At 38.9% G+C, this 110494-nt stretch overlaps 13 protein-coding genes and 2 long non-coding RNA genes across 35 annotated transcripts; 8 read left to right on the top strand and 7 right to left on the bottom strand.

Moving 5' to 3' along the window:
• The first annotated feature begins 10825 nt into the window (after window positions 1–10825).
• On the top strand, window positions 10826–13763 carry LOC6897459 (uncharacterized). The gene is made up of 2 exons (XM_002137572.3): window positions 10826–11585; window positions 13461–13763. The coding sequence occupies exons 1-2, from the start codon at window positions 11403–11405 to the stop codon at window positions 13611–13613; spliced, it is 336 nt and encodes a 111-aa protein (XP_002137608.3). The 5' UTR covers window positions 10826–11402; the 3' UTR covers window positions 13614–13763.
• Window positions 11592–12096, top strand: LOC26532236 (uncharacterized). Its single transcript, XR_001451788.2, has 2 exons — window positions 11592–11913; window positions 11967–12096. It is a non-coding gene; the product is annotated as an uncharacterized lncRNA (long non-coding RNA).
• Window positions 13764–19995: 6232 nt separating the features above from the next.
• On the top strand, window positions 19996–23523 carry LOC4802120 (trypsin-1). 2 transcript variants are annotated; one of them, XM_033386000.1, is made up of 3 exons: window positions 19996–20065; window positions 21385–21771; window positions 23110–23523. In XM_033386000.1, exons 2-3 carry the CDS (start codon window positions 21456–21458, stop codon window positions 23463–23465), a joined length of 672 nt encoding a protein of 223 aa, XP_033241891.1. In that variant the 5' UTR covers window positions 19996–20065; window positions 21385–21455; the 3' UTR covers window positions 23466–23523. The 2 variants fall into 2 exon arrangements, with proteins under 2 accessions (XP_033241891.1, XP_003736671.2); XM_003736623.3 differs by lacking the exon at window positions 19996–20065 and adding an exon at window positions 20229–20582.
• Window positions 23524–25528: 2005 nt separating this feature from the next.
• veli (L27 and PDZ_signaling domain-containing protein veli) lies at window positions 25529–28411 on the bottom strand. 2 transcript variants are annotated; one of them, XM_033385871.1, is made up of 4 exons: window positions 28269–28411; window positions 27939–28205; window positions 26879–27012; window positions 25529–25813 (listed from the first exon to the last, which is right to left on the bottom strand). In XM_033385871.1, the coding sequence occupies exons 1-4, from the start codon at window positions 28408–28410 to the stop codon at window positions 25664–25666; spliced, it is 693 nt and encodes a 230-aa protein (XP_033241762.1). In that variant the 5' UTR covers window position 28411; the 3' UTR covers window positions 25529–25663. The 2 variants fall into 2 exon arrangements, with proteins under 2 accessions (XP_033241762.1, XP_033241763.1); XM_033385872.1 differs by lacking the exon at window positions 27939–28205 and having other exon boundaries at window positions 28269–28406.
• A 909-nt stretch (window positions 28412–29320) lies between these two features.
• On the top strand, window positions 29321–31760 carry PQBP1 (poly-glutamine tract binding protein 1). Its single transcript, XM_033383610.1, has 2 exons — window positions 29321–29489; window positions 31047–31760. The coding sequence occupies exons 1-2, from the start codon at window positions 29426–29428 to the stop codon at window positions 31682–31684; spliced, it is 702 nt and encodes a 233-aa protein (XP_033239501.1). The 5' UTR covers window positions 29321–29425; the 3' UTR covers window positions 31685–31760.
• A 1283-nt stretch (window positions 31761–33043) lies between these two features.
• Window positions 33044–37371, bottom strand: LOC4802122 (uncharacterized). Its single transcript, XM_033383615.1, has 3 exons — window positions 37098–37371; window positions 35861–36007; window positions 33044–33521 (listed from the first exon to the last, which is right to left on the bottom strand). Exons 1-3 carry the CDS (start codon window positions 37239–37241, stop codon window positions 33273–33275), a joined length of 540 nt encoding a protein of 179 aa, XP_033239506.1. The 5' UTR covers window positions 37242–37371; the 3' UTR covers window positions 33044–33272.
• A 1937-nt stretch (window positions 37372–39308) lies between these two features.
• On the top strand, window positions 39309–41092 carry LOC4802123 (zinc finger protein 830). The gene is made up of 2 exons (XM_001359067.4): window positions 39309–39525; window positions 40430–41092. Exons 1-2 carry the CDS (start codon window positions 39440–39442, stop codon window positions 41025–41027), a joined length of 684 nt encoding a protein of 227 aa, XP_001359104.6. The 5' UTR covers window positions 39309–39439; the 3' UTR covers window positions 41028–41092.
• Window positions 41093–42622: 1530 nt separating this feature from the next.
• LOC4802124 (transforming growth factor beta regulator 1) lies at window positions 42623–44545 on the bottom strand. The gene is made up of 2 exons (XM_001359068.4): window positions 44395–44545; window positions 42623–43431 (listed from the first exon to the last, which is right to left on the bottom strand). The coding sequence occupies exons 1-2, from the start codon at window positions 44488–44490 to the stop codon at window positions 42676–42678; spliced, it is 852 nt and encodes a 283-aa protein (XP_001359105.3). The 5' UTR covers window positions 44491–44545; the 3' UTR covers window positions 42623–42675.
• Window positions 44546–48090: 3545 nt separating this feature from the next.
• hyd (E3 ubiquitin-protein ligase hyd) lies at window positions 48091–69026 on the top strand. Of its 3 annotated transcripts, none has more exons than XM_033377008.1 (19): window positions 48091–48267; window positions 49731–49928; window positions 49991–50270; window positions 50327–50544; window positions 50693–50925; window positions 50990–51180; window positions 57697–61149; window positions 61208–61352; window positions 61416–61649; window positions 64503–64975; window positions 65049–65256; window positions 65317–66057; window positions 66116–67093; window positions 67177–67253; window positions 67312–67637; window positions 67710–67916; window positions 67976–68123; window positions 68175–68405; window positions 68475–69026. In XM_033377008.1, exons 1-19 carry the CDS (start codon window positions 48206–48208, stop codon window positions 68685–68687), a joined length of 8616 nt encoding a protein of 2871 aa, XP_033232899.1. In that variant the 5' UTR covers window positions 48091–48205; the 3' UTR covers window positions 68688–69026. The 3 variants fall into 3 exon arrangements, with proteins under 3 accessions (XP_033232899.1, XP_033232900.1, XP_033232902.1); XM_033377009.1 differs by having other exon boundaries at window positions 66119–67093; XM_033377011.1 differs by lacking the exon at window positions 61416–61649.
• Window positions 69027–70790: 1764 nt separating this feature from the next.
• Window positions 70791–81725, top strand: 5PtaseI (inositol polyphosphate-5-phosphatase A). 9 transcript variants are annotated; one of them, XM_033377210.1, is made up of 9 exons: window positions 70792–70984; window positions 71136–71366; window positions 72222–72395; window positions 76262–76434; window positions 76496–76583; window positions 76636–76791; window positions 76845–77084; window positions 78660–79602; window positions 81299–81725. In XM_033377210.1, the coding sequence occupies exons 1-9, from the start codon at window positions 70925–70927 to the stop codon at window positions 81571–81573; spliced, it is 2340 nt and encodes a 779-aa protein (XP_033233101.1). In that variant the 5' UTR covers window positions 70792–70924; the 3' UTR covers window positions 81574–81725. The 9 variants fall into 9 exon arrangements, with proteins under 9 accessions (XP_033233095.1, XP_033233096.1, XP_033233101.1 ...); XM_033377206.1 differs by having other exon boundaries at window positions 70793–70984; window positions 78660–78696; XM_033377208.1 differs by lacking the exon at window positions 81299–81725 and adding an exon at window positions 80328–80422 and having other exon boundaries at window positions 70793–70984; window positions 78660–78696.
• On the bottom strand, window positions 81719–82748 carry bai (Transmembrane emp24 domain-containing protein bai). Its single transcript, XM_033377211.1, has 5 exons — window positions 82470–82748; window positions 82292–82412; window positions 82163–82233; window positions 81974–82100; window positions 81719–81900 (listed from the first exon to the last, which is right to left on the bottom strand). Exons 1-5 carry the CDS (start codon window positions 82647–82649, stop codon window positions 81779–81781), a joined length of 621 nt encoding a protein of 206 aa, XP_033233102.1. The 5' UTR covers window positions 82650–82748; the 3' UTR covers window positions 81719–81778.
• Window positions 82749–83477: 729 nt separating this feature from the next.
• Window positions 83478–96188, top strand: Ythdf (YTH domain-containing family protein). 2 transcript variants are annotated; one of them, XM_033377201.1, is made up of 10 exons: window positions 83478–83888; window positions 83959–83993; window positions 84190–84211; window positions 84766–84858; window positions 84924–85028; window positions 90173–90282; window positions 91805–91948; window positions 92003–92655; window positions 93711–94665; window positions 95205–96188. In XM_033377201.1, the coding sequence occupies exons 2-10, from the start codon at window positions 83976–83978 to the stop codon at window positions 95229–95231; spliced, it is 2127 nt and encodes a 708-aa protein (XP_033233092.1). In that variant the 5' UTR covers window positions 83478–83888; window positions 83959–83975; the 3' UTR covers window positions 95232–96188. The 2 variants fall into 2 exon arrangements, with proteins under 2 accessions (XP_033233092.1, XP_033233093.1); XM_033377202.1 differs by lacking the exons at window positions 83478–83888; window positions 83959–83993; window positions 84190–84211; window positions 84766–84858; window positions 90173–90282.
• LOC4802126 (purine nucleoside phosphorylase) lies at window positions 86063–87116 on the bottom strand. Of its 2 annotated transcripts, XM_015182142.2 has the most exons (3): window positions 86921–87062; window positions 86207–86840; window positions 86063–86149 (listed from the first exon to the last, which is right to left on the bottom strand). In XM_015182142.2, exons 1-3 carry the CDS (start codon window positions 86923–86925, stop codon window positions 86111–86113), a joined length of 678 nt encoding a protein of 225 aa, XP_015037628.1. In that variant the 5' UTR covers window positions 86926–87062; the 3' UTR covers window positions 86063–86110. The 2 variants fall into 2 exon arrangements, with proteins under 2 accessions (XP_015037628.1, XP_001359107.3); XM_001359070.4 differs by having other exon boundaries at window positions 86207–87116.
• A 3658-nt stretch (window positions 96189–99846) lies between the features above and the next one.
• On the bottom strand, window positions 99847–105674 carry LOC4802128 (thioredoxin domain-containing protein). 5 transcript variants are annotated; one of them, XM_033385823.1, is made up of 5 exons: window positions 105644–105674; window positions 102281–102605; window positions 101774–101935; window positions 101594–101719; window positions 99847–100246 (listed from the first exon to the last, which is right to left on the bottom strand). In XM_033385823.1, the coding sequence occupies exons 1-5, from the start codon at window positions 105669–105671 to the stop codon at window positions 100081–100083; spliced, it is 807 nt and encodes a 268-aa protein (XP_033241714.1). In that variant the 5' UTR covers window positions 105672–105674; the 3' UTR covers window positions 99847–100080. The 5 variants fall into 5 exon arrangements, with proteins under 5 accessions (XP_033241714.1, XP_033241713.1, XP_033241712.1 ...); XM_033385822.1 differs by lacking the exon at window positions 105644–105674 and adding an exon at window positions 105435–105637 and having other exon boundaries at window positions 99847–100243; XM_033385821.1 differs by lacking the exon at window positions 105644–105674 and adding an exon at window positions 105435–105637.
• A 1225-nt stretch (window positions 105675–106899) lies between these two features.
• On the bottom strand, window positions 106900–110080 carry LOC26533113 (uncharacterized). Of its 3 annotated transcripts, none has more exons than XR_004468465.1 (3): window positions 109967–110080; window positions 107075–107467; window positions 106900–107011 (listed from the first exon to the last, which is right to left on the bottom strand). It is a non-coding gene; the product is annotated as an uncharacterized lncRNA (long non-coding RNA). The 3 variants fall into 3 exon arrangements; XR_004468466.1 differs by lacking the exon at window positions 109967–110080 and adding an exon at window positions 109188–109345; XR_004468464.1 differs by lacking the exon at window positions 109967–110080 and adding an exon at window positions 108715–108999.
• Between the last annotated feature and the right edge of the window lie 414 nt (window positions 110081–110494).

Consider the following 110494-nt stretch of genomic DNA (forward strand, 5'->3'; position numbering starts at 1 on the left):
GGTCCTACACCGATCTGGCCTTATTAGACTGAGATATAGCCTACCGAAGATTTGGATTTGCGTATCTTTAAAATACTGGTTTCTTCTGTATGCTATATCTCTGCGATACGGCAGCCGATCGGAGAGCGGCATGCCTTTTCGTGATCGGGCGAGTCCTGCCAATCAACTTCCACCGGAAAAAGGGACATCCATATTTTCACGATTTTCTCAAAAAATCATGATGGTTACATCATTAAAATTGCCAAAAATCGGCCTCATTTTTGAAGTCGAGATTGTGATGCCGTTTGACCCTCTGGATCCCCACGGTCCGGGGAGAGTGGGTCCTACACCGATCTGGCCTTATTAGACTGAGATATAGCCTACCGAAGATTTGGATTTGCGTATCTTTAAAATACTGGTTTCTTCTGTATGCTATATCTCTGCGATACGGCAGCCGATCGGAGAGCGGCATGCCTTTTCGTGACAGGGCGAGTCCTGCCAATCGACTGCCATCGGAAAAAGGGACATCCATATTTTCACGATTTTCTCAAAAAATCATGATGGTTACATCATTAAAATTGCCAAAAATCGGCCTCATTTTTGAAGTCGAGATTGTGATGCCGTTTGACCCTCTGGATCCCCACAATCCTGGGAGAGTGGGTCCCAGACCGATCTGGCCCTTTTTGTCTGAGATATAGCCTACCGAAGATTTGGATTTGCGTATCTTTAAAATACTGGTTTCTTCTGTATGCTATATCTCTGCGATACGGCAGCCGATCGGAGAGCGGCATGCCTTTTCGTGACAGGGCGAGTCCTGCCAATCGACTTCCACCGGAAAAAGGGACATCCATATTTTCACGATTTTCTCAAAAAATCATGATGGTTACATCATTAAAATTGCCAAAAATCGGCCTCATTTTTGAAGTCGAGATTGTGATGCCGTTTGACCCTCTGGATCCCCACGGTCCTGGGAAAGTAGGTCCCACACCGATCTGGCCTTATTAGACTGAGATATAGCGTACCGAAGATTTGGATTTGCGTATCTTTAAAATACTGGTTTCTTCTGTATGCTATATCTCTGCGATACGGCAGCCGATCTGGGCGTGGCGTGTCTTTTCGTGATCGGGCGAGTCCTGCCAATCGACTTCCACCGGAAAAAAGGACATCCATATTTTCACGATTTTCGCAAAAAATCATGATGGTTACATCATTAAAATTGCCAAAAATCGGCCTCATGTTCGAAGTCGAGATTTTGATGCCGTTTGACCCTCTGGATCCCCACGGTCCTGGGAAAGTAGGTCCCACACCGATCTGGCCCTTTTAGTCTGAGATATAGCATACCGAAGATTTGGATTTGCGTATCTTTAAAATACTGGTTTCTTCTGTATGCTATATCTCTGCGATACGGCAGCCGATCTGGGCGTGGCGTGTCTTTTCGTGACAGGGCGAGTCCTGCCAATCGACTTCCACCGGAAAAAGGGACATCCATATTTTCACGATTTTCTCAAAAAATCATGATGGTTACATCATTAAAATTGCCAAAAATCGGCCTCATGTTCGAAGTCGAGATTTTGATGCCGTTTGACTCTCTGGATCCCCACAATCCTGGGAGAGTGGGTCCTACACCGATCTGGCCTTATTAGTCTGAGATATAGCCTACCGAAGATTTGGATTTGCGTATCTTTAAAATACTGGTTTCTTCTGAATGCTATATCTCTGCAATACGGCAGCCGATCGGAGAGCGGCATGCCTTTCCGTGATCGGGCGAGTCCTGCCAATCAACTTCCACCGGAAAAAGGGACATCCATATTTTCACGATTTTCTCAAAAAATCATGATGGTTACATCATTAAAATGGCCAAAAATCGGCCTCATTTTCGAAGTCGAGATTTTGATGCCGTTTGACTCTCTGGATCCCCACGATCCTGGGAAAGTAGGTCCCACACCGATGTGGCCTTATTAGACTGAGATATAGCCTAACGAAGATTTGGATTTGCGTATCTTTAAAATACTGCTTTCTTCTGTATGCTATATCTCTGCGATACGGCACCCGATCTGGGCGTGGCGTGTCTTTTCGTGACCGGGTGAGTCTTTTCGTGATCGGGAGAAGATTTGAATTGGCGTATCTGTAAAATACTGTTACTTTATTTTATTCTTCCTTTCATTTTAGCAGGTCGCACCCTTCCGTACCTAGAAATACCTCCTGCGTACCCGTGGTCACCGATTTGCCTACCATTGTTTCCCAGGGGCATCACCCTTTTGGTCTTCTGGTAACATAGGGAATCCTGCGCACGGGGCCACGATGCCCGATGCCGGTTCCTGTCGCGCGATGCTGAGGCTTTTGGCCTGGCCGACCTTGGGTCCGGCCACTGCCAAGGCCCTCTTCCTTGCTTTTCACGCTGTTTGGTGGCATTGGCTGTCCCGGTGTGCGCCATAGTCCTGATGCCGCTGCTGAGTCGACAATATGGCGCTCCGTCCGCTGCAGTAGGGACCAATCATCGACGGCGGAATCATTGGATCCCGCCCACGAGAAATAATGTCAGCAACCCACCCATTCGAAACGCGTAAGTGAATCTTTATATAACTGTGGATGTATTTTAAAATATTTATTTTTTCATAGAGGACTTATGTACCCTACGCGTGAGGCCACAAAACGCGTCATATCCGATTTCGCCCCGCCAGACGGAGTCCTATCCAAGCATTATCGAGGCGTACTCCAGACAGACTTCAGACTCCAGACCTAACCCAGCCAGACAGAATCTTATCACAGCAGGACAGAAGCGCACCCCTGCAAGATCCTAACCCAACAAGCCATCGCCATCCTTCGACATGGCCATCGACAACAAGGACTTTGACTAGGTCAATCCAGGGAGGAACTACTCCTGCTACTGGACTCCAGATAGAAATCGTTGCTGTTAGGTTTAAGGATATACGCGTATAAGTATATATTTATATTGTAGATACAAATTTGATCCACTTATTTAGTTATTCTAAGCTAAGTTTTGATGAATAAAACTATTGAAAAATCATCCTTGCTTTATTCCTTATGGGGCAATATCCGACTGCAGGCGTGGCACGCCCAGATCTTTTCACAAATAGCGGAGAAAACTAAATATTGTTAATTGGGGAAAATGTCCTTGATCCTTGATAAGGACTCCATCAAATCAGGCACATTTTTTCGATCACAGGAAGCCATCGCACGCCCAGATCGGCCAACAAATAGCCGAGAAAACTAAATAGGTGTGGTTGGGCTTGTTGTAGTCCTTACTGAAGGATCAAGGACATTTTTCTGATAACGGAAGGCCCTGATCGGGCCACAAATAAGGTAGAAAACAAGATATATATGTCTGGAGAAAATATCCCTGATCCTTGGTCCTTCATAAGGGCTCCAACAAATCAAGAATATAATACCGATCACAGGAAGCTGTCGCACGTCCCGATCGGGACACAACTTGCGACCGCTCAAATGGCCAAAAACGAGAATTTTAGATCTAGAATACCAGGCGAACATAAATCAGCAGCAAGCAACTTTAGCTATTTAAAAAACCGTTGCATACTTTTGGGGTTTAACAAAATTGAATTGAATACTTTTGGGGTTTACAGAACGGGGAAAAAAATCGAGCGACCTTCTGCTGATTTCTGTTCGCCTGGTATTCCAGATCTGAAAATCGAAAAATCTCGGTTTCGAGCGCCACCAAATTGGAAGTTGTTGTTGTTGTAATAACTGGATGTAGTTGTTGTAATTTGTTGTTTATGGCATAAATTCATCATTGGTTATCCAATCGAGACGTGCGATGGCTTCTTATGTTCGGAATAGCATCCTTGACCTCATGAAGTCCTTATCAAGGATCAAGGATACTTTCTCCAGACGTATAAATCTGGGTTTCTCTCTTATTTCTCAGGGTATTACAGATCCGCCCCTCGTGATTAGAAAAATGTCCTTGATCCTTCAGTAAGGACTACAACAAGCCCAACCACACCTATTTAGTTTTCTCGGCTATTTGTTGACCGATCTGGGCGTGCGATGGCTTCCTGTGATCGTAAAAATGTGCCTGATTTGATGGAGTCCTTATCAAGGATCAAGGACATTTTCCCCAATTAACAATATTTAGTTTTCTCCGCCATTTGTGAAAAGATCTGGGCGTGCCACGCCTGCAGTCGGAATAGTTTCCCCCATAAGGAATAAAGCAAGGATGATTTTTCAATAGTTTTATTCATCAAAACTTAGCTTAGAATAACTAAATAAGCAAGTGGATCAAATTTGTATCTACAATATAAATATATACATATACGCGTATATCCTTAAACCTAACAGCAACGATTTCTATCTGGAGTCCAGTGGCAGGAGTAGTCCCTCCCTGGATTGACCTAGACAAAGTCCTTGTTGTCGATGGCCAGGTCGAAGGATGACGATAGCTTGTTAGGTTAGGATCTTGCAGGGGTGCGCTTCTGTCCTGCTGTGATATGATTCTGTCTGGCTGGGTTAGGACTGGAGTCTGTCTGGAGTACGCCTCGGTAATGCTTGGATAGGACTCCGTCTGGCGGGGCGAAATCGGATATGACTCGTTTTGTGGCCTCACGCGTAGGGTACATAAGTCCTCTATGAAAAAATAAATATTTTAAAATACATCTACAGTTATATAATGATTCACTTACGCGTTTCGAATGGGTGGGTTGCTGACATTATTTCTCGTGGGCGGGATCCAATGATTCCGCCGTCGATCATTGGTCCCTACTGCAGCGGACGGAACGCCATATTGTCGACTCAGCAGCGGCATCAGGACTATGGCGCACACCGGGACAGCCAATGCCACCAAACAGCGTGAAAAGCAAGGAAGAGGGCCTTGGCAGTGGCCGGACCCAAGGTCGGCCAGGCCAAAAGCCTCAGCATCGCGCGACAGGAACCGGCATCGGGCATTGTGGCCCCGTGCGCAGGATTCCCTATGTTACCAGAAGACCAAAAGGGTGATGCCCCTGGGAAACAATGGTAGGCAAATCGGTGACCACGGGTACGCAGGAGGTATTTCTAGGTACGGAAGGGTGCGACCTGCTAAAATGAAAGGAAGAATAAAATAAAGTAACAGTATTTTACAGATACGCCAATTCAAATCTTCTCCCGATCACGAAAAGACTCACCCGGTCACGAAAAGACACGCAACGCCCAGATCGGGTGCCGTATCGCAGAGATATAGCATACAGAAGAAACCAGTATTTTAAAGATACGCAAATCCAAATCTTCGGTAGGCTATATCTCAGACTAAAAGGGCCAGATCGGTGTGGGACCCACTCTCCCAGGATTGTGATGATCCAGAGGGTCAAACGGCATCAAAATCTCGACTTCGAAAATGAGGCCGATTTTTGGCAATTTTAATGATGTAACCATCATGATTTTTTGCGAAAATCGTGAAAATATGGATGTCCCTTTTTCCGGTGGAAGTTGATTGGCAGGACTCGCCCGATCACGAAAAGGCATGCCGCTCTCCGATCGGCTGCCGTATCGCAGAGATATAGCATACAGAAGAAACCAGTATTTTAAAGATACGCAAATCTAAATCTTCGGTAGGCTATATCTCAGACTAAAAAGGCCAGATCGGTGTGGGACCCACTCTCCCAGGACCGTGGGGATCCAGAGGGTCAAACGGCATCAAAATCTCGACTTCAAAAATGAGGCCGATTTTTGGCAATTTTAATGATGTAACCATCATGATTTTTTGAGAAAATCGTGAAAATATGGATGTCCCTTTTTCCAATGGCAGTCGATTGGCAGGACTCGCCCGGTCACGAAAAGACATGCCGCTCTCCGATCGGCTGCCGTATCGCAGAGATATAGCATACAGAAGAAACCAGTATTTTTAAGATACGCAAATCCAAATCTTCAGTAGGCTATATCTCAGACTAAAAAGGCCAGATCGGTGTGGGACCCACTCTCCCAGGACCGTGGGGATCCAGAGGGTCAAACGGCATCAAAATCTCGACTTCAAAAATGAGGCCGATTTTTGGCAATTTTAATGATGTAACCATCATGATTTTTTGAGAAAATCGTGAAAATATGGATGTCCCTTTTTCCAATGGCAGTCGATTGGCAGGACTCGCCCGGTCACGAAAAGACACGCCACGCCCAGATCGGCTGCCGTATCGCAGAGATATAGCATACAGAAGAAACCAGTATTTTAAAGATACGCAAATCCAAATCTTCGGTAGGCTATATCTCAGACTAAAAGGGCCAGATCGGTGTGGGACCCACTCTCCCAGGACCGTGGGGATCCAGAGGGTCAAACGGCATCAAAATCTCGACTTCGAACATGAGGCCGATTTTTGGCAATTTTAATGATGTAACCATCATGATTTTTTGCGAAAATCGCGAAAATATGGATGTCCCTTTTTCCGGTGGAAGTTGATTGGCAGGACTCGCCCGGTCACGAAAAGACACGCCACGCCCAGATCGGCTGCCGTATCGCAGAGATATAGCATTCAGAAGAAACCAGTATTTTAAAGATACGCAAATCTAAATCTTCGGTAGGCTATATCTCAGTCTAATAAGGCCAGATCGGTGTAAGACCCACTCTCCCAGGATCGTGGGGATCCAGAGAGTCAAACGGCATCAAAATCTCGACTTGGAAAATGAGGCCGATTTTTGGCAATTTTAATGATGTAACCATCATGATTTTTTGCGAAAATCGTGAAAATATGGATGTCCTTTTTCCGGTGGAAGTCGATTGGCAGGACTCGCCCAATCACGAAAAGGCATGCCGCTCTCCGATCGGCCCATAAATAGCCGAGATTTGCCCCTGACGGCGGGTTGCTGGCATTCTTTCCCGTGGTCGTGAACCCACAATTCCGGTGGCGTTCACTGGTCCTTTCTACAGCGGACGAGTCGCCACATTGTCGATTCAGCGACATAGCAGCGGCATCATGGCTATGGCCCGCAGCAGGACAGCCGGTAGCTGCCGTCCAGGCAAATTCCTGCCATGCCACAACTTTCTAGTACGTTGGTGCAGAGAGACACAGCCATATCGTACTTTTTACAAAATTTGTATTTTTATGGTAATACAATTACAAACAAACACCAAAACCGTGCCTCGGGATGTGGTGCCACGACTGCAAGCTTTTATTGATTGCACTTCGACCAGGCATATTGATGTTTTGTATGATTATGTGGAAGATCCCTGATTTTGTAGGCGTTGGGTCTCCAAATACTGTGAGGATGTGCAGGGAATCCATATATATATATTCATATATTCCAAGTCCGGGTTACTGTAAGGCACTGGAACTACATTAAAAATTGGACTAACCCCACTGTATTCGGTTTAATTGTTGTACCATGGCTAATCCCCACAACTTAGCTGGCACTCACGCCGTGGGCGTCCGCAATTTAAGTGCTGCCTGCATGCAGTTGCATAAATTACGATGTTCGTTCCCCCCCAGAGAGCGCCGCAAATCGGTTATAAGCACTGTCAATCCACGCCAACAGACAGGATTTTAATATTCATAAACTGGTGGCTAAAACGTTTGCAGATCTTATCGGGTTGCGGCTGTTTGTCCCACCGGTTCGAATGCAACTCAATCCCCCAACGGCAACAAGTGGGAGATACGACTGCATAGATACTTTGATTTTATTATTGTATTATTGTTTTATTTATTATTGTCCGCCATCATAGCGGTCGGAAGGATATTATTAAAGGTGCCTTCTATGTCGAGGAAGGCTACCAAAGTGTGATCTTCCCTTCCGATAGGAATGCTGGGAGAGTGGGATCAGACTGGGCGGAATACACGCTGTGAGATGCAGCCCCAGGAGCCCTTCCATCACCTTTAGACTAAAAGACGATAAACTAATGGATCTCAAATCTTTTTGGGGCAGTATGCGAAGGCTTGCCTGCCTTGGAAATAAAAACGACTTTGGTCTAAAGCCAGGTATCAGGGATGGGCCCGTGGTGGTCCAAGACTGGTCGGTGTTCTTCAGGTAGCCCAGGGTGGGAGTAGTCTTCGAGAGAACTCTGCATAGGCGTGAAGCTTCTGAGTTGTTCTCGATTTCACTACAGAACTTACACTTTGTTAGGCGCGTTTGGCTTTCCTAAGTTCTTTGTTGTAGGTTGAAAGACTGGCCTTGTAATCGGCTCAGTTTTGCTCAAAGTTTTCAGCCTTAGCTTTATTGAAGAGTCTCCGGGAGGCATTCCAGAGCTCCTCCAATTTCGGATTCCAGCATTCAGGTTTCTTCCGGCCTCTGCTCTCGCCAGATCAAGGGCCTTATTGCAGGCGTCGGTGAAGATCTTAACAAGACGAGTCATGGACTCCCTGGAACACTCGTCATCGGGTGGGGACTCAGGGAGAACACGACAGAGGTGGTCTGAGTACAGTTTGTCCCCCTGAAGTTCCGGAATTGAGCTGCTCTCGGCAGTGAAAAATGGAATACGGTTTCCACATACCTGTGGTAGGAGAAGGAGTGTTCTTCCAGGACCCTCCAGGATACAATGTTACTCTGTATTTCATGAGAGGCAAGCGTGAGGTCCAGGACCTCCTTGCTGTTTTTAATAATGAAGGTGGGGTCACTACCCCGATTCAGTAAGACCATCTAAGTGGTCAGTAAATAATTGAAAAGGTACTCACCCCTTTCGTTAGTGTCAGTGAGTCTGGCAGTTATGTGCGTTGTCGTCGCACTCTACGATGAAACCGGTGTACTTGGCCTCGCAGTCTGCGATTAGCGCCCGGAACGCATGAGGAGGGGGTTTGGGTTGATCGTGACCCATGTAAGTAATAATATGATTTAAATGGTATTTTGAATAATAGCTAATATAGAACACAAGGATAAGACCAAAATATGTTGTGGCCACTAGGTGGATCAATATAAAACTAAACTTATGATACCCAAACTCACGATACCCAATCTCATTGTCCATCAGGACTGTCGCAGCTCAGCAGAAGCGCTGACATTGCGCCTCTTGTCTGGTGTCCGATGCAGGCCGGCATCCGGCGGTCTCGGCGGCCGCGCTCCCACGGTCAGTGAATCGAGGTTTCGAGGCTCACTGCTGTTTGGTCTTCAGTGCTGAAATTTGGGAGAAAAAATAAGTGCAAATCACTTTTTGCAAAGGTGCAGGTGCGGGTTTTACCTGCAGTGTCAGCTACGTATAGCTTATAGTCAGGAGCCCTCAGACCAGAGATCCTATTTCCGAGGATCCAGGGGTCCTGGATGAGGACTGTGTCTTCTCCACCCTTGGCTAGGTGGAGCAAGAGAGCAGCGCATGCTGCCTTAAAAGGGTGAAGGTTTATCTGCAGGATTATCAGCGTCATTCCAGGGGCTTACCTCCACCATTGTCTTATCGTGGTCGCTGTCAGAAGAGTCCAGCTCCTCCCTGACCTCGTGTGCTTGAGACCCCTAGTCGCTCACTTCGGACACATAGCCATCCAGGATGTAATCCGACACCACTGATGCTACGTCCGGAGAACCCATGCTCTGGCACAGTCCGCGTGCCCCGGGAAGCCTTTTTTACACTGAATGTCGGCAGCTATCCAGAGTCCGCATATTAGCGACCGAGCACTCCTCGGTCATGCACCCCTAGGCACATGACAGTTTCACCTTGGATTGGGGTTATTTCAGTATGAGTTTTCTTCTCTCCGTCCGACTACAATTAGCCAGCATCCTGGCAGAGTCATGGCCGTACCAGGACCTGTTTCCAGCCGACCTTACGGGGAGAGTACAGTCGCACTTCCACCGGTGTGTAAAGTTACGGCGTCTGCCGATTCGGTCGTGACCCCATGTATCCTAGAAGGTGCTGCACAGTCGCATCTGATTCAGGGCAATCCACGAACCCGAGATGCCTGTGCCCCATTCCAAGTTTACAGTTTTGACAAACCGTAGCCCCCTGTAGCAAGTTTTAACTCATTCCAGAGTCCTAATGTATGCGGATGATTTCAAGTTATATTCTGCCTATAGTGATCCAATGTTCCCGTTATTTCCTCAAACAGAACTGGACGCTCTTAATAATTGGTGTTTAATTAACGTTCTTCCATTTAACATTTTCGGTGGCCTCGGACTTCGGCTTTCACAGCTTATTTTTTACCCGGTTGGAAAATCTCCTGAAGAGCCTATCCACCTGGGGATCATTGGTTCTGATAAACTCTAGCCTGAGCCTCTTTCTGAATAGAAGTATTCCTTCAATTTCAATAAAAAAGTCGTACTTCTGCGGCTTTGTGACGACTGAGTACCTTTTGGACCTTTTGGGGGGCAGCAGCTGCAGAAGGATCACAAGCTTTGGCTTGATTGTGCCAACGTCCAAATCAAAATAAGTTCAGATAAGCGCCAACAAATTATAATGAAGTAACGATTTTTGAATTATATTTAATTAAATTAGTGATATTGTTTTTTTTAATTATTTTATCATCAAAAACTTAAAGCTGTAGCAATTTCCGTGTTTTTGTGTTTTAGTTTTTTTTTTAGCTTTTTTTAGATTTGAAGAAAAACATATTGAGATCAATATGTAGACCTATTTCCGACACTGTAGTAGGTTACAGTGGATTTCTGTTTTAGTTCAGATAGTCCAATCAAAAGTGAAAAAATTTGATAAATGAATTTGAAAATTTATTTTATAAATTTTCCAAAGTTATTTTATTTTGATATTGTACGATACTAATAATAATTTACAAATAAAAATTCGTTTTGTATGTATGTAAATACACTCGTATGTTGCACATATTGCTTAAATTACATATGTACATACATACAAATGTTCAAGTTATGCATAAAGTGAAAATGTGTAAAATTGTATCACTATAAATTTACAAATGTATACATAAAATGGTCAATGCTAAATGTATTCACTTAAAATACTGGAAGGCAGAGTGACTAAAAAAAATTATACGCAGAATAAAAAAAAAAAAATACCCACATAACTGGTGATAGGCGATAGTATCCAATTATGAACCACGCCACCACCCAAAATTACAACCCATGTGCAGAAAATCGATATTCTAGTCAAACTACTAGTATCACTGCTTGTGGTACTTACCCCGTGTATAGTAAAAAATGTATCTTATTAACTAAAATGTATAAATATGGTTGGATGCGCACATTAATATATACAAAAGAAGGATATTTAACCACATCGCAGATATTAGTCTAAATTGGTTGCAGACTGTGTAGTCTTGACAATTATTTAATATCTCTCGGTTTTGCTGAATTAATGCACGTACATATGTACATACATACATATGTGCATAATGTATGTGCATGTGAAAGTATATGGGCTTGTGGATACTATTTGTGAAACTAGATTCCGTGCTTTGCAATGATCAGTGGTAAAACTGGAAAATTAACAATGCATCTTGTTCGTAGTAACTTTTGCCAACGATGATTATTTGAAATCGCCGTCAACAAATATTGGAGTCCAACTACAGAATTCGCCTACATCGTACAGAACCGATCATATCAACATGACAGGGGCAGAAGCTGAACAAAATATGAATGACACATCGGTTAAACTTAACCAAAGTGTAACATTTGTCCGGAGTAGTGGAATCACTAATGGAGCTGTTTTTCATGAGGAAGTCATTGAAACCGAGTGGAATTTCCCTCCAAAAGTGCCAACTCCGCACATCTACCATTGCATTAACCCAGTAAGTCAGAAAATCGAGTAATTCTAGCTTCGGTGCACCGAAATTAATCTACATATGTACATACATACATACATATATGTATGTACCTTTGAAGATTTATTAAAAAAGTAAATATACATATATGCATATGTATATATATACAAAAAGAGTTTGTTTCAAAGATACCGAAGATTGGAGACCTGGCTGCTTTGTAAAAATGCAGCGTGATACATCCTCTTATTTTTTCAATTGCTTGTTTTGAAGCAAAACGACAGCAGAAGTTTCGTGATCTAAGAAGATCCATACATCTTAGATGCAACACTTGTGTGTCTAACATGTCTGACGAACTGTGAGTAACAGCATGCAAATTGAAAATTAAATTGCTAATGGTCAAGATTTCAGATTCGTGAAGTCATTTCGGATCGATACACAAACTTTCAAAACGATTTTGGAGAAAGATGATATATGCTTTCCCCTGGATATAAAGAACATAGCGGGAATTTTAAAATACAAAATTAATTTGCTGCACTTACACTTTAAAGTCAGAAATAAATGGGGCGGGAAACAGCTGTGCTCACCCAGATGTTTTGTTAAGCGCATGTCACAGTCTGAGCTGCTACATGCACATTTGTGCTGGTATGCGCAAAAATATATTTCTTGCCAACGTTCCGATTACCAAATCGGACTGCGTCAGCTGTTTCGTTGTTGCCCTGGCCAATTTGTTCCAAGTCAAATTTAAGGTTGGGTTAAAATAAAATTATATGTAAAGATAGCACAAGTTAAATTGAATTGATATAGGTGTCAAGTTTATGTTAATAAGACATAAATTTGTTTAAGCTTGCAATTAAAATTACGTTTCGTTGTATAAAAAGCCGCTTACTTTTCGTTTGAGGAAAATGTTTTTGTATTGAAAAGTAAGAAATCTTGCGGATTCTGAAAAAGGGACCCTTAATTTAGATACGTGATTTCAAGATACATCGGAAAGTTTTTATGAAAGTGAAAAACGGAGCCTGGCTGACAAGCTACATTTTTTCTCGATATTTGTCCAACATCTATCTTTCTTCCATATCAACGGCCAATGTAAATGTTACTATCGTCGTCTCTCACTCTAGAAGTGTGGCTTCGTAATGAATTGTGGGAATTCATAGACGAATTGCAAATCTATAAGAGAAAGAGAGATACAAAATTTCCATATCATAATAGTCTTGCGAAACCTGAAGAACATCTCTGTCACTTTTCCTCTCCCAGTGTAGCTTAGTAGTTAATGTAATTTTCCCATTCTTCATTAGGTGGGAAGAAGATAGATAGTTAGAAGTAAAGTGGGTGAGAAATAAAATGGTGGTTTAAGAATCAAGTAGTGAAAAACGTTGGCAAAAATAAATTTTCGCGCTATCAATAACAGCGGGTGAAGACAGCCACATTCCCGCCACATTTAATTCAGACCTCAATTTTAAGTGCAACAAATTCACTTTGAGGTAACAACTAGATTGGCTGGAACTTTATCGAAAATCATTTTGAAAGTATGTATGTTTGTGGATACGAAAAAATTTCACAAATCTGACAGCCATTAGCAATTTAATTTTCAATTTGCATTTTTTCTTTAATTTCGCACTTTCTGCACTTGAAAAAAATAAAAGCATTTTTATCACGCTGTATGTTTACGAAACAACCAGGTCAGCTGGTTTTGTTTTCCAGACACGATGAGAATTGTTCGAATCTTGTTGGATGGTATCATTATTGTAGACACACTGAAGGACCTAAGTTTCTTGTCCTTTTCTACTGTCTCAGATTGCTGCAAGACTTTTTTCCAGAAATCTCGCTGGCCATCGAAATGAACATACATATGTATTTCCACAACATATTAGACATGTGAACTCTAAATGTGTCTTTTTTCAGGATTTACTGGTGGGAAGTGATAAGAACGGCTTTAAAGGACTTCGTAAGCAATTTAGTGGGCGATTTAAACGCTTAGTTACTCGAAAAGTAGAACACGGCCCAGTGATACCTCCGGAATTAAAGCCACAATTAAAAACAATATACGTGTACTAATTTTGGAAGAAACTTCGATGACAAGCACAAATGATTCAATATATGCACGCATATATAATATTCATGTATAGATGTACTCGTATGTATTTTTATATATTGTGAAAAACATTAGTGATAATAAAAGCAAGATAAACTAAGCTCCAAATTTAATCAACATTTTTAAGTACTAAGTTAATCATGCGTAATGTGTATAATTTTCGTATATTTTATGATACATCTCAAATTTTCCAAAGCATTTTAGATTTTATAAAAAAAAATAGATACATTTAAACAAAGCATTTTTAATTTATATTTTACCTGTTGCGATTACTGGTCAACTTGATGGTCACGACAAACAAAAAGTATGAATTGGAAATGGTGATACCCACTGATTTGGTATCAGAAGTCAGAAATGGCAAGATATAGAAACTAATCAAAAAATGGGTGAAAAAGTACCTTACTGAGGAAAAACAAGTTGTTCCAGTGCGGCCATGACATTAATCTGCGCCAAGGCCAAGAAAAACAGGTATGCCAAAAAAAGGGAGTGCTGGGAACACACTAATGTGAGTCAGCCTCGGCGGTTATTCTCCACATCAGCATAGTGAGGCTAATGAGACAGACGCCTTAGCCAAAACGGCAACATACCGCAGCTCTCAAGGTACCCCACGATCCACTGTAAAGCAAATGTCGTGCCGAATCTACCCATCTCGTACGCGGAAAAGACTGGGCAGCGCCAGTGCGTACTGTACAACATCGAAAGTTGGGAAGTCTTAGATGACCAGTCTGATCTCAGGTACTCTTTAGAACCCAAAACCCGCGGAATAAATTAACCCCAAAAAGGCTAACTGAGAAGCATGAAGCACAGTTTTAGAGAAATTACTGCCATTCAAAGCTCCATTATGAAATGCAATGACTGCAAAAATAGAACGATAAAGAATAACGAGGATCCTGAGCGGTCAGACTATATAACCAGTTTAGCACTATACAAAAAAGAAAGGAGGGAAGAAAAATAAACTTGAGGAATATATTTGCATTGGGAAAGTCGAATTCTCTTGGCTTAAGGAAAATATATAATAGAATTTTGATTTGTTTTAGCTGCCGCCGTCGCTCCCTCTTTGTAGCTGCCGTCGCCCAGCAGCTCGGTCATGGGAGTCAAGTCTTCTTCTGCATTGTGGACGTGCTTTTGGAGGCCTGGGACAATCTTGTTCATTGTCGTGTCTATTTTGGACAGCCTATCGTCCAGGCTTTGTTGATGCTAGATCACAGCTGGAGCTGGCTTAGAGATCCTGATTACGATCCTGTAGCCTTTCTCCGCTTAGAGTTGGTACGTGTATGAAGGGGTGGTGCACTCACCGTCCCTGTAGTGGGGCTGCAGGACCCTGTAGGAGTCCACATCATTGCACATGATGCGATTTCGTCTTTTGCGGGGGCGGAAGGGGGTGTGGCGATATTTTGACACAAAGCGGGTTAATTCATTTATTAATTATTCGTTTATTAAATAACGGAGAAGGGGTCTGCTCCTTCCGCCTTCTCTCCAGCGACCTAAGCGTTCGCATCACGCTAGAGGCGAACTCCGCAGCCGCTTTCCACACTTTCGGGTCTGGCAGCATTTGTGGCGCCAGACTCTCGCTGCTGACCCTAGACCCTGCTGCTGCCTCCAGTGTCTGACGCTCATGGTCAAACCTGTGGCAGTCGAAGAGGATGTGACGAGCGTCTTCCTCTACGCCTGTGCTACATTCGCGGCTCCAGCCCTCTGTCTTATGGCCGAAACGCTTGAGGTAGCCGCGGAAGAAGCCATGTCCGCTCAGTGCCTGGGTGAGGTAGCAATTTACCGAGCTTCCTTTCAACCCAGCATGCTATGCTCGGGATGAGAGTGTGGCTCCATCGGCCTTTGGGTGTGTGGTCCCAACGAGACTGCCATCTGTTCAAGCTGATCCTTCTGGCGGCGTCCTTTATTTCTGCTTTGGAGCGTACTTCAGCTGCACTGTCCTGCGTGGCGTCGTGGATCTCTTTCCCCTCCCGTATCAGCTCCCTAAGCGGAACTAGCCCGACAATGACTAGCGCTGCATCGTCCGAGATGGTCCGGAACGAGCACGCGATCCTGATGGCGCACAATGCGTAGATTGCCTTCACTCCTCGTATATAGCTTTTAACCTTCGCGGCTTCCGCCCAGAATGGTTCGGCGTAGAGCATCTGTGACGTCACGACGCTCGTCAGCAACTCGTTGCAGGATTGGGCGTTGCCTTGCGGCACCTCTGGTCTCCTGGTCCGTAGTCCCCAGGGTTCGCTGTTCCCTGATTCCTGCGGCTTCTTTTGCCTGCAGATGGATTGGAATCATTCCTGCTACCACTAGTGGTAGGATACCATACCGTCTTGGGATACCGTTCTGAATGCACAACACACTCTCAGGGCACACAGACTCTGAAGTGCGTTGCATTCTCGGGCATACATATGTGCAGCGTACATTAGCGTTGAGCCAACTACGCTCGTTAGTAGCTTTTGCCTTGGCTGTTTCGGGCCTCCGCCATGATGCGGGATAGGGCCACCGCCGGCTTTTCTGCTGGCATACGCCATGTGATGCTTGAAGCTGAGTCTGTGGTCAATCATGAACTCCAGGTTCTTCAGGCTTGGACTGGAGCTGATAGTGCAGTCACCTACTCGGATCGTGGCCGTCTCCACTACTCTCCTGCTGCTTATGAGCACCGCCTCCGCTTTGTGGGTGGCTAATGAGAGGTCCCTCCCGGTTAGCGATGTTCTGGCGCGCTATGCCGCGTCGTTGTAGATTTCTTCTGCCTCTATCTATTTTGCCACTACGACTATTGCTATATCGTCGGCAAATCCTATCACCGTGGCACCAATTGACATATTCATCATGAGGATTCCATCATACATGATATTCCACAGCAGCGGGCCGTGGACCGATCCTTGGGGAACTCCTCCAGTGATTTGATGCTCACGTGTCCCCTTATCCGTCTCATATATGAGCACTCGGTCAGTTAGATAGTCCGCGATGATTTTCTGCAGATACAACGGTATTTGGAAGTTTCTCAGTGCTTCTAGTATGTGATCCCAATTGGCAGAGTTGAATGCATTTTGGACGTTGAGTGTTGTCACTATGCAATATTCTTTGGTCCCATACATCCATCGGGTGCTATCAATTGCTCACTTTGCTATCTCACATACCTCGCCGATTGCGTCCACCGTGGACCTGCCTTTGCGAATCCGTGCTGTCTCGGTGAAAGCTGACGCGTTACTGCCTTCTCTAGCCTCGTGTGGATTATGCGCTCGAAAATCTTACCCACTGTATCGAGCAGGCAGAGTGGTCTAGAGTGGCTCCTCGGCCGGCTTGTTTTCCTTGGGTAAGAGGACTAGCCGCTGTCGCTTTCATGGTATGGAGAAGGTCCCTTCGGACATGCACGCATTGGATAAACCCACGTACATTTGTGGATTGGTCTCAATGGCTGTGCGGAGAACGGTATTTGGGACCCGATCAGGTCCTTGTGCTTTGCCGTTCTTGATCCGTTGTAGAGCTTTGAGGACTTTTTCTTCCGTGGTGGCTTATATTTCAAGTGGCGGAATTCTATCCATCACCCTCTGGGCTGCCACAAATAGGGTTTCTACTATGTAAACCAGCAGTCACAGTTAAACAACACTCGTAGTCTCTTTATTACCAGCCTGTATGCGAAGCCCCAAGGGTTCGAATCTACGTCATCCCAAAGCTTTTCGAAGCATTTGCGGTTGGCATCCTTGATTTGTCTCTTCAAGCAGCGTCTGCTTTCTTTATATTCTCCTTGGAGCCTCTCGAATTCCGGGGAACGTCTCGAACGCTAGTAAAGTCGTCTTTTGCGTTGGCATTCCCGCCTGGCGCTACCTATAGCAGCGTTCCACCAGTAAGTTGGCCTGCGATTGTCAAGGTGTGGCCTTTTCCTTCACATCAAAGGGTATGTGTGGCCAGTTGAGTTTATCTCTCTTCAGCCGTCCCATTGGTCGCGTAGTCCTCGAACATGGCCCAGACCATATCCGGTTCTAGAGTTTCGGCCTTGTACCCGATCTGCTTGCCAATGAATTGCCAGGATACCGTCGTCGCCTGCTGTAGGGTGAGGCTTGGGGGCAGGTAGTAGCCCCGATAGGGTCCCGTAAGTACTATCCGGCCATAGCCTAGGTACTCTCGGAGATACCTGTCGGTATCTCAGAATAGCAAAGACCCTCGTAGTAATTCTTAGTCTGACAGGGTCCCACAAGTACTTTCCGGCGATATCCTAGGTACTCTCGGCGATAACTGTCGGTATCTCCGCATGGCAGGACCTTCGTAGTAATCCTGTGCCCGACAAGGTACCGCAAGTACTATCCGGCGATAGCCTAGGTACTCTCGGCGATCAACTTGAAGGAAAGCTCGTCCACAGCCGGGTCCCAGCGTATTCCAAGAACCTTGACATATTGGGCTATCTCCCTTTAGGGCTTCAAGTGGATACTCACAAATGTCCTTTGGCAGCGAATTGAATAGTGACCAACAGTTTGAACTCCATTTTCGAAGTTTAAATTGAGCTTGGCTCAACAGCAGAATTAATTCATCTTTGAGTGCAACGAGATCGTCGATATTATCGCAACCAGTAGGAATATCATCCACGTACGCGTCTCGTACAAGCACAGTAGCAGCCTTCGGATACAAATCGGTATGATCTTGATCAGGGTCTAGCTTTGAGAGCAAGATATGGATGAGCCACACATCGCGGCTGTCGCAGCTCAGCATGTAGAACACTTATACTTTCGTCGGCGGTGTCCACTATTTTACGCACCTCGGCGATGTTTAAACCCTTTGCGGTTGGCAACGAAAGAAAGTTTTGAATGAACGACTGAGCAATCAGTGATCTCCCATGCGTCCTGGTAATTGGCATCCGATATGGGAATATGCTTTATTAGAGACAACGCTTCACCATCCAGATATGATTTCAAATAATGCAACTTTTGGCACTTGGACAGACTACTCTTCTTGTCGACTGAGCATAAGAACAAGTCACTAATCTGACACCAATCCTCGTATCTGCCCGAAAATGTCGGAATGCGTATTTTTTCGAACTGCAGCTCTGTGGTTCCCGATGAGTCCCGAATCCTCTCCAGGAGTTGAGTTTGCCCCTCAAATAAGCGTTCCACAGTGTTTGATAGCAGTAGATTTGAGTTGTCGTGCTCATTGTCGTGACTGCTCCGGTCACGTATGGCTTCGGTGAATAGCTCCATAAAGCGGTTGAAAGTTGCAACCAGTCGGTCCAGTACATGACTGTACAAACTCTTGAGCCTCCATAGCCACGCGAGTTAGTTGGGATTTGCAGGCACCACGTTGCTGAATTAGACGATGCAATAGAGCCTTCATGGCGAACAGCGGTCAGCGATATCACTCATATGATGCGGCGGTATAAACTATGCGTGCGGTTGGCTTCATCTAGAGATTTCGACTAACATCCACTCAATGACGGCCCAATGCAAAACGGTACCTAACGCCTCGTTAGGTGATTCGAGGTCGGATTTGCCTCGTGCGGCCATGCGTGCCGCTTGAATCAATAAACTGATGTTTCCTCCCTCTGATACAATAAGATCTGCAGACTTCTTCGTGCTCAGCGACCTTTTTAGAAATATAACAGTATAGGGCGTTCCACTGACTTTTTTTGCTTTTGGAACGGCTACACTTTTTTGTTTATCGAGCCAATCCACATACACATTTTCGTTCAAACATTTTTTAATTTGACCTGCATTAGTTTCATTTTGTTGCCAAACGACAAAAAATTTTCTTGCTCCTATCTTCAAAAACTTTACTAATTGTATCTATAATGTCACCAAATCAAATCAAATCATTTTCTCTGAATTTCATACGGCAAGCAACTGTGCATTTTAAAATTTGAGGGTATGATCTATTAATGGAAAGTGGAAACAATAATCTATATATCTACAACAGACAAAAGGTTTCAGGGTAGGACTAGGTAGGACTCATTTTGTATACCTTTTCCAAAATGTAGTTTTCCTTACTAGTTGCCACATCTTGAACGACTCACTTTAAACTACAATTACGAAGACATCACAACTACTATATACAGTTCACAACTCAAAACACGTAGTACAAGCCCAACTGATTAAAAATCATCACAAAAATTTAATCAGAGATTTAAAGTTGTTATTAAAATGTCGTTGCACGTGCTTTTTGATAACAACAGCTGGGTGGAACAGCTGATTTTGTAAATGTGGAGACATCTATACACATTTTTGGTACGCAGCTTTTTTGACTTTTAGGTTAATTAGGTTTTGGCGAACAAAAGTGGTCGTTGGGACCATAGCGCGGCTCTGCTTCTGCGCTTTTTCGGCCAACAACAAAAATTTAAAAGCAACTTTAATTGCTCGTTTGTTTTGCTGGCTGCTCTCAAGTTTCGTATAGAAGCAAAATAATTTGTACGCTACATACGTAAAGCATTTACATATACGTATATGTAGGTGAACTAAATTAGTATATATTTTATTTTACATGAACTAGTTAAATACATATATATAAACTAAATATTGTTATTACACATTCATATATGTATACACGAAAAAATTTAATATATACATATGTCCATATAGACATACTTATAAAAACGAATACATATGTAAATATATAGTGGAATATATACATATGTATATTTTGATTTTTTTATATAAATGTAGATCACTATAAAACCCTAATAACCCTATATAACAATGATAACTGATTCGTGAAAATGAATTTAAAGCATATTTTATTATTTTGGATGTTGGCCTTGTTAAGTTATGCCAACCTAATTTGTTCGGAAAAGTATGAGGCTTTCAATGAATCTGCAACTACAAGTATAATTCATAAAAGAACCAGTAAATTTTTATTTGATACTATTTTTCGAATAAGTTCTGGGGTGTCAAACGCTTTTGGACTTGACACAGAAGATGATGTTGAGTATACTGAAAATTCAAGCCTAAAAAATTGCGACTGTGGTAAGTAGTCTTCAGTGACTGTATGATAAATATCAAAATGCGAACAAAACAAATACTAATATATTTGTTGAAAGTTAAACCATTTTTAAGAATGTGACTAAATAATATTGAATTTGTGAAAATTTACATTACTTGGCTTATTTCCAATTCGTGTTTGTTTTTTTACATATATATGCACATACATTTGTACTCGTACCTCTATATAGGAACCATTTGTTTTTTATTTATTTATATTATTGTTTAGTTTTCTTTTGTCACACGCTAGTGCTTGAACCGTCAATCATATAATGGCACGCCTTTATATAGCAAAAATCAAAAATCTTATTGCTTTCTTCTACTTATACATACTTTGACAAATACTGCAACACTTTATCTTTATCCTAGTAAGGGGTTCGGAAATGCTTTCTTCGGGATGCTAAGTAAATCTACTCGAATCTTGTATGTTTAATGTTTAATGTTTAGAGTTCAACTATGTACAGTTAAACTGTGTAAAAATAGGAATGTACAAATTATAAAATTATCAGCTAATGGAAAGTTGTGTACACAATACAAGGCAGAAGAAAGTTAACTTAAATTATTCATTAAAGAAGATTTTACTTTGGAAGCACCAGTAGCAAAGGAAAAAAGATGGACAAATTTATTGTAATTGCAGCAAAGGCTACGGAAAGTCCAAAACGATCTGCAAGGGTAGTTTTAGAAATTCATTTAAACGTTAATAAGTTTCAAATATTTTGTTTTTATAAGTTTCCTGAGATACAAATTTCCACATAATTGTTTACTAATGAAAATATTACTGTTATAGATTGTGGCTTTTCAAATGAAGAAATAAGAATTGTTGGCGGAAAACCAACAGGCGTAAACCAATATCCGTGGATGGCACGAATTATTTACGATGGAAAATTTCATTGCGGTGGATCGTTATTAACTAAGGATTATGTTCTATCTGCAGCTCATTGCGTCAAAAAATTGCGCAGATCAAAAATAAGAATAATTTTCGGAGATCATGATCAGGAAATTACTTCTGAGTCTCAGGCCATTCAACGTGCTGTAACAGCTGTAATAAAACATAAGAGCTTTGATCCTGACACATACAATAATGATATTGCACTGCTAAGATTAAGGAAACCAATTGCATTTTCAAAAATTATAAAGCCAGTTTGTCTTCCCCGATACAATTACGATCCTGCAGGTATTTATTACTTAATTTATAAATTTCAATTATGATCTTAAACATTCGATAATATTTAGCCGTAGAACATAATCAGAGCATTGAAGGAATCCTCAGAATTGATACTCATAAAGATTGTATATTGGCAAGTTATGATGACAGGAAGAGGAGGGGGGGTAATTTTCGAGTTCATTAGAGTACAAAGTGGTGGATAACAGCTCACCGAATACAAAACTCAGCCTTTATTTGGACTTTGACACCAACAGGCAAATACGCAATAAGGCAGTGTGAAGCAAAACGAAGTTAATCTGGCGTCGGTGAGGTTGTGGTAAACGTCGATTGCTTCCGACATCTCCTTATGAACCTAACCATCCAAGCAATGAGACGAAGACTGTGAGTGTGCGGGCTGATATTATCGACGATGTTGAGTATATTATCTGTCTCCTCTACGGCAGCGAACAAACTTTTCCGTTTCTCCGAGTTAACCACGTCATTGTCAACATCAAGTTTTTTACCAGAGGCGGGCCAGTTTAGCGAATCCTCGACTAGAAGCGTAGGACCCGAAGACCATGGAGACTTGATCAACTCGCTAACGTTACAGCCTCGTGACAGAATATCAGCAGTGTTTTGATGTGTTGGCACATAGCGCCACTTTCCATCAGAAGTTATATCCTGGATATCGGACGCTATATTTCCAAGAAAGGTCGATAAGGTGACTGAGTGTTGTTGCAGCCAATGCAATACGAGCTGGGAGTCGCTCCAAAAATAAGATGTAATAATGTGTTTACTGAATATTGCCGTGATTTTGTTATACAACTGAGAAAGTAGATGTACACCGCATAGTTCAAGCTTCGGCAGAGGCTGTTTTTTCACTGGTCCTACTCTTGACTTAGAATTGAATAATTTCACTGTGACCTGTCCAAGCGAATTCTCCGTGCGCACATAAATACAATCCATGTATTTGAATACTCCTAGTGTCGGGCTGCAATCAAAAACAATGCGCCAAATATGTTTGGCGGGTTGGCCAATGTACGCTTGAGTTCTGATTAATGTTCTTTATTAATTATCACTAAGTCTAACACAGCTTTGTTTAGCGTCGAAGTCAGAGATCAAGATGCCAGACCGCTAAGAATAGTCGCCGGTGTTGCTACACCAGCGAACGACTCTAAAATGAGTTTAGCGTGTAAAAATATTAAAAAAAAATTTTATACTGGTAAATATGCAATGAAACAAAGGTAAACTTTGACACAATATTGTAAAGCTCTAAAGCTCTAGGTCAAGTATTTCTGTATTGTCACTGCTTACATTACTATCTCATACCTCTCTCTTATTAATTTTCGATTTATTGTTCACTTTTAGGTCGAATTGGTACTGTTGTTGGTTGGGGACGAACTTCTGAAGGAGGAGAGCTGCCTTCCATTGTTAATCAAGTAAAAGTTCCGATTATGTCTGTTACAGAATGCCGAAATCAGAAATATAAAAGTACCCGAATTACCTCAACAATGTTGTGCGCCGGACGACCAAGCATGGACTCCTGTCAAGGCGATAGTGGAGGACCACTGCTGTTGTCTAATGGAGTTAAGTTTTTTATTGTCGGAATAGTTTCCTGGGGTGTCGGATGTGGTCGCGAGGGATATCCGGGTGTTTATACACGAGTAAGCAAATTTATTCCGTGGATAAAATCTAACTTAGAAAATACGTGCTTGTGTTCTTAGTTTTTAGTTTTGTTATAAAAGTGTTTATATACAAATAAAAATATTTTTTAATTATTGATGACGTTAGTAATAATTAATAGGTTCCTGGCTGGTCCGGACCGCTCATTCGAAGATTCATGCCACGACACGATCTACTCATTTATTCAACATATTTGGCCGTTATTTCTCGCATATTCCGCCAGGGACGAGGAAGGTTTTTTTTATTTTACTTATTTATTTATTATTTGGCTTTCCTAGTGGTAAACGCAAGTGGCTCATAATTAGATCACTAGTCACTATATGTCACATTGGTTTTAGTTGTATCAAACTAAGCTAATATGATTATATACTCCTTTTTAATTTAAGGTTGCATATGTATGTCACAATTGTTATTGCTAAGTAAATTTAGGTAATAGCGAGGATGGGTGTGCGAACGTTCTACGCTTACTGCTTACGAAGCTGTAAAACTATTTAGGGTCCTGTGCAAAACGAGATAGGTAGTTGAGCGTTAAGAACTGAAAAGTTTGACCGAGCTATTATAAAGCCAAAGAGAGAAGTAGGAGAGCCGGCACGCCATAGATCACCGCCGACATCATAGAAAGCCTCCCAGGCAATATTCTTAGCACTAAGCCTGGGGCCATGTCGTAAACCCTCGTCTCCCAAACTAGCCGTCGGTCCAACACAAGGATCGCCACCGAGACCCACACGAGCACACCACCCATGGTCGGGGCGTCGACACGGTAGACGCCAATCGTCAATCGACGTCAATCCACAAGAAATTTGTTGTAATATATGGAACTTTGAGGGAGATGTCGGGTTTGGCCTATCTTAGAGAGGGTGGATCGTGGCTTGGTCGAGCGTTGCTAGTGGTGTGCGTCGAATGGTATCACAACGGCCCTAAGAGTGACAGGCTCCTAACCTAAACTACTCGAAAAGCTGACCAACATCAGCTCCTACATTCGTTGCTCACATAATGTCGCCTGGTTATTTCGCTTCCACCACTCAATGCTGCGCCATGCATTCAACTGCATAATCTGAAATCTCAAACAGCAAGCTTACTCTGACGACTTTCAGCTGCTAAACAAAGCACTAACAGAAAACAGAATTCGCTCCAGGATTTCAGCTCAACCGAATGGGTGGCTGATTCGAGAACACTCACATCCCAGAAATCGATAATTGAATTTTGTCTGGATTTACGGTCTCCATCTGCACCTTAGTAATTGTTACGCTGATCCTAAAGCTCTTATTTGTCTGGAATACTGGATTGTGAACACCAGGGACTTAGTAGATCGTGTTATCCGACCTTCAGCAGAGTATGAGATGCCAGATCCGGTGGAATGCGCCTGCCTGAACAGCCGTTCGACTTCGGTGGAATACCTGCTTCATTAAATCCGTTTTGGGCGAGGGATTCCAAGCTATGCGAAAGCTGAATCACAGATTTTAACGGACCGAATAAAGCGAATCCCAAATCCCACGGAATCGATTCTATTTAGTCGGTTTTGCAGCGAATTGAGTGGTCGCAAGATGATGAATCTGCAATGACCTGATACATCAATAGTACCAGCAGGGCTCGAGGCAAGGCTGGTTATTGTTGCATTACTCGTATTTTGTTGTTGAAGTAATCGTTTTCATCGATGTTTTGGTATTGTCGACGCTTGGAAGCTGTGTTTAACAAAGTACATTAGAAAGGTTTATCGATTTTGTGTTAGTTATACAATATAGTTGAAAAGAAAAGAGTAGTGTGCTTCTGTACATGTGTCTTACAAAGTATGTTAATAATGAACAAAATGTGTCTATTATACATATATCTTATATGTTGATATTTATTGTTTCGTTTCTACGGTTTGTATTTTCCGGATTGAGAAAATAAAAAACAGTATTTTTTACTCAACAGAGATACTTTATTTTCTGAGAATCTATGTGTTGTTCTCAACGATTTTGAGCCAACATGACAATCCAATAGTCCACCTACTGGATTTGCCAATTCGTTAAAATATTTATGATAACTTTGTATATAATGGGTATAGTTAAGTTTCTGTAGAAACATAAACATTATAGATTATTCAGTAAATATAAACATCAAATTATTTTTTTAACATTAGATTATAGCTATTCATGTCGCTTTATTCGAGCAACAATCAACAGAGTTTTAAGTTAATAAAATTAAGGTTTTATTTAAACACATAAATTTAAATACTTTGTTATTTTTTAAATTTGGACTATTGACGACGGCGGGTATTACGCTGCTTATCGAAACGCATTTCCATCTCTTCGAGAACCTTTGGTGTGTAACGAACTATAAGTTTTACAGAACCGATTGCTTGTTTTAACAATTCAACTGCCTTTTCATGGTTTTCCCCTTCAACCGACTGAAATTAAAATTGAATTTTTTAGAAAGCCATTATGAAATATGACAAAACACAGTTTTACTAAAGTTAGCGTAGATAATCAAAGGAATGTGATAAATGCGGACACCACGGACGCTGCAGACGTACTTGGCTGCACGTTCTCCGAAGCGATGAATTCGGCTACCGAATCCGCATCGCCAGCAGCTGTCGTTGCCCTTGGAGTGGCAAACGAGATCAACTGCTGCACACTTGGAGTGGTCGGAGTCAGTTTTTCGGCGGCGCACGGCTGAGTGACGGTTGGCACTTGCAGATCTCGCGGAGTAAACTTTTTACGCCTCGGAGACTCATTCAGCAGTTGCAGACTGCCAAATTGAGACTCCATGGCTAGGAGCCGATCGTATTGCTTTTTAAGGCCAACGGTCAGCTCCTTAAAGCCCTTCGAAGTCTGCCCCATAAAAGCCACCATATCATTCTCCACCGCACGACATGCCTCGCAACTGTAATGCAACCCATTATCTTTGACAATAGCATCACTCACGAGGCCAGAAAATCCAGCCCATTTTGCGTGCACTATGCTGTCGCAGAGCCAGCAGGGGACATTCGGCTGATCGTGGGTGATCTGCTTCTTTATAGAAGCAAAGAAGTAAAGAATTTATTTCAAAAATTAAGTTTCATAAAAACAATAGGCATGCACTCGCGTTAAAGAAGATTTTATCAAGGTTTATAAGGAAAAATACCGGCTGTATTTGCAAAGTAAATGGAAAAGAAGCGGAGCGTAAAACACGTCTGGTCACTACGAAAGAGAACGAACTAAACGTTATTTGTGTGCGTTATACTATACTATACTATAAGCTCCTGAACAACTGCCGTCTTATTTTCGGATAAACAACTGAACAGTAGAACATTAGAAGATCATTATGCCGAAAACATGTTAAATGCGATAATAACGAGATTACATAAAAAACGGTAGATTTTTTTAGCGGTAGTTTTATTGATTCTTGAAGCACTTGGCCATTTGGTGGTGCAGTCATTGCATGTCAACGCCGAAATAGAAAAATATAAGGTTACTTATAGGTTTTAACATACCACTCCATTGACTGACAGCAATTGATCGCCTCTTTTGAGACCTCCATGTCTATCCGCAACTCCTCCCGGTATAATGCGAGATATATAAATTGGAGAATTTTGTTCCTTGCCACCCATTACGTTGAAACCCAGTCCTGTAAAAGAATTAAGACCAGTTTAGTTGCTTACATGGTTTAATATGTGGTAAAGTCGAATATATATCATAGTTTGCAAACAACGGTCACCACTTTTTCCCTGTACTGTCTCGTCACTGATGAAACAGAAAAAGACCACGCAGACACGGTGTCTCACTGAACAGAACACTTTTTGTCTCTTCGCTTGTGTTATGTGTTTCGTTTTTCCTGTTGAGCCCGACACACGATCGTGTCTCACAATTAAAACTTAAAGAGACACTTTTAATCAAGCGCTCACAGAAAAAGTGTCTTTAGATGAGCAGTACCAAAAAAGTGTCTGAGTAAATTGGCTATCAAAATGATCCGATCTGAGCCAGATTCAGCAACCGGATAGATATAGTCATTATCTATGATTCTGCAATATTGTGGATGCAACAGATTTTCGTCCTTTGTTGGGGCGGAAGTGGGCGGGGCGAAGTTTTGAAATATTTTTGTGGCAGTGACTTATCACAGAAGTCTGGATCCAAAACATCATTGCTCTAGCTCTTATAGTCTTTGAGCACTACTGACATGGGAAGAGATTGTCCATACGAACTTGTATTCGGTTAACAACATAACCTACCGATTCAATTTAATAGCTTAGATAGAATAGATTAATAACCGCCTATAAAAGAGCAAGAATACTTTTTGAAGAAAATAAAGCTAAGCTAAAGTTTTCGATTTTAAGCTAGAAATATACCAAGTTTTGTTAAAAAACGAAACTGGCCACAAGTTGGATCCAGTTATGAACCAGTTTCGTATTTGAGACCTACAATATGCAAATAATACTGTGTATTTCAGTACTCTACAACCAGGGATGATATTTTTCTACTGTGGTAGATGGTGTATGCTTCATTAATATATTCAAAATACATAAATAAATATCTGAAACCCTGAAGCCCACCTACCTTCTTCTGTTTTCGGTAGTTCAACTACTCGAGGGTGCGCATGTCCTTCGCTGGCAGCAAAAGCAGCAACGGTTGCTTTAGCTGTCGCAGAAGCACGAACATCATGTGAACCTTGTATATCAACCGTCTCATATACGTGTTCATAAACTTCTCGAACAGAAGTCATAAAGTCTGAGCTTAAAACCCTCTGTAAAGCAGCAAGCTTGGTTGTTGGAAAGTCCCCGCTCGCTTGCAGCTTCTCGAGCAGCTCTATTGATCTTTTTACATCTGAATCAAGGAATTTTTAACTTATAAACAATCATCGAAGTAATCATCATGTATACAAATTACCTCTAGACAAGGTTAGTGGCTCAACGACGTCAGCCATATTACCATTAAATTCAAAAATATAAATCGTTGAATTAACTTTGTCTATTTGACAACTCCTTCTGAAAATAATGTGACCTGATGGAAAATTGCTAAAAATAGACATTCAGGCAATAACGCTTGCTAATTTGGATTGTGAGTCAAGAGAGCGTCCAACTGTTGCGTCGATTTGAAACCGTGGAAAATGGTACATGTAAGGTATTTCGTGTGTTATTTTGGGTGGAGCAGTTATGTGAGAGCAAGTCGCCCAATTTTGAATAACATACTAATAACATACGGTAGATCAAAAACGTTACTGCGAAGAGAGAGAAATCATTAGAAATAAAAAGCAACATAAGTGTTTGCAGCCGTTGTTAATCACTGCTCCCGGCCGGTTTTTATATTCAATAAGGTTTTTATATTCAATAACTTTTTGAAGAGAAAAAATATTCTGTAATAAACCTATACATTTAAGTACAATATAACGTTAAACCTTGGACTCCATTAAAAATTGAAGTAGATTTGTATGAAGTTTTGTTTGACCTTGGTGCTGGAATTTGCCAAAGTATATACCACTTGAATTATTTTGGCCTCTCCACAAATCCGCATGTTATCCGACCTTGCATTTCTCCGTCCGTTACAGACCGAAACTTTAGCAGCAGTTTAGCAGATCCGGTGGAATGCGGGACGCACAGATATTTCTGGGCAGCAGGTTTGAAAGGCATCATTTCGTCTGTATTCCTCAAAAAATTCCATTATTAATTTAACTGTTCCAACGAGTTGGCCCTTCCTGAATCAATGCCAACTGTTTCTCAACATCCTGTGCTTGTTTAAATGTACTTTTGCCAACACATTCAAGCCAACCCAACCTATATATTTAAAAGAGTGTTTTAACAACGAAAATAAAATAGCTCACCAAGTGGGTACCATTCGTGCTTCTTCTCCTTCTCTCTTTAGTTTTTTCTTTCAGAGAGACGGGTCAAGACATAAAACTAATCATCGATGTTTCGCCACAAACAATCGATGTTTAAAAAAATTAAAAAACATCGATGCATCGATGGTATCATCGATGTTTTTCCACCTCTACAGTAAATTAGAATTAATCTGTTCCAGCTAAAAAAAAATATAAGATTTTAGTTTAAATGAGTTTACCTCCTCTTCTTTTGAATCGCTTGAAGAAGCGTGGACTTGTAAAAAAGCAAAATGGTACTGCTCTATTTACATTAACATGTTGACATTTCTAAATGTATTTATTGAACCAACCGTGCATTGTTTTGTTACCCATTGCTAGATGTGCATTTGTATATACATACATATGTAAAATTTAACAAAGTTTCCCAGAGCAATATTTTAATGTGCATTTGACCCGGTAATTTTACTCGAAGAGAAGGGGTCCAGTGGTGCCTGGCGCAGTGAGTGAGGTATATGTATGTAAGGGGTTGTAATCGGCTCATAATATTGCATGAATATACATGTACAAAGATGTAAATACATTTATATGTATAAAAACAAGGTAGTCTTCATCAAAATTAAGAGCCGAATTTATATAGTCATGTTTGTCTGTCTGTTCCTCTAGCTTATCGTCTAATTTTTGAGTTGCGATGCCAGCTCCAACACTGAAGATATGAGAGAATCGAATTAACCAGAATTCTAAAAAGGTTCTGTTTCAGATCGGATCATTATGATTATGATCAACAAAAAACGGACTCTCCTGCTTCGTTCTCTCTCTTTCGGATTTTCCTGTGTGTCCACCTTCTGTGTTCCATTAAACCTTCCCGATGGCATTTCATAGGATGGCCAGAGGGACAGAGAGGTGTGTGTAATGGACCGTTTGGCCCCCTACGAAGTACTATCGGGACGGTATTGAAATCAATTAAATATTTTTTAAGAAGTAGAATGAAGATAGACAGAGTGCAGAAATATATTGCTCCGAGATTAATTCTCCGATGCCATTCAGACGCACATAGAAAGGTGCAAAAAAATTGCACAATAATTAAAAATACAAATACAAAAACGATTCGAGTCGCGTAACAAAACCTCATTGTTGTTATTGGACTACTCCGAAATGCAATAAGCGTCAACGCCTAAATGATAGACCTAAATCCAACGATTGCTCATGGTAGTCATTCTTTAAAAGTTGATTGTATGAACCTGAACATAGCTGCTCATAGCTTAGATTTTTAACCCCAATAATTTGTTCTTGTATCAAAAATATGGTTTTAATGAGTACCATATTCAATATATGTAGCTATGTACATATGTCTGTCTGTCCGTCTAGATTGACGCCTAGAGAATTAGAGCTGGAGCAACGAAATTGTTTTCCAGACTCCTGTGGATATGTCACCGAATAAAATTTGTACCATATTCACAATTTTGAACTATCGAAGATAACAAACACGCAGCATTAAAAAATAGCACATACTAGCTATTTACCAGATTATGAAAAGTCGCTCTGTTATTGGCCATAATAAAGAAAATATGTAAGTTCCCCGGTGTCACATTCTCTACCGCAGGAAAAAAAACGCGTTGCGGGAGTAGATTACCTCGTAATTCATAACGCTTGATCTCTTTTTGCCATGTATTATATGAACATATGTATGTATTTATGTGGGTACATGTATAGGAACTGAGTGTACTGGGATACGTGCCTAGATAAAACGCTGCGACCAGCTATGTTTCAGGGAAAACCTTGGCTTCCAATTTTAAAACAAACAAATATATAAAATAAAAAAAATTATAATGTGAACTAACAATATTTTACAGAATCAACGTCGGTATCAGAAGCAATAGAAGAAATTATTGCAGAGAACTATGATGATGAGGATACAAATAGCCCTTACGTATGTAGAGATGACACTAATTTGGAAAACAAACGCAGAAAAGCCGATGAACAGTTTTGGTTACATCGGATTAAAGAACGAATTGGTGTAACGGAATCCCATCATGGATATAAACTGTGTCCCAACAAATACAACGTTTGGCATAAGTGCTCACTTTATTGCGTTAATAGATGGACGAGCACACACACCCAGCCAAGTCAAAAATATCTTCGACGTTTCAAAAGATTACTGCGCAAATATCCAATAGAGGCAGGTTGGAAAAAGGTTTATGATTCTGGTTGTAAATCATTTTACTTTTCCAATTCTACATCGCAAACCGTTTCGTGGTTACCCCCTTCCCACCCAAAAGCTCGCGCTACGCAAAGTGCCGCAATTTTCAGAAAACAGTTGTCTAACTCCCATGACGATTTTTTCTTAGATTCTAAAACAAAAACTGCCAATTTGAATGAAAGTTTGGATTCAGAAAATGCTTTCATTTCTTCAATCCACGGTAATAGTAAGAAACCTAAAATGCGCGACTTGGACCGCAAGCTTCAACGACGGCAACGAAAAGATAACTAAACATTTTTCGTACCAAATTCGATGTGAAATAAATAAATTGTTAAAAGCACAGTCTACATATCTTTATTTACATATGTACATATTTGTGATTTATTTATTGTTTTCACATAAATAAATTTGTTTTAAATGTTTAATCGGACCACGGCAGAAACTAAAGTCGAATATAAAAACTTGTAATATTTTAGGAAAGTGTACGCACCAGAGCGATTGCCGAGTCACACAGTGGGCGAAATGGCCAATCTAGCTCAATTTAATTCAAAATTGGCAGATTTTGTTGAAACTATTGGTTGTATATGAAAGTAATTGCCATTTTGTTTTTCTCTCATATTTCGTGAAGCTGGGAAGCGGTAAACCGAACATATGTTACAACAGCCGTTAGTTAAAATTTACAGTTACAATCTACTGGCCACAGCAAAAGTGGCATTGGAAGCCAAAAACGTGCAGGTTGCTAATCTCAGAGCTAAATTTGATCTCTCAACGAATGCATCAATGCTGTCATTCAAACTAAAAGACACAACATTACGCGTCGACGGAATTGGAGGTCAGTTAAGGACTATCAGAGCACGAGTAAAGGGACTCATGAAATCTAACGGGATTAAGCAAAGAATTGAAGCTTTCCTATTGCCACAAATAAGGCACTGGCAGATCCGATCTTCCATAAGCCAGGAAAAATCGACATGCTAATCGGAGCCGAGCATTACTATTCATTGCTGCTAGCAGGTCAACAGCAGCTAAGGATAGGAGGCCCGTGGCTACAAAATACAAAACTGGGATTGATTGTGGCAGAAAAATAAAGTCTGCACACAGTTGCCCACCTATTTGTGCAACGGGAGTCAACGAGCTCATGGAAAGATTCTGGACGTCTCTGGACGGAAGCGCAGTGCGAAGATTATTTTATAGAGAACCTTAAAACAGCTTTTAATTGCCAATTTTTTTCCTTCCTCTTCTTAACATGCTAATATGTATATGGATTATATTCAATTTTTTTTTCCAAATTTACCTTTTTGTCATGAAAATACCTTTTGTTAGCCTCTTTTAAATAAAGAATAAAAAAGAAAAAACGATAGCTTTTTATTTCCTCACTTCACCTCCTAGGCTTGAAAACACTTAAATATTTTCAGCAGAAGTCCTAACCTTTCATTTCATCATATACAATCGACTGCATTTAATCACACGGAAGTTCCCCATGACTATCTTGAGAAAGATTAGTATTAAAAAGTCAATGAGAGAAAAAATAATTTATTACTTAAGATAATCCGATCAATCTTACAACTTTCAGCTTAAACTGTCTCGATATAATTTTGCAATACTTTTTTGTAATTCCTCGAAAATTTTCGAGTTGTAATTTAAAAGTAAGTGTTATATGATTTAGCTTTTATTTGAATGATCAATTTGTAAGAGCAGTATCAAATATTGTGGACAGCACAAGCTACCCAGCCTTTTTTTGGTTTTAAATGTTTAATAGATATAAATAAGTTGATCGATTTCCTTTAATGGCTAAAATTATACTTTCACATATATGTTTTTATATATTAATAAGTTTATATACATATAGTATTATTTAAACCATTGACTAGTTTGACAGTCATCAATTTATGTTTAATGTCGGAGTGGTATGTCCTGTCCCACTGTTTCCAGACCCTTTACCGTCTCTAATCCTTGAACCAGACCCACTCTCATCGTGGGTTTCATTAGTGTTTCGACGAGCTATGACCGTATTTTTTGATCGAATGGACTCGTCGGTCTGTTTTCCAGGTTGGCCATTTGTTTTGTCTGCGGGTTCTGCTAAGTTATCTTCCTCATCAGAGCCTTCCACGCTGGATATTGATGAATTTGCCTTTAAAGTGTTGAAGATTGGTTTAATATTAATACTTTTAGCAAGTGTACAGTCCACCTAAATGAATATGGTCAGCAAAAGAGCTCGGCATGAAATCATGCCTCTAAATCATTACGCTTTTATACTTTCGATCATTACGAATCCTTCCTTAAGTCAGATTCGGATGATCATAACGAATCAATAAGAAAGCAGAAAGTTTCGTTCCCATGTCTCTGAAATTACTTTAAACACACTACGGTGTTTGTGTGATTTCACTGAAAAAATGTCAAACAAATTGTTCGGGCGACGCCCGAGTGTAAATTCTTTACTCGTCTTTCTATTTCCTATCCTATTCATTTTCTGTAACGTAACGTAAGCGTACCTTCGCATTTGCTCGCTCAGAAACATGTTCACAAAAATGTTCACCGTCTAACAATGTCATATCATTTATTTGCGGCAAAGTCTGACCAAGTGTACATGCTCTACTAAGGCTTAAGAGCTAACTATACAGTACAATCAAAGAAGTAATTATTCTATGCCTGTTAATTAGCGGCACCTGCCAGAGTAGTGTGTGCCTTTTATTGACTTTATGCACTTTAAACAAATTTTTAAGCAAATCACAGCTGACTGAGTAGTGTACCCCTGTTTCCACTCTGCTGCTATCGAAATGTATGGATGTTTTTGACAGCAAAGTTACAAAATATCGTTGCTTTAGCTCTTATAGTCTCTGAGAACTAGGGGCTCCTTGGGACCGACAGACAGACATGGGTTTATTGACTCGGCTATTGATGCTGATCAAGAAAATATATACTTTATGGGGTTGGAAACGCTTCCTTCTGGGTGTTACACACATCGACTTTCACAGCACTTGTTACTGATCCATAATATTTTGAAAATAACTTACGAAGTGAAAACGAAAATCGAGGATTTAATCATAATTGGACGGATTCCTTTGAATTATATTATATGCAAAAAAGGTGGCTTTCCCACTTGACTTCTTGGGTGGAAGTTTGTTTTTCATTTAATTTGGACGTTGATATGCATTGACTGCCATGCAAGAACGCAGAATAGGAACGCAGAATAGGAATCATAAAGTTTATGCGGCTCAACAAATCAGGGCCTTCTAACGCACTATTGATCAATATGTACATACCAATCACACTATACATTTTTCCACGATTAACTAAGGATGGAAGGTTTATTAATACCAATCTACAAGGGTAAGATGGAAATGTCACACTTGAATCACAGTTGAAGCCCCGCAGAGCAAAAATTAGGGCCTAGGGGTTCTAGGGGCTAGAACAATGAAATGTCATTACCTTTCATTTCGAGGCATTAAGGTGTAACAGAGTATAAGATCTTCTGCATACATAAGTACTCGATCGTATGTTAATACCAAAGGCAAGTCATTGAGAAAAATTGTAAGAAATAAGGAGCCTAGATGACTGCCTTGTGGTACTCCAGAAGTAACCTTTACTGGGAGTTTTTGAAGAGGACCCTTTGCGACTTGGAACAAAGGTTGCTAGAAATTTTAGGAGGTTAGGCGGAAACCCTAAAAGGTCAAGTGCTAGAAAAGTGGTTTACTGGGTCGAATTTTTTACTGAAGTCATCATTAGTTAGAACTTGCAGAACCCGAGGAGCTACCTATTTTCGAATAGGAGACTCATTCAGCAGTTAAAAACTGCTAAAGTTAGACTCCATGGCTAAGAACCGATCGTATTGGTTTCTAAAACCAACAGTCTGCTCCTTAAAGCCAGTCCTTGTCTGCCTCATAAAAATTACCATGTCTTTCTCAACCGCACGGCATGCCTCGCAACTGTAAGGCAAGCCGTTACGTTTAGCGATAGCATCACCCACGAGGGCTACAAATTCAGCGCTCGCTGTTGCAGAGCCAGCAGGGTACACTCGGGAGATCATGGGTGATCTCACTCTAACAAGATTTTGTGGCGTAGGCCACAGAGAATTCCATTCTAATATCTGAGAACAAGAGGATCATTATTTTTGACATCTTCGAAATCGTGCTTTAACAAATGGGTTACTCTATTGGGTTTTCTGGCGTTTGTCGTGGTAGCCAAGAAAACCAGGAAGGCGGTTGCAAAGGTGGAACTACAAATCGTTACTAACTGGAGGGAACGCGCAGGTCTTGACCTGACGAGCAACACGATAAACAACCGATTAAACGATGGCACATAGATTATGTCAGCTAAAAAACCAATAAGGACGCAGAAGAACTTACTACAAGCCCAGCAATCTGGTAGATATGGTCATTCACTATGATATTGAGTTTCGATTTTTTCGTTTCCACAGATTTTCGTCCTAATGCAATGCTTTGGTGTTGTATAGACTTTGCTTTAACTTACCATTTCTCTGCGTGACTTGTACTCAAAAAACTTAATTTTTCGCTCCTCTCGCATTCGTGTAAGCCGCATTAAAAGAGAATAATGTTGCTCTACACGATGTAAGCATGTTCTACAAATGGTTTTTGGCAACGGATCAGTCGGTGAAATCTGAAAATAAAAATATATTGATGGATGAATAATATACACTAATAATTTATATATGTATATGGAGAATGCAATTTTTCATTTGAAGTAAATAACTAATAATTATGTTGTTTGCCTTTTACATTTTTTTTATGGTTGTCGTTGTGAGTTGCTGCTGCGACCGCAACTCTACATTTATACCCGATACATAGTAAGTATGGCTACATTGAACGAGAAAGATTGCGTGCGGAAGAGACAGAAAACGTGTCTGAACGTTTCGTCGGGCGCTGCGTAGCCACTGAAAACTGATTTGTTCCTTTTGGCTATAAAAATGATCGATCTGATCCAGATTCGGCAATTTGGTAGAAATGGACATTATCTACGATTCTTGGTTTTTTGTTTTCTCGTATCTTTGAAATTGTGAATTCCACGGATTTTCGGCCTTTGTGGGGCGAAAGGGGGCGGGGCGATGTTTTGAAACACACTTGTAACAGTGACATATCACAGAACTCTGGATAAAAAATGTCGTTGCTATAGCTCGTATGGTCTCTGAGCACTAGGCGAACGGCAAGACGGATGGACGCACAGACATGGCTCAATTGACTCGACTAGTAATGCTGATCATATGATGCTATACATATACATATAATCTAATGTATGTACACACATATGTATCTAATATACTATACTCATTTTGAGTATCGGGTATACAAACTAGTGAGGCTCGAAAGTCTTGGTATGCACTTAAGAAATTTTGTTCGTAAAATAGAAACAAATCGAAATTTTCGCCAAGACATCTTTGATTCCATTTATCTGTTAATAACTGTATACTATATGTATGTAAGATTAAGGATACAATAAAATTACAGAATAACATATGTACATAACTGTTCTGGCTACATCAATTATTTGTATACAAATCCACACAATGTTACTCAAAATATACCTGTTAAAATGCAAATGTGTGTACATATGTATATACTGAAAAATCTATATTATGTACAAGAGTTTCTTGACATACTGTATGTATTAATTTACTCTCAACTCATTTCGTATTTAAACTACCATATATGCTACAATAGAAAGTATAGTTATTAAGTTTTTTAATACATACAGTTATTGGAAGGTAGCCGTTAATTTTTTCAACAAGACAGAGACGTTGGCCATGGTCGCTGTATATGTGAATTACAGTTCTGTGCATTTCAGAACATAGTCGGCAAAGAAACCCTGATATGCATGCCTTTTCAATACTGCCCATGACAATTAGTACTCTCTATGTATAAACGCGTTGAACTATGAGATTCGTTATCAATGCAAATAAAATATTGTATTTTCTCTTTCCAGATGTAATTTATATTACGAGGGTTGCATTTTCGATTAACCATACCAAGTAGAGAAATACCCCGCTTCCACTTGGGCACATTCCACAAATTAACCTTGTACTCAATTCTAAACAACATTCCCTGTCGAAATTATGTCTATGATGTGCATCTGCTATATGGATATGCGTTTTGATATTTATATACATATGTACAAATTAATATTATTAAAAATTTTAATTCTTCATTAAAGCAAGAATCAAAGCAAATGGGATTGTATTCATTGTGTATAAAAACTAATAAACTTAATATAATTTTATTTAATATGTCTTTTGAATGTGCATGTTCCTGTTCCCAGTTCGGAAGCGAAATATATAATATTTTAATATTTCGCTACAACCTAGTTCTCAGATCCGAAAACGGTTTTGCGAGCAGAGTGAGACCAGCTGTGATTGATCTGCGGTTGCACTGTTCCACTTTAGAATGTATTATTTGTGGGCACAGTGGATCTAGAGGACGACAATGAGGGGAGAAAGCACCGCAATATTCGATAAATCTGTTTCGGCTGTACTAAATTCCCATTGTTTTACCGCCCTTACTAGATTCACTTCGTCACAGTCGCACCTAATCGCTTGTTTGGTTCCGTTTTTTGCTGTCCATTTTAGCCGTGTAATCAGAGTACTCTCATACATCACCATATTATGCTATGAGAAATTTAATTCATTAAAAATTACATTGGAAAAAAAAAAATTTTTTTTATATTCAAGATGGCTGGCAAAAATCCTCCAGCTGAACCATCCATGAGGGTGCCAGCTGGGCAATGGACAATGCCCCAGTTGGAAGCTCTGTGAGAGTGGGCAAAGTCTATGGTAGTAGTGGTAGTGGAAGTGGTATGGTGGAAGTCTATACGCAAGACGAAGGTGCAGCTTTTTCGCTGCCTTTAATTTTTCAATAATTTCAGAAATTAATGATTTGGAAACATTATAATTTTTATTTGTTGTTAGTTGGTATTTTGAGGGTGGGCGAAGATAGCAGAGCCCTTTACAAATAGTAATGACGAGTTACACACTTTGATTGTGGTGGGGTGGATCACGGTAGCTGGGTCCAGCGACGAGTGAGAAAATATACAAAAGTGTATCTTTCTGTATTTGAGTGTTCTATAGAGAATTGGTAAACGCAAATAAATGCACTACGGCAGCTTGTAGCGTAAGTGGAATCGAAACTTATTCTCTTTCTTACGAACTACGAGACGGTGAGCGCCGTATGGAACGTAATGGTATGGTCTATGGCTGTGTGCATGCACCAGATACGATCCATTCGAAAGCCGTGCTCTGGGCCGGCAGTCCTCGCGCGATAGGAACCCGGGTTGGATCATCTCCGGGTAGACGTCGACGGCTAAGTTGGTGGCTTGTCGATGAATCTGCTCATTTCCGCGCTTAATATCGTCAATTCGCGAACGGGGCTCGACCACAAGGATAGTTTCAAAATCATTAGAGCCTGTATCCAGGACCACCAGCTCCGTCGGGAGGATATTTAGGTTGCTATGTTGTAGAATCGAGTCTATGGAGTGCACCGGGGCTCCTACAACGGAGAGACGAGGAGACGGCGCGATGAGGTCGCGGTTCCTACTACCGGTCGGCTGACGCGAAGACGAAGACGGCTCTCGGCGTGAGTCGGTGTAAATCGCAGCAATACAAACGACACTGAAGGGGCTTTTTTTCCTTTTTGTTTCTGCTCCGGTTCACCCCTAGATTCCCCTGTGTCCCAATCATAATTAACATAACATAACATAATTAACGTTACTTATTCGCTTATTCAATGTTAATGCATCAACAAGAAATATATATTTTTTTCAAATTAAAATTCGTTGTAGTGTATAAAATATACAAAACTTCATTAGGCTGGAAGCAATGTTTCTTTTCGCTACTTCTATATTTAAAAAAAAAACTATTTTTCATCGGTATATTTTGAAAATGAGAAAGTATATTTCGGTGTATATAGGTATATTTTTAATATCGATATCGATTATGGTGTTATCGATAAATATCTTGTACGAGTATATTGTAAGGGAACATTAAATGTAATCAATTAGTTACTAGATCTTTTCGAAATTAATAAAAGCAACAATTTTACGAACATGAATAGCACACTACGGAACAGGAGCAAGAAAAATCAAGGCGATTCTTTAAAACCTCTCGGCAAAGTAGATTCACCCCTAGCAAAATATCCTTTACCAAAACACATGTAAATATATGTACATATGTATACATTAGTTCGAAGTGACTGGTTGATGACTGTGTTTACCTACAGTGACCTATGTAGACATGTATATGTATGTACATATTTAATATATGTACTATATAGTGGAAAGATTTCCATAAGATATTTGTTACAGAATTATACAACTAATTTAAAAACAACTTTTAAAGATTTTTCGTGGCGGTGAGAACTTTCATACAGGGATTCAAACATTGTATGCACCACATAACCACGAGAATTTTGAAGGTAAAGAGCTGTTTCGACGGTTAAAAACAACGCCAGGAGAAATATTTAGTCACTAAAACTCCCTTTAATAGCTATGTAGCTGTTTATCCTGACAAAACCATCGTTTCAAAGCTTAACTAAAAAGTGTTGGCCAAACTTCATATAAATCAACTAAACCGTAGTCTGAAAAGATGCAGAAAAACTAAAAAGAATCTATACAAAAAGCGAAATTTAGTTGTTGGATGGTGTGTGTATACCATGAAATCTGGTATAAGCTTATTAGAAAATTAGAAATGGAATTAGTTCTCCACTTTACCACCCCAAAACTTAAATCTTAAAACTCCACATGAGTTTCGTAATAAAACGCAAAACTATGTTGCGACAAAGTTAATTGATTCACTTTGTTTTTATAACCTCCTAAATAGCTTCAAAACTGAGGACCCAGTTTGTGGAAACAGGCACCTTTCTGTTTCGGGGGTAAATATCAAAATCCATCCTTTTTACAGCGAAAGTTTAACATTAGGTTGTGTCTCTATAGTAAGATATGTTGAGAACTGAGTGAAGATTGGTGAACTTTTCAATGTTATGGTAGAATTAAGTTTTCGAGGTACACATTTGTGGTTTTCTTAACTTAAACTAATACATACAACGCCTCAGGAATCTTAACATGCATAATATGCCGGATCGCTATTAAGCCAAGTGTCTGGAAGGTGCATGTTAACTCCAAACAGCACAAATTGAATGTGGATTTAACCAAGAAAAATACGATTAAAATATCCCCCAACAAATTATCTCAGCAGTTACTTTCAACCGAAAATAGTAGTACATACAAAGATAAAACCCCTCGAAAAAGTGAACATTCTGATTCTAGGATATGTGAACCATTACCTGGCAAGTTTTTTGATTTGGAGAAGTCAAATCAGTCTCACCAAGCTGATCTAAACGAAGATGAAGAGTGGATACGCTTTCAGCGAGAAATTAAATTGGCTGCTACCGTTTCTAGTACTATTGTGGCTGAGGAACAAGAAAATATTAATATTAAAAGACAACTAAAAGAAATTGATGAACAGATTGACAATTGGAAACGATTTATAAAAATAAATGATCAGAAAAATAGTCTAATTAATAAGGAACGCAAAGTCAACAAACAAGCTTTAGTACAGTCTGATTCAAGTTCAAGTGACGAAGAATACAGTGTTGATGACTTGTACGACTGGAGAACTAAAAACATGCATTCATAAATTAATTAATCTTAAATTTCGTATATATATATCAATATAAATATAGAGATATGTTAAAAAATGTATTTTTTTATGAGCGCTAGGGGGAAATATAATAAACGAGTCGGTACGTGAGTCGCGGTGCATTACATTACTTCATCTTCATTCAGTAGGTTAGGTTTAAGGTGGTAGCTGGGAGGGGGGGATGTGAGCCTCCCCCCACCGAGCTCACTTGGACCTGTAAAAGGTCCGTTGTGTTGCCGCATGGGCATGTGCCCCTTCTCGTTGCCTGAACCGTGAGAGCAGACTACTGCAGGTTAAGGGCAGTCCCATCCGTAGGCTTCGATGTATTTGGACAAGGTCCCTGGTTCGATTTCGGACAGGTCCGAAATGTCCGTGAGGAAAGCGGCCCCGAGAAGCCGAAGACGACGATTTCCAAGGGCTGGGCAGTGGCAGAAGAAGTGGGGGACCGATTACTCCTCCTCGTCGCGACAACTCCTTCAAAAGTCGTTATGAGGGATTGACAGTCTAGAGGCGTGAATGCCGATCTGCCAGTGTCCCGTAATGGCTCGAGTAACTGCAGAGCACTGTGCTCTGCTGAGTCTATACAGCTCTGCTGAGCGCTTCTTCGATCGATATGGCCATATCAATCTTGAGACTTTGCAGGAAACTGTTTGCTACCACCTCCTATTGGCATTTCGCTCGAACAATTCGTGCGTTAGGAGCCTGCACGTAGCCAAGGGCATCGCTACTTGCTCCCTCTCCGATAGGAGAGGAGTCGTAGTAGCCAGGCAGGATGGCTAGCTCGTCGGCGGCGTCGTTCCCCTCGATGTCCCTGTGGCCGGGGACCCATAAAAGGAAGAGATCTAACTGCTCTGCGATCTCGTGCAGAGACCTGCGGCAGTCATCGAGTTCGACGATATTGAGCCTAGAGCTCTAATAGCTACTTGGCTGTCCGAGAAGACGAAATGGCCTGCTTGATGGCTTCAACCTCCGCTTGGAACACACTTTTTTTGCTTTTGTTCAAAAATTTGGCTTAGTTGGATTTCGGCACACTAATCTTCAAGTTCTATATTGCTAAAATAGATACACTTATGTATCTATACCACTAAACGATCGACTAACATATAATTGGACGTCATCGACTGCACATCACAGTCGGACAATACTATTGGGAGGTCATTTACATAACTGAAGAACAATAACCGACCAAGTACTGATCCCTGTGGGACAACACACTTAACATAAACAAAAGACGACATACTGCTGCGACAGAGAAACTATAGGATTTATGAAGCTTTGCAATGATAATACTATAATCAAATGAGCCAAAAGCTTTAGTGTATTCAAGAAAATTTAGGAATGTTACATTTCCGTCGTGCATTCTTTAACGGATATCCTCCACAATTTTTATTTTGGCGGCTGTACAACTTCTATTTTGTCTGAATCTAGATTGGTTGTCGTAATTAATTTATGCGCTGAAAGAAATTTTTTATTGAATTATGTTATTTTGTTTTTGTTATGAGGTTTTTTTAATCTTAAATATGGTGTTGCATAGTGTAATCAAAACATCGGGCTTAAAATCCCACTGAACGATTCACATAAAATATAGATTGTTGTTTTGTTTGAAAATACAATTTTATTCATTTGATTTAAGTTATAATTGCTTTCAAGTTAAAAATGTTTGAAGTGTCTCAAATGATAAGCTTGCATTATTTAATGATGTTGGATTCTGTATATTATTATACCCTTTAAAATTAAGGCAGCGATGAAATCCCGGGTCTAGTCTTAAAAGTGATTGAACTTTTGGATTCGATAAGCCAAAAAAAGATTCTCCCTGCACATCAAATGGTATTTTTACTCTTTTATTAGCATACCGCTGAATGGTATTCAAAAGTTCAGCATGACACATATTAGGGGTTTCTCCAAAATACACACCATCCAAATCATTATCAGGGATTATTTGAAACTGAGGAACTCCAGCGTTGTTTAAGATTTTACAAGTGTATACACACTTTTTGTATGGATCCTTTGGATGGGCATATATTCGTGTTGCCACATAACCAACTGGATATATCCAACCCTCATTATGGAAATTTAAATTCGCTGATATATCGCCTAATGAATGTAGCAACAAATTATTTAAATGAATTGGAAAAGACTTTTTTAGTTGTGCCGTAGATCCATTTTGAGTATCCTTGTTTATTTCCCTTGGATATGAAACACTTTGTTTATTTTTGTTCAAAGCTCTTAAAAAATTATCATTGGATTCGAGCTTTCCATTTGACACGCAGTTGGGTTCTATATTGGCCTTTTCTAAACCTTCGTAAAACATTAGTCGCTTAATTAGGTAAATCCTTTGATATCGAGTAGCAGCTAATTCAGACTGTAGATGGCAAATTTCATCAGTAAGGCACGAGTTTTCCTTAAAAAAAAAGATGAACAATTTAGTCAATTTTGGAAAGCAAAATAAAGAAAAATAAAGAATTCCGACATGTATAAGGTGCGCCATCTTTTAGTACGGTATGGAAACATCCAATAACTTAAAAAAAAAAACAAACGATTTCCATAAGTGAGTTATTTGCAGAAGCTGAATTGTTTCATTGGCAGTGTAGCATGGCATTGCATTTTTTAAATACACAAGTTCTGGGACCTCGAATTAGAAAATGTAATTTTTGGATGACCATCATAAATATTGGAGAGATCCGTTTCATCCACGGGCAACTTATTCATGTTCATGTTTCCCGAGCCTCAATGGGTTACTTTGATGATACTTTATATACCGTTGATGAAATGCCGGAAATGTGTGCAGACTTAAAACAAATTGAGGATCTGTGGGGCATCCTTTCAGAAAAAGTTTATGCCTGTAAAAGGCAGGAAGGACAAAGTGCCTTGAAGGACTTAAAAAAAGCGATCGTTGCAGAACGGGATAATCAGCCAAGCTCCTTATTTCACATTCACAAAAGTTTTCCGATTTACTTTTGAATACACAAGATTTATTTTACGTAGAAAATGGGTATATCCAAAAAACATTTCCAAGGAACAAGTTTTGAGGGAAATTAAATCTCTTAATAATTAAAAGAGTTGCCCTTATACTACTCCTGAAGAGACTGCGGCCTATATAGGTTCCCTATACCCATTTTCTACGTAAAATATACATATACAATTTTTTTTGTTTACAAAATTGATATTGGATTTTTTCTGTGTTTTAGTTTTGAACTTATTAACAGCTAAACTATTAAAAATATAATAATAATAATAATAATTCACTAAACAAACTAAGCTAACAATAAACATATTGATAAAATCGTTTTGACGAACAAATTTCTTATTCTAATCGATTACATTTTTAAGGGTCTACGAATACGTATTTATATATTTGTATTACCAGTATGTACAATTTAATACACCGTTTCAATCTGTCGTACTTTCGTTTATAATTAAAATGCATGACTGGTTGAACTGGCTTTGAAAGAGATTTCATATTGTTAGAAGCAGAATTAGAAAAATCATATCTTTCATATAGTGATGGGAAACTATCGAGTCACTATCGATTGTTTCTTTGCATCGATGACCATCGAGGTTTTTGTTATTCAAGTGCAATAGCATTATGACATTAGACTTTGCTAATTTTAAAGCGAAGAGAGAGCATTTGAGATGAAACGCCAAATTTTATTTCCTAGCCATCTCGGATATTAATCGAACATTTTGCCACCCTGCAATATTGAGTCTAAAAAGTATAACGATAATTTCTCTCGCAGCGATGCTCCCAGCTCAACTGAAAGGCCAAGCGAACGCATATATTTCTTCCGTTCTCACTGAAAGATTTTCCCACAACGTAAGATATTTCTGTTTTTTCAGCTAGTTAGTTAGAGATTACACATCTATCAAAAGTTTCCACCGTTATCAGGACATGTTCTGTGTGGGAAAATGCTTTAAATTATTAATAGCCTATTCCCACAGGCGACGTTCCACCATCAATTTTAAGATGGTCCGTAAGGTTTTCCCGTTCGAAAAATTGCCCAGTGTTCCTCCAACCATCTTGGATATTATTAAATCACTTGTTTCTATGCGATATTAAGCATATAGTTTACTATAATAGATTGTGGTCCGGTTTGCCCGTCTCTCCGTCGGGTTCTGCTGAGGGGTATATGGGGCGGTGTGCTCGAGTTCCATTCCTGCCACCACGCAAAAATCTCCGGAAGGACCGACTAGGGAATTGTGTGCCATTGTCGCACACAAACTTCCGCGGGACCGCGAATCGGCAGAGTATCCTTTCTCGGAACGCCTTCTTCAAGTGGGCGGTGGTAGCTTTCCGGAGTGCCACAAGTTCCATCCATTTGCAGAATGAGTCGAAGAACACGAGGAGCCTCGTGCTACCGTGCGTTAGCGGGGTAGTGGGCCCACGAAGTCTGCGCAAAGGATGTGGAACGAGCCCGTATACATTCGTCCTGCGGGTTTGTTCTGGTTCACCTTACATTTTTGGCAGCTCTCGCAATGTTTCACGTATCGTCCAGGCCAGTAATATCGTTATGTTACCCGAGTGGCGGTCTGCCGTATTCCTAGGTGTCCGGCGGTCGGATGATCGTGGCATTCTTCCATTACTCGTCTACGATGGTTACTGGCGACGCATTCTTCCTCGATTGGTCGGTGTCCAGGTTGCCGGTAGATCTGTCCGTTCTCGATTAGGAATGCTCTACACTCCCCAGGTCGTGACTGGATACGCTTGAACAACCTTTGAATCCAAGGGCAGGTGGGCAGGTCTTCTAGATTTCGCTGTCGATAGATTGCCGTAAAGGGACTTCTGCTACGATGTTCTGGCTTCCGCGTCGGTACAGCACGTCAAAGCGATACTGCTGCTGTTTCATTGCCCAACGAGCGATGCGGCCTGTCGAAGTGGTAGCCCTCCAGGTAGCATCGTAACTTCCTGATGGCCCATACGATGGCTAAGCACTCCTTTTCCGTGGCCGAATAGTTTTCTTCTGCTTTCAGGAGACTTCGACTGGCGTAGGCTATGACCCTCTCCTCTCCGTTGATCTGCTGCGGCAGGACTGCTCCTAGACTGTAGTCGCTTGCATCAGTTTGTAGGGCAAGCCTCTCCGTGAAATCTCGGTAGGCTAAGACTGGGGCTTGGGTTAGTTTCTCCTTCAGCTCCTCGAAAGCGGCTTGCTGCTCGCCGCTCCAGTTCCACCTTTTCTCCTTCTTCAGAGGGCTAGTCATTGGATGTTCAATCGCCGCAAAGTTTGGGACAAACCTTCGGTACCACGATACCATCCCTAGGCAACGTCGAAGCTCCTTTATAGAACTTGGTGAGGCCAACTTCCGGACGGCGACGATCTTGTCGCGATCGGTGTGTATGCCTTGCTCACTAATGACATGTCCCAGGTATACGATGCTTTTATGGAAGAAGCTGCATTTCTTTTGTTTTAATCTCAATTTGCTTCCCGCAGTCTTCGGAGCACTTCTAGCAGATGTTCGACGTGTTCTTCCAACGCCGCTCCGATAACAATAATGTCGTCGAGATAAGCGAAGGTGTTGGGCGCCATCTGTGGTCCGATGTCGCTGTCCAATGCTAGCTGGAACGTAGCGGATGGCCGGATGCTCGGCTATGTGTGACACGCCCGCCAACCCTTGGAAATTGGCTAATTCTTGCTTCAAGAACTCGGCTAGGACGGGACGGCAGGAGGTGTGGTTCGATGATGGGGGGCGTCGGTGGCGAGAATTCTTTGAGCAGTGCGCATTTTATGTTAGTCGAGTCTGGCCTTCGAAAAGGGTTGTGTTGTCGACCAACGGCGGCGAGCTTGCTTCAGAAAATGAAACCTTTGGACGTCGGACAGTTTCTGGATATTATGGATTAGTTGAACAAATGCATCGTGAAATACCGGTCGATCCTTAAACTTGCCTGCAAATGTCGGTACAGGTAGCTTGAGCAATTGCTCTGATGATACAGATGGATTTGCTGGCTCTGGATTCTACTGTACCGGTGACGCTATTGGACAAACATATTCGTAAGCCTCTAATTTGATCGACATCGAAGTATTAGTAAACGGTGGTGATTTTGCTCAGAACCGTTGCAAATTTTGTAAGCGCGTTTGAAAATAAGCTTTTTTTTCCGATCTGCGCTATCCTTTCTGAAATTACGCACCGTTTGATTGACCCGCGCATTGAGATTTGTCTTAATAACACTGAGATTATCGATCTCCACCTGAGGATCGGCTTCGAGGTCGTGGGACTCGGCTGTTGACATGTTGCTGTTATATGTTTTCACCGAAAATTCTCTTATTAAAGTACAATTAAAGAAGAGAAGATCTACGGTAACTCTATATGTATTAAACAACGTAACACAATAACCTACAAAAGGTACCCAGGGCAAGATACATACAAATTATACAATTATTTTTTACATATGAACTTTTATAATATATAATAATAATAAAAAATATATAATGATGAACAGCAAGTTCTTCAGTACTATTTTTTATGACTCTTCGTTGCCCTTTTCGCGGAAATGAAATATAATTGGTATAGATAAGTTTATTATTTCATCGTTTCTGGCAAACAGAAACAGCTGACCTGGCTACTTTGGAAAAATACAGCGCGATTAATACGATATTTATTTCTTCAATGGCTTGACTTTAATCAATCAGCAGAACCGATACGATCTGCAATCGCAAAATATTGTGTATTGTTAATAAGTTACTTATTATTATTCTTTTTTATAAACTTCTAACAAGTTGTTTTAGAATTTCTCCTGCCTCAGGTCGGGCTCTTCCTTGTTTCTGCGGTGGCCCTTCTGTTTTTCGAGTCGGTCTCTGGCGATCTCTGCCAGACACGAAAAGTCGTCGTTTTTGGTTTTCTTTGCACCGTCTATCGGGTAGTAACATGCGGACCATCCCGGACCATCCCGGACCATCCCGGACCATCCCCGAAATGGATTTCAAAAGTAAATTGGAAAATTTTGTGAATGTGGTAAACGGAGCCTGGCCGATATCATATAGATACCCTATTCCACTGTTTCAATTGGAATCTCACGTTGGCAATATGACACTTATCAGCTTTTTCCATACTTCGATTACCTCTTTTATCGTTTGTATATATCGATACAACTTGCAATATCAATCTCATTTGGGAAGAACTGTGACTTTTGCGTGAAATGAAAATTAAGAATATAAATTCTTCTTATTTATTAAAAAACTAAAATGGTTTCTATGCAATTTGTGTTGCAACCTCTTCCTGGCAATGATGATCAATTTATTGAAAGGTAAATATAATAGTGGAGCTGCGCTCCTACGCACATGGGAATATAAAATTACTTGTGAAAATATATACATACTAATACGCACACATATGTTAGCTGCATGTTGTTTCTTTTAACAAAAACCATAAATATATACACAATTTGCATATATCCTTAGATAAGGAGGATACATATGTATATCTCGGGCAGTATGGCTATAGATATGTATGTACTTCATGTAGGTGTATGTATATACATATATATATTTTCCAGAATGTGCACCGAAAAGTATGAATATAATAGTTCAAATCTGTTCCTATGCTTTTTTCGAAATGATATAATTTAATAATTTTAAGTTATTCTATTATATATTCGTTTAGTTCTTCTATGTAAATTACTACATAAGTAATGTTGCGATCCTGAATACATATCTACATTCGTACACATGTTTAAGCGCACATATATTTTTAAGTATGTAACATTTTCGGCAAACTATATTGTGAATTATAAAGCTTAATACAACATGTTCAGAATATTTGTGTACAGCTTTGTTTAATGTAAATACATATATGTACGTTGGCTCGCTTATGTATTAGTTGCAAGCCAATCAAATTTTTTTTTTTGTATAGACGGCTACTTCTAACAAATGATTGTTACTTACGCTGTAAAAGACCACGCAAAAAAAAAAGTCTAAATTGTTCAGCTAAAATATTGGGATATTCTCCATGCAATCGTTAACATTGCTCCAATGATATCCATGCTCCAGAAATAATCGTTCAAAGAGATAATCGTTAGTATATTTCAACAAAACGCTGACATGGCAAAGACCTGTCAAGGCTTTAAAACTAATTACAGAAAGAAATGTTATTTTTAAAGTAAAAATATAAAATAGTTAAAATTAAAAATAAAAAGTTTCAATTTCGACGTGGCGAGCTGCGCACAACTTGTTTGACCGATCGTTCCTATGCGAGCAATGTACTATAGTGGTCCTATATGGTCGATTCCAACGTATCATCTGTCTATTTCTTAGGGAAGACTATTATATTGAAATAACTTTAAAACTAAGAGACTAGTTTACATAAAAACAAACGGCTTTTGTTAAAGTATTGCAGTGTGTGTATCGCAATCCACCATATTCTTCCCGTATTCTACTTCCCAGTAGTAGATGGCACTGGAGCCGCGATTGGCAGACTGCATTGACCATGCCGGTGCGTCTATTTCCGTTAATTGGGCACAACTGTTTTAGACTGACGCTAAGTTAATGGCTCCGCACTGGTATAACTTTGCTGTGAAAGGGCAGCGATCTTTGATTTAGCTGGACCCAAGCTGAAGTCTTCAGAACAAACGATCAACAATTCGATTTTCAATTATTGTTTATGTTACGCCCTGCCCTATTCTTAGATCCCGACACAAATTCTCGAATGGTGTTACACTGTTTTAAAGTAACGTATTTGTTTATTTATTAACCTTCAAAATTTTTATTGTAGAGTACGGGAAGTTTCGGAAAAAGTAAATCGATTTGGGTATGGCACTCATCGTATATTTGAGCAATTGAAAATTCCAGTAAGAGAAGTCGTTATTGGGCCTACCCATATTGGTGTACTTCTTGAGGATGGTAAAGCATTTCGAGTATCATTTTCTATCAACTCTGAAAAGCTTGATTTGACTAAATCTGATACTAAATGGTATGTTAAGAAGTTATGTATTTTTGTACGATTTTATGTTTACATGGCTTTTTTTTTATAAGTTCCACAACTGGTGCCGGTGGAACAACCAATGCTTCAAAGGCGCCTTCATCATCGCGTCCCATGGCCCGTTCTAGGGCACGTCTTTTGCGTGCAACAGGCCGGTCAAGCTCAAGTGGTCAAGGATCCGGATCACGAAGTACCGGTGTAATTATAGGAGGCAGCACATCTAATCGTCCTTTGGTAACTGTACCAGCTACGTATGTCCCAGAGGAACTTATTTCACAAGCAGAAGTAGTTCTACAGGGCAAGAGCAGAAATCTCATAATAAGAGAATTGCAGGTAAGCGTTTAATTTCTACAAACTAATTCAGAAATTATAATAAATTATTTTAAAAGCGCACCAATTTAGATGTAAATTTAGCTGTAAACAATTTGCTTTCGCGCGATGATGAAGAAGCTGAAGATACGGAGGAAGGTGCAGACAATTACGTGCCTGAAGACCTTATATCACTGTTGGACAATGGGTTTAGTGCAGATAATAACAGCGTTATCATCGATCCTTCAGATGGACTATTTTCAGAAGAAATATTCAGTAACTATTCAAGCATTCGCAAGTAAGTTTAAAAAAAACATCGTTTTTGTGGTCCGATCGGGACGGTTCCAACGCATGGTCGCTAATGGTCGTTAAAATGGTCGCTTAAGTCTCGGGCAGCTATATGAAAACGATAATATGACATTATACAACATTTATATTATTTTTAGTTTACTGTTCGACCGTATACGTAGTGAACGCAGCAATTCCAACACAAACGCTGCAGAAAGTAATCAATCAAACCGTTCAACGACATCAGGTGGTATATCTGGAAACAGTGGACTCTCAGCTCAAATATCTGTTAATGCTGATCGCGAAGCGTTCAGTCGTTGGCGGGATCGTCAGTACTACGGGCCGCGCCGCTGGATAAATAAAGACGATTATACATGGGAGAAGGATGCAGGTAATTTTGAAAAGATATATTTTCATTTCGTACTTTATAACTTCTCCAAACCATTTTATATTAGATTCCAAAAAAAAAGAACCTTCATCAATGTTGTCTCCAATATGGATATCGGAGGAACTACAACCATGGCCTGATAAAACTTCGGTCCGGTTTAAGACAATCGGAGCTTTATTTTCTGAATTCATTGCACTGTCTGATAATGGAGACTTATACCAATGGCGTTGGTCCGACTCAGAGCCTTATAAGTCAGATGTAAGTGAATGCAAATTAGATATTATTATTATTACTGATATTGGTAGCTACTAGAGGTTTTCATGAATAGCAAAACACCGGCTAAAAATTACTAAAATCGATCAAAATCAAAAATAATTAGAAAAAAGTGCCAACTTCGACGTGCCGAGCTGTGCAAAACTTGTTGACCGACCGAAATATAGGTTAGGTTAGGTTCGGTTAACCCGGACGGCCCTCAGAGGGGCCACGCATAGGCCCATCTGGCCCTTAGTTAACCGAAATATAGCTAAATATATAATTTAAATATTCTGACTTTCAACATTCACAATTTTAAAGATGCGAGAAATACGACTGTTCTCGCGTTATTTTAATGCAAGAAGTCCTAGAAAGCTACTCATTTGGGTCAGAGAGTATGTACATGGATGCACGATTTATGTTCGCAAAAGCGCATAACTGACTGGACTGGGGTCACACTGAAAAAACTATGAGTTGATCTAGTGAAAGAACACTATGAGTTGATAAGACTAAACTGTTACTGTATAGTCAGATGTATAAGACAAAAATGTGTATGTGAGCGTTTTTTTTTTCTGAGTATACATTACATTCTTATTCCAGTTGAAAAATGCTTCTCAAAGGGATGTTTCAACATTCTAATGAGCCAAAAAACTCGCGAAATTCGCTAGGAACTGGGTTCCATTCGAAAATATCGACATTCTGCCATGTTTTGCTCAGTCACTAGATTTTAATCTCATCGAAATCTTGTGGAGAAATGTCAAAGGTATTGTAGCAACTGAAAATTTGTCAACCAGAAGTAAGTTTTAGCAAGTGGTCTAAAAATTGGCTCAAATCTTATTGAAACGAATCAGGACCCTATTGATGAACCATGCCAGACCGCTGCAATTCTGCATTTTTGTTTTGTGAATGCCACAGATTTTCGGCCTTTGTGGGTGCGAAGTTTTGAAATATACTTGTAACAGTGACATGGGGTTAACGATTCCTTCTGGACGTTACACACATCCATTTTCACCACAAATCTAATATAACCCTATACTCATTTTGAGTATCGGGTATACAAATTCTGCTATTAATTCCACCGCTTTGTATCTTAACCTTACCGTTTGGACAATATTAAGCTTTCAAATTCAATTTTGATAATTTTTTAAGGTATATTTTTGTTATTGCTTTTACCCAGTCTGCTTTGCCTGCTGCTCGCACTTGGATTATTCGTACACAGTGATTCAAGTGCTGTCAAAAATGGCCATTGTGTGCAGTGCAAAGAAATGCGAATTCGGTGGAATCATTATTGGCGATTCATTCCTTAGCTGCTGGCTGTGCGAAAATTTTGCCCACATAAATGTTCCCATCACTGGGCATCAAGCTCAAAAGGGTCGTCTTTCCCCGCTAATTATTACAAGCCCGTTCTGATTGCTGTCAGAACAGATTTCCAATTGCCACAAAGATTTCATCAATGGGCTAACGGATATTTCCCTTGTCCTAATTAATGCTGTTTAAAAAATTAGGAACAGACTTCTTGAACTCATGGTTGTTAACGATCCATCTCTAGCAACGGTGTCCAGGGAAAGTCCAATATCATTCCCTGATGATCCTTACCATCAAACTATGTTGATGTCCTTTGAGTGTACCCGATCTGGTGGTGTTGGCGAAATTTTGTAATACACTTGTACTAGTGAGGTCTCACAGGAGTATGGATACAAAATTTGGTTGCTCTAGCTCTAATATTCTGCTCGATTTGTGAATGCCAAAGATTTTCCTCCTGTGCGGGGGCGGAAGGCGGAGGGGCGAAATTTGGAAATACACTTGTAACAGTGACATATATCAAAAGTCTGGATACAAAATGTTGTTGCTCTCTCTCATATAGTCTCTAAAAACTTGGCGTCAAACAAGGCAGACGAACGGAAAGACTATAGACTCGGCTATTGATGCTGATCAAAAATATATATGGGGCTAGAAAAGCATGCTTCTGGGCGTTACACTCGCAAAGTCTGACGCAAAGAACTATATATGTTTATCCACTAATCCTTTATTCATAAAATGGCTGAGAAAATTGTAACTCTGCAAATCGCTTATGCATTCGGATGATGTTAAGCTCTGTTTCCAGAGTCTGCGATCCGATCTCAAAAACTTAATCCCTCGAAATTTAATGTAATTAAATGTAATTTAAATTACCCTGGTTTTACCCTAAAGTTTTCTTAAAACATTTCTACCATGGTATATTAATAAAGAGGTGGTTAAAGGAATTGTATATAACGAAGAATCTCTATACCTCGGTAGTTCGTCCGATTTTAGAATACGGCCCTTTTGTATGGTGGCCTCAGTGCAAATTAAACCATGATCTTTTTTCTCTGCGTGGCCTTAACTGGGAAGCAAGTGTTGATGGCCATCTTGCCGTACTTATTCCCACATAAACATGGTTATCATTAGGAGAGGTTGGTGGAAGGTTGATCCTGATTTGATGGAGGAGAAGTATTCTCTTGTGGTGGTGGCAACGCGAGACTATTAGCCGACACTGTGTATCGATGCAATAATGTATGATGTGAGCGGTTGCACACTCGACGTTTATTGGCTTTGCATTTTACAACAGCGTGGCCTTTTCGCAGACAATTAATGCAAAAGGATGCCGACTTGGCAAACTTAAACCTTTGCATCACCGAGAGACGCGAAAATGGAGGGCAATTTGATACGACATGGTCTCCTGAATTGCAATAGCTAAAAGTTCTACTGTTGGTGAAAGTGGAAGAACAATCAAATGAACTGCTATGATGTTGTTCTTAGCTAGTACGTCCGCCGCCTCGTTTCCTTCGATGCCTTGGTGGCTGGGAACCCAAGAGATCCGCACTGACTTTGTCGTGCTTAGGCTATCTAGTGCCTCCCTACTCGCCAAGACACTTCTGGAACTGACCGCGGACGCCTGCATGGATCTAACTGCCGCTTGGCTGTAGACCGCATCGTGTGCTCGCTTATTAAGTTAAGCGACCTCGGCTGCTTTCCTGATGGCGAAAACTGCCGCCTGAAATATGCTGCATCGGTCCGGTAGCTTATACGATAGCCTTATCTCAGGGTCTGTGCTCCTACTCCTCCGTCCATCTATGTTGAGGTGTTTAACTTGGTTCCTTCCCTTTTTCCAGCCTTCGGGTCCCAGAGATGAGATAGTTTTGATGTCCAAGTAAGTTTTGGGAATCATGTAATCAGTGGATCTGGTCATGTCCCTGCCAATTGAACTGTGCCCGTATCCTTGTGGCGACATATTTCCTGATGCGATTAGGCGCTGTGCTGCCTTTCCGGCAATCAGGCGAGCGTGAATGTGAAGGGGGTCGATTCCAAGTACAGTTTCGAGTGCTTTTGTTGGGGTTGACCTCAGCCCCCCTGTAATACAGAGCAGAGCCTGTCGCTGAGTCTTTTCCATAAGCTTATGGTATGTATTCTTTTCAGTAGCATGCCACATACCATACAGCAAAGTTGGTCGCACCACCGAGATGTAGATCCAGTCCATTGGAGCAGGTGCCAGGCCCCATGTGCTGCTGAGCATCTTGGATGCATAAAGCGCAATGGTGGCCTTCTTCACCCTTTCCACTACATTGGGTGTCCATGCCAGCCTGCTGTCCAGTACTGTACCTAGGTATTTCACCTGTGCTTTTGGGGTAAAGAGCATGAGATCAGTCTAGTCCTCGTTGATACTGAGTCTTGCCTCTTCCACCCACTCACGTATCTCCCTGAGTGTACTTCCATTAAAGAGGTGAGGGTCGATGGACATACACCCGTAATAAGTATGCCTATGTCAGCTGCATAAGCTGTTATCTTGGGGGCCATCCTTTTAAATCTCTTGATGGGGTCGTCGACCACCAGAGTCCACAGTAGTGGCGACAGGACTCCACCCTGAGGTATGCCTCTGAGTGTCCCCTTTATAACTTTATAACTTAGGAGGTTCTTGATCCAAAGGTTGATTGCTGGGTGTATGTTATTCGCTTCTAGGTTGCCATGTCCTGATGATATTTGGCATCAGTGACCAGCCGTGTATCCAGGGAAATGCGCCTGCTTTAGAGATGTTAAGGCTTCTTGACGGCCCTCTGTCTAATGTCCGTCATCTAGCTTTAATTGACTCTGTATGGTGGGCTGCTTCTCGATGTTTTTGCAGAAGTTCCTCCATGAGCTCCTTTATGCCTTACGTATTTCCTTCTTGTAGCTCCTAAGTAGGATTTTATATTCCTCATTGACAATATTGACAATGAGGAGCTCCGCCGACGCTATCTTGCTTTTATGGAGGTTGAGCTGCAGCACCCTTAGTGTCATGGGTGGCTAACTCAACCTCCGTCAGGTCACCGTCCTCCGAGTCGCTCAGCGTAAGACCATGGGCGGCGTCCACTATGGTTTCAAGACCTAGGTCTTTCTCGACCTCGCCTGACTGAAGGTTGTGCGTATCATTATCCTCGGGGTGGCGCTTTTGCTGTCGTAGGTAGACGCTACCTACGCCCCACTCCATCGTCCCGAACTTGAGATACAAAATATCCTCTGCCTCCTTGCTGATCTGAAAGATCACATGCTCGCTGGGCAATGGGTTACCAGCATGTAGAACCTTCCAGTCAGCCGCTGGCACGTCCGAATTTTGCCTCTGCAGCAGCTTCAGTGCTCGCTCCCCTTGGACAGCAATGAGGAAGAGCAGCTTCGCCTCTGGGATGGACGGGATCAACTCCCTGTCTACCACCTTCAGCATCGCCCACTCCCACAGAGCTTCCAGTTGGGATACCTTCGGCACCAGATGTCCACCACAATGAGATAGATGTCTTTTGGACACTTCGCTCATGGACTTCTGTCTCGGCTTCCTCGCCTTCGGCTGGGGGGTGTCCATCTTGGCCCCGCGTTGCCGCTTGCTTGCCGGAGTGTCTTTAGCAGCACTCTTGGTGACCAACATCTCCTCCACCTTGTTGGCGAATCCTTCGTTTGTTGCCTTCATCTGGGGCAGCTGCGCGTAGTGTTTGCGGCCCTCATGTACCCGTTGCTCAGCCCAGGCCAGCTTGGATTTCTTCCATGGGAGATATCCGTCTTGCCCTGGAGCCGGCTCAGTAACTTGAGGCCTTATACTCTTATAGGCCTTATACCCTTATACTGAGGCCTTCATCGCATCCCTGGAACGGCTCGGCCCTTCCCTACGTAGGGAGCTGGTACCTGGTTCTTGCGAGCGGAGAAGGCTTTCTTCTTCTGTCTTGCTAATGGAATGCACGCTCTCCGGGTCCGAGTCTGTGTCAACAGCGGCAGCCACGCGGCAACGCGTCGTTATTGTGGCAGTAGTATTACAACTAACATGGCCTGCTCCCACCGTGCCCGAGGTGTGACCGCTGGCGACACGCAGAGAGGATTGCTCCTCCCCGAGCCCGCCGGTGGGCAGTCACGCTTTCCACCGACGTTTGGGTTGCCATCCCAACCCGTGTTTGCTCCTCTCCAACCTCCATGTTTGGCACGAAGATCCATATACTGGCTAATATCTTTCGGGGGGACCACCCCCTAGCGTTTTATGCCGCCAGGCACCTCTAGCCATGGCCCTGGTTCAGTTTCCCCGAATTTAGATCGGGAAAACGCTGGACCATTGCCTTAGCTAGACACTGCATTACCCCGGACAGCCACAGTGTCCATTGCCAAGCCGGCACCCTCGTGGAGGGTTCATCTAGAGGGTTTTTGCCAGCTCAACAATAAATAAACAATAAATAGTTAACATTAAACTTTTCAGACTAATGTGCAATTACACGTGCAGAGTATTAAAATATCGGATTGCCACCCTCGTCTACCCAATAAGCATGTGTGAATGGGAATGAAATTGGGAGTAGTTTATCAAATTAAAAAAGCCTGTTTTGATACAACTGTCTCCAATTCTAGACAACTAAACAACTAGACAAAAGACACTTATACCACCCATGCGGACATCACACCAGTGAAATACATTTGCGGGCAGCATTTGAGTCATGTTCCGAAGCTACATCAGGTACAAACGTTGCACTCTTTGCCAGATTCAAAGATTCCTGGAAGACTATTGAACAAATCAAGTTTATGTTTGGTGTGACTGATCAATACGTTGCGAGGAAATGGTTTCAGGGTTAGGCTTATCTTAAAGGACGCTCTCTCCCTGGCATAAGAGAAACTGAACTTCTCCACCTTGTTTCCAACGGCTTTTATTTTACTTTGTATAAAAGCATTTACATACATCATTAGATGTGACATGCCGCCAATTAAGACGCTGAGTTGAGTCTCCCTGGCTAAGAGCTGATCTTACTACTTTTTAAAGCCCCATTCAGCTCCATTCAGCTTGGAGTTTGCCCTCCAAATACTCTGCTACTATAACCCGAGCACATCGCACACCAGATTTGTTGAGAACAAATCGAATTTATAGGTCATCTGACATAATCATATTTTTTGCCTACCCGAAAATAAGGTAAACCTCTAATTTCTACCCTTTACTCACCGTTCAAAATATTATGTGTCCTCATTCTGCTTGATAGCATAATAAGAAACTGCCTTTTTTGCTTTCAGGTGGACAATATGTATCATCCAAAAACCTTGGCACTCAACATTAACGAAAGGGTCGTGCATATTTCAGCTAATTTTATACGGTGTTCCGTGGTGACTGAGTCAAATCGAGTTGCCACCTGGATGGACGAACAACTGGGATATCTTGGAGCCAAGCTGGACCATACTTGTTGTACTTTCAACGAATTTATTTCGGATCCAATAACAAACATTTATGTTTGTTCATTGTATACAGTGGTTAGAACGGACAGCAACAACATTTATTGGTGGGGCGTTCTTCCATTTGATCAGCGCCGATATCTGTGGGACAAATTTCGAACAAAAACAAAGAAACCGTTTAAGGTTATTGCAACGGATATTAATGTAGGGGCGCAGGTTATAATGAAAAAATGTCCTATATATCAATCTGGATCAATTGGTTTTACATGTTCCAACGGTGTACCCAAAGTTGGGCAACTCTTAAACTCGGTTTGGAATTTCACTGATGTGTGTCGTATGAAAATTATAAATATTAACACACATTTGGGCCCAGATAAATCTCCAGCAACTGGGGTAAACCAAAATATCCAAGGAGCATCTACAGATAAGGACCTTTTGAAGGCAACAGTCATGCAAAGCACAAGCAATAGTAAAAATGGACAAATGAGTTCATCGAGCAAGGAATCAACCGATAGGATCGACATGCCTCCACCACCATCTCCGGCTTCTAGCACCTGCAGTGATACTGGTAGTGTTACATCACACAAACGCACTAAGAGAATGACTGCAAAAGAGGACTCCCACACCAATCAAGAGAGCAGAAAGGACGAAGAGCTATGGCAGTTAAAAGACGTTGTTTTTGTTGAAGATAAGGTCGGCCCGATTGGAAAAGTGCTTAAAGTCGATGGTGACTTTGTAGCCGTTCGGTTTCCAGCATTGAACAACGCCTCTAATGCAGCTTCAACATCCAAAGACGAATGTAAAGACGACGACTGGCAACAATGCCGTCTGCTTCGGCGCGAAGATGTACAAGTTTTTCGGACTGTAATGTCAACGCGTGGTCCAGATTGGTTGCAAAAGCAGCCAAAAAAAGTTAATGTCGGTGCTGATACAGCTGGCGTTCAGTTGCTCACAATAGCCGTTGATATGCGAGGTATTCACGTAATCAAAAAGGTACTCGGTAAAATACATTACAGCTTGTACAACTTGTACAACAGTAAGCAGGAGCAAAACTGCCAATTTCCTACAGACTGCGCTTCATTTATTGGCGTTTCTCCTACAAATATATTAATGGCTTGCAATAATGATTGTAGTGGAAATAACAGTACTATTGTGCTCAGAGATGGCAATGGTGCCCTGTACCCATTAGCGAAGGATTGTCTTGGCTCAATAAAGGATCCCCAGTGGTTTGATTTACCCCCAGTAAAATCAATTACCATGGCAACGATACCGCTACCGGCAATGGTTTCTGGATTAAACCTCAAATCAAAGGTGTGCATGACGGCTTTGCTTTTTGACACACAAAAACTCATGCCGCATATACTACGTTGTGATATTAAGAATAGCTTCGCTGCTATAGCCCGGCTTGAAAAGGAAGATCACACTGATACTGCTTCAGTTGTCGAAGAGCGCTGCGATGGGGCTCGTAACATATTCCATGCATGTGTTATTATGTGTGCCCCAACCTCTAACAAGGATTCGCATGCAGATTCTCCTAGTAGTAGCTCTGATAAAAAGACACTATCGGCTGGGCTTTCGATCACACGTTCTATTCCAAACGCACCAGCATATGTTAGCGGTAACTCTTTTGGAGCGAATGCGTCCACTACCAGTGACAGCGCTAGTTTCGCCACAATGACGGCTGGAATAAGCGCGTCTGGTGTAAGAGACAATCGCATTAATTTGCGTGATATGATGCAACGCCTTATTAATACTGATCAACCTGAGCAATCCGGTCATCCAACGACGAGCGGAAACGAAGACCATGCTTATATTCCATGGCCAGCAGAGGCGTCTTCTGCTAACAATCTAAGCGGGGTCTCATCGCAAAACATCGCAGATGGTATTGAAGATATTTCCAAAGTAATTCCGTCCTCTACCCAGAGTTCCATTTTATCAAGCATTAAATTAGGATCCCCAAACTACACATTCGATCTATCACAGCGCCGTGAGCATGCACTCTTGATTCTGCAACAAATGTGCGCCAGTCCTGCACTACGGCCTTACCTCTACCAGATGCTAAGTACCAAAGATGCGCAGGGTCAAACTGCTTTTATGCTATCCGTGACATGTCGTGCCTATGAAGCAGGGATTATAATTTTGAACACTATACTAATGCTTGCTGATCAAGATTCTCAGGTTAAGGAATCTATGATATTTCCCAATGGTTCTCCAGCGGATCAATCACCATTACATGTGATATGTTACAATGATACGTGCTCATTTACTTGGACAGGGGCTGATCATATAAACCAAAACATTTTTGAATGTAAAACATGTGGTCTGACTGGATCGTTATGCTGCTGCACAGAGTGCGCTCGAGTATGCCACAAAGGACATGATTGTAAATTAAAGCGCACAGCACCGACAGCCTATTGTGATTGCTGGGAAAAATGCAAGTGCAAAGCACTTATCGCTGGCAATCTCACAAAGAGATTTGCTTTGCTCTGCAAACTAGTTTCTTGTACCGATTTGGTCACGAAATTCAACTCTAAAGGGGAATCTATACTACTATTTCTGATACAGACTGTGGGTAGACAAATAGTGGAGCAAAGACAATACCGTTTCAATGTTAGGGTTCGTAATGTCGGAAATACTACGGGGAGCACGAATGGGAACAACACAGCTATATCGAATCGAAAGTCTTCCTCGCTGGACGTAGAAAGTGAAATGCCAGACCATGATCTCGAACCACCGAAATTCGCCAGAAAAGCACTTGAACGACTCCTAATTGATTGGAATGCAGTACGCTGCATGATAATGAGTGGAGCTGAAAGAAACGATATAAATTATCATATTCCTCCGAGCAACATTGCAGAAAGCCCTAGTCCGGATAGCTTCAACACGTTTATACAGACCCAGCAAGGTTCTACACTTCTGGACAAGTTTACTCACAGCTTAATTGTGAAATGCACAGGCGACCATCTTGACACTTTGCTGCTTACATTAGTACGCGAGCTACAAAACGTTGGTATTACTAATAGATGTAAGGAGGCCGAGGAAGTTGCAAGGCGCTTCGTTCGCTCCGTTGCTCGTGTTTTCGTTATTTTTAATTTAGAAAAACAACCAAATCCAGAAAAAAGAAAACTACACACTGCATGCAATAAATATGTTCAAAGCTGTGTGAAAGTTTTTCAGACGTTACACCGAATATCTATTGAAGAACTATGTGAGGTTTCTGAAGCACTAATTGCTCCAGTACGACTTGGTGTTGTGAGGCCTACCGCTCCTTTTACAATGTCATCATCAAACCTAGATGTAGGTATATCGCATATTTTCCTTGAAGATGCGTATCACTAATGAAACAATTTTATAGAACTCGGATGATCTATTTAGTGTAGACCCGTTAGCACCCTCGAATGTAGAGCCACTTTCCGAGAACGTATTGGGACACGATGCTGCAAACGAACAAAGTACTAGCTTTAATATCCAGCAAAACTACGACGTTGTCGCAATGGAAAGTAAGTAACTTCTTTGATTACTCATTCTTATTTAAAATGAATCTACAACAATAATATTATTAGCGATTCGCGATGCTTCAGAATCGGAAGAAGCTATTAATCGAGAAGCAAATTCTCATACTCAGGACGATGATTTGATAGAAAATCAACGAAATGAGGATGGTCTCCAGGATGATGAAAGTGATAATGATTTTACTTTTAATGATGCTGAGACCGAATCAGACTCTGATGACAACCAGAGTAACCAGGAGGTGCAGAGAAACGTTCCAACCGGTGCAACCGCTGGATCCGAAACAGGTGATTGGCTTTACTCTTAAAGTTTTTTAAAACTATCATTTGATATAAACATACACATTTACTCGTTCTGGAAATTATCCAATAATATGGAGAAAAAGAGATATTTTTTGCCCTTTCTAAAACAATATCAAATATCAGCAATTCCAAATGTTCGACTTACGCATACGATTATAATTATTTAATGGTATCAGTATAAAGCATGGTATGTTTGGCATCCGATTCGATTTGTCCAGCTTTTTGAAGGTATATATTCAGAAAAAAAGCTTCTCAGAAAAGATCGAGTCTTTTTTCAGTTTTTCGAGTCTTTCACTCGGCTTAGCATCAGCGCCGATCAGGACGGTAATTTGGCCCTTGCATTTTCAGTCTCGAGCATTAGCTCGCACCAATTAGATTAACATCTAATGTTAAATGTACATGTAAATATTATTTCAACTCTCGACTTTCATTAAATTTAAAACTCGCAACAGTTATTAAAAACGGCAAATTGGCAAATTAAAACTTTCGCGAACTTCGGGACTATACGGGAGCAGTGTTGCTGCAATTCCAGTTCAGGCTATCGTTTCGACGCACAGTGGGATATTCCGAGGTTTCAGCTTGCTAATACTTGGACGTTGACATGCAATGACTGCATCTTACAAGAGGCGATATGCAATTCAATTCTAAAATCGTACCAACTAGCAAAGTATAGAAAGTCTTTGTTATGTAGGGGTCGTCAAATTCCTTTTTCCTCATTATAAACCCCCATGGCCTTCTTTACCATGGTCGAAATTTGTTCAGAAAACTTTAGCTTGACGTCTAATATATCACTAACATCATCCACCAGGGTAAATTTCTCAATACCATTAATTTGCATTTCGAGGCATCAAGGTGTAACAAGGTTGATGCAGTCATATAGTGAAAGAGGTAAAATCTAACAAGTTCGTGGTGTTTGATCGCCGCCTAATAAGCCCTTGCAGATTTGGAGATATAAGTGACTTGCAGAGAACATTTTAGGAATAGCGGAATTTTTTTTGCTATACTTCTATAATTTTTTGAGCCACACTTGCTACCTTTTTTATGGACAGGAATTATAAACGATTCCTTCCAGATCGGGGGGAAGCAAGAAAAATCAATAGACAGGGTGAATAGTTTATGCAATGGTCCACACAGACTCTCGGCGCAGTACGTGAGAACACAGCCTTTAATCGCGTCTTGACCCGGTGAAAACACCGGCTTAACTAGTCAAAGATTATGAAGGAAACGACCCTTTAAGAAGGGATTGAAATCGTATGGGTACGGATGACCGGATTAGCTTTCCTCAGAATAGGTAGTTTGGAAAAGTTGAGCAAAAAGATCGGCGATTGCCTGATCATTTTTTATAAAGTCTTGATGTTAAGTTTTTTAGATTGGATAACTCTCCGGTAAACCAAGGCGGCTTTCCAGATCTAATCGGACAAGAAAGCGGGACACAAGAATCGAAAAATGTTCCAAGAGCATTGTAAAAAATTGTTGTGCCTTTTATAACATCAGTGCAGAAGGCGGACCAGTCAAAATCCCTAATAGGGTTATTAAGCTTCGCAAGCTAGGCCTTACGAAAACAGCGGACACGTTCAGACAGCCTATTTGACCGATCCAATACAGTTGGTCCTATAGATAGAGACACTTCGAAAGTAGGATGGTAGGCTTCTTCAGGTAGCGGGAGAGCACGGGTTAACAACACTATGGTCGGATCCGATAAAAGTTTTCCTAAGAATTAATTAATTAATTAACTAATAAAAGATACCAAAAACAGAATCATACGATACATACAGACAGGCTCCATTTTTCATTTACTTTTGCGGATTACGTTTTCAGCCAAAATGTTTCGTTTTCGTTTTGAGGTTCTCCAGTTTTCACATATTTTTGCTGTTTGCACCAAAACGAAAATTGTTGTTGCCCTGGCCAATTTTTTTCGAGTCTAATTTGAGGTTGGGCTAAAGTAAAATTATTATTATTTATAAAGAAAGCAAAGTTAAGTTACCCTAATATAGGTGTCAAGCTTATGTTAATGCATCAATAAGTCATCTATTTTTTTCTTTGTGAATGCGAAAAACGGAGCATGGCTGATAGTTTAATTTTGTTTCACCTGAAAGATGCAGTATTTGAATAAATGTTAAAACATTTTTTGCGCACTGAAACAATTTTCAATTTTGAGTGCTCATATCTTCTAAACTAAAAGTCAAATTATTCGAAAATTTGATTTTTTAAAGTTTTGGCAAATTCTCTATTAAATGCATGTATTTATTGTATCCAAAGCGTTAAAAAAATTCTCGAATTTTGCCATCTCTGTTCGTCTGATTCTCCACTGTGCTACATTTATATTTGAGTGCTTGCAGTAATGAAGCACTTGTAGAAAAATTTTTTAATGGTACCCCCTGGTCCACCGATAAAAAATATTTTTTATCGGACAAACCCCTACACGCTTAAAAGCTTCTGGGGTTTCATTGTTCGTCTGCTGCATAGTCTTGTAAATTTGACGATGTTCTTAAAGAGACATGGATTCCTCTTCAATTGCGTACTTTTGGATTTTTCGTCTATCAAGTGTAATATGTAAACCAAAAGATTTCAATATAAAGCCCTCCTCTTTGCACAATAAATAAATAAAATATTCCAGAAATTTCAGATTTGTCAATAATGTAACCTTCCTCTCCTAAGAAGCTGGACAGGAGTAGAATACGTTGTCTCTATAACTATATCTGTGTACTTCCTCGGAGTTTTGTATTGAGATCTCGGCCTCAAATGGGACGCACGGAAATATCGACATCACTACATTTATTATAGCAGTTTTACGCACGTAAAATATAGATCTTTAATATTTTATTACTTTCTTTAAAGATATTGGTGTTCTATTTTTGGAGGACGAATCGGGAGACTCATCAGCACAAGAGGAAGATGGTTCAGAAGATGGTGAATCTGATGATCATTCCGATGAATTTAATTTTAACGATCAACAACTTGAACGTCGTAACACTAGTTCAAATGCACGTAGTGATCTAGCTCCCCAGACAATGCAATGGGCAATCAGAAGCCGTGACACTGCTCGGTCATCGCTACGCGTGCCAACCGGTTCCAATTTAGTTTTCATTGACCCGATGGCTTTAAGACGCTCCACAGTACCAGCTACTACCGCGGTTACTACGCCATCCGCAGAGTCTCATACAATGGCTACAACTGCTAGCAATTTAGCACGGGCATTTGGAATTACAATTAGACAGATTTCTGAACTTATAAGTATTCTATCTTACAATATAGTAAATGATATAGATACATCATTGAAAATTCAAGGAGAGGAAGCAGTTGCTGTCCAGGCAAGTTATATAATATATATAAACAAAACTGTAATTTAACTTTAAACTGAATTAAAACTGTTTGATTTTAAAGGCATTTGTCGAAAAGCGATTAAAGTCAACATGGGACTGGATGTTTACAGTGATGGACGGAACGGAAGCACAGCTAAAGTTTGGTGCCTATTTGACCAACTATACTGACCCCAATCATCCTCTGCACCCCCTTAACCTTAGCGGACCATCGACCAATAATCAAACACCTGCTCCTACCACTTCTACATCCATTGGTGTTAATGTGCTGGGTAAGACAAATTTGTATATTGTAATTTACTTGAAAATTTTATAAAATGTTATTTTCTAAGGATCTAACTCACGTCGAGACTTCTTTACATACTGCCTGTCTCTGATGCGTGCGCACACCTCTGAACATAGAGATGCCCTTCCAGTATTGGATATAACTGCTCTTCGACATATTGCATACGTGCTCGACGCGTTTATTTACTATATGCGCAATGATACAGGATTTTATGATAAGCAGGAAAATATCTCTGGACGTATAAACAATGTGTCACCAATGCCTGAAAATTATGATACGGACGATGAATCAACGAACATAGAAGATTTTAGTGACGTACAGCCGTCTACAAGTACCCTGTCTTCAAGCAATGTCGGCACACGCAGACATGCCTTTTTCACTAGATCTGAGTCGACCCTCAGCTTAGGCTGCTCGGCGCCGGACGGCTTTGAATTACCGCTTGATATGGCAATGCCCCTTGCCGATAAACCTCATTTGCTGCAGCCTAATTCCAAACGACAGGAGCTTTTTGCCAATCTACCACTCCTTGTAGTTGCAAGTGCTAATGCTAGTATCGATGACCCTCCTACAAGGCTCGGATTTTCCAATTCCTTAAAAACGGATGGGCCTGTTTTTGAAACTGTCCCATCCCAACAGCCTGTGGAAGTAATACAAAATCCGGTGAATAGCATCTTAGATGATGATAATATCGCATATGAGGCTGATGAGACTGCAGAAACCAATATTTACCTGCAATTAAAGAAAAAACAGTGTTTCGAAGATTTAAAATCCCGTAAGGACGTTGATGGTACGTTAAATTATCCTTTCTTGCTAACTGTCTCCAAAAACCCATATTTTTCTCTTAGTAGGAAGTCAAAGCTGCCAATTCGATAGAGTGGTATCAATGGAAACAGATGAGTTGGAAAAATCAGGCAGTGGTACAAGTACATCAAAAACGACGGATGCGTTAATGGCTACAAGACCGGAAGTTATAATTGCGCCAAACAAAGCATCATTAACATCGTCGACAGCCGATCATTGCAGCGTTATTGTACTGGCAGGAGGTTCTTGTTTAAAAACGGTTGACTCTGAGCTCAACAGTTCTTCTTCCAATTCCATTTTAACTTCGGAAAAAACAAAATGTGATACACTTCAACCAAAGACACCTCCGCAGATGTTGGTGTTTCCTATTCGAGGTTCTTTGTTTTACAAAAATACTTTTTCGGAACTGCCGTCTTGGAACTTTTTGTTAAGCCGTTGGAAACTAACACTTGATATCTTCGGACGTGTATTCATGGATGATGTTGGAATGGAACATGGGTCTGTATTGCCAGAACTGAGAGGTTTTCCTGTTAAGGAAATGCGTTTTCGACGACACATGGAAAAACTGCGAAATGGTCAACAGCGTGATTTAGTGTTCTGCAAACTCGAACGAAACCGAGAAACGTTAATTGTTCAAACTTTTAAAGAGCTTAATACCCAATTTGGCAATCAAAATAGGCGATCTCAGCCTCCTATTGCATTCAACAGAGTGAAAGTAACATTTAAAGATGAACCCGGTGAGGGATCTGGTGTAGCCCGCAGCTTTTATACATCCATCGCAGAAGCTTTGCTGGCTAACGCAAAAATGCCTAGTCTGGAATCTATACAAGTGGGGAGCTCGCATAGCAAATATGGAGTGCCGTTTTCGAGTATACTGAGAAGCAGAACCGTCGCCGGATCTAGTCGCGACCAGCCCACATTACAAAGACGTGGCACCAGTAGCAAAATTCTATGGCGAACAGCTCGTGACCGAAAGGTTTTAAATGTAGATGCCAGACCGTATACCCCATCCAACAGTACAGGTAAAGAATATATTTGTAAATAATCTCTTTCTTTTAATTTGAAATATTTTACAATACTTTTGCTATGCTTACTACTTACATAGATAATTCAATGGCGGAGAGCGCAAACGAACATTTATCTGTTCATTTGCAACAACTTGGAGAACGTTTATACCCTAAGGTAGCCTATGTTCAGTTAAAATAACCATTGAAATAATTACAAATGTTTTACTTACCAGATCAACTCGATAAACTCAGCACATGCACCGAAGATAACAGGAATGCTCTTGGAGATACCAACCCCCCAACTTCTATCTGTCCTTTCCTCAGATGAAACACTGCGTCAAAAAGTTAATGAAGCCATAGAAATTATAACTTTTAAGCAAAAGTCGGAATCATGTTCTCAAAATAGTCAACAAAAAAAATCTGCATCAGTAGTGCTAGTCGAACCCGCAGATGACGATAATGAACCATTATTTTACTCTCCGGGTAAGCGGGGATTTTATACACCACGCCAGGGCTTTGCGACCTTTGAGCGCATTAACGCATTTAGAAATATTGGAAGGTAAGACTTTTGCGAACTATTTAATCAGATTTTCGTTTACAGCTTTATTAATTTTTCCCTCTATATGTTTAGACTTATTGGACTTTGTCTGTTGCAAAATGAATTGCTTCCACTGTTCCTACAAAGGCACGTGTTAAAGTACATACTTGGACGTAAAATCAAGTTCCACGATTTGGCGTTTTTCGATCCAGCATTATATGAATCTTTCAGGCAAATTATTCAAAATGTCCAAACAAAAGATGGTGAAGAAACTATCAATCGAATGGAATTATGTTTTGTGTATGTACAAATTGTATTTCACGGAATGCAAGTTTATATTATACAATATTTTTTTTTAGAATTGATTTAATGAAAGAGGAAGGTTGTGGCAACACAGAGTTAATTCCGGGAGGTCGTGAAGTACCGGTTACATCAAGCAACATATTCGATTATATAAGACGTTATACGGAATACAGACTGATTAAATCGCAGGAAAAGGCACTTGAGGTAGGTTACTATTAATGGTACTAGAAAAACATTTTTAATATTTTTTTTTAGGCATTAAAAGACGGGGTTTTTGACGTTCTGCCTGAAAACAGTATGAACAGCTTAACCGCAGAGGATTTACGTTTGCTCTTGAATGGCGTCGGAGATATTAACGTATCAACATTGATTTCATACACTACCTTTAATGACGAGTCTAGTGAAGGTCCTGATAAACTTCTAAAGTTTAAACGATGGTTTTGGAGCATTGTTGAAAAAATGAATATATTGGAACGTCAAGATTTGGTAATTGTTCTTGCATAATTCAAATATTTATTATATATTATATTAACTATTTTTTTTTTTATATTTTAGGTTTATTTTTGGACAGGTTCGCCAGCCTTACCTGCTTCGGAAGAGGGATTTCAACCCTTGCCATCTGTTACTATAAGACCTGCGGATGACTCTCATCTCCCCACTGCAAATACTTGTATATCTCGACTGTATATCCCTTTGTACTCCAGCAAATCCATTTTACGCACTAAAATGCTGATGGCCATCAAATCCAAAAATTTTGGATTCGTATAAGCTAAAGGGCACTTCTTTGTTTATAAGTTATTCTTTTTTCCTTGATTCTATTTTAGATTTTGTTTTTGTCTTATAGCAGCTTTTTGAAATTAACCATACCATTCCCATTTTTGATTATATAAAAATTGCATCAAGTTTGATAATTTTTCTCAAATAGATAAATCTTTTCGTAACATTATTGAAAGCGATTGTCAAAATCATTACAGACTTGTTTGGAAAAACTAGTTGGTAAATATATGAAAAATCAAAACTGAAAAAATTCAAGCAAGAAAAGCAATTAGGTATTAGAAAACCTATGTTTTAAATTTGGAATAAAGTATGTTTTCTTACACAAATGTATACAAATCAATTCTAATTTTTCTACAAAAATGGTGTGACACTTTATTTAAAACCTCCATCCGTCGGTTTGTCAGACCTGACCATCACACACTCACTGTAATAAAAGGCTAACGAAACATATTAAAAGTTTGAATCCAAACATCCTTGATTTCAAAAGAATCCTTTTATCAAAAAGTAATCCCTTGGGTATTCATTACGAAAAAATTCATTCTAGCTTTTCAGTCCGTTTTACGTTTACGTAATGAGTAAGTTTAATATTTTGTTTAACCTCTGCGGAACTAATTTTCTACGCGAAGGATTGGTACCTCCTAATTTGCAGATTGATTCGATATTTATATCGTTATACTACGCTTTTTCAAATATTTCTTTCGGTTCAGATAGTTTTGGGTCACTGCTTTCATATTAAAACGTTCATGATGTGCTAAAAATTCTCGATCGGATTGAACCCAGTACCATTTCCCGGCCAGTCCAATGTCTTAATTGCAGGTGCGAGTTTTACCTGCGGTGTCAGCTACGTATAGCTTCTAGTCAGGAGTCCTCAGACCAGATACCCTATTTCCGAGGATCCAGGGCTCCTGAATAAGAACTATGTCGGCTCCACCCTTGGCTAGGTGGAGCAAGAGAGCAGCGCGTGCTGCCTTACAATGGTGGAGGTTTATCTGCAGGAGTTTGATCTTCATGCTAGGGATCTCCGGAGGCTCCAGGTCTGGCTCGACCTCCGGTTGCATGCCCTTAGAGTCGGACCTGTACGGTACTATGACTACCTTCTTGACCTGAAGCAATCTCGCTGACGACTTCCAAATAAATAGCCTTTTTCGACATGCACACGAACGCGGCAATCCCTATTATGATTTCTGCGCCCGGTTTTTAGAGCATACTTTATTCTTTAATAATGAACATTATCGAGTCAAATGTGGACGGATCATGTAGCTCCAGCTCCTTTTCTGGCAACATAGGCCTCGCCAAAGCGAACCAAAAAAGTCGACACTTCATGGATGGCAGAGATCGGCAGAGAGCAATTAGAAGAGCTGAAGGACAGCTCACCTTCCTTCACAGGAAGAAGGAAGAACATGATATGAGGCAGAAAAAGATAACCTCATCCACACGCAAAAAAAATTCCAGTATGATTTATTGGAAGTGCTGAGAAATATAAATAAATAAGTTTATAATTTGCATTATGGTCTAAACAATATTTTGCGATTGCAGATCGTATCTGTTCTGCTGAGTGATTAAAATCACCAGAACTGTTGCTGATATCGGGCTGTTCGCATATTTTGGTGTTGAAACACGGCCGAAATAATTGCTACATCTTGATCATTCATTATAAGAACCAAAAATTAATAAATCTTCCGCGCAAATTTAATGCACTTGTTATTGGCATTAACTGTTTTTGACGGATGGTGGATGGTGCCAGTGTGAATCGGAGTTTCACATCTGTAAAAAAATCCCACCATTCCCCCGGGATGGACTTAGTTTGCAGAGCCTATAATCATATAAATTTTATTCCGTACCACTAAGTGAAATTTTACAATTCCAATGAAAACTGTGGTCATCTGCAATTTGTGCCAGTGGGAATCAGTTTTTCACATCTTGAAAAATGTTCCCACAGTAAATCCCTAGATGTTTTCCCTTTATAGGCTATTCACACAACCAGCGTTAATGTAATGACACCTAGTCTGCGTCATTGTGTCTATTCAGACATCGATACACAACGCGCGGTGTATAGACGATATTATCTCTTTAAAACATCGCATATACACTTTATGAAGTATCGATAAGATATCGAGAAAACATCATTGGTATTCATATTTGCTTATCAAAATACATATGTTATGGGAATAGCGCAATTAAACATATTTTAGTGAAGCGTAATCGGAAAAATTGATTCTGTATAGAATATGGATGTTCATACCAAAGTATTACTTGTAACAGCTAATGTTGGGAGTTTATTCGAAGATGTAAGTAGAAAATATTTGCAAAATAGAGGTTTGTTTACATTTTAACATTTGTATGAACATTTGAATAAATGTATACATCACTATTAGAATGTATGTATATTAGAAATTTTCATGTACATACGAGCATTATTTTAATTATTTCATAATGCAGCCAGAGGGACTTCTTCAGACATGGCTACACGAATTTCTTTCCAAGGTTTCGTATATTCAACCAAAATTTTTAGCTTTACACCTTCAAGAAGTGGGAGGAAAAACTTACGAGAAATCAATGGAACACGTACAAGAATTTATCAGATGCTTGTGTGATGATAGTGTAATGGCAGCTTATTTATCCGTTCATGCATATTTGGATGAAGATTTTAAGTCAGCTGAACACTTTACGGTAAGTAAATAAGGCCAGTCGCAACTTCATAAGCGACAATTAGATATCCCGATGGTATATGTACACTACATACATATACACATATGTACATACATAAATCGAATAGTTTAATTTTTTAATATTCGTTTACATGGGTATATATGTCAACCATTACCTTAATGGTAAATAGGGCAGGTTACCAAATACTACTAATCTTATTGGGAGAGAGCGGCCTTCACATGCCAGGCATCAAAAACCCACCCTTAACTGATAGGTCTGACCAATGGAGAGAGTTTTCCTTATTCCGTCCTCCATCTTAGGAGTGAGCAGATATCATTAATATAGATACGTTAAGGTGGTATTCCACCAGTTTGAGAATAAACGAGGGGGAACGTTGTGAGATGCTGCGGACATCGCAACTCTACATTTATACCCGATACTAAGTCAGAATGGCTCTACTCCGGCAGACGCCGCCAATATTAACCGACACGACAAAGAGTGCGTGCAAGAGAGACAAAAATCAGTCTGAGCGTGACGTCGGGCGCTGCGTAGCCAGTGCAAATTAATAAAATCACATTTTCATTTTTTAATTATATATATTATTTTCTAATATTTCTTCTGTATTTTTTTAAATGTTTAATACCATGTTTCCTTTATTATTATCGAACGTATAACTCAATTATCTTAAAAAAAAAAATCGAAGAAAAATGGGCGGCTAACGGTATATTTAGTATCTGTTATCATTATTAACATTAAACAATTTTTTTTTTGTATTTTTAAAGATTCAAAACTATTTTTAAGATAGTTTGCTTTATTTGAAATTTATATAAATATAACATTTTATAATTTATATAAACATAATATTGTCTCTTATAGGCACTTGGAAATCTATACTTCGCTCATATAGACATAGTGTCTTTGAAAATATGGAATTTTTTAACTCACAACTGGGAAGAGCAAATCCAAAAAGATAAACACATATATTGCGGCAATATTGAAACAATTGCAACAAAGGAAAAGTCAAAATTCCCGCAAAACTATTTTCCGGAAGTAAGTATTTATTTATTTTGCGTAATTAAAAATACGTAACACACGAATTATGAGAAATGTCAGGACTGCATGAATGCATGAATGCAAGGACTGAAATGCATGAATCGCACATTCACTTGGGTTGCACGTTCGAGCCTGATGCTCCTTATGGAAGCATATCTTGACCTTTTATTAAAATTAAGGCATGAACACCGGATTTCGTTTTGAAATTTCGATTCCACCCCCGCTTCTACCGATCGAGAAATACTTGTCATCATCTTTAATATAATGGATGCCACAGAGTTTCTTCCTTTTTAGGGGCGGAAGAGGGTGGGGCGAAATTTTGAGATATACGATTTGCGGTGAAATCTAACACGAGTGTGGATACCCAATTTGGTTTGAAATGTGTGTGTTAGAGAGAGACAGAGCGAGAGAGAATGACATTTTTTTCTCGATTCTGTCTATAATACGATCTGGTTCAGATTTTGCACTCTAGAAGATATAGTCATACTCAGTCATACATTAAACGCAGGTTTTCTGTTTTCTCGTATCTTTGAAATTGTGGATGCCACAGATTTTTGCCCTTTGTGAGGGCGGAAGTGGGCGGAGCGAAGTTTTGAAATACAATTGTAACAGTGAGATCTAACAGGAGTATGGATACAAAAATTATTTGCTCTAGCTCTTATAGTCTCTGAGCTATCGGCGCTCATAGAGAGGGACAGACGGACGGACGGACAGACAGACATGGCTCAATCGATTCGGCTATTGATGCTGATCAAGAATGGGGTCGGAAACGTTTCCTTCTGTACGTTACATACATCCACTTTCACCAAAAATCTTGATATCTTGATCCTATACTCATTTTACGTATCGGGTATAAAAACAGTTTAAATAAAAGTTCGGGGAGAGTGCGACCATGTGAGATTCTGGTGGTTGACTACTAAGTAACTGACAGTTAAAATAGTTGTGGTATACGACTGATGTTTGGGGGACTTACATCACTATCATCATCACTCAATGGCCGCCTCAATAATCCAGGACTTGAGGCAGGCAGCAGTGTCGCTTCAAGGATACGCACCTGGAAAATACAAAAAAGAAAGGAAAAATGTTATAAAATTTGCTAGCTATAGATCCTTAATGATTTAAGTACATTTAGTAAGGGACACGGCCATTGCCTTTAATTTATGCCCAAGAATCCAAAAAAAATAAAAAAAAATTTTAAAAATTAAATGAAAATCGATTATAAATAAAGGGGTATGAACTATCGCGGGAGTGTCTATGTGGTTTTAAAGTCCACGAGAACCGAGGTGAACAGCACTTCCTCTGGCGTACTCTTGGAGGCATCTTCAGCGATACCAGCACCGAGCCGCCTGGGTATTTCCTCCATGCTCTTAAGAAAGCCGGTTAGCCGATTACCCCAGGTTCTACACATTTCCTTCAGCTGTCTCGGTTTGTGATTCTTCAGGTGGTAGTACTCCTCCACCTGCTTTCGGTCTGTAGTCTGGGCTGCATCTCTAAGTCCCTTTGCAGCGTTCTAAGAGAAACACCCATTCCCGCCCATTCAAGGTTCTCTCCTTCGCCAGCCCAACGCCGTCCTAAGCCAGGACGTCAGGGGCGGTACTTGAAGGGCGCTCTCGATGGTGGATACTAGCGAGTGTAGTGCCGTCTACAGTGATTTCTCTTTGGTGTAGGCGTGTTGGTTTGTTGACTTCAATCCCCCTACCTCATTCCTGATGTGTAAATCCAACAGCTTTTCTAGTGTTTTTAGTATAAAGGAGGTAAGGCTTATCGGTTTGTAATCCTTGGGACTCACGTGGCTGCACTTTCCTGCCTTAGGGAGGAAGACAACTCTCGAGGTTCTCCATTGGATGGGGATATAGCCCGTACTTAGGCATGCTGAGTATATTGCGAAGAGCCATGGGGTAATAACCTCTTTGATCAACTGCATCATGCCTGGGAATATCCCGTCCAGTCCTGGTGCTTTTATGCCCGCGAAGGATTCTATGGCCCAGTGGATTCTCTTAGTGGTTAACAGACTTATTGGGGGGTGCTGTTCCTCAGTTGCTAGGTCCTGATGCTCCTTGGCGTCAGTGACCTCGGTGCATCCAGGGAAGTGCGCCTCCATTAGTGCTGTTAGGGCTTCTTTACTGCCCTCTGTCCACTGTCCGTTGTCTTTGGCAGCACTCTCGATCGAGCGTTGTCTCTTGGTAGCCAACATCTCCTCCACCTTGTTAGCGAATCCACCGTTTGTTGCCTTCATCTGGGGCAGCTGTGCGTAGTGTTCGCGACCCTCCTGTACCCGTTGCTCAGTCCAGGCTAGCTTAGACTTCTGCTCTTGGGAGATATCCGCCTTGCCCTGGAGCCGGCTCAGTAACTTGAGGGCCGCCTTATACTGAGGCCTTCATCGCATCCCTGGAACGCTTCGGCCCTTCCCTACGTAGGGAGCTGGTACCTGGTTCTTGCGAGCGGAGAAGGCTTTCTTCTTCTGTCTTGCTAATGGATAGCACGCTCTCCGGGTCCGAGTCTGTGTCGACAGCGGCACCCGCGCGGCTCACCCTGCAACGCGTCGTTTTTGTGACAGTAGTATTACAACTGACATGGCCTGCTCCCGCCATGCCCGAGGTGTGACCGCTGGCGACACGCAGGGAGGATTGCTCCTCCCCGTGCCCGCCGGTGGGCAGTCACGCTTTCCACCGACGTTTGGTATAGGTAGGTTTCAGCCACTAACATGATGTCAATGTTATGACGCTGTAAAAATAGAGCCAGCTCATTAGTGTTATGAGCCAGGCTACGGGCGTTCCAACATCCGATCCTTAGGTCCGACAGCATTATGTTCTTCTGGTGTACCTGCGTTACGCAGTTGGTCGAGGAATTGCAAGATACCTGCTGCTCCCGTTGTGAGGCCCGCTACTGACCTTTGCAGTTCCATAAGAGCTATGGAGTTTGTATCCGTCTGCGGTTCAGGATGAAAACCTTGAGCGTTGGTGGACCAAGTTGGTGGTCTGCGTATTCCTTGAAGCAGAGGGAACTGGGTGATGTAGTCCTGGTCTGTCGAGTAGTGCCGGCGAGTATCAACTTAGTCCTGTTGGGGTTTGTTTCGTCGGAAAGCATCCGCGAAGCATATCCCGCGCTGTACTGCCTTTGAGGGGATGCTTGTTACACCCAGAAGGAAGCATTTCCGACCCCATAAAGTATGTATATTCTTGATAGCCTAGTCGATATAGCCATGACTGTATGTCCGTCCGTCCCGGTTAGCGCCTAGATCTCAGAGACTATACAAGAGAAGATTTTTTGCATCCACAATATTGAAGATACGAAAAAACACAACATAGGACCATATCCATCAAATTGCGTATCTTCAATATTATGGATGCCACAGATTTTCTTCCTTTCTAGGGGAGGAAGGGGTGAGGCGTATTTTGAAATACTTGTGCAGGTTCGATATCACAGGAGTGTGGATATAGATTCTGCAGTCTAGACGACTATTGCCTATTGACTATTAACATCTCGACTCCGCATTTTTGGTTTTCTCGTATGTTTCAAATTGGGGATGTCACAGATTTTTGACCTTTGTGGGGGTGGGGTGAAGCGTTGAAATACACTTGTTACAGTGACATATTACAGAAGTTTGGATACAAAATGTCGTTGCTCTAGCTCTTATAGTCTCTGAGCACTAGGCGCTCATAGGGACGTCGTTCCCTAAATCCTAAATCCTGAAATCCTACATAATCATAAAAGTTATTACTATTGCTAAAAGAATTCCTTTTTTAGATGTACAAAAATACGAAAAATTATATTATTAAAAAAGTAACTATGGCTCCGCATGTTTAATACTGTTAAATCTATTCCAATAAGGTATATATTCTTGAACTTTTCTCCTGCTTTAGTGTAAATGGTCTCGGAAAGGTTTTATGCGCACACGTTGGGAAATTAATGGTACAGTGATCGATCTAGTCAATATCCACCTTTTTCATGATGCATCAAATTTGGTTGCTTGTGAAAGTTTTCCATCTGTATATTGTAAAACAAGGAGAAGAGCGTTAGTTCATACAATTGAAAGGTACTATTAAATAAATAATTAAATACAAAAATGCAATTCAATTAAATATACTTTAAAACAGATTTCATTCGGATGAAAAGAATGGTTCAGTACCATATTTCCTATTTGGTGATTTCAATTTTAGATGCGATACCGACGGCGTCGTAAAAGTAAGTTAACAATATCAACCTAAGAAACTGTATTTTTAAACTTTTTGAACAGGAACTAACGAAGAACCTAAATCCCTATCGCGCTGATGATACCAGGATTGAAAACAATAAAGTTCATTATCGTAATTCAATTGGAGACACCGTACTTACTATAGGAAAGAAGGAATTTAGTCATGTCGATCATAAACTGAAGTTTAAGGAAGATTGGGTAACTATTTATTGCAGATCGTAAGGCTATATTTTATTATTTGCTCTAATTAGCTCAAGAAGTATGACAGAGAATTGGAGCCACTTAAGGATACTCTAGACGAATACCCGATAAATTTTTGTCCAACTTATCCTTTTGAAGAGGACCCACACATGCCCATGGACTATATGTCAACTCGTTGTCCGGCGTGGTGTGATCGTATTTTAATGAGTCCCCAAATTAAGGAAATGGTCGTAATTGATGAATGGAAATATGGCATGATCGGTGAATCTGCATGCATGGGAGATCATAAGGTAAATTCAATAACTATGAGAAGCTTAAAACCAAACGTTGGGTAGCTATTCACATATGTACATATATGTCTTAATAGTAGATAGGAAAAACCATTTTTACAGAGTGTATTGTAGTTTATTTTGTCATTGACTTGGTTGGTCCAGCTGATCGTAAACTTAAATATGATGTGTTTCATTAAACGGTGCGCGGAAACTAAACGACTTTACACATTATACATTATATTCCTATCTTTTTAGTCAGCTGTTTGAATACGGTTTAGATGCTTGGAGTACCCCAATGAAAGGTTCGCCAAGAATAGATTCATCGGGAAATTCATTTCTAGCAATTTATATTATAGTGCACAGTCTGTTCAAAAAAGATGTTAACGCCATGGAAATATTTTGGAATATTCTTATATACATGAATGAACGCATTGAAGTCTTTAGCCAAATCTAGTTTATTCTATATTATATCGAAGAACTAGAAATAATTTTAAATAATTTTATTCTCTTAAACTTCATAAGTCTCTTTTGGTGTCGGAAAACGTTGCCCACTCAAATTTAACCAACCATTGACCATTGACCCAACACAGATCCTATTAAAACGGCAAAAAATTACATTAAAAATCTGTTAAATTTGAATACGTATTAAGGGTGATATCGGACCTTGACCGTTTTGTGTCGAAATTTCGCCACACCCCTTCCGCCCCCGCAAAGGACGAAAATCTGGGGCATCCACAAATCTCAGAGACTATTAACGCTAGAGTAACCAAATTTGGTATCCACACTTCTGTTAGATCTCACTATAAAACGTATATCTCCAAATTTCGCCCCACCCCCTTCCGCCTCCACAAAGGACGAAAATCTGTTGCATCCACAATATTAAGGATACGAGAAAACTAAAAACGCAGAATCATAGATAATGACCATATCTATCAGATTGCTGAATCTGGATCAGATCAGATAATTTTTATAGTCCAAAGGAACAAATCAATTTGCCCTGGCTACGTAGCGCCCGACGTCACTCTCAGACTAAGCACGCGTCTCTCTTGCACGCACTCTTTGTCGTGTCGTTGCTAATCGTCTGCCAGAGGAGAGCCATACTGACTAAGTATCGGGTATAAATGTAGAGTTGCGGTGACCGCAGCAACTCACAACGTTCGCCCTCGTTAGTGATAAATTTAGTTTACTTTTGAACACATCAGTTAAAATTCTTGTTAAATTTGGTTGGTATATAAAGATTTTCAAAAGATACCGTTAAATAAATATATACAGTTCATATAAATAACACAGTGCGACATAATAAAACTTTTGGAATGTGTACTTTGTACAAGACAAAAATTATGTTTAGGCCTGGTTGAGTAGATCACATACTTACAGCTTCTGAAATTTGTGGGTATGTTTTGTGGGTATGTTACAAGTTTTAATTAGGGGGAGGGGGTATACACAACCAGGCCTACAACCTAATTTTTGTCTTGTGCAAAGTACAAAAGCTCCGTCGCATAGTGTAATAAGTAATACTAATTGAATTTAGCGATATTGAAAATTGTTTTTAATCGGTCTAATAATTATTATCTCTTCTCTTTTATCATGTAGCCTATTTACTTAAGTGTTCGTCTAAAGGCAAACAAAGGTACTTGTAGATCTTGTGTTTGCACCTATACACAAACTTATGCAAAAAGCGAAAACTTCCCAACATCACCTCTACCCGCAGTCAGAAACATATGTCCCTATTCCAATAAATTATTTTTGGAAGTTTTATGCGAATGTAAAAACATACCTAGCAGTGCAAAGCTTACAAATGTAACCGATGTACGTAATGTATTCGAATCCTTAAAAGTAAGTCAAAGTGAACATAAAGAAGGAATTACTCCCTCAAATATTCCGAATATAACTATTAATGTAATTGACTCTGATAATGTCTGCTTGTGCTTGTGTGCACAATTACCTAGTACAATTTTGCAATTTGACGATCAAATGGAAAAAACTGAAGAATTAAATTGCGTCATGTGTCGTAATATAGGGAAAATACAGACAACCGCGTACCAACACAAGCTTTTTTCGGAGCGCCTTCTGCTCCCCCAAGACACAATAATCAGCACTATCGATCATCAGCATCTCAACACAGATATTGAACATGTTCATGATGATCCATATACTCCAGAAAGCAATGAGTCACACTCACCTCATCCTGAGATGACAAGCGGATGTACGTCAATCTCAAACCGAATTCGCAATCCGTTTGATCCTACACTGTCACAAGACAGATATTTTGAAATTAAAAATACGGAATTGGACCCTTCGGATAGTGAAAAGCTAGCAATATCAAGAAATTTTGACTCTGAAAAACAACCGAGAGGAACTGTACCTCCTGACCAATTGAAATCTAGGTTAGAAAACTTACAGAAGTTATCAATACGTTCTTTGGGGCGTGATGACACTTTTGTTCGGAATGGTGATGTTGAAAATGTTAATAACGTATGCTCAAGTGCTTATCCATCTCGCACAAGACGAAACTCAATTGTTATCCCTATGTGTTGTAACATTAATTAACATCAGTTTGTTTTTATTAAATGATTTTGCTACAAATAAAAGTATTCCAAGGTCGTCTTCTTTTCGTTCTTTTCTTTCATTCTTGTCATTCTTTTCAAATACAGCACATTATCTCTAATATGTCGATTTTTCGGTATCAGTCATAGAATTTTAATATTCATATTAAGGGCTTACTTAATAGGAATACTCCAATTCGAAAATTTAAGCTACGCAGATGGAGGGTTTTGATTCCGGAAGAATATGGGTTTGAATTTGATTCAAAAATAGTTAAATAACTTATTTTAAAACAAAAAGTCGAAAGAAAAGAAAATTATATTTTTACATGCAGACGGACGATGCTTAATTTTATTAAACTCAAATAAAAAAAACTAAAAAGAAGAATTTACATTTGAATTAAATACCTTTTTCAAACATTCAGCAAACGAATTGTTAAACAAATTTTTGGGTTAAATTTGTAATCAATTTGTTTCATCTTTATTATTTTGAAAAGAAGATAGATTTCTGAAGATAACTTTTACCAGATTATTAAAAAAAATCCACCTTTTGGACCATAGTTAACTTTGCTGTGATATAAAAAATCACTATCATAAATCAATTTAGCACCAAAAAAAGTTGGTTTGTCATTTATACATTTTTACATATGTACGTTTTTTTATAAATTCATTTGACAACTCATTTTATTTAATGTAATATCGTTTATTTTTTTCGCAGTGGAAGAAATTCAGCATAAACCCGTTCTTAAACATTTGTTTTGGATTTATATATTTTTTATTTTTTGTCGATCTATTTAAGAAAATAAACATTTACAATATACCTTCAAAATCGTTTATATTTTTTAACTATTAATTTAATAATATTATTGTAGTTAAGATCAGTCATATATGAATGTAAACGTAAGGAATCAAAAATGTCTAGGCTCACCCATCATTATTACAAGCACCCATAATGCTTGGGATTGAATTTATTAAATTTTTATTGAACATTTTATCCAACAACATTTTTTGTGTTACATGTATGCTCAAAATTATGGTGTGCCTAAACTTTATTGATCCACTTACAAGTTAGTCTTTTAATTATACCAAAGACTTTACAATACCAAGATGTTGCATGATGGAACAAAAAGCTTTTCATTCAGGGTTTCATTTTTCTTTTCACATACATATGCTTCGACTCTGGCCGTGGCCCGCTGCCTTCTCGGCCACAACAAATACGAAGGCGCAGAAACGGCGTACTTTTCTAGCAACAAATACACATTCTTTGGCGACCCACAAAGTCTATCCTCTTGCACAAGAGAATGGTTCGAAACGGAATTTGCAATAGTGCAATAACAAATTGTAGGTCTTCGGCATGATAGGCTTATTTTCTCCGAGACGGTGATAAAATGCGGCTCGCCAAAGACCGAGTATTTGTTATAGGCCGAAGCCGAGTAGGCAGCGAAGCCGACGGAAAGCGAAGATAGCCTTAAAGTGAATTTTACTACATACAAGTACACTGCGCTTAAATACCAAGAAGCGTCAAACGAAAATTTGAATGGAATTTGTTCCTGATGCAATACCGTATTCTATAGTCTTTGATTATACACCAACAAAATTATTATTCACGAAATTTAAATTTTAGTGGTTTTAGTGACTGGTATTTAATGGATTTCACTTTTTAACCTAATTTATTTTCTATTGTTATAGGCTCTGCGCATATCCCTTATGTTCCCGAATCGTTAAAAGTTTTAGGGCATGAAGCCTTGAATGATGATAGTCTTTGGATGGAACAATCAAACACTGATACTTGTTGTTCTTCGAACAGTTTGGTTGCCAATACGCATTATATACGTATGAAGCCCGTCTCTACCAGCCCGAGTGAAGACATGAAAGACAAGAATGGTATTCTTTCTTGCAAAAATGAAGATTGCAAAAGTCTTGACAATGATAATGCACTGCTATTAAAGGAAACAACCGTTTAAAAAAATCACGTCAAGAATTTGTGTAGACTGGCCCAATTACTTGTACCTTAAAGTATTGTTTTTAAATTATGTATGTTAAATGCGTCCATCTTAAATAATGTTTTTAAATGGAGAGCTTGGAATATTTAAAATATATAAACATGTGTACTTTATTGATTCTTGAATTTATTTTAAACGAAAGTTGAGAGGATTCATGTTTTTTACACTATTCAATAAGTTTTTTTGCTTTAAAATATCTGCGAAGATACAGGACTTGCCACGTAGCCAAACCAAGCAAACAGCACATGCTGAAAATGCTAAAGAATAGGACTCGACTATTTGTTTTTTCTGCAATAAGAAGATACAATTTTTTTTTATAAAGTTATCATTCTTAACTGGCGAAGACTGTTTTCACTTTTACCATTTGTGTCACGCATTTCTTCCTCTCGCTTGCGCATTAGAATAAAATCCCGCACTATTGAATCGGAAAGGTCTTCCAAGCGTTTAAGGTCGACTTCAAGAGGTTTCAATTTGGAAGCCTCACCAATCTATAGTATAAGAGTTAAAAACTAATCGTGGTACCCATTTAAAAAAAATCAGTTTGACTTACACCCTCGTAGCTTTTTGTTTCTACACCTTTTTTTGTCATTAGCGAAACCTCTTGCGGAATCCCTCGTTGATCTGTAGCAGTATTATTTATATAATATTTCTGGATAGAAGGCATTATTGTTTTACATACGTGGTGGTACTTTTGAGATGAAGCATATTTCGTAGGCGTCATATACTTCTGACATAAAACTGAATTTTCCTTTGGTAATGTGCTCCTTTTGTGACAATATATGTCCTTTTGTGTCCCGTGCCTAATTTTATTGAATTTTAGTTTCGATTTCGTTTTAAAAAATGATGATCAAACTTACAACATAGTCGATGATTTGGCCGGGCACATCGGAAACTTCGTATTCCCCCATTACCAATTGATTTGCCTGAATGTCTTCTTTGAGGCACTTTTGGGTGTTTGGCGCCAGGTTAAACATAACACTGTCAATTGGCCAAACATATCCGATGAATAAAAAATAAAAAAACGTTGCTTTTGCCATGTCGTGAGTTTCAATATAAATAACTTAATGAATGACAAAGATGAGGTGGCCAACTTTTCTTCTTCCTACTTCATACTCGACATTCAAAGTAAAGATACTGACATTCCAACAATTGCAACCCTGCATGAAATTTAATTTTAAGTGTTGAACAAGTAAGAGCATTATTACTGGTATTCGTTAAAAGAATTTCCATTTGCTTAAAATATCGTAACTATCGGTAGAGAAATATAATTGTCACTCTTGTGATAAAACTGTTTATTTAGAATAAAAAAAACAATTTTTTCTTCAGTCAAGTATTTCCAACCAAAAAATAAAAATTTTATACATACAGCCAGTCACAAAAGTTTTCCGATTTACTTTTGAATACACATAAATTGGTGCTCCCGTTTTCACATTCCGCAAGATTTATTTGTTTTAATTTAACTTTTGCTTTCTTTATAAATAATTTTATTTTAACCCGACCTCAAATTTGGCTCGGAAAAAATTGGCCTGGACAACATCAATTTTCGTTTTGGTGCAAACAGCAAAAATATGTGAAAACTGGACAACCTCAAAACGAAAACGAAACATTTTGGCTGAAAACGTAATCCGCAACAGTAAATGAAAAACGGAGCCTGTCTGTATATATCGTATGATTCTGTTTTTGGTATCTTTTATTAGTTGCATTAATTCTTAGGAAACTTTTAAAAAAATATGGTCAGTTGTATAGGCAGTCGTCTAGAAAAGCTTGTTTTGTAAAATGGAGCCTGCCTGATAGTGAAAACAATTCTTAAATTACAATTGAACGGAAATAATTTATAAGCAGCAGTTTGCTGTGTAACGAACTTAATTTTCCTGTTGTCTGGTCACACTCTGCTGCGGGCGAACAACTAGTTCAACTAGTGAAATTTGTATCTTGTATCTGTTAGTCATAATTCAGTTAACTGATTCTGAGTTTATTGACAGCCAATCAAATAAAATCGAATCAAAAGTAAATGTAAAAGTCCTCAATTGTCGAAACGATCCTATACGCATGTAAAAGTTCACGTAACATATTGGTTCACGACTGGTCTCGGAGGCACCGCCGCTATAACAATTTACGGCTTAGGACGCGTTAAGCATTTTATCTACATACACTTTTGTAGAAGTGCGAGTGGTGTCAGTGTGTGGTTCTTTAAGTAGAAAAAATCGCAGTTTTCTAAAAATTTTAAATAGCAAAATATACCAATCTTGATTTTTTTATAACTTATTTTTAAAGAGGTAACTTTAATAATTTAAAATTTTAAAAAGCGTACACTTGTAAACTTGGGCATCATGTATATTTTTCCAGGTAGCAAACTGCTGCAAATGTCAGGCGTGGATCAGGTAATTTTATTTTTCATAAATACATATGTATGTACAAACATATTTGTACATCTAAATATATGAAACTTTAAAAATCCGTGCGTGAATGGATGTACACACATGCGTTTGCACGTATGCATATGCGTTTGTTACATTTTGATTTATATGACTCGTTGACGGAACATCTTTTAAATTATGTGTTCTTTTTTTTTTGCAGATGAAAATATCAGGAAATACAGGTATTCTGCTAAAAACGATACATTAGGCATTCTAATAGTTAAAGACGTAAAAATGGAACTTATATTAAATTAGAATATTAAAATTTAACGTTTTACGGAATTTCATGTGTGTATACATTTATATACATACCCTTGCAGAGAATACAATTCCTATGGCGATACGATTACAGCCCAGGGAATAAAGCGTTAAGTATATGTACATGCATGTATGTATGCATGTAATGTACATACATAAATATGTTTGTACTTTAGTGCCGAATCGATATAGTACTGTCCGCCCGTCGGTTTATACAGAAACTTTTCACTCAGTTCTTACGCTACATATGTACATATGTATCTGACCATATCTGCACAGACTTCACAGAAGAAACCATACTCAAAACACTAGTTTTATGTGTTTTCCATAGCTCGCAAAATTAGATCGAACACAAATATCTAAATTTAAAACTAGAATAGGAAGGTTTCATCTGCAAGGGTTATATATATGTAAAAGCTTTGGGACCCCCGATGCGACTCTTACTTCTTGTACCATTAATGATACCAAAATCTAATAGCAAAATCGGTTGAGGAGCGTAATATACCATGGAGCCAACAAGTTGATGAGGCATCGTATGAAAATTTATCTTCTCCCAACGATGAATTCTCTGGTATGATAAAAACTACACTTATATAAGCTACATTATTTAAATTTTGTTCTTTTCACTATAAAAAGTACATGAAAACTCGATGCAATTCCAATATCCGCCGTTTAACCTTAAAGAGAACTATAATTTACCATGGAGTAACATGAAGGGTCGACAAATTTCTACAGACCATGGTATGTATTGCTAATTTACAGTACTAAGTAATAAGAAATTAATCAATTCAAAATAGTATTAGTAATAAATAACATAGAGTAGTCAATTCTCTGATAACTCTGACTTGTTTATTTTTAACAAAAAACTACATCCCCAAGTAAACCTGTTTATAGGCGGTCAAAATAATATTAATGTGAACTAGGAACATACTGCTCGCTTTAAAAAGTTGAAAGATCTTGTTAGTTGTTTACAGATCCATGAGATCAATACAATAATAACGTTATCAAAATAGTGAACCAAGAGTAAAACAATTATACCAAAAGATTTTGCGTGTTGGGAATACTATGTAGTAGAATGTGGTAAATTTTAAATTTTCAGCATCGCCAAGCAGGGTAAACTTGATAAAAACAACTGCTAAACTATTTAAAATATCGGCCAAACGAATTGTGACAAAAAACATAATCAGCCAGGCTCCGTTTTTCACATTCATAAAAGTTTTCCGATTTACTTTTGAACACACATAAATTGGGGCTCCCGTTTTCACATTCCGCAAACATTTTCGTTTGGTGCAAACAGCAAAAATATGTGAAAACGTAGTCCCCAAAGTAAATGAAAAACGGAGCCTGCCTGAATAAACCGAATTTCAATATGCTCATCTTTGACCAAACGGAATTAAATCCATACATTTCTTAAACGGCTACTTCCTTATAAGTAAAAACGAACCATCTAAGCATCTACAAATATGTAAACAACTGGACTGTTTTATGATAACGCTTAGTTGGCATTGTTTCCACATATTGTAGTTTGATTCTGGCGCCAAGGAACTATCGCTTTAGCGGCTTTCAAGACGAATAGACGGAGCTTTTCAGTTCCAAGGACCAGACCTATGAGACAGGATTAGATGTGTGTTAGTTGCCATTCATTAATCAGTGTCAGTCAGGGCAAACAGATCTAGCTTAGTAATCTAGCGTCGCTTCCATTTAAAACCTGGATGGCATGTTTTGTCTAGAGCAAAATCTTTAACGAAGTCTAGTTTTTTAAAAACCTATTTTTGCTACTGCTTCTTCATGGATTTATTTAAAGATTCATTTTCACGATAATTTTATTTATTGCGATTTGCAAAATTACTGCACACCAATATCTGTAAAAGTTAGTTTTATAATTGTTGTGCTTATTAAGTATTAAAGCGGATCTTTACCTTAGCTTTCAAAATATCTTCAGACCAGTCCTCTTTTGAAATATTTGCTATTGCTTTGCTCAGTACCTGTTGGAGTTTTTCCACTTTGTTTTTAAACACATATATTATTTCATGGGTGGTTGCAATTGGTTGGTTTGCGCACCAGCACTCAATGTTAGTAACCAGCCCTATCGAGGCATATAATATGCCCGCTTCCTTGGCCAAGGTGGCTTCAGGAGACAGAGTCATACTGAGCAGATCTGCTCCCCATTTGCGATATATATTGTTTTCAGCAAGTGTCGAATAGCGAGGTCCTTCGAGTGTAAGAACTGTTGCCTTGGAGTGCGTGGCGAGGTCAAGTTCTTGTGCAGCATTTAGAAGATGCTGCCTTGTACGCTCGCAGAATGCAGGATACATTGGTAGATGACAGACACCAAAGGGACTGCCCAGTGCACCATCATAGAAAGTCTGAGCACGCCTTGTTGTGTGATCTATTAAATCGTTTGGCACGACAAAGTCTCCTGGCATAATATCCTCCCGCAAAGAACTAAGGCTGTGGGTTACCAAGATGTGTGTGCATCCTAATTTACGCATGGCCCAAATGTTAGCTCTATAGTTAATATTTGTCGGCATGATATCATGCAAACGGCCATTTCTACAGAGAAGGGCACATTTTACGCCATCGATTAAGCCTTCAATTATAATGTCAGAAGGTTTTCCAAAAGGCGTACACACAGCATATTCCATTCGATCTTGTAGTGAGATTGTTGTATCCAGATCAGCGTCTCCAATTATTCCAATTTTAATTGGGAAAGGATCTTCATTTATCGGTTCTAAATTGTTTTCCATGTCTAACTTTAAATTTTATCTGAACTTTCCGAAAAGTGTTTTTTTTTTTTTATTTTATTTGTTTTTAACCAGTTGTAAAGATGATTTGTGTTTCTCAGAACACTTGTTCAAATGAACTGTATTTCTTTCAATGAGGTCTAAAATTTAATATATATATGCCATGATGGTTAGTTTTTTAGACAGTAATTCATTAATCGCAAAGACAATCAGCTATAACAAGCCCGGTATTCGAAGATTTTAGGGATATAGTACTATTTTTGTGGTAACACCCAGAAAGAAGCGTTTCCGAACACATAAAGTATATACATTCCTGATCACTATCAATAGCCGGAAAAACAATAGAAACGACACATTTTTTTTCGTATTTTTAAAAGTTTTCTTCAGTGAGTATATATTTTTTTAGGTTTTATAATTTTGATTGAAGATGTACACACTTGATCATAATAATAGGTACACACATCTACGTAAAAAAGTATGTAGTGGTCAAGTGTTATGGTTGTTTTCTGTGGCTTTCCGCGAGTTTCCTGACTAGGTTTTAATTTTTAAAGCATTGTAACAAAATTATGAGACCTTTTCATTAATTTGGCAATGGCCCGAAGAGATTGGCTTTCTTTTTCCAGACTAAGAGCCAATTGGGCTGTACAATAAGACTTTCGGCCTATTCTTGTAAGAAAAAAATAATTATTTGTTTATATTTAGACTGTTGTTAAATGAAATGGACGTTTAATTGCCAAAAAGTCAAGAATTTCCAAATTATTCACTTGATATTCAAAATTTACTGACACTGTACCTATTATTTTGATCAGCCATAATGTGATGTCAACTCGCAATTTCGCTTAAAGCTCTGTTATTCGGCGGTTTCCCTGTTTAATTTTTTTTGTCACGGAACTGCAATACATTGACAAATAAAACATACCAAACAAAATTTTGTTTTCAACACTTAAAGTACGATAAAACTAATTATTAATGAAAAGCTTCAAGGTGTACCTATTATTATGATCAAGTGTGTATATCATGTAAGTATCAAAATATAAAAAAACAAAAAAATAGAAACGAAAACAAAGGTTCTTATATTGTTTTAAAATTATAGAAATCGAATTATTAAGCCAACATTTTATAAATACGCACAAAAGAAGATATAAAATTATTCCTGTGGATACAGGTGTTTTTCTTGTTGTTATACGTTTCAGAATGGGTCGAGGAGTACATTTCACGGATATTAAGAGAAATCATATCCAAAATCTAAATGAGGGGCAATGTTTGTGAGTTTGTGCTTCGGCCGCGACGCTACATTTGTACCCTATACTCAGTCAGTATAGCTCCTCTCCGCCAGAGGGCACAGATAATTTACGACAAAGAGTGTTTGAGAGAAAGACAGTCTGGAAGGTCAGGACAGTCTCTATGGTTCTACGTTTTAGATTTCTCGTATCTTTGAAGTTGTGAATGCCACAGATTTTCGTCCTTTGTGGAGGCGGTTTTTGAAAGGCGCTTGTACCAGTGCGATGTCACAGGAGTCTAGCTACAAAATTTTGTTGCTCTATGTCAATGAGAACTAGGCGTCAAACAAGACGGACGGACAAACAGACAGACATGAATCATTCGACTCGGCTATTGATGCTGATCAAGAATATATAACATATACTTTATTACACACATCCGCTTTCCCCACAAATCTAATATACCTCTATAGTCATTTTCAGTATCGGGTATTGTCCAAAAATGGCGAGCTTGGTGTGGCTAGTTTCAGTCTATTTATTAAGACTTGCTGCCTTCTATAGGAAGGATAGTGTTTGAGGGGAGAGTTAGTGATAGAGAGATTGCTGATTTGTTGGTATCGCTATATCGCTATCGTTAATATCGCTAGAGTTGTGGTTTGGGTACTTACGAGTATGGTTGCAATCCAGTTTTTATTACTGATGACTCGTTTGTAATGCTCTATCTGGTTTCACCGAAGCGGTGAAACAGCCCCAGACCATGATCGAAGCGCCACAAGGTTTAACGGTCTTCTTTGTGTATTCTGGAGTTAATTATTTGTTGGGTGGACGTCGTACATATAGTTTACCATCACATCTAAAGACACTAAACTTGGATTTTTCGATCCAAACAATCATATTTCAAAAATTAGGAACTTGGTGGGTATGCACTGTGGCGAATTGAAGGCGCTTTTTAAGGGCTTAGGTCTCCTGGGCTTAGGTCTCCTGGTGAAGATTCAAGGTATTATGTACGCCGAAATGTGGAGAGACATTCTGAGTAATAATTTATCTGGAGAACATGCTGATAATTTGCCACTTGCCTGTATATTTTAACAGGACAAAGACCCGATACATTGCTGCAGGATAGTCAAGTCGTGGCTTAACCAAGAGGGAATCAATGTTTTGTAATGGTCTCCGCAGAGTTCCGACCAGAACCCTATAGAGAACTTGTGGGGAATTCTAAACCAAGTCATTGCCCAAAAAAAAACAGCAATTAAAAGGATTTGTGCCGAATTTTACAGGAAGAATGAAGGAAAATCACCCCTCAACAGTGGGCACGTCCTGTAGACTCAATACCAAGGCGTTGCTCCACTTTTCTTAAGCAGAAAGGTCATCCTACAAAATTTTAAAGTAGTTTTTTTAAAAATACTAGGAATACTGGGAAAATTTTAACTTTTTTAACCATTTTTTTTGAGGTGGCTTAAGTATATGATCAGGATATTTTGGAGATGATTTCAGATTTTTTAATTATTTCGCTGACTATATATTTTCATAACTTGGTTTTTGTTGTATTAAAACACTGACATATAGAACTAATTTGAGACAAAAAATGGGAGCTGTAAAATAAAAACTTTTCTTGATATTCGCTTAAATTCTTCGTGTAGTTCTTGGGGCTTAAGTGTATGAGCACCACTGTATATATCTGCCGAATGCGAATCCAACAAATATCATTAAAATCGTTTCAGGTGTTCTTGAGTTATTAAAAGTTATTACATATACAAAAAAAAGATTCTTTAACTTTATAAGAGGTATAATGTAATGTCTATAATATATCATATCATATAATTATCATACTTATACAGATACAGCTCGATAGAAACCTGCATATGATCTTTTTCTTGTTGATTTCTTATACAAATTTTCGATGATCCCAACATCTTTACAGATTCATATAAAAGACATGGACATAGTATTATTAATAATACACGACGAGACGACCACCAAATACCTTCTTGGAATCCAAAAAAACTGTTTGAAACGAGTTGTGCACTGCAGGTACTTCAAAAATATACATAATTATGTGATTTCAAAACTCTAAGCCGCTTCTGGTACGCATGATAATAGTAATTCAAAAATCTCGTTCGGAGTTCTCAGATATTCTGAGATACAGAAGTATGGATATATGAGCTATCGGGGTGCCACAGAAAACTGTAGAGTCTTTGACTCCCTTTGAGCAAAAAGTTGTAGTATTACAAAAATAGTTTTGGGAAATGTTGGTTTATTTTAGTGCTTTTCATTAGGGAAAAGACAGTTTTTTGTAAGCCTACGCAGAGAAAATTTTGGTACTCTTTACTTTTAATTTGTAAACAAAAAAATTCGAATTTTTACTTGCCCAGCTATTGCGTTTGAATGACAACCTTGACAAAAATAGGTTCTTTGCAAAAAACATGGCAGACAATATATAAGAAAAATGAGCCTTCGTAAAGAAACAGTGAAGCGCAGTATACTTAGAAGCACATCAGACCCGTTTTCCACTGTCCACACAGTTACAGCTTTCGTTTAAAGTTTGGCTCATTTTATTCTTGACAAGGAATACATACCATTTGCATTTATGTATTTTAATAATATGTAAAAGTTACATAAGTTGCAAAATGTTCGTAAAATTGAGAAGCGAAGCCGAACCGAAGCAAATTATTGAAATGTCTGTTGGCATTGCAACGAGTGATTCCAGATGGTGTCCGCAGGATGGTGTCGCACAGCCCCATTAGCTCCAGTGTTGACATCGATCACCCGTGCTACGGGCCAATTCAACGGCGTCAAGATGTCGTCCTTAGTACAGACGACGTCGTGGACCTGGAACGAGGGTTGTGGTGTGCGCCATATCCTTGTTATGATCTTGTCCGCATTTGAAACATTTTAACTCTTGCAATGTTGCGCCAGAACTGAACAAAAGGTATCACTTCTACTTTAGAATATAGAAAATTGATTTTAGTTGGTAACTGCTCTCTTCTGACTACTGCCAGAAGGTAAACTTTCCCCCGATGCTCTCTCTCTTCGCGTAATCCGAACTATCTCCTCAATTGGGGATGTCCGAGGTTACAATCTCTGCTAGCTGTTCCTCCGAGTAATGCCCGGGGATCCCAAAAATTAATCCTGCTTTTTGGACGAAGTGACTAAAGATTTGGGTTGAGTACCCTTGAGCAGCGTAAAAACTGTTTTCCACTATCCCGTTTGCTTCCTCGTATCTACTTAGAGTTCAATTCATCAAAAATTCTTTTCCAACTTTACTAATACATTTCAAGTTGTCATTGCTTTGCTTTTCAATTTCTTCGTCCCTATATATGCGGTACAAGCATAATCTTTCTTTTTTTGTTTTTTGTTTCCTCCGGTGGAATACCCAAAAATGTACCAAAAATTCTATCTGTAGGAGGGAATTGAAACATATTTAAACAACCGATTTTATTTAAAGTAAATGTAAAGACAATGAATGGCAGGAAATTATAAAAAATTACTGTTGAAAAATAAAAAGAAAATATATTTAATATCTATCTGTATTTATATACCTTTTTTTTTCTAGCCAAATCGTAATGAAAACGAATACCGGTCAACGCAAATTGACAACCGCACATGCGATGAAGCAGAATTTCATGGAGCTGTGGCAGCACCCAAAAAGACAACCTGGGCGTCTATTGCATCGCAGCCGGCTAAACTGTCATCAAGAGTAAGTATTTCATGATATCAATTTGATGGAAATATAACTAAAGTAAATACACAGGCTGCATCGACTACTTCCAATCATAAAAAAAAGGGTCCTGGTATGCCACCACCACCAATGGTACCCGGAAAACACAATTTAGATGTTAATGTATGGGACTTACCAAACAATAAGCCACCGCCTGTACCGACACCAACATCACCGATTGATTTGGTTTATTCTGATTTTAACTCGGATTTTTCAAAATCATCCAACACAGAGCCTCTTCTAGGGGCACGATCTGAAAAGGCTTATAAAGACTCGGAAAATTTGCATAATTACGAGAACAAAAGTTTGGCTAACATAAGTAATTCCAGCAGAATAAAGGTATCTCCAAAATGCCAAACTCGCAAAAATTTGGGAGCACATCCGGTACATCAGCCAGTAGGTCCTCAATTGAGTAATTTGGAAACTCACGGGTCATCTATCCGACGACCCGAAGGTGTTAATCTTACAAATCGGAATACTGACCGTACAGGCAGCTTTTCTAGTTCCCGCAGTGATTTTGAAAGTACATCCAAGTGTAAATATCTGGATCAAAACAGTTCTCGACCAATAGAACCGCCTGTAACTGAAGAGATTCCTGTTGATCCACAATTACTGTTGGAAGAATTAAAAGACAAAAACAATTACAATCCAAAACTAATGGACTTAAACAAAGCCACAACAGCACGGTAATTAACCCTATTTAACATAACTATAATTTTTTACTTTTCTGGTTTCATGGACTCCCCATGGACTCTTTTTATAGCCGATCCTCGAAAAGAGTATATTAGGTTTGTGGGGAAAGTGGATGGGTGTAACGCCCAGAAGAAAGCGTTTCCGACCCCATAAAGTATATACATATATTCTTGATCGGTATCAATAGCCGAGTCGTTTGAACCATGTCTGTCTGTCTGTCTGTCCGTCCTTATGAGCGCCTAGATCTCAGAGACTATAAGAGCTAGAGCAACCAAATTTGGTGTCCACTCTCCTGTTAGATCTCACTATTACATGTGTATTTCAAAATTTCGAATAAGCAACTTCTTGTACAGGTACATTAATTGGCCGTTCTTTAAGGTATCGTTTGTAAGAATTTATAAATAAACGGTTAAGGTCCTTCCCACAAATAAACATAAAATATTCCATCTGCTATGGAAAAAAAAACCGCACCAACCATTGTGAAATTCACAATTTGGCATTTCTTGCATTATCTGTTTCTTCTCCGTCTAGAAAATCATAATTGAAATGCAGAGCTACGCGTCGTCATACTATAAAAATATGGTAAAAATATTAATTAGAGCGTGGAGAATCTCCATCAAGAACTGACTAACTTGCTATGTCCACATATACGCAAAAAGATTCATTAGTTAGATCAATAGATTAAAAAACGTAATATGCTCTTTATCACACACGCCCAGTATATCACTTCTATCCAAAGCAGAAGATAAACGCCTTTTTCAGATAATCATTGCACTTGTTTGGGCATGATTCTGAGCATTTATGCTGGGCTCTAATATGATAATACGTGGCATGTATTTATAGTTGTGATCGTTCTTTTAGTTTGTGCTTTAACTCTATTGTTAAATTATAAGGTCAAAATCGAAACAATACACAAGACATTTACTAAAAGAAAAGATGGTAATAAGTTAGTTACTATGTTTGAATAATAAATATTTTACTTTTAATTATACATTTTTTATTCGAAAGGTTAAGTATAGCTCATGACAATTAAATTTTCTTTTTTTAGTTTTTTTGTCATCAAATCGTATTCTGAAGATGATATCCACCGTAGTATAAAGTACGAAATTTGGTGCTCAACTGATCATGGAAATAAGCGATTGGATGATGCTTTCAAAGAGAGACATAAAGAAGGTGGACATATTTTGCTATTCTTTTCTGTGAATGGGTCTGGCCATTTTTGTGGGATGGCGCAGATGATGACTCCAGTAGATTACAATTCTACTTCAAGCGTTTGGTCTCAAGACAAATGGAAAGGCAAGTTTAAGGTAAAATGGATATATGTAAAAGATGTACCTAATACGAAACTCCGCCACATCCGTCTGGAAAACAACGACAACAAGTCAGTGACGAATTCTAGAGATACCCAGGAAGTGCCAAATGACAAAGGCATTGAGGTGTTACAAATATTGCACTGCTACAACCATATTACGTCCATTTTCGACGATTTTTCTCATTACGAGAAGAAACAAGAAGAAGAAGTCTCTTCGAAGCGTCCGCCAATGCATGTCCATGATGGCAATAATCATGTCAAACCACCTTTAAGTCGCAGTTTTAGTCGAAACTGTGACAATAAAGAAAGGGAACGCGATAACCGCGGCAGTGTCATGTCCCAAAAACATTTCATCGCTGGAGGAGCTGGAGCTAGTTTCCGTAATGTAGTTCATAAAAGTGCCTCGGGAAGCGGGGGCTTTAACATCAACTACACTGAATATCGTCGTGGCTTTGACATAAAAAAAACTTTTAGTAGTGGTTATCACTTAAAAAATAGAGAAACCGTGGAATTTGAGAGAGAAAACGAATGTGGAACTCAGCATGTTTCGAAAAACAGAAAAAATGAATATCAACAAAATAATGCCATTAAAAGCAATTTAAAGAATCGTGATCGAGATTTCAGTACTGAACAAATGAAAATCGACGTACGCTTTCGTACTGGTCTGTGCACATCCAAGGATATGACAAGAGTAAGTGCTACTAATCAAAATCAAAATCTTTGTAAACGCGATATTTTTATACCCGATAATCAAAGAGTGGATGTGTGTAACATCCAGAAGGAAGCATTTCCGACCCCATAAAGTATACATATATATTTTTGATCAGCTTCAAAAGCCGAGTCGATGTTGCCATGTTGTCTGTCTGTCTGGGTGTCCATCTTATTTGAGACCATAACAGCTATAGGAACGAAATTCGGTGTACAGACTCCTGTGATATTACACTGAATCATGTCTGCTACCTCCACAAAGAACGAAATTTTGAAGATACCAGAAAGCCGAATGTAGAGTCATAGCGAATGACCATATCTACCAGATTGCAGAATTGCAGTGAAAATTCCACGCGCTTACTCATTTTCTCTCTCTGTTTCATACACTCTTCCGCGCGGAGGGAGAATAGATAAAAAGAGACATTTAAAAAAAAAGTACATGTGACTTCCTGAGTATCGGGTATAAATTAAGCTCACATTCTCACTTAATTTGTTTAGTAACTTGATACATTTCTTTTACAGAACACTGATAAAGGTCCGAAGCAATGAATATCAATTAAGCATAAGTTTGCCAAGATTCAGTAAGATTATTTTTCCAAATAATATTGAATGGATGGCTCCCATAAATCTACGAAATTTTAAGATGTAAAAGTTTAACATTTTTTAACTATTGTGTGTATAGGAAAAAGCCCATTTCATGATAAATATAGAAAATAACACCAAACAAGTGGGAATTAGGATAAATGATTAAAATATGATTTTTTACGTAATTATTTATTTTAATATTTATATAAATCTATTGACGCTCACATTGAACAGGACATACTAAAACTAATGACCGATTTGTACAAGATTTCAAAACATCAAGGAACTTTCTTATTTCATTCCTTGTAGTTGCACTGTAACAAATTATAAGAGTTATCTGAATCTAAATAATTTTTACACGACCTATGTATGTATAATATAATTAAAGCATTCAATTAATCATTTTCTGAAGTTTTTATGTTCAACTTATAATACTATATAATCGACATTTGTCTAAAGAAAATTCACTAGAAATTGATATTACTTATTGAAGTACATACTTCACAGCATTTCGGGAAAAGGCAACATTTTTGGAATGAGTGAAAACAGAAAGGTGAGGTACAAATATGGTTTATAGATTTTAGACCAGAAGTTATAAACAAAAAATCAATACTGTCATGAGTCTAATACTCTGACTTCGCTAGATTTTAATAAATAATGCCTAAGTAGAAGACTGATACACATTAATAAAAAAATGTATGTATGTGCGGAGGACTCACATTCGAAACTAGAAAGTCCACATTATATTCTATTGACAGATATGTTTTCCTGTCCTTTGGGACTACTTTCGCCTATTCAATTCCATAATAGATCACTTTCGATTAACAAAAAAATTATGAACTGTTTTAAAAATGTATTATATAGATATAGTGTTTAAAATAAATGAAGTTAAAACACTAGTCGACATTCGACTGTAACATACCCGCATCTCAGATTTGTTGTTTACACTAACTGGAAATTGTCTAATTGGAATTTAACAGGCGTGACCTATAAAATGACCTATTATAATAAACAAAAAAGATTGGACAGCCGACAGTGTCTATTTCGTTTGCTGGAAACGAGGACACTAATAAGAAAGTATGGTCATGCTTGTCTCCATTTCAGCATACGTTTTTCACAAATCCATATTGGTCTGTTTGTGTCACGCAGCAACAGCTGCGCAGATACCAAAACACATATGTGCATTACCAATTAAATGAACCACCAAAATACTCCTTTAAACAAAGATATATCAGTCGGACAACCTTGGAAATATGGTTGATATTGATGGTCAACGGAAATGGTCTTTTGGAAGATATGGCGCAGTGCCGCCATATTAGGATTATTTATTCTGTACATTTTTATACCCGATACTCAAAATGAGTATTGGGGTATATTAGATTTGTGGTGAAAATGGATGTGTGTAACGTCCAGAAGGAATCGTTTCCGACCCTATAAAGTATATATATTCTTGATCAGCATCAATAGCCGAGTCGATTGAGCCCTGTCTGTCTGTCCGTCCGTCCGTCTGTCCGTCTGTCCGTCCGTCCGTCTGTCCGTCTGTCCGTCCCCTTCAGCGCCTAATGCTCAAAGACTATAAGAGCTAGAGCAACGATGTTTTGGATCCAGACTTCTGTTATATGTCACTGCTCCAAAAATATTTCAAAGCTTTGCCCCGCCCACTTCCGCCCCCACAAAGGGCGAAAATCTGTGGCATGCACAATTTTAAAGATACGAGAAAACTAAAAACGCAGAATCGTAGAAGATGACTATATCTTCTAGAGTGCAAAATCTGAACCAGATCGTATAATTATTACAGCCAGAATCACGAAAACAATTTCACTCTTTCTCGCTCTGTCTCACTCTAACACACAGGATTCATGGTCGGTTTTGCCAATTGCAAAATATGAGTTCAAGGATCTCAGAACCTATAAGAGCCAGAGCAACCAAATTTGGTATCCACACTCCTGTGATATCGGACCTTGACCGTTTCATGTCCAAATTTCGCCACACCCCCTTCCTCCCCCCAAAGGACGAAAATCTGAGGCAACCACAAATCTCAGAGACTATTAAGGCTAGAGTAACCAAATTTGGTACACACACTCCTTTAAAGTGTCACTATAAATCGTATATCTCAGAATTTCGCCATACCCCCATCCGCCCCCACAAAGGACGAAAATCTGTTGCATCCACAATATTGCACGTTCGAGAAAACTAAAAACGCAGAATCATAGATAATGACCATATCTATTAGATTGCTGAATCTGGATCAGATCAGATCATTTTTATAGCCAAAAGGAACAAATCAATTTGCAGTGGCTACGCAGCGCCCGACGTCACGCTCAAACTGATTTTCTGTCTCTCTCGCACGCACTCTTTGTCGTGTCGTTAAATATTAGGGGCGTCTGCCGGAGGAGACCCATACTGACTTAGTATCGGGTATAACCGTAGAGTTGCGGTGTCCGCAGCAACTCACAACGTTCCCCCTCGTTTGCATTATCCTTGTGCATGCTACTTTATTCTTATTCCCGCTGTCTGGTTTGTATTGCTTTCGAATCCGGGCGTTGGTATCGTTTTTTCTCGTTTCGCATAGATCTGAAAAACAAATGGGAGTTATGTGCCGAGCTAATACAATAATGTATAAATTAACCTAGTTTTTTAGAAGCAAGATAGAATATACGCATACCGAATCAAATAATAAAGTACAAAAGTTGTATTTATTTTCCCCTGTAGTTTGTTTTATAATTGAAACTTTGATTTAAGTGTTCATAATACACAATACAATACAATATTGCTAAGTTCTGTACAATTGCAGCTACCCAATATGTATGTGTGTAGCCGCAATCTTAGAAGAGGTTCTGACTAAAGTGCGGAGAAGAGGACTCACGCGAACCTCGGAAGCAGTTTCATGAGCAAATGAATAAATCGAAGTGAAGGTGAAAAGCTTCAGAATGTGAAACAGGCAGGTAGGACCGGCAACCAAAGTGGCAGATATGGTGCTGAAAAGAAAAAAACAGACCATACCGCCGAAACCCACAAAAGGGCATAGTAAGGTAAGGTACAAAATTATAAGGAATTTTGAGCATTCGACAGGAAAGCCATATAGGAATGGCTTTAAAGCCCATCGAGTGGGTTTTTGCCTTGAAGCACAAGAAAAAACGTTAGGCGGTGCTGCAAACTGGAAAATCCGGATAGGTTGAACAGAATGACGGGGGCCTCAGAGCAAAATGTTTAGTCTCTAAGGACTAACCTTGGCATAGCGACATAATCTCGTAAACGTAGAGCGCCGGCGTCACATATATCACTATAATCATATATATACTAATAAAATCATACTCAAACAAAAGACATCTTATTAGATTAAGATATAAAATACATGAAAATCATCATTTCCAAATAAACTGAGCTTTATTACCGATGCCAAGCATTATTTATTTTATTTATATACAATAAATATATACATTTTACAGGGACTCGAAAACACTGTGCACAACGAAGAAATAATTTTGTAAAGAACTTGCTGATCCATATGTTTTGTTTGAAACCCCCCATCTGACCATAAGCTGTTCGCAGAGCTTATGAAAAATCGTTAATATGTAATCAAAGTATCTTTTGTCGATTGGTGAAACAAAATTAAAGTATCAACGTAGGCCTTTTGGGGTTCGTTTCGACGAAAAGCATCCGTGAAGAATATCCCACGCTGTAATGCCATTGATGGGACATTCCTCACCTTTCTAGCATCTTGGTTTTTCGGAGAGATGTTCACGGCGGTTTGGCGATTTTTAAGCATAATGACGTAGATCTTGCATGCTTTTCGCTACAGTTTAAGCATGTGGGGGTTATCCTTGGTCATTGCGTTGTATCTGGGCGCATCTTCATACACTGCTCGCTTTAGACAATAGCTCTTCATGTGGTTGAATTCAATGAATCGGATTAAGAGCTTCATTGTTGTTAGGGGCCTGGGCGAGGTCAATAAACCAGTAGTTTTGGTAGGGTGGGTCCTGCCTGACTTCATCAGCGCTGACAGAAGGGCTCCTCCTGGACTTCGGGTTGTACAGGTTGACCACTCGATGTCTGTCTGTCTGTCCGTTTGTCCGTCCGTCGTTGATCTAGCTCTTATAGTCTTTGAGCACTAGGCGCTGAAGGGGACGGACAGACAGACATGGCTCAATCGACTCGGCTATTGATGCTGATCAAGAATATATATACTTTATGGGGTCGGAAACGATTCCTTCTGGACGTTACACACATCCACTTTTACCACAAATCTAATATACCCCAATAATCATTTTGATTATCGGGTATAAAAATACAGGAATATAAGACGTGCAAGACATCACGAGCTAAGCAAAACCAAGTCCTTTTCAACATGTTGGCAGCCACTGCAGATCAATATATTTCATCCATTAGATATGTGATCATCCCAAAATAAATCGGCAAGCAGTTATTCTTCAGAAATGATAAGTTTATTAGATATTCCTCCCACTAAACAGGAAGTGGAGGAATATTTTACAGAAACAAAGAAAAATTAGAGCAGATTTAAAATGAAAAAAATTGTTATTACAATTTTTGTTTTTAATTAGGTTAAGTTGAAAATTAAATAAATAATATTTCAAAGTAAAAAACCCCATTTAAAGTACATTATCGATCAAAAAAAGATCAGAAGCAAGCTGAAACGGCTGCCCCGTTGTGCGTCGTAGGAGCCACGGCGCCTTCCATAGACTCCTCAAGGGCAAAGATGGTCAGGCCAGCGCCTCGTGCGCTCCAGTCCCCACACACAACTTCTCCGCGGCCGTCCATGCTGGTCCTTTTTTTGATTTTGACTGATTTTTCTTTATTTTATTTTATCATTTGTTTCTATCGTTTCTCGGCTTAGTCTTTTTGATATATGTTTTGCTAGATATATTAAGATAACAAAGGTAGACAATCCAAAAGCCACCAAGAGAAAAACGTTGTCAGCATTCACAACATTTTGAAGGCGATCAAAGAATAGTGAGCTTCTGAAAAAAAAGACAAAAAATTTGTATTGTCAGAAGTAATTATTCAATTCGAGATACCTAAAGGTAAACCAGATCAAAGGATTCGATCTTATCATACGTAAAATTATTGTATATCGTGATGTTTAATAGTAGTGGAAAAGGTTCGCCCGGGGCCATGGTTCGGTTGTGGCCACCCCTACTTAAATTTTTACAGAAAGGACATATATCAAATCTGGTAATTGTCCGGTGTGTACATATTATCAATACACATTTTTTGATTTAAATAGACGCTTTACTAAATACTTAATAACATTTTTATAGTACACCGAATCAATTTAGTTTTTTTTACAAGTTGTTAGTACTAGTAAGGGTCTGTAGCATAACATAGATATAAATAAGTTGTCCATTTGGTCACAAGTTATGAGTTAAAAACAAAGCTGTGGCCACATCCGAAACACTTTCCCTAATGTTTTTATACCCGATACTCAAATGAGTATCGCAGCATATCCTTTCATTTACTTTGATCTCAAAACCTTTTATAAAAAGCATAAGTTCACTTTTTCGGTATTTTTTTTATATAATTTGTATTTTTATAGTAATGTTTTCGTTCCTATATTCTTTCTCCTAAAAGAAAGATAATTCTAAATAAATGTTTTTCCTCAAAGTCTCTCTAAAACATTGAACTATCTAAAAAATTCCAGAAAATATGCTCAATATCAGTAACGCAATATATTTTAAATTGTATTAAGCCAAGAAAAAAAGGCTTAAATTACATTTTCAAAAACTAAAAATTATATTTGGGTAAATTTTAAAAGGACAATGCGCAATATTTATCAGAAATTTGTATTCAAATATGGCTTCAACTTTCGCTGAAATCCAAGTTTGAATTTATCGCCGCGAAAACCACTTAAATTTTTGTCCCTTTTTTGCAAAAGTCTCGAAAACGAATAGTTGCCAAAAATCTTTCTTAGGACCACTTATAGGTCTACTTTATAATAGAAAACAAATCTTAAAAATCCGTCTTATTTTGGCCCCTTTAACCACTTCGCAATATTTACGATTATCCCCTTTAAGAATACGTACTGCGTACCGCACAAAGTCAAACTTTGTTAACAATATGACAGTTATTTTGTCATTCGATTTGAACTAAATTTGGATGTAAAGAGGTCTTGAAATAAAGTTGTATTTTTAACAAAGAGGTCTTGAAATAAAATTTCTATTAGTTTTCATTGACATAAGAAATAGATAAACATGCCTGACTTTATAGTCGACCAAAAGGACTCTATGTATGTGTGTAAAATGTACATAAATATATTATTCGTTATTTTAAAGAAGTAATATGACAAAAAAAAATAGTTTATAACTCACATCACACTAGGTGGTTCTGGCACCATTTCGGAAGGGCTTTCTAAATAACCCAATTCTGCAAATTTAATGAAGTCTTCTGGACGATACGTTTTGGCTCTATAACGATACACTTTTCCTTGACGTATGCTGAAAGATTTTTATTATTATATTTTTCAACAAATTTGTATGAATTTTACTTACAAAATGAATTCTGGAGAACCCAATATTCCCAGTCTTCTTGCTGTGGAAATTCCAGTCTCCAATCTATTCATTCGAGCGATATTCAACTTCTGCCTGAGCTTTCCACCTACAGATTCCCAAATAGCATACAAGCGTTGGCAGAGAACACAATCAGCGGAATAGCTATGGATGTATATGAACTTTATTTATAGTCATGTTTACTGCATAAAAACTTATTTCGATTCTTCTAAAAGATCTACACTATTGCGGTTCAGCTTCGGCGTGCCGATAGTCTCGAAGACGGACGGACAGACAGACATGGCTATATCAATTAGGCTACTTATGCTGATCAAAAATATATTTACATTATGGGTTCAGAAAAGTTTCTTTCTGCGTGTTACACACATCCTCTTTCATTATAAATCTAATTTACCCCTATACTCTTTGAGTATCGGTTATAAAAAGGGTAACTTTGCTGACAAAAAACCAATATTTACAAGCATATACAAATTCATAAATCATGCTTACAAAAAAATAAACCAATCTCCCGTCGTGGCACCAGAAGAAGCTTGGGTAAGATGCTCAAAATTTTCATCAGATAACTCTTTAACGGCTGGTTCCTTATTGTTATTAAAGAATTCAACAATTTGGTCTTCAATAATGTTTCCGTGGTAAAGAATCGGAATTCCATGCCTATAATATACAAGAGCTGGTTCCTTGGTGGGGTCGTATATTCCAACTAAATTACTTTCATGGGCCTGAACAACCATTGCTCCCAAAGTCTCCTTTAAATCATTTTGTATTAAGGATACAGTAGTTTCATACTCCAAACACACTTCGCAGTTATTTTTGCCTAGAATAGAGAATAAACCATGTACATTTTCTCAAAGACTTGACAGTTTTTGTTGGAAGCTGCCGAGCTTTTTCGGCAACTCTGACTCCACATTTACAAATTAAAAAGTGCTCCGTTGTTAAGGTTACCATTTACGTTTCGATATTGGTTGTGTCTTTTTGTAGAAGCCGCGGCCGTGAACTTAGCTTTTAGGTGTTAGGTGCCTTCGCTGACGATGATCGACCGCCTGCTTGAAGTCTGTCGCTACTGAAGGGTCGAAGCAGTGGACTATAAGTAGTAAGAACGTTACATATGTGTGTGCGTGTATGCACTGAGAGCGTACATTGGATGAGCGCGATAATCGAAAATTAAGAGAGAAGTTCGTGAAGTTACTTAAAAGCTATAACCGGCTGCTGCTTCGAACAATTATATGTTTTATGTTTTTATATATGTTTTTTTATGAATACATGGTGACCCCGACGTGATCTAAAACTTCTTAATAGCGTTCCGTTTAAAAAACTTATTAATTATACAATATTTTGTTTTTGGTTAGTTTAAAAGCCAACAAATATATTTTGGTGCACGTTAATAAACAGTTTAAGGTGCAAATTCAGTGAGAGTGCGGCTGTGTGTATTTATATACATATTCCGGTACTTTAAGCGTTAAAGTACAAATGTTTACAAATTAAACACCGCGGAAGTCGAGGTGCTCCTTGATATAGTGGCAGAAATTCGAAGGGAATTCAATAAGGCTGCGCGAAAACTTCGATACTCTTTTCAAATCATTGAAAGCTGAGTTGCTGGCTGCTGTTGAAGTATGCCAGTCACACGCCGCTGCCCATTTTGCGACTTTGCCAAACCATTCCAGACATAGTACCATCATCATGGCTCACAAGCAGCGACTTTCTGAGCTAAAGGTGCCTAAGTTTTCTGTTGGATACGTTGAGTTTTCGGATTTTATGGCAATGTTTAAATAGGTGATTGAAGCGGATGCGGATCCAGGACTCACCGTTTCTGATATTCGGCAAGGAACGCATCTTCTAATTGGTGGATGGACATTCCGCTAAGCCACCAAGATTAAATACGAATTATAAAGTTTAACCCAAATTCTTTTTTCATTTTGAAACACATAGGTGCCAAAAAAGCTTGGCATCTCAAATAGCAACTATGTGAAATATCTTGGATTACATCTTGATTGCAGACTTACATGAAAAAATCACAATAAGGCCAAACGGCAGGAACTTAAATTAAAATAACAACGAATGTCCTGGCTGATAGGCCTGGAAAGCAAAGTTCGTCTCTGTAAAGCCTTACTACTCCTGTGAGAACATATTCAATACAGCTGTGGTGTACTGCTAGCAACTCGAATATTGAAATTCTTCAGCGCTAACAGCCCTTTCTACGTTTCTAATGAACCATACACAAAGACCTAAAAATTCCTGATGTGAAAGAAGAAATAAATAAACTTAGTAAAAATACATTGATAGACTTCGAAACCACGAAAATGAAATATTCTTATATCAAACAGCGTAGTCTTGCAGTAAAATTTCGCGTTAACATTTCTCTGACCGAAAAGGTGTCTGAAAACGATAAATTGATTTTCTCAAGGGCTAGTACGAGAATTAACTCTTAACTGGCTGCCGGTGAAGAATTTATTGGCTCTATTGACAGCTGATTTAAGAAAGCCAGTGCGATAACTTTCCAGCTTCTTGGCAACAAATTCACTTCGGGACTTTCTTTTTAAATCGACGAACTTGTCCCTGAGAGTTTTCATTGGACCTAGTAGGGCTCATAGGGCTCATAGGGAAAAATCATGCATTTTATAAGCCATGATTCAATGTCCTCTTAGGATGTACCCGACCCATTAGGTTCGGTTTTTTGTTGATTTAATAATAAAAAATATGTATTGTAATTTCTATAAAATACTATTCATTTGGACGCAATTATATGAAAAGAAAGTTCGAAAAGATCTTGAAATTTGAAAAAAAAAACAAGCGCCAATATATTAACTTGCTCGACTCAAACCTAGCATATAAGCGTTCTTTCCTGTTTTTGCTGTTGGACTGCTCAGAAATTAAAAGTTCGAAAATATAATTCAATTATATTTCTTTATTCTTTAGAAACATAACAGCATGAGCATTAAAAGAATAAAGAAATATTGAGTAGTGTGAATGCGGTTAAATCCAGTTTTTATTTTTCTCCAAATTTAACATTTTTTACAATTGATATTTTAATTTTTTATTTTTTACCACGCACACTAGAAATATTTAAATTTACACACTGCACTTCCTTGATAAGAATACATAAATAATATAAATATTTTTCACTATATTTCTGAAGTTTCGTTTCTCACTCTTTTGCGCACAATTTTAACAATGTAATATGATAAATATGAACAGGATAAGAGAGTTCTGTGGACGCACGCGCAAAAATTAAAAGAAAATACCAAATTTAATTCTACTGCGCACGATCAGCAGAGCCGAATTCTGTTACGAAACGCGCGGAAATGAAAGAACCGAAGAGAAATAAATACATACATACATACGTACATAGGTAGGTTTGGCCAGCGCATGGGCCGGTGTCATAGCTCATTTCGCTCTGACTTACGTTTTAAACCTACATATGTATGTATGTATGTTGTTCATTTATACGGATTACAGTATTTATTCGAATATATGTATTACTAAATTGTTCCAAACGGAATTCTTCTTTGTGAATAAACCCTTCAAAATATAGGCAAATGTTTTCCCGTAAGCTTAAATTTGTAGGTGCAAGATCTCGATTGTTAAGTAGGCTATTCATGTGCGCATACATATGTGAGTATATAGGTAAAGGTGTTTTTGTACATACTAAATAAAACCACAACGTTGTGTTCGACATTTAAAAGATGAATCAAGTCAGAATCATCTACACGACGCAATTCGGAGCAATTAAAACTTCTTAGGCTTATGCCTATAACAATTAAAAGTATCAGTAACATTTCCATTTCTAAAACGAATGGACTGCAGATCGTCTGCTTATCGATAACATATACTCTCAGACTCAGCAATATCACTAACCATACAGTATATACATATGTATGTACATAGATGTGCCAGATCATACTACGAAAGCTTCACACACACGGGTTTTGGTCTGGGCACCCCAGAGACTTCGGCTCTGGCGTTTGGGTACTGACGCGTCATCAGAGAGAGAACGCAGAGGGAACATCTTTGCATGTGTTAGTACGCACGCAATATATATTTGGTACCAAACATATGTTTCGACAAAAATATGTGATTGTATGGTTTTTTCTTTTTCAGATTTGTTCCCAGCAGTACTGGGAACTAGTTCGGAGGTGGTGATATCACCACTCCCTAACTGACCAGGGGCACTTTCTTTACTAACCCTTAACAATGCTTTTCATCATTTCCATTTTTACCCGCGAGTTTCCAACCCAGCTTGTAGCTACTGAAATGGGTACCAGTCTCGTGGGTAGTGAAATGGCAACCCGTCTATGCTTGTGGATAGATATGCTTATTTCATTTTGATTTTTTAATTTTCTTAATTAAGTTATTGTTGTTCGCGGTGGTACTAATTTGGAAGAAGCGTTATTATGCAGCTGAAGGACTTTTAAAAGCCTTTTTAGCCTTATGTCATCTATAAATATAAATTACAGATATAATGTGCATACAAAAACAAAAAAATGTACTTCCAAGTAACACCCCATAAAAATTCCTTAAATTTTTAAATGCCGATTTGATTTGGACTCCTTCGCCGTTATATTGCATAACGACGGCATTTTCCAAAATGTTAAAATTAAAATATTAAAAAAAAAATGTTAAATCCCGCTGCGCTGTAAATCAACTTTTATGGCATCAATCTGTAAAAAGAACATTATTCAAAAATATGCAATAAAATTGTAATTTCAAATATATTTACGTATTAGTGCTGTTTATTTCCATGCTCAGCTCTATTAGTCAATTAATTATTAGTTAATACAGGGAAACAATTGGCGACTATTTGCCCCTGTGCCTGCTGCCTCACTAGACTCTTCAACGTACCAGCTTGCTCTGCAGGCATTTGTTCGATAGATGTATTATATTGGATTATAAGCCTCTAATATAAACCTCTACTAGGATTCATTTGGAGATCTTGTCAGTCCTTAACGTTACCTTAGAAGCTCGCAGTTTTGTATTTATGAGTTATATATTTTTTAAAGATCTTACTACACAAATAAATTTACAATACTTTAAAAGCTTAATTATATATTTTAACAATCTTAACCTAAACATAAATAAACAAATCTTTAAAACTTAAAAAATATGAATTGCAATTTCAAACATTTATTTTATGGTTTTCGTAAATCTATAGATTTCTTTATTCAAAATTACGTAGAGAATAAATAAGAAAATCGTTTAGATTTTCAATTCGTTGTTCTAATTTATCTGGAAAAAATATTTGTTTTTGATTTGTAGTATCTTTATACATACATATATACATTTCCTTACCTTTGTCTGTTAGCAAATATGTTCTGTCTGTTCCCTCACTTTCGGCAGTCATTTCATCTTTAAAAATATTTTTTAACTTTGGTAATACCAAAAGTAAAAAAATCAACACGATAAATTTAATAGTTTTTTTTAAAATCAAAATCTTTAATAATATTTTTCCGAGCGTATAAAGGTTTATTTTGGATTTCAGTTTTTCCAAAAGCCAAGAGTTTTGTGAATGGTATGGAATTTGAGCTGATGGCCCCCCTGACGGATAGTATTGCGGTCTAGACCCGTACCACGGATGAAAACCTGAAGGTTCATACCCATACTCCGTAGCAAGTGGCGAAGTAGCCGGGGGTTCATAGTGGCTGTTTGTTGGTGAATTATATTGATACCCTCCGTCGGTATTATCTAAGAAACAAAACTATACAATTAGTTAAAGCAAACATATGAGCAGTGTGTACCAATGATCAGAAATTTATTAACTTCAATTTTCTTGTGTAAAGAAGGTACAGGTGTAATTGCACAATCTTTAATAGATTGTGGGACAAAAATATTTGTGAATAACATTAAAAAAAATTCGATAGAAACGCAAATTTCAATATATAATTTTTGGGCCAATATTATTTAGAAAATCTGGCCTTGATACCACAGGTTTATTGGCTGTTTCATAGTGTAATATGTGATTAAGTAATTTAATTATATTTTGAAATGTTTACTAATTGACCAGTTACCATTAAGCAGACGTACGGACATGCATAATAATCCTAATAATCCTTGCATATCCATTTCTTTGGCTGCTTAATGAAGTTAACTGACTATTTACATATATGTATCTCTATAATCTATACTGACATATTTTATTATTATTATTTTTATACCCGATACTCAAAATGAGTATTGGGGTATATTAGATTTGTGGTAAAAGTGGATGTGTGTAACGTCCAGAAGGAATCGTTTCCGACCCCATAAAGTATATATATTCTTGATCAGCATCAATAGCTGAGTCGATTGAGCCCTGTCTGTCTGTCCGTCCATCCGTCTGTCCGTCCCTATCAGCGACTAGTGCTCAAAGACTCTAAGAGCTAGAGCAACGACATTTTATATCCGGACTTCTGTGATATGTCACTGCTACAAAAATATTTCAAAACATTACCCTGTCCACTTCCGACTCCACAAAGGGTGAAAATCTGTGGCATCCACAATTTCAAAGATACAAGAAAACTTAAAACGCAGAATCGTAGAGGATGACTATATGCTCTAGAGAGTAAAATCTGAACCAGATCGTATAATTATTCGTATTGAAAACGAATAAATCTTGCGGAATATGAAGACGGGAGCCCCAATTTATGTGTATTCAAAAGTAAATCGGAAAACTTTTGTGGCTGAATATAATATTTTTGGTGAGAGCGACTCTATACTGATACTTTTTAACGAAATACGGTCAGAACGGTTTGATAATTTTAATTATTTACAGTTATATTTACAGTAGTAAATACATTTTACACTGAAATTGTTGTATACTTTTATTCGTAGATTTACTTTCGGATGTATTTTGTGAAATTTGTATTTATATTTTGTAAAATCACTAAAAACAGTATCCATAATTTGTATTGTCATCCTATTTTTTTCAAATAAATTCAAGTAAAATTACGCACCGAACTCCTTTGAATGTACATTTTTAAAACCGTTCGCGAAGCTTTCCTTTACACAAAATGACACATTAACTAACGAAGCGCACATTAAGGCTATGAACAAGATGGTACACATGGTTTCGACGAATGAATGAATTGAGCCGTTCCCAAAAATCAAATAAACCGTTTTCTCGTCTACCGTCTTTTTATAAATTTCGACCTTTCAGAAACTTTTTAAAATGAAAAAAAACAATGAGGAAAACCAATTTTATGCAACGAAGATTCAATACCCTAGATGCATGACAACTTTTTCAACCACTTTCTTTTAACTTTATGATTTTAACCATCCAGTCCATTTACATACATGAAAATAATACTATTTCTTGTTTATAGAGTTTTTAACTAACTCAGTAAGAACCAGGGTGATCTTCAGAAATAACTATATCGATTCGGCTTTACGGGAGTTTAATTATTATATTTATAGGATGTATTCGTACCATATTTTGGATATTGCAAACACCTTCCAAAAATTAGAATACCCTGGTTGGTATAGGTATAAGCACCGTCTGTGTAACTGTCAGTTTTACTTTTCTCTATAAGGTTGGCCCTATCAAACGCTGAATCACTTGTGTATTCTTGTGGCGAACACCGCTGGCGTCACAAGGCTTTTTAGTATTCATGCTGCGTGCAAGTACTTGGATTTTGTCCGAGATATCGGAAAAAGAAGTGTATAATTGAATTCGAAATAACTTTCTCAATTTTTCAGAACAAATTCCATTTAACATTTTTTATTAGTATTGAATATTTCTATACGTATTTTTATGCAAATATCATACCCAAAACATAAAATATGAAATTTACGGTAATCTGGATCGTTTCAAGAATTCTGTTTTTTTTTACATTTATTAGATAATTTAATAAACTTGATAAAAAATATATACATATGTACATTGTACATGTATACATATATGTAAATCGAGAAAATAATATGGAAATGCTCAGGCATGATCCGGCGTACACGTTTTTCTTTGCGGATTGCGTTTCCAATCAAAACATTTCGTTTTCAGGTGCTCCCGGTTTCACAAATTTGTTTAATCGACATGATTAATTTTCTAATCGATTCTGGCAAACAAAAACGGCTAAGCGCGATTTAAAAAGAACAATACATCTTAGAAGCAACACCAGAGTATTTAACATGTCTGACGGACTGTGAGCAAAAGCATGCATATTGCAAATTAAATTGCAAAAGGTTAAAAAATGTATTTTTTGCACTTACACTTTGAGTTCAATGTGGCGGGAAACAGTTGTCCTTACCCAGATGTTCTCTTACGCGTACGTTACGAGCACAGTCTGTCCTGTTACGAGCAACTTTGTGCTGTTATGCGCAAAAATGAGGTGTCAACATTGCGATAAGCCAATCCGGCTGTATCAGCTGTAAGAACGAAAACGAAAAGTGTTTTCGCCCTGACCAATTATTTCCAAGCCAAATTTGAGGTTGGGCTAAAAAAAAACAATTTATAAAAAGGTGAAAGCCAAATTGTTCTGGTAATGGTGTCCAATTTATGTAACTAGATCAATAAGTCATCCTTTTTTTTCCTATTACTTGTCATTTCAGCAAGGAAAATGTTTCTATTTTCAAAAAAGAAATCTTGCGTTTTGGGAAAACGGGAGCGCCAATAATGCGTTGTGTAAAAGTAATGCGAAAGTAAACCAGTGCTTGCCAGATTATAAAAATATAATTTTTTATACGTTTAGTTATGTGAAATAAATCACAACTAATGAGTTTTGATGGATTAATAATTTT

This window comes from Drosophila pseudoobscura, chromosome 2 (assembly GCF_009870125.1).
Source record: "Drosophila pseudoobscura strain MV-25-SWS-2005 chromosome 2, UCI_Dpse_MV25, whole genome shotgun sequence".
Taxonomy (NCBI): Eukaryota; Metazoa; Arthropoda; class Insecta; order Diptera; family Drosophilidae; genus Drosophila; species Drosophila pseudoobscura.

Coding starts and splice junctions, on each gene's coding strand:
- veli (XM_033385871.1), bottom strand. CDS start 28,410: ATGTCTATTTTTAGCAATTTTCCATCAGGTCACATTATTTTCAGAAGG. Junction 28,206..28,268: donor GCCACTAACCTTGTCTAGAG/GTAATTTGTATA, acceptor TCCTTGATTCAG/ATGTAAAAAGATCAATAGAG. Junction 25,814..26,878: donor TGCTGTCAGTCAATGGAGTG/GTATGTTAAAAC, acceptor TTTTAATTTCAG/TCGGTTGAAGGGGAAAACCA.
- bai (XM_033377211.1), bottom strand. CDS start 82,649: ATGGCAAAAGCAACGTTTTTTTATTTTTTATTCATCGGATATGTTTGG. Junction 82,413..82,469: donor GCCAAATCATCGACTATGTT/GTAAGTTTGATC, acceptor CAATAAAATTAG/GCACGGGACACAAAAGGACA. Junction 82,234..82,291: donor CATCTCAAAAGTACCACCAC/GTATGTAAAACA, acceptor ATACTGCTACAG/ATCAACGAGGGATTCCGCAA.
- LOC4802126 (XM_001359070.4), bottom strand. CDS start 87,034: ATGGAAAACAATTTAGAACCGATAAATGAAGATCCTTTCCCAATTAAA. Junction 86,150..86,206: donor AAGATATTTTGAAAGCTAAG/GTAAAGATCCGC, acceptor TAACTTTTACAG/ATATTGGTGTGCAGTAATTT.
- PQBP1 (XM_033383610.1), top strand. CDS start 29,426: ATGAGTTTACCTCCTCTTCTTTTGAATCGCTTGAAGAAGCGTGGACTT. Junction 29,490..31,046: donor ACTTGTAAAAAAGCAAAATG/GTACTGCTCTAT, acceptor AATATTTTACAG/AATCAACGTCGGTATCAGAA.
- LOC4802120 (XM_003736623.3), top strand. CDS start 20,336: ATGAATTTAAAGCATATTTTATTATTTTGGATGTTGGCCTTGTTAAGT. Junction 20,583..21,384: donor CCTAAAAAATTGCGACTGTG/GTAAGTAGTCTT, acceptor TTACTGTTATAG/ATTGTGGCTTTTCAAATGAA. Junction 21,772..23,109: donor ATACAATTACGATCCTGCAG/GTATTTATTACT, acceptor GTTCACTTTTAG/GTCGAATTGGTACTGTTGTT.
- hyd (XM_033377008.1), top strand. CDS start 48,206: ATGGTTTCTATGCAATTTGTGTTGCAACCTCTTCCTGGCAATGATGAT. Junction 66,058..66,115: donor ATCCCGTAAGGACGTTGATG/GTACGTTAAATT, acceptor TTTTTCTCTTAG/TAGGAAGTCAAAGCTGCCAA. Junction 67,638..67,709: donor GCATTTAGAAATATTGGAAG/GTAAGACTTTTG, acceptor CTATATGTTTAG/ACTTATTGGACTTTGTCTGT.
- Ythdf (XM_033377201.1), top strand. Junction 84,859..84,923: donor TCCCAACGATGAATTCTCTG/GTATGATAAAAA, acceptor CACTATAAAAAG/TACATGAAAACTCGATGCAA. Junction 91,949..92,002: donor CGGCTAAACTGTCATCAAGA/GTAAGTATTTCA, acceptor GTAAATACACAG/GCTGCATCGACTACTTCCAA.
- LOC4802122 (XM_033383615.1), bottom strand. CDS start 37,241: ATGGGCAGTATTGAAAAGGCATGCATATCAGGGTTTCTTTGCCGACTA. Junction 36,008..37,097: donor ACGGCTACCTTCCAATAACT/GTATGTATTAAA, acceptor TTTTATTTTCAG/ATTTCACCGACTGATCCGTT. Junction 33,522..35,860: donor ACAAGTCACGCAGAGAAATG/GTAAGTTAAAGC, acceptor AACACTTTAAAG/GCAAATTCATCAATATCCAG.
- LOC4802128 (XM_033385821.1), bottom strand. CDS start 105,570: ATGGAAATGTTACTGATACTTTTAATTGTTATAGGCATAAGCCTAAGA. Junction 101,936..102,280: donor GGAGATTGGTTTATTTTTTT/GTAAGCATGATT, acceptor ATACATCCATAG/CTATTCCGCTGATTGTGTTC. Junction 100,247..101,593: donor CCAGAACCACCTAGTGTGAT/GTGAGTTATAAA, acceptor CTTTTTTTTCAG/AAGCTCACTATTCTTTGATC.
- LOC4802123 (XM_001359067.4), top strand. CDS start 39,440: ATGAATAGCACACTACGGAACAGGAGCAAGAAAAATCAAGGCGATTCT. Junction 39,526..40,429: donor GTAGATTCACCCCTAGCAAA/ATATCCTTTACC, acceptor TTAAACTAATAC/ATACAACGCCTCAGGAATCT.
- 5PtaseI (XM_033377210.1), top strand. CDS start 70,925: ATGGATGTTCATACCAAAGTATTACTTGTAACAGCTAATGTTGGGAGT. Junction 72,396..76,261: donor CGCAAAACTATTTTCCGGAA/GTAAGTATTTAT, acceptor CTCCTGCTTTAG/TGTAAATGGTCTCGGAAAGG. Junction 76,435..76,495: donor TTAGTTCATACAATTGAAAG/GTACTATTAAAT, acceptor ACTTTAAAACAG/ATTTCATTCGGATGAAAAGA.
- LOC6897459 (XM_002137572.3), top strand. CDS start 11,403: ATGACAGGGGCAGAAGCTGAACAAAATATGAATGACACATCGGTTAAA. Junction 11,586..13,460: donor TCTACCATTGCATTAACCCA/GTAAGTCAGAAA, acceptor GTCTTTTTTCAG/GATTTACTGGTGGGAAGTGA.
- LOC4802124 (XM_001359068.4), bottom strand. CDS start 44,490: ATGAAATCTCTTTCAAAGCCAGTTCAACCAGTCATGCATTTTAATTAT. Junction 43,432..44,394: donor GTATTAAATTGTACATACTG/GTAATACAAATA, acceptor TTTTTTTTTAAG/GAAAACTCGTGCCTTACTGA.